Below are 144,179 nucleotides of genomic sequence, written 5' to 3' on the forward strand. Positions count from 1 at the left end.
TCAACAAAGAGGAAACATCCAAAATCTACCTAAGAATAAAATACAATGTAATCTAATGTAAGGTAATCTAATATGATTAACATTCAGGGCAGATAGTCTTTTTTTCCAGAGTAGAGTGAAATAAAAGGCATAGCTTTGAGGTTAGAGGGGCAAAGTTTAGAGGAGATGTGAGAAGCAGGTTTTATGCAGAGAATGGTAGATGCCTGTAACACACTGCCGGGGAGGTGGTAGAAGCAGATAATATAGTAATGTTTAAAACGCATTTAGCCAGACACATGAACATGCAGGGAATGGAGTGATATAGGTCATGTGCAGGCAGATGGGGGTAATTTAAATTACATCATGGTTGGTGCAGACATCGTGGGCAAAAGTGCCAATTCCTGTGCTGTTTACTGTTCTATTTTGTAAAATGGTTCACAGCAGGAAACAATTATTCCAGTTAGTACAATCAAGTTCTCTCCACATTGAGAGAAGGTTTTGCCAATTAGCCTCAAGTAGCAAAACAATGTCTTGAGGTAAGAAACCTCAGTTGAAGCCACCATCACATTTTTGCAAAGTTCTAGATCTGCAATAAGATGCAAATCAAAGGTCAGTATGGGAATGGGAAAAGGAGTTAAAACCGGAAGATCCAGCAGACCTTTACAGACTTGGATAGGCCTTGCTGAACACTTGCGCTCGCTTCATCAAGGTTTACGGGATCTCCCGGTTGCCGTCCATTTTAGCTCCTCTTCCCACTCCCATACGGACCTTTCTGTCCCGGAAGTGCCAAAGTGAAGCCACACTCAAACTGGAGGAAAAGCACCTCGTATTCTGCTTGGCTAGCTTACAATCCAACGGTATGAACATTGAATTTTCCAATTTTAGATAACCAACCAAACTCCCTCCCCTGAGGCCCACCTGGTCTCACATGCATTTCTCCCCTTTCACCTACATTGCTTCCTATGACTTCACAATTCGCAACTCTTCTATCCTAATCTCACAGCTTTTGCCGATTCATCTCTGGCATGTGTCTAACTGTCTGCTTATCAACCCCTCCCCCCCTCCCTCACCGGTATCCACCTATCACTTGTCATGCTTTTTCCTGCCCTCTCCTCTCTTCTAACTTTCTTCCCCAATCCCACCCCCATCCACCACCATCAGTCTGAAGAAGGGCCCGAAACGTCTCTTATCTATGTTCTCCAATGATACTGCCTGACCTGAGTTATTCCAGCACTTCGTCTTTTTTTTTAAGGAAAACTATATGTTGCATCTTCATTTAGGGCAATTCTTGCCAGAAATACATCAAAGTACTCAGATGGTCACAACTCTGAGCTGTCTTTATGTTAGAATGGGAGAGTATGCCGACAATTAATTAGTTTTGCAAACTAAACTACTTCAGATTGTCTTTTCTTTAGTAAATATATGCATGAGATAATATGCAACTCTATAAAGCCCAGCAGAACTCCTTCCAAACTTAATGTACCAGCAAATTACTTCTCTCTGCTGATCACGTTCCTTATGTCCATTTTCTCCAGTATCATTTAACCATTATCTAATTATTTTCTCATTATGTTGTGGCTGTGGTATTTCTTTCATTACAATAATGACAACCACTGCAAAGTACTTCAGAAGTCATGAAAGCTGCTTGGTAAGTGAATGCCTGCTTTCTCTTAAAATTGAAAGGCAGAATTGGCCTCAGAAAATTCAACAAAATACCTATCAAATCACTTTTGGTTTCCCTCGGTTAAAGGGCAGTATAATTCCAATTTTCTTGCTTTTATAACTTTCAGAAATTATTGCTTCTTCCCAACATTGTTTGAAAACTACAAACACCAACTAAACTACAAACTGTCTTGATTGCACTAGGGACTTAGGGCTTCAGTTATCAATGGTATTGGTTTATTTAAACAATGAATTTACTTTTGTGTATTGTGTTATCTATGAGTATTGATTTGTTATGCTGTCGCAAGTAAGAATATCATTGTTCTGTTTTTGGTATATATGACAATTAAACACTTTTGACTTGAATATTGCCGGGTTTAAAATTGCATTGTTGGAAATTAATTTGTGCAACAACCAAAGCATCCATTGCAAACTTTATTGCATACTTAATTACAAATTATTTTGTTCATCAGTTGTTCAGACAATGTCTTAGGAAAAATTTACATTGGGAAAAAATTAATGAGAGTGATGCGCTGGAGAGAAGATGGGATATTGAACAAATGAGAAGTGAGGGACATAATGTAATCGGTGAGTAATTTAAAGTTTTGCAGATTACAAATAGATTTGTTTTCTAATAGTTCATTGTTGAGAACTGAAGAATCTGCAGGAAATATTACAGTCTTTAACTTGAGGTGGGATATGCTTTATATTTACATGAGTCCCATGGAAGGAATGAACAGACAACATTTTGGGTCAGGATCCTTCTACTCTTCCTCAGACTAATTGTAGTAAGGGGGGGGGGGGGGTGGCAAGGGTGGGTGGAGAAAATTGGAAAAGAGGTGGGGGCAGGACAAAGCTTGGGGAAGGAATGGGGGATCTGCATGAGTTCTTTTGTTATAAGGCTGGGTTTATCTTTAGAATATACTGTATACAGGGAAAAATACAGATTTTCTACCATTATAATAAAATCTCTTCTCTGGCAGATGCAGACTTGACAGGTGCAGTTTAATCAAATATTGTTCTAATCAAGAATTATATTTCACGTAGTACAAGCAATATGATTATATGGCAACCAAAAAGGAATACCACTAAAAAAGGAACAAAGTGCTGGAGTAACTCAGTGGGTCAGGCAGCATCCCTGGAGAACATGGACAGGTGACGTTTGGGGCCGGGACCTTCTTCCTTTATGAAAAAGAAAAAGATCCGGAACTGAGGAAGAGTACGAGCGAGAGAGCCTCCCTTTGTAAATCACGTAATTAGTGTTGACACCAGTGGGAATTTTACCACATCAAACTGCAGAAGCATATATTCTGCTTAACACTTTCTTGCGAATCCTACCAAGAGACACACCCTTCAAGCCAGCAGCAGTCTTTTTTGGAACCATCAATAGCATTTAAAACCTTATCTGCTGTCAAATCGTAGAAAATAATATTACTATTAGCCAAATTGGTGCTGAATTAATCCAGGAAGGTGGAGAATATTTCATCGCACTCTTGAATGCGATGAAATATTTGCATGATGGGTTTTTAATCTGAACCTTCAGCATTATATGTACTTCTAGCTATACAGTTTATTAACAAAACCATTAACCTCCCCCATGGCTCTCAATATTGTTATGATATAACAGCATAAAAGAAGATTTTTCAGTTGAGTGGTGCAGCGGTAGAGTTGCTGCCTTACAACGCCAGAGACCTGGATTCGATCCTGACTACGGGTGCTGTCTGTACGGAATTTATACAATCTCCCAGTGTCCTGCGTGAGTTTTCTCCGGGTGCTCTGGTTTCTTCCCACACTCCAAAGCCATACAGGTTTGTAGGCTATTTGGATTGGTAAAATTGTAAATTATTCCCAGTATGTGTTGGATGGTGTTAGTGTGCGAGGATTGTTGGTTTGTGCTGAAGGTTTCCGTGCTGTATCTCTAAACAAAACTAAACTAAATGCATGTACGCCCAGGAATTTGAAGTTTTTGTCCCTTTCCACCATCGTCCCGTTGATATAAACGGGATTGTGGGTCCCTATCCTACCCCTTCCAAAGTCCACAATCAGTTCCTTGGTTTTGCTGGAGTTGAGAACCAGGTTGTTGTGTTGGCACCATTTGGTCAATCGGTCGATCTCACTTCTATACTCTGACTCCTTACCATCAATGATTCGTCCCACAACAGTGGTGTCGTCTGCGAACTTGATGATGGAATTCGCATTATGTCTGGCTACACAGTCATGAGTATAGAGTGAGTACAGCAGGGGGCTGAGCATGCAGCCTTGAGGTGCCCCCGTGCAGATTGTTATTGAGGATGACATGTTTCCATCAATACGGACAGACTGTGGTCTGTGGATGAGGAAGTTGAGGATCCAATTGTTGAGGGATACGCAGAGACCCAGATCCGTGAGCTTGGTAACCAGTTTTTTTTAAATCAAAAAATGTATTCAATTATTAAAAAATAATATTTACAATACAATAAAACCAAACCAGAAACCACCACCATAATACAATACAAAATATCCTAAATAAACTACTATACAACTATGTTACAATCCTTATTGAGGATGCATTCAACCCCCTGCGGTGCACAGCGGTCTCGGAAATCCCCCAGGTGCTCGTGGACAGGGCGTAGTCCCTTTCTAACCCCACCCAGGCGCGGACGTAACCCCGGAAAAGGGGCAGGCAGCCGGCTCGGGCAGAGCCCTCTTCCGCCTGGCGTTGGTAACCAGCTTGGAGGGGATGATGGTATTAAACGCCGAGCTGTAGTCTATGAACAACAGCCTGACATACGGGTTTTTGTTGTCCAAGTGGTCCAGAGCGGAGTGGAGAGCCAGTGAGATCGCATCCACCGTTGACCTGTTGTGGCGGTAAGCGAACTGCAGAAGGTCGAGGTTCTTGTCGAGTTGATATGCACCATAATCAACCTCTCAAAGCACTTCATCACTACAGACATTAGTGCCACTGGTTGATAATCGTTGAGGCACGTCACCTTGCTCTTCTTGGGCACCGGTATTATTGATGCCCTTTTAAAGCAGGTGGGAACCTCAGACCTCAGAAGTGAGAGGTTGAAAATGTCTAAAAACTCCAGCCAGTTAGTCTGCACAGGTTTTGAGAACATACTTTTATGTTTTTTTCTTTCTCTTTTGGTGGGGTTTGATAAAGATTTGCCTATTATTGAGGAACTTTGTGTTATGCAAGAATCTATAAATGAATCCAGCATTGAACACGGACCAATATCTGTACAGAAAATATGCAAAGGCCAGCACAGTGCATCTGAAAAAGAAATCCCTGAATTGGTAAGTGTCTGTAGTAGCAGTTATTCTATTCTAAGTCAATAATGTCATTCCACTTAATATTAGAGATTTTTTATGACTTCAAAGAGGGAGAACCTCTAATGTTTTTATTATGGAGGTGTCAGGATGTTCCAGCACATTAAACAAAAGGAAACAAGTTGAGAGTAAGTTAAACATTTGAAAGTAATTGAGTTGCTTGCAAAAGACTAGTGCAGAGGGATTTGAATATAGCTTTGGCGAAAAACAATGCATAAAAATCGTATTCAGAAATTCTTTGTAGTTCTCAGTATCCTATTTAAAGATGTGCTCGAAACCTTCTTTAAACATATTTCTGCCACACTTTGTGCAAATTGGTGTCAATGCACGAAAAGCAACTGTAAGGTCCTAGAACCTAGTTTGCAGAAAGGTGAGAGTGGAATGTTTGCATCAGCATTTCCCCATGCAAATCCTGAAATCATGGTGTGAAAATCTGTCTTTCCTCCTAAAGAAATATCACCGCAAACATAGTAATGTCCAACTCATGTCATCTCTAAAGATTGTCAAAAGTTGTTTTCAGCTCAGCCCTAAACGTCATGAAGTGCTTTCTCATCATTTTTAAGTCTCTCAGTTCTTGAGATGTGGTTCGCAATGATAATTGCCCATCACTGTGTGACTTCAAAAGGGAATTATGAAACTGTTTTAAGACTGGGGTGTGAGTATTTTATTATATTCAGTTGTTACGTATTTTCAAAGAAGGTGCCCAATGCTGAGATTCTGACAGATTTTGCCAAAAGATTACCATCTGATGTTTGATCTGACCTTCAGTCAAATTTGGGAAGTTAGATTTTTTAGGATGCCCAACAAAGTAAACCACATACAACTCTGTTAAATATGGCCTTTTCTTCAGTAAATGGATGAGTTAGCAGAAGACTAGGTTACTTGTGGTGTATTGTGGAGATGCTTATGCAATCCCCCACACAGTGAACCCAATCTCAAACTGTTAGAATTTAATGAAGTAATCACTGGAGCATTCAGAAGCATATCTTTTGGATAACATGGAAAAAATTAACAGATGCTTTTTTATGTTACTTTTAAACAGGAAAAATCAGATTCTGACTTAATGCAAGTGGATCTTCCTCTTGAGGAGTCATTAATTGTTCATCTTTCTGCCGGAGAAGAGAGAGGAAGTGAACAAACGGAAATCGCAGAAGTGAGGAAAATGCAAATGCTAAAAAACAATAAAGAACCAATGTTTAAATTAGGAAAATATATAAATATTTAGAAAATACTCGTTAAATGAAAATTCATGAAAGGCGAGCAGGTGGAAGGAACATTGATTAGAAGTACAAAGAAATTCCTAATGTTGAAACATTTTCAGGTTGACAAGGTATTGCTAATGGTATCCTTGAGACATTGGCAATTGAATCAGTCTGCATAAGAGTGATTTGAGAAAGAATGGAGAAATACTAAATTTGTAAATGATATTTAACTTGGAATTTTACAAACACATTCAATAATATTTGGGCAACGGCACAATATGCACATGTAGCTTTTTGCCCAAGTCTCCAAGGTGCATTCATCAAAATTGGTTTCTACAACAAAAGCATAATTGTGCCTTTAGTGAATTACACAGAATTAAAAATTATGCCAAAAAAGGTAAATGGGAATAATTTTTTAAATGGGAATAAGTTGGTTGGAACCTGCAATGCAATTAAGGGTTGAAGCAGAGACTCCCACAACATTTCAGATGTATTACTTTCAGGCAGCAGGAATCAGATTAATTTGGCATCATGGGCCAAAAACCTGATACTGTTCTGTATTGTTCTCTGCATCTAGATGTATCTTGAATCGCAAGGCATAGAAGGCTCTGGACCAAGTGCTGGTAAAGTTAGTAGTAGTTCGTGGTAAAGCTGATTAGTATGGATGGGGCCTTAATGGTCAGCATGGACATGATGGGCCAAACGGACTGCTTCTTTATGTATGACTCAATGATTCTAGTGGTAGGTGCAATGCTATCATAAAAGCTGAATGATATATAATAGGAGTAGGAAGCTAAACACAGGATTTAAAGTCTAATTGTATTAGAACATTATTCTTCAAGGATTTGATCCTGCAATGGGAAGGGCATGAATTTGTTGAATCTTCCTCATCTGTAATTGTTCTTTTAAATTAGCTCAATGGATGTTGACAAGATTGTCATTTAAAGTCCATCCCCATTTGTGGGGATGTTGGGGGGCTTTTTTTGAATTGTACACGGTCATTTTGACATAAAGTAGTAGCTTCCTTAGATGGTTGTGATGGAGGACCAGACCTCATAAGGAAGGCAATATTAGTAAAACATGTCTTGTAACATTCTAACATTTTAATGATTACATTCAATAATAAACCAAAATCCTATTTTTAATTCCAGAATACTAAATATGTTCCTGCTGCTGATACCTTGTTCTACATACGCCAGTAGATTAGAGTCAGTGGTCTTGCAATGATGGGTTGTGAAATTAGAGAAGGTGGTGAACTACAATACTGCTGTTGGTGCTGAGGGCTCATAACATTTCATGGATGTCTAATTATTAACAACTGGATATGTTCTGAAAGTATCCCACCTAGCATGATCATAGTGCCTCACAGTACAAGGAAGACAACCTCGGTGAGAAGACCGGACTCTATCTCCACAAGAAATATGTGATGGTCATTCCTACCAATACTTTCATCCGGAATGGATAAATTGAGTGAAATCAAGTAAATGTAACCTTCCTATTGGTTCTCGCACCTAATCTTGCATTTGAGACCTTCTGGACTTAGCCACTGATCGTCTTATGGAGCCAATCTTGATAATAGAATTCGAATTAGCCTTTCCAGTGCGCTTTTTGTGGCTTTACTGCTCTTAATATTTCTTCAAAAAACACTAGTAAATGAGAGCAGGGGAAACAATATTTGGCTTGATGCCATGAGACTTACTGGAGTCCAATCTTTGTTATGGTTACTGCCTCCTAAATATATCACAACCCAGCTCCTTCGGTGCATTTGTCACGCCGTTGGCCAGGATATATTTGAGATCATGACAGAAGAATCGGGGATATTAGCTGAAATGTTTAATTTAATGAGGCTAGTTTGTGAGACATCAATCCCAGATGTTAGTGAATAAGATGTTAGGCGTATTAACTACAAGGAGAGGTTGGACAGACTTGGATTGTTTTCTCCGGAGCACCAGAGGTTGAGGGGAGCGATCTGATAGAAATATATATGGGTAGAAATGTCAAAGACTGGAGGATATAATTTTGAGATGATAGGGGCAAAGTTTAAAGGAGACGTGAGGCAAGTTTGTTTTTTGCAGACGTTGGTGAGTGCCTGGAACTTGCCGGTGGTGGTGGTGGAAGCAGATACGATAGTGGTATTTAAGAGGCTTTTAGATAGGCACATGAATATACAGCGAATGGAAGGATATGGAGCATGTGCAGGCAAATGAGATTAGTTTATTTTGGTATCATGTTCGGCACAGACATTGTGGACCAGCAGGCCTGTTTCTGTGCTATACTGTTCTATATTCTAATTCTGCATATTCAAATGGACTGTGCCAACTTTGACAATTGACACTAACTGCCAAATTATTTGTATTTGTTTAAATGAATTGTGATTAATGGATTAAAATGTTAACCTTTTCTTTGATTTATTAAGCAGAAACAAAGTGGAGGAAGAGATCATGATTTTGAAGAGACACGTAGCAACGAAAGAACCCAGCATCTTTGGCACAGCCTGCAGGTAAAGTCACCTACTAAATTAATTGAAATGATCCTGTTTTTCATGTGTGCTTAGTGAAACTGAGAGTAGTGAGGGAGTGAAGGAACGTGTGTGATAAATATCCTATTTAGTGCAAAGCCGGGAATGTCCTGCCCTGCAGAATCGATTGACAAAAACTCCATTTTAAAATGGATCATAAGACTAGCACCTCCAAATTTGCATATGACAGAAAACTTGGCAGCATTGTGAACTGTGAAGTGGGTTGTGATAAAATTACAGCTGGATACAAAAAGGCTGATACAATCACAAAATGCATGGCAGATGAATTCAGTGCAGAAAAAAAATGTAACGGCCATTTTAGAAGGATAAATGAGAAGAAACAATATAGAATATAGGATAGACAAACATGCTGCAGTATCTCAGTGGGTCGGGCAGCATCACTGGAGAGAAAGAAGAGATGACATTTCGGGTCAGGACACTTCTTCAGACTGAGAGTAAGTGGTGGGCGGGGGGGCGGGGGGAGATAGAACTGGATGCGCAGAAAGACCACGACATATCAGGACCGGTAACAGATGTCCTCAGGCAAGGTGATTCACCGTTAGGCCAATTGCTGGAAAATCAATTGTCAAAAAATCAACTGGATCAGCCACATAAAGCTGTGGCAAAAGAGCAGGGCAGAAGCTGGATATTCTGTGCTGAGTGACTCAACTCCTAGACCTCAAAACATTCTCAACATCTGCAAGGGACAATTCCAGAGTGCGATTAAATATTCTCCACCTGCCTGGATTAATTCAGCGCCAACTTTCAAGAATCTCACCAGATCTAAATATATTGAATGTTCGTAAGGCCAGATATCAAGGCTTCTAGATGTCATCCTTAAGAATTTCCAGAGTACACTCCTGCACATTTTTCTAAGTTCCATTTATCCATTCCATGGCTGTCCGAAGGCGGGGTGCGGTCGCACCCCCCCCCTTTTTTCCAGAGTAAAAAAAACATTTTTAAAATTGGGGCGCAATATTTTTTTATTCTGCACCAGGACAGAGGGAGCCTTGCCTTTGGGCTCCTTGGCCCTCTTACAGCCACTGGATGACCCTGGCGTTGCGCTCGATGACCGAGAGGGCAGAGGCTTGTTCTTCCCCCGGAGTGGCTCATTGCCGCTATCGCTGCTGCTATGTCGGGACGGCTCGCTCTCCAAGTCTGGGCAGCTCACGCTGCAAAACTTGAGGGCAAGGCTTTCGAAGGCGGCGTCGGCGGCAAACTTCTCCCTGGCCAGGTTCTCGATCACCTCAGGTTCGAGTTCGCAGTGCTCGAAGAAACTGTCCAAGCCTGAGCAGGCTCGGGAGAAGCGGCAGCTGAGGTCGGAGTGCGAGCGCCGCAATCCGCCTTCACCAAACTGCCGCTTGAGCGGCTCCTTGGGGCGACCTGCTGCTGCTTCTCGGGGCGCTGCTGGCGTGGTTACTTGTGCACCCTGGGGATGCTGCTGGCATGGCGACTGGGGGAGGAGACAGGCCGGGGGAGGGGAAAGGAGGAGAGGGGAGGGCGGGGAGATGAGGGGGAGAGGAAGGGAGGGGAGAGGAGCAGCGGAGAGCGGGCGTCAACCAAAGGAAGAGGGAGGGGTTGACGACACTCCCAGCGCAAGCAAGACGGCGCAGACTTCAAAGTTTGTCAGATTTTTAAAGATTTTCTTTAATAACTCGAGAAATAAAGCATTAAATATTCCGTTAAGGTGATTTTGCACTACAAGAATATGTAAAAATCTTACAGTTAGCGCATCGTTTTTTTGAGAAGACGTGATTATACATAAACGAACACACACGAACACACACACATTCAAGATCAGACTTTTAGTAATATGATTGAATCAAATCAAGAATTATAAATTCACATTTCAAATATGGTTTCACAATTCCGTAGTACTGATTTTCAGTATTCCATACTGAAATTTGAGAATACATGAGGTTGCATGCAAAATACTGATTTTCAAAAATCCAGTTTCTATGTAGCACGTTCTATGCATTTATGTGAGAAATACCGATTTCCCCCCCAAAAATACTGATTTTCAGCCAACAAAATATGGAAATGCTCGGTGAAACTTGTCAGCTTTGCAATTATTCACAATCACATTATGTTTGAGAATTAAAAATGTGATTTGTGATCTTGTTTATGTCATCATGGAACTAGAATTTGTTATAATAGTATGACAGTAAAATAGGTTAGTTTGAAAGCGATCATAGTAATGTAAATGCACCATTTAGTTTGACTTCAATTTTCGTGATGGAAATGGAAGTCGAACTAAATGTTGTATTCACATCACTATTCCATGTTGAAATTGATGTGGGGGGACCATTTAAGGTGCACTGCACACACTACCGCAGTCGAACAGTAACAGGAAATCAAATCAACCCACAAAACATTTTCAAAAAAAAGGTTTTCTTTACTGCAAAAATTTACAATATTTTATTTTCAGTTTTTGCATGCTCCTTTACAACATTTTACAAAACATTTTACAACAGTATAACTTGACTATTAAAACAAAGACAACTTAAATTCTTGATTTTAAAAATTGTATACAACAATGATCTCAATCATCCCATTCCACCAAGTCATTACTGTTGACTCAACTAAAATTATTTCTGAAATATTGGTCATAAATCTGGTGCAAATATGCTCCAAAATAAGGCTCAGAATGCACCAGAGAGCATCTAAAACCCCAGAGCTTCCAGGGCCCTTAAGCGTACCCTGGACCCTGGCCGCGAGGGACTTCGAGCTTCGCGCTCATGACGTGCACGATGCACACATTATTTCACATTAAATGTTTGTAATCCTATCATGCCACCCCCTTTTTGAAACGCTTCGTACGGGCCTACATTCCATGACAAATATAAACCTTATACCTCCTTTCAATCAGCCCCCGGACCAGCTTCGGCATCATTTGTACCTTGTTATTTTTCTAATAATTTCTCCAGACGGGTAATTCAATTTAAACTGGTGCTGATGCCTTTTGAAGATTTTTATTTTAGACCATAAAAAGTTAGAGATATATGAAGGAACAAGTACAAATGTAATTTAGACTGATGAAGCTTGGTATGGTAAATAGATTTAAGAAAGCATTGAGCAAAAATAAATCAAAGTAGACATTAAAATAAGTATGAAGAATAAAAACCTGAAGGGGTCTGATAAAATATTAGGAAAAACAAAGTGAAACAATTCTTAGAGATAAATTTGTATTGCCATTTTCCATCAATAAGAAAACACAGTAATGTGTTTTGTATTGTTGACGTGATACATGGAATATTACATCTGTGGTAACAACACAGTAAATCATGGTTCAAAATTTCAGTTTATAGAAGCAGAAAAAAAATTGCTTTGTTCAAATGATATTTATGTTTATACTCTTCCAGACATAAGAAATATTCAGAATGGAGTTAAAGGTTAGTAAGCTGGAATGCTACGAGACATTTTCTCGCATTTGAGGAACGAGTTTTTGAAATTAAGATAATTGATCTGCGTTGACCCAGTTGTTTGTTTTGATTGCATGACAGAATTGCCTGTTCCTGCACTTGTGAATCTACAATTCTGTATCAATTCTTGCAACTGGGCAAGGGAGGAGTGACACATGGTGGGTTCACTGAGAACACAGCCATTCAGTAGTGTGACATTGCCACCAGCAGGAAACGTAATAACACTGCAGTTATTGTGATACTTAAACATCCAATATAGATGTGATTGGATATGTTGTGATTCTGTGATCGTTTTTGATCTATCAGATCAACAAAAGAGTACTTAAAAAGCATACTCATCAACTCAAAATTCACACAAAATCCCATAGGCATTTACATAGTATTCCGTTACAACTTAGTATACTCATTGAAATTTATTTTATATACTTTATTTTATCTATGGATAACATGCTGTCCTAACAGCCTCACATTTTATTCTTTGACTACTTCTAACCAGGTAATAGTTCTGAATAAACAGAAGCCATCTGGCATTCTCCTGTGAAATTAAACATTTAAAGACCAAGTTTATTTCATGACAAGATGGATACAGACGTACTCGGGGATGGTTGATACATTGTCAGGCCTGCCTATCCATTTAGAGAGTGGAAACCTTTTCCATTGATGGAAAGGTCTGAGTTAATAATTAGAACCATCTTGCATACTTGATTGCAGTTAGTGGCTGACAACTCCTGGGAGATAAACAATAGTGCCAAATGTTAGTGCCGGAGATGCCACTTTTCCATCAATGGAATCAAACTAGAACCAACTAAGTATTTCCATCATTTTCTGTTTTTATTTCAGTCTGACTCGGAGCAGTGCACCCTAACTTGTCCTGTTGCCAGGTTATTTCTAAAAGTGATTTTTAAGATACTTAATTTCCAACAACGTTAATAGATTCCAAGTTATAGTCTGTTGCACCTAAATAGCAGGAATCTGCAAATCCTCTTGACAGCCTACCTGTACTAAAGTCGTGTTAAGGTTCGTTTCACTTCAAACAGACAAAAACGTAATAAAATTAGTAATCAAGTAGTAAAATCTTTATTTCGCAGAGGCGGGTGTGGCCGTCACTCTTACAGTATGTAAAATACAGTCACTCTATCCCCACACACAGAGGTAATGTTCAATCAGATATATTAATACCCCAATAATCAGTGAGTCAGCAATACTTTATCTTACAGAACATTGTACAGCCTCTTGCCTGTTAAGATTGACATGTTCTTCCAAGAGAGGAAAGGTATGCTGAAGAGGCTATGGGCATGCTAAAGAGGCTATTTTTTTGCAGATCAAGCATTTGTTTTTTTTTACCTAGTTGACGCATATAATCTTATAGAGTAAAGAGTATGTAAGTGTCTGAACATTCTTCTGATGTTTATATCATATTTGGAAAACATTCATGTAGTTGTGCTGTTATCTCGCTAGTGTTATGGACGAATGGCGAAAACATCTTTGCTAGTCTTGCCAGTGCAATAGGAGAAAGGTTGAAAGCATTTCTGCTAGCCTTGCGAGTGTAATAGGAGAAAGGTGAAAGCATTTCTTTATTGCATCTAAATCTACAGCTGAATCCATTTTGTAACTTTTAAATCTTTAAACTTTCTCATTCCTTCCTCTTTATCAGTTATTATAACATCACAATCCTCGGTAGGTACATAATGGTCGCAAGCAGTTAACAATAAAAATCAGAGCGATGATTAATAAAAAGATAGACCCATAGTGTAATACAGTAACCCAGAGTCCATCAAACCAACTGAATGGCCAGCAGCTCCCATTTCCTTCATTGTACCCATGCGTGTCACTGCCAGCCTTATGGATGTTCTCAATTTCTCAATGTGGGTAGCAAGGTCAGTGATATTAGAGGATTCATCAGGGATCTAGGCACAACACTCATCTTATTATAATACACATTCCTCGTTGTTCATCTTTATGATCAATACTTATTTTATAGTAAGAAAGTTTTCTAATATTCTCTCATTAATCAGTTGCAGAAATGGTGGCATACGTATGTCTGATTGTAATTTGGTTTTAATCTGTCCTTTGTAGTCAGTTTATGTTCAGGGGCTGAATACACCCATCCCACGTAATTCTTATGCTTTGCCCATAGTTCTTGGACCAGAGCCACAGTAGGCAGATCCTTAGTAGACAGCTGTTGCTTTTTATAGTGTCCCATTCCTTTCTGACCCATGTGATCTTTCCTTCTGTGTCATTGGCAACTTTAAAACATTAATTATCTGTTTGGCCTTCAGCCATTGTATCATTTTTCCCATTTTGTTCGCTATTGCTGGAGGTCTAGTAGCTACGATTAAGTGTGACTTAGAGGTGTCTCCTATTTCAAACCGATCCCTTTGGTTTTGTTCCTAATGACCCCAAAGAACAAATAAGGGGTCACTATTAATTGTTCAAGTTTATTCAACCAAGGGGAAGACTCGTTCCTGGTATCCAGGATTAGGGAGACACGTATATAATTCAGTGCAATGCGTTCGCTTATGTTCATGGCTGGTTTTAACAAGATATTGTAAATACTGGCCTTTTAAAAAATATATTTTTTGTATGGCTTTTACCTCCAGTCTTACAGGAGGACATCCAAGTTCATACTTCCTTTTTTCAGTTTCCAATTCTTTCGCAATCGGTTAGGTGTATCCAACGAGGATTATTTTCAACCTTCACTGCAGTAGGTGTCAGTAGTACTTGGAAGGGCTCCTTCTACCGTTATCCCAATTTCCTCCGATCCCAATTTCTTATCAGTTTGTGATCTCCTGGTTGTAAGGATTCACCGTTATGGTCAGCTGATAGTGGTTTCTGCGTTTCTCTGGTTCAGTGGTTTCTGTAAGACTGACAAGGTTCGGGTCAATTGCTGTGCATATGTAATTATTTCATCACTAAAGTCCTGTCCAGTCTCAGTCAAGGCTTTACTTAAACTCTTTAACTACTTACAAGGCTGACCCTTTAAAAATAGGTAATTATAAAGAAAAAACAATATAAAAATTATTCCCAATTCTTTCAATCTATCTCCCCAAATTAACAATTTTAAATTAACAGATTTTTTCTGAGTTAAAGGCATTTCCAATTCTCATCCAACACCTCAATCTGAATTCCACAAGGCCAGTGCGCAATTCAGATCTCTCTTGAATTCAATTCAAAAGGTAAGAAATAGGAAGAAATCAAACTTAAAATACCAACTAGGTCACCAATCCTAATGCCAGGTTATGTGGCAAAGGAAATGAACAGTCTCTTTGCTGAGCCACATCCACTGTTTAATAAAAGTTGAGAAGACAGAGAATAAACAGTTAATTTCCACATCGACAGCCAATGCATTTTCAAAGAGCAAAGGAAAAGAAAATAACTGCGGCTCAACGCCCACACAGCTGCAACATCTTAAAGAGACACTAACTTTTAAAACACATGAGAGCCTACAAAGATTTATCACGTAAATGAGCAAACTCATTCAATGACATCCTATTTCATCTGAATTATAGGATTAATGCAACATTCACCCAGAACTGGTTCCACAAACAAGTAACAGTCTTTAAACTCACTCACTCTACATCCTCTTTTCTGTGACGTTCACTCACAAATTTCCACACCTCATGCAATATGCTGAATCTCAGATATTCACACACATTTAAGCAATAAAATTCTCACTCAAGAGTAAAATACAGTTTTACGCTCCTCAAGGAAATCATGCAAAACTCTTAAAACTTTGATACACCCAAAAATGTTCATACTTTGGTCATAAATACACACATACTGAAGAACGGTCTCAACCCAAAACACACTTTCGACTCTCTCTCTCTCTTTGTTGCTGCTGCTACTCCCTCTTAGACACAGGTCATTTCATTAAAGCTTCAAAGTGTATTCCACATTCTCTTCCCTCCTTATCAGCAAGCATAAGGAAGTGTATATAGTATAAAGAAAAACATCAGGTACACAAATTTGTCCAAGAGGGGTGAGCCCGAGGCCCGTCAAAGGGACAACGGCGCAGCCCCCTTGTTTCCAAAGATCTTTTTACATGGCAGAACTTTACATTAATTAACTTTACATTCCCTTGTCTGACAGCCATTCTGTCTACTAGAATCTTTGGTTCTGTGGGGACCAATGTGCAGAATTCGTAATCTGCTGTGTGGACAGTAATGTCAGCTAGGTCATTCCTCCGGGAGACTTCGTTGTGGCCACTTGTATGGGCATTGCATTTAATAATGGCCGGTTGAACTGGGAGGGCTGAGGCGTGCAGTAGCTGGCGCAGGAGCCAACGCTGTTTTTATGTTGCAAAAGTCTTTTTGGTGAAGTGCCTTGGCAGAGACACCAGCAATGAGTAGTTTAATGCATCTACTGCCAGTAGAAATTAACAAAGTCCAGAAATGGGATTGGTCCGATTCCCTGTCATTCAGGGTCTTGTCGCACCTCGCACTTGCCCGATTACTCACAGACTTTCCCCTCTCCCTCCTTCAGGGGGACGAGCTCTGTATTTTCAAACAGGTCAGAGTCTTTTGTTTCAAGTTTGTTTTAAACTGTACCAACTGGTGGCTGCAAAATGTTAAAGTTCTTGGGGCAAAAGTGGGCAGCCTTGATTCTTGCAGGGTAGTTAAGGTTCAGTGCCTCGAAAGCTGCCAGCTCGACATCCTTCTTTTTCCCTTTTCAGTCTTCTTTGATTTATCTGCTCTTCCTCTTTCTCTGGTGCCCTGTGTTGTTTATTGCTGGATTCATTACTACTCTTCCTCTTCTGCGTTAAGCCCTCTCCCTTCTTCTTCCTCATCTTCCTTATCAGTTCTTCCTTCTTCTGGGATTGCCCTTCCCTGAAGTAGTACTGGAGCCCCTTCCTCTTCACGGGATCTTAGTAGGTATGTTACAATACTTACCTACAGCGGCGCTGCAATTCTGCCACTGGCCGTGTGCGCGATTATGGCGCGTTTGAGGGGGGCGGGGTTGAAACGCGGTTTTCTCCGACCTGGTCCTGGATTATATTTTGTTGGAGTGCAAGCTTTTGCTGAAGAATCGTTCCTACGGCCGTTCTGTGTGTTTTAAAAAAGAATTCGCCCGACAAGTTAATCGCTGGAGTGATTTTAAAATCAGCTTCTGAAGCCGTCAACGCCAACAACGGGGACGGATTTTACGTAGGGGACAGGTAAAAGAAAGTAGTTTATTTTTATGTATAAAAGTGTTTCTTAAGATGCATTTAATTAAAATTTTAAGTTGCGAAACGGTGATTTTTTCCCCCGCACGAACCGGCAGTGTTTTTGCTGCCGATATGGGGACTAAATCACCGCAACCACAACGTTCCGATTGATCGCGTTCCAGAAAAACCCACTCGCAAGCTGATTTAAATGGCCATTAATTTACAGGTATTAAACATTAAATTCCTTCCATTTGGCCTATAAACCCATGACAATGAGATTTAAAAATTATGTTATATTGTGAATTCTTGTGTGAATGTTATTTGGACACTTAGGCTATTTAAAAATGTTAATCTATTCTTAAGAAATGGATAGATGTTTAGATCTAGTAATTGAATTTTGTAATTAGCTACAATTAGGTAACTAATAATTATATGCTTTAATTTCAAGTCATCTAAGTAAGATTGTTTCATATTTGTTTCAAAATGCTTCAATCTATAGTAACTGAACATTTCTTTCAGTTCTCTTAATTTTTAAGAAAGTTATGGGCTTTTGACTGTTCTCGATCACAGCTTTTGTGTTAAATCAATGAAAAAGCAATAGGGAACAAGATGCTAATTACCGAGTATGAAAATGGCCATAACTTTTTTAATACTGAAGATATGAAAGTGAATTAGGTGTCAAATTAAACTTCTTTTTATGCTTTATCTGATGGGATAAATTACAGACTTGATTTTTAAAATCTCAAAATTTTGTAACATTGCTAATCTTAGTGTGGTAGCTCACCAGCAGCTTACAGTTGTAATATATGAATACTTGGTTGTTGACTGAGCCACATTTCTGACTTATTTTGCTTTCTTCTTTCTTTGTTAGCCATTACCTCATTATGGTAAGCCTAGAACTACTGAGAGGATACTAATGCCATTTTCTGAAAGCAATATACTGTACTATGCCCTATTCTGTTGTAATGTGAGAATAACCTGCTACACACCCAGGCATTTCCATAACTACATTTATCAGCCTTTCTTGGTTTGATGAACATTCTCAGATATCAAATCAATAAAGTTCAACTACAACAGGAAGCTGATAGTATGCCAGATTCACAAACTCACCACAGTGAAACAGAAATGGCCAAAAATGTTACTAAGTATACAGTAATAATTGCACTTAATGTAAGCTAGTTTTAAACAGAAAAAAATATCCCAAAAGGTCGTTTATACAAGTGTTATCCAAATAAAATTTGGCACCAAATCACATATTGAGAATATTGCAATGGATGGTCAAAAAGATAATTGAGGAGCATCTTAAAAGAGGAAGGAGGTTCAGGGAAGGCAAGCGCTCAAAACCTCAGCAGCAGAAGGCAATGGTGGAACAATGTAATTTGAGGGCACATACTAGGGCAGAATTGGCGCACCAGGATCTGAGTATTAGAGGGCGAGGTGTTACAGAAATAGGGGGAGATGAGCCCATGGAGGGAAGAGTTTAAAAATGGGTATAGTTCAGCCATTGTATATCAACTAGTACATGTGTGTTTGATGACTGAGACTGAAAGTTAAAGTGTAGGCATATGAATTTTGGATGAACACAAATTTACAGAGAATAAAGAGGTCAGGACAGAAATTCAAGTACACTTCATTCTAGTTGACTTGTTCCACAAAACTCTTGTGTCATAATGTTACACTCTTGTACAGAGAGAGCGATACAGCATGAAAACAGGCCCTCAGTTCAATTTGCCCATGCCGACCAAGATGCCCCATCTAAGCTAGTGCCATTTGCCTGTGTTGGACAATATCCCTCCAAATCTTCCCGATCCATGTATCTGTCCAAGTGTCTTTTAAATGCTGTTATAGTACCTGCCTCAAATACCTCTTCTGACAGCTCGTTCCATATACCCACCCATCTGACTGAATAAGTTGCCACTCAGATTCCTATTAAATCTTGCCCCTCTCATCTTAAACCTAGGTCCTCTGGTTTTTGATTCTGCTATCCTTGGTAAAAGATTCATATTATTCCTTTCATTTTGTACACCTCTAAAAGTTCTCAGCCTTCTGTGCTCCAAGGAATAAAGTCCTAGCCTGCCCAACCTCTCCTTATAGCTCAAGCCCTCGTGTCCAAGCAACATCCTTGTAAATCTTCTCAGCCCCCTTCCTTTTGATTGTATATTGCACTTTTAGTGTTACCCCTTTACTTGTGATTTCAGAGCTGTCATTACCAAATTGTTTTTCTTGTTTGTAGCGGATCCATCTCAGAACAGGTGAAAGGACCTTCAGTATTCTGGAGCTGTGTCGGAATAACAATCGTAAACAGGCTGCTGCAAAATTCTATAGTCTCTTGATGCTCAAGAAGCAGCTAGTGCTTAAACTCACCCAAAGGGAACCCTTCAGTGACATAATTGCAACCACAGGAGAATTGTTTAATCTCTGAGTACTTAATAATACGTCTTTCTCTTCTAAAATATTCTTAATTGCAAGTATTTTTTTTACCTTCTAATGCTGATGTTGTATAATTAATGTTGAATAATTACAGTATATCATTTATCCACATCCTCAGTCAAATGTACAATAAATTATTTTTTTAAATATTTCATATCGCACCAGTAATCTTCTTGAGGGCTCCTTCCAGGACTAAAGGAAAGTTTGACATTGCTACAAAGAAAATTAAAACAATCCACATAATTGTTTAAAAACACATTTAAATGTTCATTGAATTCTGCTAACATGCAAAAGATTCCAAGTTGATCCACAATTTCAGTAATTCATTAGCAACATTCAATTTTAATGACCTAAATGTAGTTTAACATGAAAAATGAATTTACATATAGGGCATTTAAATAAGATCAGCCTGAAACACAAGAATATTGGACTGCCCCCTGGTTCAGTGGCAATGATGTTAGCAATTAAACAAAATGGGTGTTTTGGTCCAGGAGTGACCTGTTTGCTTCATCAAGTCATCTAAGGGGAAGATTTTCCTACAACTGTTGGAACAGAATTGGCCTGCGCCAATTCAAGAAAATTGGGCCAGGTGTGCAGACGCAATTTAGTCTTCCCTGTTTGCCTGTGACCCAGTAATCCCAAAACAAGATTTAGGTAATCCACCTAAATGCAGAAAATGCTAGAAATGGAAACAGGATAAAGCCATTTTACCTTTTAACCACTGAATAAAAATGGCCAAACTTGTACCTCAGCCTGAGTATTCAACCTAATCTTACATCCCTTGATTTCCGGAATGGCTAAAAGTCTAAACAATTTCCATTCTGAACATAGGCAATGATAAGATGGAGCCTTAAGGGATAGAGAATTACAATTTCACAACAGTTAAAGTACATTTAAATTAATCTTTTAATTCTTAAATGGCTGATCCATTCATACAGCTTGATACATGGTAAATGATTAATTTCAACCACAAACATTATCATAAAGGTTTGTTTGAAAGTTTATATCTCAACTGCATTTTTTCCCAAAATTATAGTTGTTGTATTTTGTACAAGAGGGTTAATTTACTGCACATTATTTTTCTGCTTGTAACAATCAATTATTTTGACTGGATTCCCTTTGATAGAACATTATCTTTTGGCAAGAAATACTACAAATGTATCTATTTGCTTCTATTGTTGAATGGTGAGTAATTGTTTCGAGCTCTTTGGAGCTGTGTTTTTTGCTGTATTAATTTCGCCTTTTCATGTAAATAAACACATTTGCAGAAATTTGAAAACCGTGGGCTGGCAAAGCATTGCATTATGCAGCTGTCTTGATTGGAGTAATTACTTTTTTGACAAGCCAAGAAATGTGCTTTGATTCAGAAAGCATAGTAATAGTTAGACTTGCAGATAATGTTGGAGCTGGATAGCAAGTCAGGCCGTATCAGCAGAGAGAGAAGCAGAGTTGATGAGCAAGGACTTCATCAGAGCTGGAAAAATGAGAAGACAAGCATGATTTAAGTTGCAGAGGAGGAGGTGGAGAGGATATGTCTGAAGGTGCAGACCCAAGTTGTCAAGGTAACAATTACTTTTAACAATTGGAACAAACAGTCCAGAAACAAATTGAAACAACGATACAGCCATATCTGGGGAAAGGATGGGTTTATGTGACATGGTTAAATTGATTATTAAGCCCTTGAGGGTTGTAATGTGCCAAGTCAGAAGATGAGACGGTTTCCAGTTTACACTGGACTTCATTGAAGCATTACAGGAGGCTGGAGACATGTCTGCCAGGAATTGAGAATTAAAGTGACAAGTGACTGGCATCTTAGAGTCACCCCTAAGAATTGTACGGAGGTGTTGTGCAAATAGGTAATTCTATCTGCTGTTGGTTTCTCCAATGTAAAGGAGACCCTACTGTGAGCACTAAACGCATTAAACTAAATTGGAGGCATTACGGAGAGATAAAAGGGCAAGCGTTGCTTTTACCCTTGATTGCATGGGACTTAATACTGCGTTTAAAAATGTATCTACAGTCAATTCTTTTTTTTTTAAGGATAGACATAAAGTGCGGAGTAACTCAGCGGATCAGGCAGCATCTCTGGAGAAAAAGGATGGGACCCTTCAGACTTTTTTTTACAGACATGACAGCATCTTTGATTCAATATCTTATGCTTCAATTTGGTATGGCATCATTTGTTCCAATTACTGTTTTTTAAAGTGTGACCTTGACATCATTGGTCTGTAGCCTAGGACAGACAGCTCTGTTCACTCCCTCCCTCCCTCTGCAACTCAGCTCACTTGTCATCACTTATCTACATCTGATGGGACATCGTCAACCTGAGTCATCGTCTCTGTTTCTCTCTGCATGGATGTTCCAAGAGTCCTTCAGAATTCCCTGCTTTTAATTCAGATTTTCAGTCTACAAGTTTTCTCCTGGGTCTGGAAAAATTGCACATTGTAGCGGGGACTCGTAGGAGCCCAGCCAAAAACTAGTTGGACACGAGTTGTGTGCACTAGACGTGTTTAATCTCTAAATCAGCTCCCTACTCCTCCAAGGACACTGGCGTTGCCCGGCCTTAAATACCAAATCAGGCACCGACCCCGTGACTAGCACCTCTCACACCAAGACGCCGCCCTCTAGAGCTGATGGTTCGTTGTGACCTTGGGTTGTCACCAGGTGCCGCCACAACATGCACAATATTGTTAAACACTAATTTTTTCTACTGCTTTAAAAAAATTGAAGTTGAAATACAGTTTTATATTCACTATCAGAATCTAAACATATTGAACGGGATAGAAACTATAGCTACTGTGCCTCAGCAGAGGAGGACATGAAATTTAGGGTGATTGATGGGGTGGCAGTTAATTGAGCTACTTTGCCCAGGAAGGGCTTGAAAATTCTTAGTTCTGTTTTTATCCAGGGAAGTAGACAATATTCCACTGCATTCTTGATTTGTGCCTTGCAAATGATGGAAAGATATTGAGGTGACTGGAGGCTAATTACTTGTCAACAGGGTACCCAGCCTCTGACCTGATCTTGATATCACAGTATTTAGATGGCTGGTTTATTTACATTTCTAATCAATGGTGACCCCATGTATATTGATGGGAGGTTCTTGGAGATGAAAATATAAACGGTAGGTGGTTAGATTCTCTCATAATGAGAATGGCTGCAAAGTTTATTGAGTTCAACTAATTTGTCCCAACTCAAAGCATTTCCAATAGCTTTGCCCCCCATGGAATCCTGATTCTCATTGCGGGAAGATTATTTGAGGAAATAATGAACCTTTGCTCATTCTAGAATGAGTGGAAATAGTGCAGATTTCTTGATCATATCAATAAAAAATATCTTGCTAACATCATATCCTGACAGCTCCGATGCATCAAAATAATTGATCAGCACAATAGAAAGGTTGAATAGAATATGTTACTTACATTTGACTGTTTTTCACTTTCCCTTTTCCAGACCTGATATGTGGGAGCTAAGCATATTATGTTCAGCTCACTGCTGTTGGTAAAGAAGCTATTACTCTCACATATCTGAAAGTCAGAGAGGAAATATGTTCCATGCACCAATTTGATTATCTACAGTTCACTCAAGTTTAGGCCGCCTTCCCTTAAAGCACTTTGATAAGATATAATAGGATTAAAATTAGAAACGGCTCCCAAAACTGCAGAACTAATAATTGGACTTTAATCCCGGCAGGTCTGGTATCACTAATAAGGATTTTCACAGTATGGACTAGTTACTATAAGTGGCAATTAAAGGTTATTAATATATTTATATGCTCATTTTGCAAATGAGGAGTAATAGAAATGAAGTGAAACATAAGTAAAATTCTGCCATATATACTTAAACTGCACCATGCCGCCTCACATTTTTATCTTTGTGATTATCGATGTACTTGGAGATGCAAGAGGCTTAAGATGCTGGAATCTTGAACAAAAACAAACTGCAGGAAGAACTCAGTGGGTCCGGCACCATCTGTGGATGGAAATAGACAGACAATGTTTTGGGGTGGGACCCATCTTGAGACTGATGTAGTAAAGAGGAGAAAGCTGGTAGAAAAATGGGAAGCAGAATTGAAGTGGCTTGCAACCAGGTACTGCAGTTGACCATTGTGGAGAGAGTGCAAGTCTGCACTTGATTTCATCAATGTAGAAGAGGCCACAACAGGCGCACCAAATGCAATGCACATGGTTGGAGGAGGTGCTCTGTCTCACCTGTAAAGACTGAATGAAAGTGAGAGAGGAGGTGCAAGGACTGTTGTTGCACCTTCTGCAGTTGCAGGATGAAGTGCCTGGAGAGAAGGAGGGATGGTGGGTGATGTGGAATAAGTGAACCAAAGAATCAGACGACGCTGCAGAAAGAGATGGAAATCGGTGGTGGGATCACATTGAAGCTGACAGATATGTCAGTAAATGATGTGTTTGATGCAGAGGCTGATGGAGTGACCGGGGAAAGACAGGTAACTATCCGTCCCATCTGGGGGGAGGGTGGATCTCTAGTGTCCCCCCCCCCCCCCCCCCCCCCCCTTCTCTGTCTCGTCCATTCCCACCAACCTCAAGACACCACACACTCTCCACCACTTCAACAGCTTACAATTCCTTGGCCCCCACCACCTCATTTTTGCCATGGACGCCCAGTCCCTTTTCACTTCCATTCCCAGACCAGGGTTCTCCACTTCTACCTAGAACGGTCCCAATGAGTTCTCCTCCACTAATACTCTCTTCCGCTGGCAGAACTCATCCTCACCCACAAAACTTTTTTTTTGATTCATGTAAATTTCATGTAAAGGTGTAGTTCATGTAAAGGTGTAGTTAAGGCTATCTCTTTGTCGAATGGAAAACGAACACTGAGGTAAAAGATCAGCCATAATCTTATTGAATGGTGAAGCAGGGATGAAAGCCCTACTGGTCATGTCATAGAATGTGGAAACAGGCCCTTCGGCCCATCTTGGCCACACTGACCAACCTTTCTCATCTACATTAGTCCCACCTGCCTGTGTTTGGCCCTTATCCCTGTAAACTTGTCCAATCCATGTACCTGTCTAAATGTTTCTTAAACATTGTGATAGTACCTGCCTCAACTACTTCCTCCGGCAGCTCGTTACATACACCCATCACCCTTTGTGTGAAAACCCCTCAGGTTCCTATTAAATTTTTCCTTCCTCACCTTGAACCTATGTCTTCTGGTTCTTGATTCCCCTACTCTTATTGGAATCTGGTCTACCCTTGATTTTATTTATTATATTCTTAAGATAGATTGGTGTGTCATTCAAAAGGAAATCTGCAGCTTTCTTTAAGTGGCTATCAGGTTTGGCAAGTAATTTTTGAAGGCAGCACAAAGCTGATGTTACCTATGCTCTCTAAATGACTTAACTGGTTACAAATTACACTTTAAACAGACATGTTGATATTAAACATTATTCATGATCTCAGTGAGTAGCAGAACAACTTCAAGGAGCAATATTTACCTTGGTACAAGTGACAATAATAAACCTAAAATGGTCTACTCCTGTTTATGTATAACAGCCAATCGAGTTGCAAGTTACTGCAGCCAAATTCTGTTGAACAACTTACCTGATGAAGAGTAGTTGCCCTGAAACATTAACAGTTTCTTCCTCCACAGATGTTGCCCAACTTGCTGAATGTTTCCAGCATTCTCTGTTGTTTCTAACATACAAACCTCACATCCAGTATTAGTAAAACGTGCTCACTCTCATTAAATATGACTGCACCTGTTTGGCAAGCCAGCCATGGCTTTCCAGTGATACCGTCCGTGTTCCATTTTAAAAGTGCTTTGGTAATAATGTCCACCTCCAGAACACCTCAAAGCTGATTGCAAACTTTCAGCAATAATGTTGACTTTGAAACTGCACAACAAACTATTCAGTTCTAAGAAGAACTGCCGTAGGAATATTTTCACCACAAGGCTCAGGGAGGTGGTTTGCTTTGAATTGAACAGCTTTGAATTTCTAAACAAATTTCCATCCCTCCCTTGCCATTTCTAACTTGTAAATGAAATAAGAAGAGTAGTTGTTAATTCAACCTCTTGAGCATGATCTGCCATTAAATGAGATCATGGCTGATGTATATCCTAACGCCATTAACCTGCCTTGGCTCAATGCCCCTAATGTGGTGCTTAGTGGAACTATTAATGTCATTTAAAATTATGAATAATAATTAATATTTTAACATGTCATGTGCTGTTTCTTTAATGGTAGAGAACTCATTCATCTCCCACCCTAGTATGATGAAATGTTTTCTAACATGTCTCTTGAGTCATCTCCTCTGAGAACAAAACGCACGGTGCTTTATCGGCCCCCCTCTCCTCGCCATCTGACAAAGCTGTCAATCAATCCCTCCAACTGGATTCACCTTTCACTTGCCAGCCCTTGCCCTATTTCTTTCCTTCATCTCCCCTCACTCTACATATTCTCCCCTCAACTCCATCAGTCTGAAGAAATAGCTTCTTAAATGTCACTATCGTATCTGTCTCCACCACCTCACCCGGCCACAGATGGCTGTGGAGACCAAGTCAATTGATGTTTTTAAGGCCGAGATTGCCAGATTTTTGATTAGTAAGGGTTTCAGGGGTTATGGGGAGAAGGCAGAAGAATGGGGTTAAGAGGGAAAGATAGTTCAGCCATGATTGAATGGCAGAGTTGACGATGGGCCAAATGGCCAAATTCTGCTCCTAGAACTTATGGACCACTCCTGGCAGTGCGTTCCAGGCACCCACCACTCTCTGTAAAAAACTTGTCCCGCATATCTCCTTTAAGCTTGGCCCCTCTCACTTTAAAGCTATGCACTCTAGTCCTTGACATTTCCACCCTGGGACATAAAGGTTCTGACTGTCTAGCCTATCTATGTCTACCTGAATCGACATCTGCCTATTTCCTTCCATAGATGCTGCATGACCCACTGAGTTCTTCCAGCACTTTGTTTTGCTCCAGATATCAGCATGTGCAGTTTCTTGTATCGCCATACTTTGTCACACTTTTGTCCTCATTAACCACATTATTCTTCTCTGAAGCTTCAGTCGACTCTCCAACCAAATGGAGATTGCTCATTTGCTTCCTCTCTTGTTTATCAGATAACTTTGGCAATGGCTTCTGTCCCTCTCCTGAAAGTTGAGATGACCCACTCACCTATGTGCTGTATTTTATCAGTATTATCTACAGGTATAACTATCGTGTCCATGCCACCATCAATCACCCTATCTTCGCATTATCTCCCTCAATCTCTTTTGTTGGAACATTTGGAAAATATCCTGTCATGGTTGACCCACGCTTTCTTCAAACGTTTAATATTGGGAAGCCAATATTCTCAGCCACTCCCACCCTTTCCCTTCACATCAGTTCCACCATCTTCTTCAACTAATAATCCCTGACTGAGGCAAACTCAACTGCAGTACAAGAACCGGCCCTTTGGTCCACAATGTCTGCAGTGAACATGATGCCAAGTTAAATCTCCTCTGCCTGCATGCGATTAATATCCCTCCATTCCATGCTATTCATGTGTCTATCTAGTAGCCTCTTAAATGCTACTATCGTATTTTCCTCCATAACCACCTCTGGAGTGTGTTCCAGACACCCACCACTCTCAGTGTGAAAAATAAACTTGCCCTTTACCTTAAAGCTATGCCCTCTAGTCTGACATTTCCACCCAGAGGAAAAAGTTCACTGTCTACCCTATCTATGTCTCTGTCTACCTATCTATGCTTGTGACTGCTATGGTCCTCTTATTTGATGCAGAGATGGGGGTTGGACAAAGCTCAGCTTCCTCCTTCGCTCTTCCTATTGTATTGAATGTGACCTGATTATATTTGTATACTATTATCAAATTTGATTGGATAGTATACAAACAAAGTTTTTTTACTGTAACTCAGTACACATGACAATAATAAACCTAAAGTGATAAGCGGATAAAGGTGAGGGGGTTGAATGGCAGGTGGGTGGAGTAAATGACAAAAGCTAAAGGGGACAAAAGGGTGTCAGATAATGAGAGAAGAGTTAGAGTGAAATGTAAAGATGGAGGGAGGGATATGGGTGGAAGGGGACAAAATGTGGGATGAAAGGGATTTGGGGGAAGAGTAGGAAGTAGGGGAAAGGAGCAAGTGAAATGTTCAATAAATCTAGTCTGTGGAAACAGGAACTACAGATGCTGGTTTACAAAAAAAAACAAATTGTTGAAGTAACTCAGCGGGTCAGGCAACATCTCTAGAGAACGTGGATAGGTGATGTTCTGGATCGGGACCCCACTTCAGACTAATCTGGTTTATAGATTAGAACTCAACAGAGGAGGCAAAGGAGTTAATTAAGAGGGGGGAAATAGCATGAAACAAAGCTTGCGGGGAATATAAAAACTGGCTGTAAAAGTTTCTTTAGGTATGTAAAAAGGAAAACATTAGTGAAGACGAATGTAGGCCCCTTACAGTCAGAGATAGGTGAATTTATAATGAGAAACAAGGAAATGGCAGAACAGTTAAATGAGTACTTTGGTTCTGTCTTCACTAAGGAAGACACAAACAATCTCCTGGAAATACTAGGGGACAGAGGATCAAGTGGTAGGGAGGAACTGAAGGGAATCCATATTAGTCAGAAAATGATGTTAGGTAAACTGTTGGAACTGAAGGCAGATAAATCCCTAATGCCTGATGGTCTGCATCCCAGAGTACTCAAGGAGGTGGCCCCAGAAATTGTGGATGCATTGGTGATCATTTTCCAATGTTCTATAGACTCTAGATCAGTTCCTGTGGACTGATATGTAGCCAATGCAACTCCTCTTTTTAAGAAAGGAGAGAGAGAGAAAACGGGGAATTATAGACCAGTTAGACTTACATCGGTAGTGGGGAAGATGCTTGAGTTGATTATTAAAGATGTTATAGCAGCTCATTTAGGAAGCAGTGACAGGATCGTTCAAAGTCAGCATGGATTAATGAAGGGGAAATCATGTTTGACTAAACTTCTGAAATTTTTTGAGGATGTAACAAGTAGAATGGATAATGGAGAGCCAGTGGATGTGGTGTATCTTGACTTTCAAAAAGCCTTTGACAAGGTCCCACACAAGAGATTAGTGCGAAAAATTAGAGCACATAGTATTGGGGGTAGTGTATTGACATGGATAGAGAACTGGTTGGCAGACAGGAGACAAAGAGTAGGAATTTATGGGTCCTTTTCAGAATGGCAGGCAGTGACTAGTGGAATGCCGCAAGGCTCGGTGCTGGGACCCCAGTTGTTTACAATATATATTGATGATTTAGATGAGGGAATTGAATGTAACATCTCTGAATTTGTAGATGACACAAAGCTGGGTGGCGGTGTGAGGTACGAGGAGGATGCTGTGAGGCTGCAGGGTCACTTGGATAGGTTGGGTGAGTGGGCAGACGCATGGCAGATGCTGTATAATGTTGATAAATGTGAGGTTATCCACTTTGATGGCAAGAACAGCAAGGCAGATTATTATCTGAATAGTGTCAGATTAGGAGGAGGTGCAACGAGCCCTAGGTGTACATCAGTCACTGAAAGCAAGCATGCAGGTACAGCAGGCAGTGAAGAAAGTTAATGGCATGGTGGCCTTCATAGCGAGAGGATTTGAGTTTAGGAGCAAGGAGGTCCCACTGCAGTTGTACGGGGTCCTAGTGAGACCGCACCTGGAGTATTGTGTGCACTTTATGTCTTCTAATTTGAGGAAGGACATTATTGCTATTGAGGAAGTGCAGTGTAGGTTCACGAGGTTAATTCCCGGGATGGCGGGACTGACATATGATGAAAGAATGTGTCGACAGGGCATGTATTCACTGGAATTTAGAAGGATGAGAGGGAATTTTATAAACATATAAAATTCTTAAGGGATTGGACAGGGTAGATGCAGGAAAAATGTTCCTGATGTTGGGGGAGTCCAGAACCAGGGATCGCAGTTTAAGAATAAGGGGTAGGCCATTTAGGACTGAGATAATGAAAAACTTTCTCACCCAGAGAGTTGTGAATTTGGGGAATTCTCTGCCACAGAAGGGAGTGGGCTCCAATTCACTGGATGTTTTCAATAGAGAGTTAGATTTAGCTCTTAGGGCTAAGGGAATCAAAGGATATGGGGAAAGAGCTGGAACGGGGTACTGATTTTGGATGATAAGCCATGATCATATTGAATGGCGGTGCTGGCTCGACGGGCCGAATGGCCTACTCCTGCCCCTATTTTCGGTTTCTATCGCCCCTGAATCGTTACCAGTCGAGTCCCCACCCACCATTGTTTCATCTTGAATTTCTCCTCTCAATTCTCTTCGCCCATCCCCTCCTGTCCCTAATCTCCCCCTTCCCATCTAATTTACTTCCCACGCTGTGACCCTATCCTCTCACAGCACCCCTCCTCCCTCTCTCCCACCCTCACTGAGCCAAGGCTGTTGGTGACTCTCCGGTTGTGTACTGACGGGGTCTCTCTCTCTCCCTCTATATATATATGTGCCTCCCACCGGCGGCAGCGCACGCAGAGGCGGCGAGACGCACCTCCCCGACGCCATACTGGGGTTATTGGTGGGGGAGGAGGAGAGGAGTCGTTCCGATCAGAGCAAAGCCCATCGAAACGGGGCTCCCCCCCTGCACCGCCCTCAGTCCAGTCGGTAAGTGACCTACAGCGGTGAGAGTAACACTGACCCACACACTCACCCCATATACAGGATGCCAATGGTTATGGGCGGGGACGATGAACGGGGTCTCACCTGCTACATTTTTATTAAATGCATTTAAATGTTAGCTGCAGCGATGATCGGGGTGAGTTGGGAGTTGCAGGGGGGTGCATGTAGGTTGAAGGGAGCTTCCCTGGGGTTATCTAGGGTGGTGAACAGCAACCAGCTAGCGTTCAACCTGCTTCCGATACCGCAGTGCCTCTGCACCACTCAACTCGCTTGTTGAAACCTGCAGTTTCGGCTCTAAAACCCAGGGCACTCACTCGACAACATCACACCCACCGCTGCCACTCTCTCTCTATCTCTCTCTCCTCCAACAGCCTGCATTTAATCATACAATACTATTTGTTCGGACCTCGATACACATTTTTGTAAATTCTAAAACTTTGCCTGCCGTTATTTGTACTGGCCCATATATGAAACCCTCCAGCAAATTTTCCAGACACTTAGCAAATCGATGCTTGTGGTATCTTGTATGGGAAGGAATTGATTGCTATATATTCTAGCATTGACTCAGATGCAGTTCATTGGCTGTAAAACCCCTTGGGATGTCTGGAGGTTAGGCATTCACAGGGGAAATTCATTTTTCCTGCTGTAAACGCTGGACCTGCGTAAAAGATCCCTCGCACATATCTTCAGTGGACTGTGTTTGGTTGCACTACAGCTATGATCTTTGCTACAGACCTTGTTTTGATTCACACTATTGTTGTTACCTGGTATTGGCTGAAGAAGGGTTCCGACCTGAAATGTCACCTATTCTTTTTCTCCAGAGATTTATCTTCTGTCTATCTTTGGTGTAAACCAGCCTCTGCAGTTCCTTCCTGCACAATAATTTATTGTATGTTTGATTATTATATATTATTTTTGGTTTGGATATACAGCATGGAAACAGGCACTTTGGCCCGCAGAGTCCATGCCAACCATCGATCACCTGTTCACACTAGTTCTGTGTTATTCCACTTTCTCATTCACTCCCTACCCGCTGGGGGCAATTTCACAGAGGCCAATTGAACTCTACAAACCCACATGCCATTTGAAACACACGGCATTGGGGGTTCAGTATTGATGTGGATAGAGAACTGGCTGGCAAACAGGAAGCAAAGAGTAGGAGTAAACGGGTCCTTTTCACAATGGCAGGCAGTGACTAGTGGGGTACCGCAAGGCTCAGTGCTGGGACCCCAGCTATTTACAATATATATTAATGATCTGGATGAGGGAATTGAAGGCAATATCTCCAAGTTTGCGGATGACACTAAGCTGGGGGGCAGTGTTAGCTGTGAGGAGGATGCTAGGAGACTGCAAGGTGACTTGGATAGGCTGGGTGAGTGGGCAAATGTTTGGCAGATGCAGTATAATGTGGATAAATGTGAGGTTATCCATTTTGGTGGCAAAAACAGGAAAGCAGACTATTATCTAAATGGTGGCCGACTAGGAAAAGGGGAGATGCAGCGAGACCAGGGTGTCATGGTACACCAGTCATTGAAAGTAGGCATGCAGGTGCAGCAGGCAGTGAAGAAAGCGAATGGTATGTTAGCTTTCATAGCAAAAGGATTTGAGTATAGGAGCAGGGAGGTTCTACTGCAGTTGTACAGGGTCTTGGTGAGACCACACCTGGAGTATTGCGTACAGTTTTGGTCTCCAAATCTGAGGAAGGACATTATTGCCATAGAGGGAGTGCAGAGAAGGTTCACAGACTGATTCCTGGGATGTCAGGACTGTCTTATGAAGAAAGACTGGATAGACTTGGTTTATACTCTGTAGAATTTAGGAGATTGAGAGGGGATCTTATAGAAACTTATAAAATTCTTAAGGGGTTGGACAGGCTAGATGCAGGAAGATTGCTCCCGATGTTGGGGAAGTCCAGGACAAGGGGTCACAGCTTAATGATAAGGGGGAAATCCTTTAAAACCGAGATGAGAAGAACTTTTTTCACACAGAGAGTGGTGAATCTCTGGAACTCTCTGCCACAGAGGGTAGTCGAGGCCAGTTCATTGGCTATATTTAAGAGGGAGTTAGATGTGGCCCTTGTGGCTAAGGGGATCAGAGGGTATGGAGAGAAGGCAGATACGGGATACTGAGTTGGATGATCAGCCATGATCATATTGAATGGGGGTGCAGGCTCGAAGGGCCGAATGGCCTACTCCTGCACCTAATTTCTATGTTTCTGTTTCTATGAAACCGCACGCCATTTTGTGAGGAAACCCACGCGGTCAAAGGGAGAACGTGCAAACTCCACACAGACAGGATCGATCAGTGATCGCTGGCACTGTGAGGCAGCAACTTTACCAACCGCGACTCTGCTGCCCTCATTAATAATAATAATAATAATAATAATATCTTTTATTGTCATTGCACGTCAGTGCAACGAGATTTAGTATGCAGCTTCCAACCGATGTAAGAGAAAAGTAAAATAAATAAATAAGCTGTGTGACGTAACCATCCGAGGGAGACAGTCCAGGGGGGGCACTCAGCAGGGCCGGTTCAGAGCCGCTATAGCTCTGGGAATAAAGCTGTTTCTGAGTGGAGGTTCGGGCATAGAAGGCCTTGTAACGTCTGCCGGAGGGAAGTAGTTCAAACAGTCCGTTACAAGGGTGTGATGAGTCTTTATGGATGCTGACGGCCTTCCTGAGGCACCGTTGTGGTAGATGCCCTCCAAGGCTGGTAGCTGTGTCCCTATGATCCTCTGCACTCTGTGGACGACGCGCTGAAGAGCTCTCCTCTCCGCCTCCGTGCAGCTGAGATGCCACACAGAGATGCCATACGTTAATATGCTCTCTGTGGTGCAGCGGTAGAACGTTGTTAATCAGAAAGGAGTTTAGTTTAATTTAGAGATACAGCGGGGAAACAGACCCTTCGACCCACCGGGTCCACGTCAACCAGCGATCCCCGCATATTGACACTATCCTACACACACTAGGGACAATTTTTACATTTACCAAGCCAATTAACTTACAAACCTGTCTTTGGAGTGCGTTTAAGAAGGAAGGTAGACCAAAGTGCTGGAGAAACTCAGCGGGTGCAGCAACATCTATGGAGCGAAGGAAATAGGCAACGTTTCGGGCCGAAATCCTTTGGCCCGAAACGTTGCCTATTCCCCTATTTCCTTCGCTCCATAGATGCTGCTGCACCCGCTGAGTTTCTCCAGCACTTTTGTCTACCGTCTTTGGAGTGTGGCAGGAAACCAAAGATTTCCAGAGTTATGCCAGAGAAGCTAGTTGAGGCAGGTACAGTAACAATATTTAAAATACATTTGGTCAGGTACGTGGATGGGAAAGGTTTAAAGGTATATGGACCAAATGCAGGCAAATGGGACTAGTGCAGATGGGGCATCTTGGTCAGCATAGACGAGTTAGGCTGAAGGGTCTGCTGCCATGCTGTATGATTTGTTAACTATTATCTGTGTGCTGTTGCATTTAGAGGCCTGTGCTGTGTGGGTACATATGACAATTAAACACTCTCGACTCTCACTATAGAATAAAAGCCCAAACCCACCTGAGCCAAACGAGACCCAGGCCCAAAGATTTAGGGGCGGCACAGTGGCCCAGTAGTAGGGTTGCTGCCTTACGGCACTGGAGACCTGGGGTCGAGCCTGACTCCAAAGACATAAAGGCTTGTATGTTAATTGGCTTTGGTAATATTGTAAATTGTCCTTGGTGTGCAGGAAAGTGCTGGTGTACGAGGGGATCGCTGGTCGGCGTGGACTTGGTGGGTCTAAGGGCCTGTTTCTGTGCTGTATCACTAAAGCAAAGCATTTGGGCTCGCATCCTGATGAGAAAGACCCTCTGGTGTTACCTGAGGAAGTATAAAGGAAGGATTGCATCCTGAAACATCTCCTATCCATTCTCTCCACAGATGCTGCGTGATCTGCAAAGTTCCTCCATCACTTTGTGTTTCCCTGTCCAACACTTTTCTTTCAACCAATGGTGAGAAAAATAAGATTATCTGGTAATTTCATTATTGCTGTTTATAGTTAATTACTGTTCCACTTTAGTTTGACCACTCTTCAAACATGCAGTCAGGTGTTTAGGGATGGTCTAAGGTCACAGAAAGTTCTACATCAACTCTCATGAATGCTGCATTTGTCAGATACCCTGGGGCATTCCAATCCATTGTCTGTGGTAACACCCAAACTGCTGTGTTCTGCAACTGCAGCCATGAGCATCGGCATTGAACAGGGGGCTGCCTTCTCTCCTTTGAGAGACATTTCCATTGCTTGGCTTATGTGCATTAGTCGGGAGACCAAAACCTCAGTCTTAGCTCCTTGCTGATCTATAAGAGGCACTGCCTCAAACAGGGAGCCAGTATCATCAAGGACCCACACCATCCTGGCCACTCTTGCTATTGGGATGATGGTACAGGAGTCTGAAAACGGTGACCACATCTTCTAAAATACGTTCTTCCCAGCAACTGTCAGGCTCTTGAAGACTATAAACAATGGACTGTCGTTAGTTGCACTAAGGACTTCAGACTTCAAACTTTACCTTAGTTTAGTTTAAATACAACACGGAAACTGGTCCTTCAGCCCACCGAGCCCTCGCTGACCATCGATCACCTGCTCACACTAGTTCTATGTTATCCCACTTTCTTATCCACTCCCTTCACACTAGGGGCAATTTATAGTGTGCCAATTAACCTATAAACCTGCACGTCTTCGGGATGTGGGAGGAAATCCATGCGATCACAGGGAGAACATGCAAACTCCACACAGACAGTATCCGAGGTCAGGATTAAACCTGTGTCTCTGGCGCTGTGAGTCAGCAGCTGCACCACTGTATCAATATTGTGGGGGGGGGTTGTTGATTTAATTTTTTTTTAAATTATCTGTGGTACTGTTTTTGCAGGCTGTTATGCTACTGCAAATAAGAATTTAATTGTTCTTTTTTGTACATATGACAATTAAACACTCTTTGACTCTTGTTAGTGTTGTCAGCACTCTATACCTGCTACGACTGTATCCTGATGCGTTTGCTCCACTTTCTACATGTCCTGCAAAACCTCTTATGTTCAGACATAAATATAGCATTGGAGCACAGTGACTGACTCTTTGTGTGCTGGTCCTAGAAGAAGATTAATATAATTCAATACAATTGTTCCCCTTTTCTAAATCTATATCCACTATCTGTTGGCTTGTGTATGACTTGTTTATACTTGTGTAAAATATGATCTGCATTAATTGGATAGCACACAAACAAAACCTTTTCTCTGGATGTCGGTACGTGCGACAATAATAAGCCAATACCAATTCCAATTGTGACACTGAAGCAGGCTTTTGACCAACTATTGGTCTATGCTATTGTTTATGCTCCTCCTTCCCCCACATCAACAGTAAGTTTTAGACAAGCAAATCATTCCAGCTATAACAATGTAAAGTAATTAGTGAACTCAAAGTAGTGGTCACAGATTAGTCGTAAAGGTCTGGCAATTTAAACTGAGAGGAGCAGCTTCTTGTAGAAGCAAGGAACTGCAGATGCTGGTTTACAAAAAAAAAGTGCTGGAGTAACTCAGTGGATCAGGAGGAATGGATAGGTGACATTTTGGGTCAAGACCCTTCTTCATTGGAGTGTATTCACGGTTGTGAATGTTCATGGATGTGGATGGATGTCTACACAAGTTAATTGCATAGATTTCTGAGGTGATCAGGAATGTGTGGTGCGATGAGAAAAGGGAATTAAGGTAAAAGCTATTATGTCACCCAATATAATATAATGGGTGACTTCAATCTACATATAGATTGGGTGAATCAAATTGGCAGGGGTGCTGAGGAAGAGGATTTCTTGGAATGTATGCGGGATAGTTATCTAAATCAACATGTAGAGGAACCAACGAGAGAGCAGGCTATTTTAGACTGGGTATTGAGTAATGAGGAAGGGTTAGTTAGCAGTCTTGTTGTACGTGCCCCCTTGGGCAAGAGTGACCATAATATGGTTGAGTTCTTCATTAGGATGGAGAGTGACATTGTTAATTCAGAAACAATGGTTCTGAACTTAAAGAAAGGTAACTTTGAGGGTATGAGACGTGAATTGGCCAAGATTGACTGGCAATTAATTCTAAAAGGGTTGACGGTGGATATGCAATGGAAGACATTTAAAGACTGCATGGATGAACTACAAAAATTGTTCATCCCAGTTTGGCAAAAGAATAAATCAGGGAAGGTAGTACATCCGTGGATAACAAGGGAAATCAGGGATAGTATCAAAGCGAAGGATGATGCGTACAAATTAGCCAGAAAAAGCAGCATACCGGAGGACTGGGAGAAATTCAGAGACCAGCAGAGGAGGACAAAGGGCTTAATTAGGAAAGGAAAAATAGATTATGAAAGAAAACTGGCAGGGAACATAAAAACTGACTGCAAAAGTTTTTATAGATATGTGAAAAGAAAGAGATTAGTTAAAACAAATGTAGGTCCCTTGCAGTCAGAAACAGGTGAGTTGATCATGGGGAACAAGGATATGGCGGACCAATTGAATAACTACTTTGGTTCCGTCTTCACTAAGGAAGACATAAATAATCTGCCGGAAATAGCAGGGGACCGCGGGTCAAAGGAGTTGGAGGAATTGAGTGAAATCCAGGTTACCCAGGAAGTGGTGTTGGGTAAATTGAATGGATTAAAGGCCGATAAATCCCCAGGGCCAGATAGGCTGCATCCCAGAGTACTTAAGGAAGTAGCTCCAGAAATAGTGGATGCATTAGTAATAATCTTTCAAAACTCTTTAGATTCTGGAGTAGTTCCTGAGGATTGGCGGGTAGCAAACGTAACCCCACTTTTCAAGAAGGGAGAGAGAGAGAAAACGGGGAATTACAGACCAGTTAGTCTAACATCGGTAGTGGGGAAACTGCTAGAGTCAGTTATTAAAGATGGGATAGCAGCACATTTGGAAAGTGGTGAAATCATTGGACAAAGTCAGCATGGATTTACAAAAGGTAAATCATGTCTGACGAATCTTATAGAATTTTTCGAGGATGTAACTAGTAGCGTGGATAGGGGAGAACCAGTGGATGTGGTGTATCTGGACTTCCAGAAGGCTTTCGACAAGGTCCCACATAAGAGATTAGTATACAAACTTAAAGCACACGGCATTGGGGGTTCAGTATTGATGTGGGTAGAGAACTGGCTGGCAAACAGGAAGCAAAGAGTAGGAGTAAACGGGTCCTTTTCACAATGGCAGGCAGTGACTAGTGGGACCCCAGCTATTTACAATATATATTAATGATCTGGATGAGGGAATTGAAGGCAATATCTCCAAGTTTGCGGATGACACTAAGCTGGGGGGCAGTGTTAGCTGTGAGGAGGATGCTAGGAGACTGCAAGGTGACTTGGATAGGCTGGGTGAGTGGGCAAATGTTTGGCAGATGCAGTATAATGTGGATAAATGTGAGGTTATTCATTTTGGTGGCAAAAGCAGGAAAGCAGACTATTATCTAAATGGTGGCCGACTAGGAAAAGGGGAGATGCAGCGAGACCTGGGTGTCATGGTACACCAGTCATTGAAAGTAGGCATGCAGGTGCAGCAGGCAGTGAAGAAAGCGAATGGTATGTTAGCTTTCATAGCAAAAGGATTTGAGTATAAGAGCAGGGAGGTTCTACTGCAGTTGTACAGGGTCTTGGTGAGACCACACCTGGAGTATTGCGTACAGTTTTGGTCTCCTAATCTGAGGAAGGACATTATTACCATAGAGGGAGTGCAGAGAAGGTTCACCAGACTGATTCCTGGGATGTCAGGATTGTCTTATGAAGAAAGACTGGATAGACTTGGTTTATACTCTGTCGAATTTAGGAGATTGAGAGGGGATCTTATAGAAACTTATAAAATTCTTAAGGGGTTGGGCAGGCTAGATGCAGGAAGATTGCTCCCAATGTTGGGGAAGTCCAGGACAAGGGGTCACAGCTTAAGGATAAGGGGGAAATCCTTTAAAACCGAGATGAGAAGAACTTTTTTCACACAGAGAGTGGTGAATCTCTGGAACTCTCTGCCACAGAGGGTAGTCGAGGCCAGTTCATTGGCTATATTTAAGAGGGAGTTAGATGTGGCCCTTGTGACTAAGGGGATCAGAGGGTATGGAGAGAAGGCAGGTACGGGATACTGATCAGCCATGATCATATTGAATGGCAGTGCAGGCTCGAAGGGCCGAATGGCCTACTCCTGCACCTAATTTCTATGTTTCTATGTGATTAAATGATGAAGGAGGGTCAGCATTACAGGAATATCCACCTCTGATAGAAGTTCAGAAGTTTATAAAATTATGAGAGACATAGATAGGGTAGACAGTCAGAACTTTTTTCTGTGGTGGAAATGCCAAAGACTAGAGGACATAGCTTTAAGGTGAGAGGGGCAAAGTTTAATGAAGATGTGCAGGGCTAGTTTTTTTTTACAGAAGGCGGTGAGTGACTGGAACTTGCTGCCAGGGGTGGTGGTGGAGGCAGATAGGATACTGGCATTTAAGAGGCCATAACATCCCCATTTTTGTATATTTTTATTTAGTCATAGTGTTATGCAGTATAGAAACAAGCCCTTCGGACCAAGTTGCCCAAAATGACCAAGATTCCCCATGCACGTTAGTCTCGCCTGTCCGTGTTTGGCCCATATCCCTCTAAACTTTTCCTATCCTTGTAACTGTCCAAATGTCTTTTAAATGTTGTTATAATACCTGGGCTCAACTATCTCTTCCGGCAACTCATTCCATTTACTCACCACCTTATGTGTGGAAAAAGTTGCCCCTCAGTTTTCTATTAAATCTTTCCACTGTTACCTTAAACAATATATGTCCTGTTATTGATTCCCCTACTCTGGGTAAAATACTGTGTGATCACCCTATCTGTTCCCCTCGTGATTTTATGCACCTCAAGAAGATCACCCCTCAGATTCCTGCACTCCAAGGAATAAAGTCCTAGCCTGCCCAACCTCTCCCTATAGCCCAGACCATCAAGTTCATCCCTTTTAATGTTTCCATTTATTTTCAGGGTTGGGAGTCATTGGCTATGTCTGATATGTCTCACTGACCTACGCATTTCTTTTGAGTCATTTATTTTTATTACTAATATAGGTCGCCGGATTGTTATCCCAGTAAAATAAAAAATTACAGAACATTATCCAGGCCATAACTCACTTGATTTGTATTTTCTCAAATCCTTTATGTACGTACACATTATTGATGGTCTGCAAAGGCTTCTCTCTAAGATGGTGTCGACAGCCAGTCCTGTCTGACGACTAACCCAGGTTAGCTCTATGTCAACTTGTTTAACTAAGTCTCATTTCACACTGCAGCTTTGACATTAACTGGCAAAGACCCAGTGAGCATTAGACTATTGAAGCACCATGCACAACCCTAACTATAAGCTATAAAGTACTATCCATAAGCTAGGGTACTGTCTGATTCATCTCTACCCCATTGAGGACATTGGACTTTGTCTCTGGAACTGATGTGCTACAATGCTGAAAACTATTCTGCATTCTGTATCTTCCTCTTCCCGTAACCTATTGTACTTGAGTTTTACTTTTGAAGATACAGTGTGGAAACAGGCCCTTTGGCCCACTGAGTCCATGTTGACCGTTGATCACCCATTCACGCTAGTTCTATATTGTCCCACTTTCTCATCCACTCCCTACGCACAAGGCAATATGTAGAAGCCAATCAACCTACAAACCTGCATGCCTTGTGGGAGGTAACCGGAGCACCCAGAGGAAATCCTAGTGGTCACGGGTAGAACGTGCAAACTCCACACAGGCAGTATTCGAGGTAAGGATGGAACCTGGCTCCCTGGTGCTGTGGGGCAGTGGCTCTACCAGCTACACCGCTGTGCTGCCCAAACTAATTCATTGTTATCTTTTTTATGGTGTATCTGATCTGATTGGATAGCAGCTCAGTATGCGTGAAACATAAAACAAAACCACAACCCTATCTAGGCTTTGAACGTCAATGGACTTTGCGCTATGAGGGTTGCTCTATGTATTTTGGCTTGTACTATCATGATCTGGATTACCTGATTAATTGTATATTTATTTGTTGTATTGCTCCCTTTAACGTGCGTGTAAAGCTGCAGTAAGTAAGAATTTATTGTTACATAGGACAATTAAACGTTCTTGACCTATGACATTGTTTAGAGGCATTTTGATGGGTCTGTGTCATTCAATAAGTATAGCTTAGGAGTGGATTATTGACATAGGGACAAGGAATAAAAGGCATTTCATAACATAATCAAAAAAAGTTGGAGAAAAAAATGTGATAAATCCACACGGAAAAAAATAAATTTGAATCGTCCAATGGAGACGATTTTCAAATCTAACCTGGCTATGGCAACGTTAAGTGTCAAGAGTGCTTTATTGTCATTTGTCCCAGACAGAATGAAGTTCTTTCTTACAGCAGCACAACAGAATATGCAAACAAAGTACTCTATAAATAATAAAATAAGTGATAAAAGTTTATCTGTGAGTGTGTGTGAGTGTGTGCGTGTGTGCGTGCGTGTGTGTGTGTGTGGTCCAAGCAGTCCCTCCCCATCCTTTCTCCATAGAAACCCCACAGTAACTGCAAAGACCAGAGTGGTTCTACCTTGCCTTACGCCACTTGAAAGGCAAGCTTGGATCCCTCCCCTGAATGTTGGCTTTCTACGATGGTGGCACGCTCTAATAGAATATTCTTTTTTTTCCCCTAAAATAAGTGAAATAATGTCAAACTACCATGTTTCGATTTGACGATTTTGGTTGTTATTCTAGGCAATTCGATGATCTATTCAGTTACACATCGTCACATACAGTGACCACTTTGCTCTGAACCTCCCCCTTGTAAATCACTGTTGTAAATGTTGGCATCTTTCTATTGCATTTCCTTTATTAATGGCTGTTATTTATAGATAAGTATTTTATTAGGCTGATCTTGCTTCTGGGAGCTCCCTCGTTAGCTTCTCTTTCTCCAAATTCTTCTGTGGCACCTTGCCAGCAACTGCAAAGTGCCCTCTTTATCCTTCAGGGATATGAGATGTTCATTTAACTTCTGCCAATTCCATTAGCATGCTTCTCTTAATCTATTTCTTTATGTATCACGTTGGGATGTTATGTTACAGTTGTACAAGATGTTGGTAAGGCCACATTTGGGGTATATTGTTCAGTTTTGGCCAAGGTGCTATTGGGAAGATGTTGTTAAGCAGGAAAGAGTGCAGAAACGATTTACGCGGATGTTGGCAAGAAAGTGATGTTTAAGAGGCCGTTACGTCCTGATCAAGGTCCTGCGCTGTAGAGCATTATTCCACGGAGCGTAGGATGAGCGGTGATCTGATAAACGTGTACAAAATCATGAGAAGAATAGGTAGAGGAGATGCACAGAGTATTGTACCCAGAGTAGGGAAATTAAGAACCAAGAGACAAATGTTTAAGATGAGAGGGGAAAGATTTAATAAGAACGTGAGGGACAACCTTTTCACACACAGAGTGGGAGGTATAAGGAATGAGCTGCCTGAGAAGGTAGTTGAGGCAGATGCTATAACAACATTCAATACATCTGGACAGGTACATGGATAGGAAAAGTTTAGAGGTTTTGTGGGCAGGTGGGACCAAAGTGGATGAGGCAGCTTGTTCGGCATGGTCAAGTTTTTTAGTTTAGAGATGCAGCGTGGAAACAGGTCCTTCAGCCCATTGAGTTGGTGCAGACCAACAATCACCTGTACACTAGTTCTATCCAACACATTAGGTATCATTTACAGAAGCCAATTAACCTACAAAGCTGCACATCTTTGGAATGTGGGAGGAAACTGGAGCACCCGTAAAAAAACCCACGTGGTCACAGGGAGAACATACAAACTCCACACAGACATCACCTGCAGTCGGGTCTTTGGCGCTGCAAGGCAGAGACCCAACCCTACTGTTGTGCCGCTCTAAGTTTGGCACCTCTGTTATTCAGATAGATTTCCGAAGAGTATTTCATAAAGTCCTTCAAAACTGCAAGCATAGGCTAAAAGGAAATTATAACAAAATATTAGCAGGAGACAGAGGGTCAAGATAACGTAAAGGAAGTCAAACTGGCAGGATTAGCTTGAAACTCTCTCTTCTCCCCTTCCCTATCAGGTTAGAGGTACAGAGGTGTGAAAACGCACACCTCCAGATTCAGGGACAGTTTCTTCCCAACTGTTATCAGACCACTGAACCATCCTATCACCAACTACTGTAGAAAGTGGTCCTGACCACTCATCTATCTCGTTGGAGAATCTCAGGCTATCTTTAATCAGACTTTACTGGACTTTATCTTGCACTATACTGTATCCTGTATCTGTACACTATGGGCGGTTTGATTGTAATCATGTATAGTTTTTCCGCTGATTGGATAGCATGCAACAAAAAGGCTTGACATTAACCTAAACTAAACTGGGGAAATTACAAGAGATGATGTATGACTCAACGACAGTGACTAACTGAGCAAACTGTTGTTTTGTTGTTTCCAACAGTAATCCCTCCTTCTCTCCACAGCCCAGGTGGAAGGATGTCCATTTTGTCTGCTGACTCTCCCGTTTCAGCTCAGTCACCGTGATGGGATGAGTGATTAAAGTTCATTATTCTGTGCCCCACAACCAGCTACTTGGGGACAGAGGAAAGCAGCCGCCACATTCCCCAGTACAAGGTCAGAGACATCCTATTCCCACTCTCTCATTGCAAGCTCAGGGGTCATTGAGTTGGGAAAGAGTGGAGACTGGGGTCTACGAGGATGTCGCCAGGACTCTAGGGTCTGAGCTACAGGGAGAGGTTGGGCAGGCTAGGACTTTATCCCTTGGAGCCTAGGAGGCTGAGGGGTGATCTTACAGAGGTGTATAAAATCATGAGTTCAGTTTAGTTTATTCTCATGTGTTCCGAGGTAGTCAAAGGCTTTTGTTGCATGCTAACCATTCAGCGGGAAGACAATCCATGATTTCAATCGAGCCATTCACAGGGTACATATACGTAAGGGAATGAAGTTTAGTGTGAGATAAAGCCAGTAAAGTCCGATCAAAGATAGTCCGAGGGTCATCGATGGGGTAGATAGTGGTTCAGGACTGCGGTTGGTGATAGGGGATGGTTCAGTTGTCTGATAACAGCTGGGAAGAAACAGTCCCTGAATTTTGAGGTATTTGGAGGTGTGTGTTTTCACACTTCAGTACCTCGTGCCTGAAGGGGAAGAGAGAAGAGAGAGTTTCAAGCTAATCCTGCCAGTTTGACATTTTGTGGACCAATGGGCCTGCTCTATATGTTCTATATGTGTTTTGTATTTATTTTGGAATGTTCATGAGTTGAACCAACAACACCTCTGTGACTAAAGCTAAATGGGCCAAAATGAGCCAACATTCCAAGATATTAATAATCAGACCAGTGCAGAGCTTGCACTGTAAATGTATAAGGCATTGTGAGCTTTAGGCCGTTGCTGCCTCTGCAGTAAGTCGTAATAAGTCATTTGTACAGCCTCCCACATAATGCTTTAATAAGATGCTTACTCATCAAGTACGAAGCTGTACCAAGTGCGCTAAGACAGTTAAATTACATTAAGAATTTAAATTTACAACTTTAAATACCAGAACTGGAGAGTGGTGGGCAGTGTGTGAATATTTAATTGTAGTCCAAAGTCACTGGTAACAGGGCAAACCATTTCCAATGTGGCACTGTGGCGCAACTGGTAGAGCCGCTGACTCGCATCGCTAGAGACCCGGGTTCGATCCTGATCTCAGGTGCTGTCCATGTGGAGTTTGCACGTTCTCCCTGTGACTGCATTGGTTTCCTCTGGGTGCTCCAATTTCCCCCACATCCCATATGTTTAGTGAATGGATATGAAACTAGTGTGAATGGGTGGTCGATGGTCGGCATTGACACAGTGGGCTGAAGGGCCTGTTTCCATGCTGCTTCTTTCAATCAATTCAATCATGCAGTGTCTACATACATCTGTGATTGTGATTAATTTGAATCCTGAGACATTGCACCAAGATCAGGATTGAAGATTGCAATATTTGTCACTCTGCTTGTTCTCATAAGTTATAGAAGCATAATTATGCCATTCGAGTCAACTCCGCCATTCATTCACAGCTGAATTGTATTTCCCTCTCAATTCAATTCTCCTGCCTTAAAAATAGGCTTGGCTTCCGCAACTGCCTGTGACAATGAATTCCACAGATTCACCACCCTTTGGCTACAGATATTCCTCCTCGTCTCCTTTCAAAATGTTCGTCATTTTTTCTGAGTCTATGCCCTCTGGTTCTAGATTCTCCCACTAGTGGAAATATTCTCTACATCCACACTCTCCAGGTCTAATAGAAGGGACCCTCTCTTTCCAACATCAGAGGCAAATCTAGCCTTCATGCACCACACTCATTGCAAACCATGCTACAAATTACCCAGGGAGCAAACACAGCACTGAATCAACATGCTCAATCCTTTCATCCCCCATGGGTGCTGAAAGCAGACAACCCCATCTCAGCTGAGAAGCTTGTTTTAACATGTACATTTACTCTTGGGTATGTCTGGTAACAGCCAACTTCCTGAGGGACTGTGGTTATATTCCCTTAACAGGTGGGACATTTTAGAACTCCAGGCTGCAGTCGGCGACCGTCAACATGAGGACAATGGATTGTCTTTGTCAGCCCAACACCAGGGGCTAAGGTCGGGAGAAAAGCACGAGCCTTGGTAAGGTGAATTAACATTATATGTGCTCTGCAGCAAATGGTTGACAGATGTGACCAGGTGCAGTTCCTTCTCGTCTAATGATACAGCTCAGAGGAAGGCCATTCAGCCCTCTGCTCACTGCTTGTAAAAGTGATCCAATAGCATTAACACCCTCCATTGAGCCAGAGAAAATCATATCCAAGTTTGTCCAACCTCTCCTTATAACTATTGATCTCTAATCTAGGCAGCATCCTGGCGAACCTCTTCTGCACCCTCTCAAATGTCTCCACATCCTTCCTGTAATGGGGTGACCAGGCATTGAAGAGACTTTTGGATATTTCAGGGAATGGAGGGATATAGATTATATGTAGGCGATAAGGATTAGTCTTGACGTCATGTGTAGGAAGCAACTGCAGATGCTGGTTTATACCAAAGATAGACACAAACTGGTGGAGTAACTCAGCAGTTCAAGCAGCGTCTCTGGAGAAATGGAATAGGCGATGTTTCGGGTCTGAAGAAGGGCTCCGACCCGAAACGTCGCCTATTCCTTTTCTCCAGACATGCTGCCTGACTCGCAGATGTACTCCAGCATTTTGTGTTCATCCGGTCTTGGCATTATGCTCACCACTGGCGTTGTGGGCTGATGGGGCTGTTCCTAAGCTGTACTGTTCTATGTATTAGCTGTAAACAGTACTCCAAATGCAGCCGAACCAGTCCTGTAAAGCTGCAACATGACTTCCTGACTATTATACTCAACGCCCTGATTGATGAAGACAGGCACACTACGTGTCATTATTGCCATCCTATCTACTTGTATCACCGCTTTCGGGTAATATGTAAAACTATGAGAGGCCTACAGGGTAGGAAGCTAGAGTCTTTTTTATCAAATACAAGCGGGCACATCTTAAGGTGAGAGGGGGGAAGTATAAAGGAGACGTATGGGACAGGTTTTTTTTACACTGAGGGTGGTGAGTCCCTGGAATGCGCGGCCATGTCTATTGGTGTCGGCAAATACGATAATGGCATTTAAGTTCAAGTTCAAGTTCAAGTGAGTTTATTGTCAGGTGTCCCTGTATAGGACAATGAAATTCTTGCTTTGCTTCAGCACACAGAACATAGTAGGCATTTACTACAAAACAGATAAGTGTGTCCATATACCATATACCACTGCAATGCACTGTATGTGGGGGTTAGTGGGTCCTCCATCGCCCGTCTCCAGATGGTACAGAATGCAGCTGTACGTCCTTTAACTGGCACACGTAAACATGAGCACATTTCGCACATTTTAGCCTCACTCCACTGGTTGCCTATTCAGTTTAGGATCCATTTTAAAATTCTTTTATTTGCTTTTAAATCCCTGAATGGTCTTGCCCCGCCCTACCTATCTGAGCTTCTACACCCTTATACACCCGCCCACTCTCTCAGGTCAGATAATCAGCTGCTCCTGAGTGGGCCTAAAACTAAGCGGAAGCTCAGAGGGGACCATGCCTTTGCTGTGTCGGCACCCAATTTATGGAACGATCTGCTTTTTTGATTGCTTTTATTGCGTGGCTATTATTTTTACTCATGTTTTATGTCTTTTAATTTATTGTTGTATTTCATATGTAATTTTTGCGCCTTATGTGAGCTGTTATGTTATGTTCTGTTATGTTGTCTGTTTATGATGTCTTGTTTATTCTTCTGTACAGCACTTTGGTCAACATTGGTTGTTTTAAAGTGCTTAACAAATAAAGTTGGATTGGATTGGATAATATAAATATATACACACATGAATTAATAAACTGATAAAGTGCAAATAACAGAAAATGGGTTATTAATAATCAGAGTTTTGTCCGAGCCAGGTTTAATAGCCTGATGGCTGTGGGGAAGTAGCTATTCCTGAATCTGGTTGTTGCAGTCTTCAGGCTCCTGTACCTTCTACCTGAAGGTAGCAGGGAGATGAGTGTGAGGCCAGGATGGTGTGGGTCTTTGATGATACTGCCAGCCTTTTTGAGGCAGCGACTGCGATAAATCCCCTCGATGGAAGGAAGGTCAGAGCCAATGATGGACTGGGCAGTGTTTACTACTTTTTGTAGTCTTTTCCTCTCCAGGGCGCTTAAATTGCCGAACCAAGCCACGATGCAACCGGTCAGCATGCTCACTACTGTGCACCTGTAGAAGTTAGAGAGAGTCTTCCTTGACAAACCTTGACAAGGAGTCTTTTGGTTGGGCACATGCATATACAAGGAATGGTGGGTTATGGATCATGTACAGGCAGATGAGGTTAGTTTAACTTGGCATAATGTTCGGTCGGCACAAACATTGTGGGCCGAGGGGCTTGTTGCTATGCTGTACAGTTTTATGTTGCAAGAGAAAGTGATAGGGTCGAGGAGAGAATATCTGGTAACACAAGGACTCTCAAGCAAGGGCAATAACTGAGCTGAATGTAAATTGTCTAATCTATTACCAGCAACTCAAAGCGCAGGAGTAATTCAGTGGGTCAGGCAACATCTGTGGAGGATGTGGATATGCGACATTTTGGGTCAGGCACATAGTTATTTTATATTTCTAAGGGCAGCACAGTGGAACAGCTGATAGAGATGCTGCCTCACTGTGACAGAGACCTGGGCTTGATCCTGCGTATGGATGCTGTCTGCGTGGAGTTTTCACATTTTCCGTTACTACGCGGGTTTCCTGGCGCTCCTGTTTCCTCCTACATCCCGAAGACAAGCGGGTTTGTAGTTTAAATAGCTTCTGTAAATTGCCCCTCGCATGTAGGAAGTGGCTGAGAAAGTGGGATAACATAGAACTAGAGTAAACGGTTGATCGATGGTCAATGTGGGCCGAAGGGCCTGTTTCCATGTTGTATCTTTAAACTTAACTAAATATTCACAATTGGTATCTGTTGTCATTATTAGTACCAACATTTGTTGAGAGGGATACCTCTAGTTTCCCTCTCCCATGACTTGGTCTGAAGAAACGTCTCGACCCGAAATGTCACCTATTCCTTTTCTCCAAAGAGTGTAAACCAGCATCAGCAGTTCCTTCCTGCACACTTGACTGTCCATTCACAGTTACCCCTGAGAGTATGATCAGAGGCTTCCTGTCCTTTAATATTTATTCTGCAAAGGGTGGGATTCATTGCAAAGTGGACTGATGTGTAAGGATGTGATGTTGGGGAAGCCAAATGAGGCAGGTGGGACTAGTGTAGATGGGAACATGTTGGTCACTTTGGGCAAGTTGGGCCGAAGGGCCTGTTTCCATGCTGTGTGACTCCATGATTATCTTACTGAACCAGACTCTGCTTTATTCTGGAGCACCGTACTTATAAAGACACCGTTTTACTCGATCTAGCCTAAAGGGAGAAGGGAAAGAGATTTATCAGTGCATGAATTATGTGATCTGGCTTGGGTGATTCTGGTCTGAGTGATTGGGTGTTTCTGTTGCCTGGAAACAAGAGGCTGTTGACTGTTTTGTTCACCTCCTGCCAGTCACTCAGCACTGGGGTAGATGTTTGGAATTCTAAAAGGGAGTTGGCAGCATTCCTGCTGGCATTCCACTTGCACTAAAGCAATTGCAGTCGGTTCAATTCAGAAAGGCGTTTAATCTTTGTAGATATTTCACTTCTTTTAAACATTGGAAATAAATACATTCCATGGCAGTTAAATTTTAAATGGACACTGAGCTTGGAACTGCTGAATCATCGAAGCTTCCATCTCGGGCGAAGGTGATGTGGTCTCTGGTTTACTTTAGAGATACAGAACGGAATCAGGCCCTTCGGCCCACTGAGTCCACACCGACCGGCAAACATCCTGTACACTAGCACTATCCCACACACTAGGGGCAATTTACAATTTTGCAGAAGCCAATTAACCTACAAACCTGTGTGTCTTTGGAATGTGGGAGCACCCAGAGATTGTGGTCTACAGTGCATTCAGAAAGTATTCAGACCCCTTCACTTTTTCCACATTTTGTTACATTACAGCCTTATTCTAAAAATGATTAAATTCAAGCCTTTTCAACATGGATCTTCTGCTTTTCCAGGTTGCCTGGAAGTTCCCAGCAGTGAGCCCCATGTCAGGATCAGGAAGAAGACCACCAGCACGGAGGTACACCACTCCACCACTACTGCTCATCACTTATGCTTCAATGAAGTGGGCAGTCTGAGGCTGACCTGATGGAGATCGAAAGAATTTGGCAGAGTAGATGCTGAGACAACATGTTTAATTGCAAGAGATGCCAGGTGGAACAGTGATGCAGTGGGTAGTGCTACTACCCAACCGCCCAGAGACCCGGGTTCAATCCTGAGCTTGGGTATAGACTTTAGCGATACAGCGTGAAAACGCCCACCCGAGTCTGCGCCAACCAGCGATCACCCCGTACATTAGCACTAACCTACACACTTGGGACAATGTACAGAAACCAATTAACCCACAAACCTGTGTGTCTTTAGAGTGTGGGCGGAAACCAAAGCACCCATAGAAAATGCAAGCGGTCACAGGGAGAACGTACAAATTCTATACAGACAGCACCCGTAGTCATGATTGAACCAGGGCCTCTGGTGTTGTAAGGCAGCAACTCTACCGCTGTGCTACTGTGCCAGCCTGAATGATACTTTATCATATCAGGCTCCAATGGTACTTTATTGTCACGTGTACCAAGGTACACTGAAATATCTTTTTTGCATACAATTCAGTAAAAATGTAGATCTGATCATTGAGTTTGCCGATGACATGAAAGTTGGCAAGATTGTGGATGGGGGAAAAGATTGTGAAATGATAAGATAGCCCATAGATCAGTTACAGATATTGGCAGAGAATCGGCAGATGGAGTTTAACCCAATCATGTTTGAGGTGTCGGGTGGGGATATGACAGATACCTGTAGAGCGATCACATGAATAGTCACTTGTCAGTGTGGATGGGAAGAGATGGTGTTGGCAGCTTCAAGAATCAAGAGTGTTTAATTGCCATACGTACCAAAATAAAACAAATAAATTGTTACTTGCAGCAGCACAATATGTAAATAAACGTAGAACTCAGTAGAAAACATTAAACCAACAAAAAGTTCAATAAATTAAAACAAAACCCAATTTAGTGCAAAGACAAAAACAAAGCCTGAAGTCCTTAGCTTTTTGGGGTGAAATAGCTATTTGAACAAGTAACTGCAGATGCTGGAATCTTAAGCAAAATACAAAGTGCTGGAGGAACAGCGGGTCAGGCAGCATCTGTGCAGGGAATGGTCAGATGACCCGTCTTCAGTTTGAAGTGGAGTCCCGACCTGAAATGTTGACTGTCCACTTCCCTCCTTAGATGCTGTCTGACCCGCAGTTGCTGGAGGAACTCGGTGGGTCAGGCAGCATCTGTGGGGGGAAATGTAGAAGAAACTTGCTCTAGAATAGCTACAGCTTGACATTCCGCCCAGCCTCCCTACATCCAGGAGACACAAGAGATGACGCGGCCTGCGGAGTCCACGCCAATTGTTGATCAGCTGTTCACACTCATTCTATGTTGCCCCACTTTCTCATCCACTCCTACAAATCAAGTGCAATTTATAGAGGGCTGATTAAATTGCAAACCCGCACGTTTTTGGGGTGTGGAAGGAAACTGGAGCAGCCAGGGGGAGAATGTGCAAAGTCCACACGGACATCAGCTGAGGTGAGGATCTAGACCGGAGTGCAGGTTGGGTTTGGTTTGGTGTCTGTGCAGAAACTGGATGATCTGTGTGGACGGCGAGCGGGTTTGACTGAGCTTCTGACGCATTCTCTCCCCTGCATGCAGTCGGGGCCTCCATGGAAGGACTGGCTTCTCCCTGTTCAAGTCGGCGCTGAGCCCGAGTGCAGGGCAGCAGGAGATGCAGCCGCTGCTGACGCGGCCCAGACGGACCTCCCCGCCGGTCGGACGGCTTGAAGCCTGCGCCAACTCCTCGCTCAGCAGCAGCAGCAACTCCGGCTCCTACAAGGGGAGTGACAGCAGCCCCACACCCAGGTAACCCAGGGAGATGACAGCCCGCCCACACATCCATCCGCCCACCAAGCCCAGCCGCCCACCCACCCATCGCTTGACCAGGTGGAATGGTTGATGGCATTTAATACAGAAAAATGCGAGGTGTTGCATTTTTGGGAATCTAACATGGGCATGACCTACACGGTGAATGGTAGGGCTCTGTGGAGTGGTATAGAACAAAGGGATCTAGGAGTGCAGGTATATATTTCCTTGAAAGTGGTGTCACAGGTAGATAGGGTGGTCAAAAAGGCTTTTGGCACTTCGGCTTTTGTCAGTCAGAGTATTGAGTTGGGACATTATATCTCAGTTGTACAACATGTTGGTGAGGCTGCACTTGGAGTATTGTGTTTAGTTTTGGTAACACTGCTATAGAAAGGATGTTCCTCAGATGGAAAGAGTGCAGAGAACATTTCCGAAGATGTTGTTGGGACTAGAGGGCCTGAGTTATAGGGAGAGGTTGAGCAGGCTAGGGCTTTATTCCTTGGAGAGCAGAGGCTGAGGGAGATCATGAGGGTGAATGCACAGTCGTTTACCCAGGGTAGGGGAATGACAAACCAAAGGAAATGGATTTGTGAGAGGTGGGAAGATTTAATATGAACCTGAGGGGCGACCTTTTTCACACAGGCATATGGAATGAGCTGCCAGAGGAGGTAGTTGAGGCAGGTACTATAACAGCAGTTGAAAGACATTTGGACTGGTGGATGGATAGAAAAGGTTTAGAGAAATATGGGCCAAAGGCAGACAAATGGCACGAGCATTGATGGGGCATTTTGATCAACATGGATGAGTTGGGCCGAAGTGTGTTTCCATGCTGTACGATTCTATGACTCTGTTTTTCATTGAGATTGTTTGAGAGTAAAATAATCTATCCGGCCCTTACTCTGTTAACCTTAATGGAATCTTTCAATGCATGGATAAGGCTTCCAATTCAGAAGTACTTCTATGTCTGAAAGGTAGACAAAAATGCTGGAGAAACTCAGCGGGTGAGGCAGCATCTAAGGAACGAAGGAATAGACGACGTTTCGGGTCGAGAACCTTCTTCTGTAAAATACTTGGCATTGCCTCACAGCTCCAACGATGCAGGTTCACTCCTGACCCGGGATGCTGACTGTGCAGAGTTTGCACATTCTCCCTGTGACGGCATGGATACCCTCTAGGTGCTTTGGTTTCCTCCCACGTCCCGAAGTCATGAGGATATAAGTTAATTGGCTGCTGTAAGTTGCCCCCAGTGTTTCGGTGAGGGGGAGTTGATAGGAATTTGGAGAGAATGGGTTAGAGGGGATATTAGGACCAGGGAGCCAGCATCGACTTGTTGGTCCGAAATTACTTCCTTCACTGCTTGAGATAGAGAAACGATCTTCGGAAACGGTAGACATTCAGAACTTTGACCCAGGCTGGAAATGTCAAATACTGGAGGGCGTAGCTTTATGGTGAGAGGGGCAAAGTTGAAAGAAGATGTGCGGGCAAGTATTTTACACAGAGGTGCTGGTGCCTGGAATGCACTGTTGGGTGGTGGTGGAGGTAGACAAAATAGTGGCATTTAAGAAGCTTTTCAATCGGCACAAGGATTTGCAGAGAATGGAGGGAGATGGGTGACGTGCAGGCAGATGAGATGAGTTTAACTTGTACATTGTGTGCCGAAGGGCTTGTACCTGTGCTATGCTGTTGTGTGTGTTGTGCATGACTTCTCCATTCTGCCTCCCGTCCTCTAAGGCGTTTGGTTGTGAACTCCCTCTGCAGACGTTCCAGCAAGTATTCCTCATGCAGCGAAAACCATGGCATCAAGCCCCCGACCCCTGAGCAGTACCTGACCCCACTGCAGCAGAAGGAGGTGTGCATCCGACATCTGAGGGCAAAGCTAAAGGAGACGGAGGAAAAGCTGGATGAGAGGTAGGGTTGTGTGTGGGAGAAGGGAGATGGGTGGTGCAGGGGACAGCCAAGGGCAGGTCATCACTTACTCACGGCTGGTCAATTTAGGTTTAGGTTTATTATTGTCACATGTACCGAGATACAGGGAAAAGCTTTGTTTGCATGGTGTCCAAACAGATCAGATAATACTGTTCATACCTCTCCCTATAACTCGAGCCCACAAGCCTTGGTAATATTCTGGTGAATCTCTCTTGCACCCTTTCCAACTTAATAACGTTCTTCATATAGCTGGGTGACCAGAACTACACTCAGTACTCCAAGTGTGGTCTCATCAACGACTTGTACAGCCCAACTTTTGTATTCAAGCGCCAGACACCCGGGCAGGTTCCTGACTATGGGTGCTGTCTGTACAGAGAATGTACACTCTCCCTGAGAGGCTGTGACCCATGGGTTTTCTCTGGGTGCTCCGGTTTCCTCTTACATTCCGAAGACATACATGATTGTAGGTTAATTTGCTTTGGTAAAAAGTGTTCCTAGTCATAAGGCGGGTCAGGGCGGTGAGTACTTAAATCGGGCGGGGGGCTTGTTTTCACAGAGGCACGGGACCGTTGGAGACAGTGGAGGAGGGTGCGGGGCTTTTACCAAAACCCGTAACGTTCCACGCTCCATAGGGAGGGTTCTGGTGGAAGCCGCTGATTGGCGGAAGCAGACTAGAGGAAGCAGCTGATTGGGTGCAACCTCAGGTTAGCATTTCTGCTTTCTGGTTAAAGGTACAGTGCTTTAGTAAAGGTACAGTGGGCTAAAGGTACAGTGCTTTTTGTTTATATAATAAAGGTGCAGTTTAAAGGGCAAGAGGGAGCAGCTGCTTGTGTCAGATACCTGCTGATTTCTCCCAGCAGTTTCTATTGTATTATACTGGTATCGGATCCAGGGTAAGGCGAGAGAATGACAGTCAGAGCAGTGTACTGTTCTGGATGTCAGATGTGGGAGGTCATGGTGTCGGATGGCCCTCCAGACGTCCACATCTGCACCAGATGCAGCGAGATGGGGCTCCTAAGGGACCGTATTAGGTTCCTGGAGCAGCAGCTCGATGACCTCTGTCTGGTTAGGGAGAGTGACGAGGTCATAGAGGGGAGTTATAGGGAGGTGGTCACTCCAAAACCACGGGAGAGAGACATGTGGGTCACGCTAAGGAAGGGCAAGGGGCAGAGGCAGGAACGAGGGAGTACTCCAATGTCGGTACACCTTGCAAATAAGTACTCCTGTTTGAGTACGGATGGGGGTGGCAGCCTACCCGGGGGTAGCAACAGCGGACGGGCCTCCAGCATAGAGACCGCCCCTGTTGCTCCGAAAGGTAGGGAAAAAAAGAAGAGGGCAATTGTAATTGGGGACTCTATTGTTAGGGGGTCGGATAGGCGTTTCTGTGGACGCAGTCGGGAGACCAGGATGGTGGTCTGCCTCCCTGGTGCCAAGGTCTCGGACGTGTCTCAACGCATCCAAGATATCCTGAAATCAGAGGGAGAGGAGCCTGAGGTCGTGGTACATATTGGTACAAATGACATAGGTAAAAAAAGTGAAGAGGTCCTGAAGGGAGGATTTAGGGAGTTGGGAGGAGAGTTAAGGAAAAGGACCAAAAAGGTAACAATCTCAGGATTACTGCCTGTACCACGCGACAGTGAGAGTAGGAATGGAGCGATGTGGAGGATAAATGCGTGGCTGAAAGACTGGTGCAGAGGGCAGGGATTCAAGTTTCTGGATCATTGGGACTTCTTTTGGGGAAGGTGGGACCTGCACAGAAAGGATGGGTTGCACTTGAACCTGAGGGGGACCAATATCCTGGCGGGGAAATTTGCAAAGGTCACTGGGGAGACTTTAAACTAGAATGGTTGGGGCGAGGGACTCAAATAGAGAAAGCTAGTAGACAGAATGGGAGGCAGGAAGCAGAAAAGGGAAGCACTCGGACACAAGAGGAGAAAGAAAAAAAAGGAAATAAACAGAGAAGAAGAGACGGGGGGTTTCTTAAATGTGCATATTTTAATGCTAGGTGCATTGTAAGAAAGGTGGATGAGCTTAGAGTCTGGATAGACACCTGGAAGTATGATGTTGTGGCGATCAGTGAAACATGGTTGCAGGAGGGCTGTGATTGGAAACTAAATATTCCAGGATTTCGTTGCTTCAGGTGTGATAGAATTGGAGGGGCAAGAGGTGGAGGTGTTGCATTGCTAGTCAGGGAAGATATTACAGCAGTGCTTTGGCAGGATAGATTGGAGGGCTCATCTAGGGAGGCTATTTGGGTGGAACTGAGAAGTGGGAAAGGTGTAGCAACACTTATAGGGGTGTATTACAGACCGCCAAATGGGGAACGAGAATTGGAAGAGCAAATATGTAAGGAGATAGCAGATATTAGTAGTAAGCACAAGGTAGTGATTGTGGGAGATTTCAACTTTCCACACATAGACTGGGAAACACATTCTGTAAATGGGCTGGATGGTTTGGAGTTTGTAAAATGTGTGCAGGATAGTTTTTTGCAGCAATACATAGAGGTACCTACTAGAGGAGGGGCAGTGCTGGACCTCCTGTTAGGAAATGAGACGGGACAGATGGCGGAGGTATGCGTTGGGGAGCACTTCAGGTCCAGTGATCACAATACCATTAGTTTCAATATAATTATGGAGAAGGTCAGAACTGGACCTAGGGTTGAGATTTTTGATTGGAGAAAGGCTAACTTTGATGAGATGCGAGATGATTTAAAAGGAGTGGACTGGGACATTTTGTTTTATGGGAAAGATGTAGAAGAGAAATGGTGGACATTTAAAGGGGAAATTTTAAGAGTACAGAATCTTTATGTTCCTGTTCGGTTGAAAGGAAACAGTAAAAATTGGAAAGAGCCCTGGTTTTCAAGGGAAATTGGACATCTTGTTCAGAAAAAGAGGGAGATCTACAATAATTATAGGCAGCATGAAGTAAATGAGGTGCTTGTGGAGTATAAGGAATGTAAAAAGAATCTTAAGAAAGAAATTAGAAAAGCTAAAAGAAGATATGAGGTTACTTTGGCAAGTAAGGTGAAAGTAAATCCAAAGGGTTTCTACAGCTATATTAATAGCAAAAGGATAACGAGGGATAAAATTGGTCCATTGGAGAAACAGAGTGGGCAGCTATCTGCAGAGCCAAAAGAGATGGGGGAGATATTGAACAATTTCTTTTCTTCGGTATTCACCAAGGAGAAGGATACTGAATTATGTGAGGTAAGGGAAACGAGTAGAGTAGTTATGGATACTATGAGTTTCAAAGTAAAAGAAGTACTGACACTTTTGAAAAATATAAAAGTGGATAAGTCTCCAGGTCCTGACAGGATATTCCCTAGGACATTGAGGGAAGTTAGTGTAGAAATAGCCGGGGCTATGACAGAAATATTTCAAATGTCATTAGAAACGGGAATAGTCCCCGAGGATTGGCGTACTGCGCATGTTGTTCCATTGTTTAAAAAGGGTTCTAAGAGTAAACCTAGCAATTATAGACCTGTTAGTTTGACTTCAGTGGTGGGCAAATTAATGGAAAAGATACTTAGAGATAATATATATAAGCATCTGGATAAACAGGGTCTGATTAGGAACAGTCAACATGGATTTGTGCCTGGAAGGTCATGTTTGACTAATCTTCTTGAATTTTTTGAAGAGGTTACTAGGGAAATTGACGAGGGTAAAGCAGTGGATGTTGTCTATATGGACTTTAGTAAGGCCTTTGACAAGGTTCCTCATGGAAGGTTGGTTGAGAAGGTTAAACTGTTGGGTATAAATGCAGGAATAGCAAGGTGGATTCAGCAGTGGCTGAATGGGAGAAGCCAGAGGGTAATGGTGGATGGCTGTTTGTCGGGTTGGAGGCAGGTGACTAGTGGGGTGCCTCAGGGATCTGTGTTGGGTCCTTTGTTGTTTGTCATGTACATCAATGATCTGGATGAAGGGGTGGTAAATTGGATTAGTAAGTATGCAGATGATACCAAGATAGGGGGTGTTGTGGATAATGAAGAGGATTTCCAAAGTCTACAGAGTGATTTAGGCCATTTGGAAAAATGGGCTGAAAGATGGCAGATGAAGTTTAATGCTGATAAATGTGAGATGTTACACCTTGGCAGGACAAATCAAAATAGGACTATATGATAAATGGTAGGGAATTGAAGAATACAGTTGAACAGAGGGATCTGGGAATAACCGTGCATAGTTCCTTGAAGGTGGAATCTCATATAGATAGGGTGGTAAAGAAAGCTTTTGGTATGCTAGCCTTTATAAATCAGAGCATTGAGTATAGAAGCTGGGATGTAATGTTAAAATTGTACAAGGCATTGGTGAGACCAAATCTGGAGTATGGTGTACAATTTTGGTCGCCCAATTATAGGAAGGATGTCAACAAAATAGAGAGAGTACAGAGGAGATTTACTAGAATGTTGCCTGGGTTTCAACAACTAAGTTACAGAGATAGGTTGAATAAGTTAGGTCTTTATTCTCTGGAGCGCAGAAGGTTAAGGGGGGACTTGATAGAGGTCTTTAAAATGATGAGAGGGATAGACAGAGTTGATGTGATCAAGCTTTTCCCTTTGAGAATAGGGAAGATTCAAACAAGAGGACATGACTTCAGAATTAAGGGACAGAAGTTTAGGGGTAACATGAGGGGGAACTTCTTTACTCAGAGAGTGGTAGCGGTGTGGAATGAGCTTCCAGTGGAAGTGGTGGCGGCAGGTTCGTTGGTATCATTTAAAAATAAATTGGATAGGCATATGGATGAGAAGGGAATGGAGGGTTATGGTATGAGTGCAGGCAGGTGGGACTAAGGGAAAAAAGTTGTTCGGCACGGACTTGTAGGGCCAAGATGGCCTGTTTCCGTGCTGTAATTGTTATATGGTTATATGTTATATGGTTATAAGGCCATAAGTGATAGAAGCAGAATTAGGCCATTTGGCCCATCAAGTCTACTCCGTCATTCAATCATGGCTGATCCATCTCCCCCTCCTAACCTCATTCTCCTGCCTTCTCCCCATAAACCCTGACACCCGCACTAATCAAGAATTAAATTAACCTATTGGGGATCGTGTTTCCACAGGGCGACCGAGGTGGAGGACCTGAAACTACAGCTGTCCAGGATGCAGGAGGACTGGATTGAGGAGGAATGCCACCGGGTGGAGGCTCAGCTCTCACTGAAGGAGGCCAGGAAGGAGATCAAGCAGCTGAAGCAGGTGATCGACACGGTAAAGAACAACCTGGTGGAGAAGGACAAGGGCATCCAGAAGTACTTCATCGACATCAACATCCAGAACCGCAAGCTGGAGACCTTGCTGCAGAACATGGAGGTGGCTCAGGACGGGACATCTCGGTCAGCCTCCGCCTCCCCCGCCAGGTCGCTTACCCGAAGCTCCACCTACACCAAGCTGAGCGAGCCTGCGGCCATCCTGCAGGGGGCCCAGGGGAGTCCCGTCCCCCACCACAGCTCCCTCGCGTCCGGGATTGACCGGGCCATCGAGGGACCCAGCTTCACCGCGAGGCCAAGGCCATCGTTGGGCCGTAAGGCCGACGGGGGGGTTTCCCAAGCTGGGACCCCCAGGGTCAACATACGGGACCAGAGCGTTCAGACGGACCACCTTCACCACAGTCCAGAGTCAGAAACCGCGATGGAGAATGTGTTGGGATCTGGTGCTTCAAGCCCCAGTGGTGTCGGACCAGAAGGGGAGCCGCCAGGGTCATTCCTCGACCTACAGACTTGCTTGATGCTCAGCGGTGACTCAAATGAGGGGAGCACCGATGGCCAGTCAATTGCGGAGATGTTGTCCGAGACTGCCAGTCAGGGAGAGGCGGAGGATGCCTCAGACCAGTTGAGTCACTGGAGCCGTTACTACATGGTGGACCTGCTGGCAGTGATAGTGCCAGCCTTGCCCACCCTGGCCTGGATCATCCACACCCAGCGAGGCCGCTCCCAACCCCTCTACAACCTGGGCGTGCTGCTGCGCAGTTGCTGCGTCATTGCCCTGCATTCCCTGCGCCGGCTGAACACCAATGTATCTTCGCCGCACTTTTCCGATCTCCCATCCTAGCCCCCACTCCATCTCCATCCAAACATTGCCCATCTCAGTCGCTTAACACATCACTCATATCCCCTCTTCATCATAGTCATCACCCATTCCATCCATCCAACTCCCCCATTCCTAATCGATGGGCTGAATTGCTTCTATATCTTATGAACTCATGGTCCCCATCCCTACCCTCTTCCCCATTGTTCATCGTGGAACCAAACCCACTCTTTGTGTTCCTTCTCCATCAAAGACCACCAACCCATTCCATCACATCCCCCTCCTTTCCAATTCCCATTCCTTCTTCCACCAGTGTCCATTTCGGATCCTCAATGCACCCCTCTCGTCCCTTCTCCCACATAGACGCCCTCCATTCCATCCTGCCCCAATCCCACCCCACCCTTCATCCAACATTCATCATCCTGCCTTCTCCACCAACTTGTGTCCAAGTCCATCGATGACCCACCACAATTCTAGACCCCAGCCCAATCCAAAAACTCATCCTTGTCTCCATCCACCACCAACATGAACCGCCCTCCCCAACACCATCCTGTCCTCTCCCACTCCTCCTTCGATTATCTCCGAGTGAGATGCAAAGTCGTGTCATTCTCACCCACTGATCAGGCTCTTGGTATCAATGTCAACACATCATCGATACACCCAAATATATATTAATATATATATATAAAAATTATAGACAGAGATTAATAAATAATCTAAGTGAATGTTTAAAAGCCAGGACCTTGTAAATCCATCGCATGCCTGTACAGTGCATCAGAAGACTCTGTCTACCATTTCCATCACAGTTCAAAGACTATATATTTGTGTTATTATTTAAAGACAAAGTATTGCAGCAAGTTTTATTAGACTCTGGTCAGTAGCAGCTACAAAGCACAGCCTTCACTTCATTCATGCAGTTCATCATTTGCTGTTCTGGTTCGCACTCGGCTCGTATAGATCTTCAACAGTCGCTTGTAACCATGACTCTGATTGATATATAATAGCAGTAAGTAGTCTACTAGCCTGTCCACCTCCCTCCTCTTTATGTGGTGATAGCCTTATTTATTGTATTCACCCCCCATTCATGTATTTATCTATTTATTTATTTATTTAATTCCATGCCTGTTTTTTAACCGTTACCTATGAGATGTGTTTGCACTAATCAAAGTTTGCTGTACCACTTCTTGAAAACAGAAATGGAGGAGGTTATTGCTCCCAGATTAATATAGTTTAGAGATACAGTATGGAAATAGGCTCTTCGGCCCACCGAGTCTGTGCCAACCAGCGATCCCCTGTACCCTAGCACTATCCTAGTCAAAAGACGGGCAAAAAAATTCTAAATGACAACATGAATGAATTTTGAGTAGCTTCAGGGTGTCTTCACTAAAGGGTTCAGGGAAGGAAAAATATTTCAAACATACAAGACCATATACTGTTTTTACAGTAACTTGTTTGTGCAGTGAGTCCTCTTATTTAGGTATAGACATTTCCAAAATGTTCTTTATAAATCAGAGAGAAATCAATGCACTACGGTTTAAAATTTGTGCATTTTCTACATTTTAACTACTACAGGGTCACGTTTTTAATACTTCCTGTAGGATGTGTACACCTTGTTTGGGGGGGATGGGTGAACTCCAAGGTGCCCCTGGCTGGTGGTGATGATAATGGACCTCTCTGATCCATTGGCAGTCCAAGTGACAAAAATGCCAACTGATGGGGTGTTGACCTACTTCTTTGTGATGGAGCATTGGTACATGTCCAGCTCGGGGGCAAGTGGACGACGGGTCCATCGATGTTTAATTTGTTTCTGCTAGAGAAACCTCGTGACTTGTCTCCTGTGGGACCTCTGCTCAAGTGCGTACTTTGTGAGGACCTCCCTTCAACTTTGTCCCAGATCTGCTCTGTGCTCATGCACAGAATACAGGCCAGAAAAGAGCAGTGGTTATCTCATTCAATTATGTATTTGTTCTGTGTGGCTGTTTGGGTTTTGTGCGGCGTGTGTGTGTGTGTGTGTGCGCGTGCCTTCGTGTTTCTATGTCTGTGCACACAAAACACAGGTAACACTGAGCCCCTTGCTCCATGACTGGTGGTTGAGGGGCTTTGGCACTGTTTTGGTTTATCACTTGTACCACTCACTCTGTAGCTCTGAACTGTTCATGAAATAAACACATGAAACTTCTGGCCGCATGTCTAAATGAAAAATCACTAAAGCATGTGAAACGTTGTCAGCAAAGATTAGAATCATCAGTTCATAAGTTGTAGGAGCAGAATTAGGCTATTCGGCCCACCAAGTCTACTCCGCCATTCAATCATGGCTGATCTATCTTCCCTTCTCAACCCCATTCTCTTGCCTTCCCCCTGTAACGCCTGACACCTGTACTGATGAAGAATCTATCAATCTCCACCTTAAAAATATCCATTGACTTGCCTCCACAGCCGTCTTTGGCAATGAATTCCACATCAGTCTGAAGATGAGTCCAGACCCAAAACATCTATCCCTGTTCGCCAGAGATGCTGCCTGACCTGTTGAGTTACTCCAACACTTTGTGTTCTTTCCAATTCTCATCTTGACCGGGGTGTCAATAGGTGTGTCATCTGCTTCCACAGACCAACAAAGGTGGTGGGGTGGAGTTGTTGTAGCACATTACTCTACATCAGCTTATAGTTTGACCATGCTGAAAATAATGGTGCAACCACCTCGGGGTTTGTACGATGTAAGGTGATTCTTATGGCTAACAATTGTGCTTTTATTAGTTACATTTCAAAAGATGGTGACAAGAAAATTGAAGCGGCATTTCACACGTTGAGAACCTTTGCCCAGAGTAGGAAAGGATCAGGAACCATATGCAGATGATGGACAATGCTACTGCTCAGTTGGTGCTGGATGAGGTGAGCGATTTCACCCTGACTTGATGCTAGCATGGGCAAAATTAGAACTTGGTTATATCCCTCTCCAGTGATCCCGGCAGTTGAATATTAGGGAGCATCTCTCAGCTTACCAGGTGGGAATTCCAAAAAAACACTTTAATATTAGTTTAGATTAGGTGTGGACACGGGCCCTACGGCCCACTGCACCCGCACTGACCAACAATCACCCTTACACTAAGTTCTATTCTACACACTAGGGACAATTCACATAAGCCAATTAACTAACTAACCTGCACGTCTTTGGATTGTGGGAGGAAACCAAAGCCCCCGGAGGAACCCCACGTAATCACAGGGTGAACGTACAAACTCCGTACAGACAGTACCAAAGGGTCTCTGGCGTTGTGAGGCAGCAGTTCTTTCACTGAGCCACAGTACTGCCATAATTGGCCTATTGCTTGGCTCCAACTGCTGGGCAGTCTGTGAGACTAATTGTCATGCAATGTCCTATTTAAGCTCATGTTGAGGGTCTTTGGTTTACAACGTGCTGTATTGCACTTTTACTGCACACAATTCCAATTGCTAATGATTCTTATTGTTTTTTGATCCACAATTATGCTGTTAACCACCTGCTGATTGTAGGTTTAGGTTTATTATTGTTACCTGCACCAAGCTACAGTGAAAAGTTTTGTTTTTGCATGCTATTCAAACAGATCAGATATAATATGCATAGATACAATCAGTTCAAACTCAAGTACAATATGTAGAACAAAGGGGAAGATACAGAGTTCAAGATATAGTTCTTAACATTGTAGTGCGTCAGTTCCATAGACAAAGTCCAATGTCCATAATGGGGTAGTGGTGAGTCGGACACTAACATACCTAATGGAAGGACCGTTCAGAAGCCTGATAAGAGGGGAAGAAGCTGCTCCTGAGTGGTGGTGCACACTTTCAGGCTTCTGTACTATTCCAGATGGGAGCAGGGAGAAGATGGTAAAGTTTATCCTTGATTACATTAGCAAATATAACGCATTGGGAATGCTACCGTGAATTCAATGATGGATCCAACGATGCAGCATAGAAACCAGCCCTTTAACCCACTGAGTCCACAAAGACCATTGATCACCCATTCACACTAGTTTTGTGTTATCCCACTTTCACATCCACTCCCTACACATCAGGGGCAATTTACAGAGGCAAATTAACCTACAAACCCGCATGTCTTTGGGATGTGGGAGGAAACCGGAACACCTGGAAGAAACCCACATGGTCACAGTGATTTAACTGCAAATTGTTAAAAATGACGAGATTTACGGGAGAGAAGGCGAGGCCAGCATGAAGCACGGATTGCTGCAAACCCTCGTCACTTCTAAACAACATACAGATGAGAAGAGAGTTGAGGAGAGGTCAGGCGACAGAAGATGGGTCCACACTCGATCCTCACTGAAGAAGAGCCGGAGTGAGTCCAACGCCTTACACCTCTGGGGTGGAGTGATCCATCCGCGAGACAAGACCAGAGGACATCCTGGAAGAAAAACAACACACCGTTATTTGGGCAACATCCCAAAAGTCGCACATTCCAAAAAGCACGAATATCTTGGAGCAGAGAAGACTGAGGGAGACACACGAGACTGCAGATGCTGGAATTGTGAGCAATTCCAGTGCTGGGTTCAGAAAGTATTGGTTGTGAAACACAAGGGTTTGGATGAGGCGGGTTAGAGGGGATCTTTGGGGACATGGCTGTCACAGAGATGGAATTACCTGGAGAGGTGATAGTGAAGATATGCTCATGATAATCAAGGCATAGTCTACACACCCAATGTTGGTAAATCAAATTAGCGTATAGGTACAAAAGCGGTAGCAGAGACATGGTTGGCTAAAGGACCAGTTTTTATGCTATGTGAACCTATGAGAATAATTGAAAATTATTCAGAGGACCACAAATCAAAAAATTAACAGAGAGCACATAAAAATAGAGGGATTGACCAAAAAGAGGTTGGTTTCAGTTAGTTTAGTTTATTGTCACGTGCAGAGATACAGTGAAAAGCTTTTTGGTGCATGCTAACCAGTCAGCAGAAAGACTACACATAATTGCAATTGAGCTGGCCACAGAGAGAGGACATTTAGTGCAAGGTAAAGTCTGATTATAGATAGTCCGATGGTCTCCAAAGAGGTAGATGATAGGACCGCTCTACATTTGGTAATAGGATGGTTCAGTTGCCTGATAACAGCTGGAAAGAAACTCCCTGAATTTGGAGGTATAAGGAGCATCTTAAAAAGGAAGAAGGCGAGGGGCAATAATGTTGGCATCTACATGGTGGGCTGAAAGGCCACTGTCTACGTTGCACAACTCTGCAGATACAAGGAACTGAAGATGCTAGTTTACACCAAAGAACACAAAGTGCTGTAGTAACTCAGTGGGTGTGGCAGCATCCCTGGAGAACGTGGATAGGTGACGTTTCAGGTCGGGACCCTTCAGATTATTTTGAAAACCAGCAGCTGCAGTTGCTTGTTTCTACAAGGCAGTGAGGGAGCTGGAGAGACCTACAGTTACAGTATCAGAGTAGAAGAACCAGACAGAACTCCAATTGTGTGGTCTCACCAACCACTTGTACAGCTGCATCGTGATGTTCCTGCTGGGCGTACTCACCGTTTAACCATGTGTTCATAGACAGATTTTGGCATGACCGTGAGGGTAACCGTGGTCCCCGCCGTGTCTAAAACGTCCATGATCTGAGAGTCCTGAGAAAAGGAGAACGAATGTGAATATCCTGCAGATAGAGTTGCCTCATAGTGACAGAGATCTGGGTTTGATCCTGACTACGGGTGCTGTCTGTTCTGAATTTATACGTTCTCCCTGTGGCAGCACCTCCATGAAGGGATGTGAAAGAGGAGGATGGTTTAGGAGTTGAATAACAGTGGAGAGGAAGTCATGGCTAATCGGTCTTTCGCTCTCAACAACATTCCATTCTCCTGCTTTCTCCCCATAACCTTTGGCTGAAGAAATTCCTCTATTCTAAAGGTATGCTCTTTTATTCTGAGGCTGCACCCTCTGGACTCTCCCATGAGTGGAAACATCCTTCTCCATATGCACTCTATCCAGGCCATCCCTCTAAACTTAAGTGTGTTCTGGCCCAGAGCCATCAAATACAGAATGCTGCAGATTACGTGAAATGCAATTATAAACTCTGATCTGCCATTATTCCAAACACTGCATTGTAATTACTCGAGATACCAGGCAGCACAGTGGCGCAGTGGTAGCTTTGTTGCCTTATGCCCCTGTCCCACTTAGGAAACCTGAACACAAACCTCTGGAGACTTTGCGCCCCACCCAAGGTTTCCGTGCGGTTCCCGGAGGTTGCAGGTGCTTGCCGGAGGTAGCAGGTAGGGAGACTGACAAAAACCTCCGGGAACCGCACGGAAACCTTGGGTGGGGCGCAAAGTCTCCAGAGATTTCCGTTCAGGTTTCCTAAGTGGGACAGGGGCATAAGAGCGCCAGAGACCTGGGTTCAATCCTGACCACAGAGGGGCTGTTTGTATAGTGTTTGTACGTTCTCCCTGTGACCGCGTGGGTTCTCTCCAGTTTCCTCCCCCATTCCAAGGAGGCACACATTTGTAGATTAATTGGCTTTGGTAAAAAATTATTAATTGTCCCTAGTGTGCAGGATAGAGTTAGTGCACGAGTGATCACTGGTCGGCACAGACTCGGTAGGCCAAAGGGCTTGTTTCCACGCTACATCTCAAAAAGTCTAAGAAAATACTGCAAATATAAGGCACAATTTCCAATTGATGCCCTCACGGGATCATAGCCCTACTTAGTGACAGACACACAAATTGCAGCTTCGTACCTAACTCAGACACTCCAAACATTTTGAGGTTGGAGGAAGTGCACATGAACATTTGTATCACCTGGAAGGGCAGCTGGCGTCCCTGGATGGATGTGAGGAAGTGGGTGTAGGGGCAGATGTTACATCTCTTACAGCTGCAGGTGAAATTATATGTCCACTTCCGGTAGCTGGTGGTCCGGCAACTCTTTTAATCCGGACAAAACTATGAGAAATCCCACCCAGGAAGGCCCCCTGAAAATGTGGCATCTAGGTCTGGTGAGGCGGCCATTTTGACTTCATAGGTACTTCCAAGGCTGATCGGCGGGTTGAATCTGCCCCCTGCAGCCGGGGCTCCGGAACTCTGGCCCGGCCAGAGCTGGCAGATCCGTTCCCATAGCCGACTTCCGAGGCTGAATTTGAAGGCCGGTATCTCAGCTCCTCGGCAGCCTAGGCGGACCATTCCGATACTGTTGGACTCCTCTTGGAGACCCGTTGGTCTGACAAAATGGATAATCCTGAAAGGCTCTGGAATCAAGGGAGCTGGTAAAGAAAAGTGGTGAACGTGTACCTGGGGAGGACGTAGTTTGGGTGGGAAGGGAAAAGCGAACCAATGGAGTTTCAGAGAGCGCGGTCTCTGCAGAAGGTGGAAAGGGGCATCTCCACGATCCCTACCACTGGCAGTGCACACTAACTAGCTTGGCCAAAAAACTGAAGATACAAACATTTTTAAAAGTACAGAGACAGTTTACAAAGACTTTGTGGAAATTCACTCCATGAATGTAAAGCATAAAGTGCTGGAGTAACTCAGTGGGTTAGGCAACACATGTGGAAGGAATGGACAGTCAATGTTTCGGGTTGGAATCTTCCTCGTATGCAGTTCTGGTCGCCCCATTACAGGAAGGACCTGGAGGCTTTGGACAGGATGCAGAGAAGGTTTACCAGAATGATGCCTGGATTAGCTACTGGGGGAGGCTGAACAGACTTAGATTGTATTCTCTGGAATGCTGGATATTGCGGGGTAGACCCAATATAAGGGTTTAAAATTATGAGAACCATGGATAGGATAGACTTGGGGAACCTGCGGCCTTAAGGATGCATGCAGCCTACTAGGCCATTAAGTGCGGCCTTTTGATTGAATCCAAATTTTGTAGAACAAATCCTTTTATTTTTATTTTATTAATATGTTTTTGTTCGTCTTTTATTATTTTTATTTTAATCTTAAAATGAACTATTTAAAATACCAAAGAGTATAAGAAGATTCGACGAAATAATCCTCGCCGGCTGACGGCCACAATTAAAACATTAGTAAGTGATAAGGGCTATTTTAACACCTGTTATGTTCATGATTTAGTTCTAATGCGACTCTAGAATGTACGTTAACCTCCCACAAAAAGCAGTCACAACAAAGTTAAAAGGTTAGTTAACTTTAGAATTAACACCATTTTTTCATTTTCTTGAAGTAAGTACATAGTAGTTAGATTTTGAAGTTTCTTGGATGTGGCCGCATTAGATTACAGCTAACTTAATCTGGCGTTCCAACATGAAAAGGTTCCCCACCCCTGGGGTACACAGTCAGAACCTCTTTCCCAGGATGGAAAAAAATCAAATAGTCAAGGGCATAACTGTGAGCAAAGTTTAAATGAGGTGTGCGGGACAAGTTTTTATTTTTAGACAACGGTGGGTACCTGGGTGGCTTTTCCCAGGGTGGTGGTGGAGACAGATATGATGGTGGTGTTTAAGAGGCCTTTTGATAGGCACATGGATATGGAGGGATATGGGTTATGTGCAGGCAGATAAGAGGTAGTCTTGGCATCGTGTTCAGCACAGACATTGTGGGCCAAAGGGCCTGTTCCTGTGCTATACTGTTCTGTTCTATGCTATTGAGAGGCGAGGTCACTGACCAGGAATATTGGCCATTGCTCCTCTCTCCGCAGATGCTGCCTGACCTGGAATAGATCAGGTAGACGAACAGTCTCTAGCCCAGAGTAGGGGAACCAAATACCAGAGGACATAGGTTTAAGGTAAGGAGGGAAAAGATTTAATAGGAACCTAAGGGTTAACTTTTTCACACAAAGGGTGGTGGGTAATTAGAATGAACTGCTGGAGGAGGTAGTTGAGGCAGGTACTGTCAGAACGTTTAAGAAACATTTCGACAGGTGCATGGATAGGACAGGTTTCGAGGGATAAAGGCCAAACACAAGCAGGTGGGACTAGTGCAGATGGGGCATGTTAGCCAGTATGGGCAAGTTGGGGCAAAGGCCTTGTTTCCATGCTGTATGGCAATGAAGGGCCAAGTATTCCCGGCATTGTAGTTTCATGGTTCCAGCATCTGCTACATTTTTGCCTGTGGATCATTGAAGCTTTGTGGATCACTCCTCACCTTCAGTCCAATGACATTCTGGCCGTTGATCTCGCAGATGTTGTGACCGGTCAGAAGCCCATTCCTGGCGGCCGAACTATCCTTCACAATGGAGGTGATCTTCCCCCGTTTCTGGATGAAGCCAACGTGCCCGCTGCTATTCTTGTGCATCGTGATCGTTCTTTGGAACGGCCTTGAGTGAGAGAAATCATGAGAAGGGTACGTTTGATGTGGGACTGCAACACGTAATTCCCAGAGACAAAGACCAATGTCGGCAATGGGGTAGAGATGAATGGACATTACCCTAACTTAAGGTAGACAAAAATGCCAGAGAAATTCAGCGGGTAAGCAGCATCTATGGAGCGAAGGAATAGACGACATTTCGGGTCGAGACCCTTCCCAGACTACCCTAACTTATGTAGGGACTGTTCAGAGGCTTGATAACAGAGGGGAAGTAGTTCTATGGTCTATTTACCAAGTGTAAGGATCGCCTGTAGCCTTATGCATAGAATGGATGGGCTGTCTCATCTGCTGGTGTGTAGAAAGGAAAAGGGGTCTTTATGGAGACAAGAACCTGGGGGGGTATCGACAGGGTGGGTGTTTGCTCTTGTGGGTGAATCTAGAACTAGGGTTCATTCTTTAACAGTACACTTCGCCCACTCAAGAACAATGAGGTGAATTTGTTTTCCCCTGAGACTTTAGATACAGCGTGGAGACAGGCCCTTCAGCCCACAGTTTCCAGTGATCACCCCGTGCATTAGCACTATCCTACATACTAGGAATAATTTACAGTTTCTAACTGAAGCCAATTACCCTACAAAAATGCAGGAAGGAACTGCAGATGCTGATTTACACTGAAGATAGACACAAATTGCTGGAGTAATTCAGCGGGACAGGCAGCATCTCTGGAGAGAAGAAATGGGTGGCGTTCCTTTCTGGACCCAAAACGCCACCCATTCCTTCTCGCCAGAGATGCTACCTATCCCGCTGAATTACTCCACATTTTGTGTCAACCGACAAACCTGTACATAATTGAAGTGTGGGGGGCAACCGGAGCACCAAATGAAAACCCACACAGTCACAGGGAGGACATGCAAACTCCGTACAGACAGCATCCCGAGGTCAGGTTCGATCTCGGGTGTCTGGCAGTGTAAGGCAGCAACTCTATCGCTGTGCCACTGACTCCCACAGATCTTTGCAACTCTTTTCCTTAAAAGAGTGTTGGACATGGAGTCTTTGTGCAGGACAGGGAGCAAGAACATTCTTGAAGAGCAGTGGGGTGAAAGGCTACCACAGGCGGGCAGGAACAGAGAGCTGAAGTTCCTAGCAGGTCTGTCATGCTCGCATTGAACAAGAGAGCAGGCACGAGGGGCTGAGGGGGTACACCTGCTTGATATCAAGAGTTATGAAGCAGGTATCTCGAGCCAAACACAAAGTGCTGGAGGAACTCAGCGGGTCAGGCAGCATCTGTGGAGGGATTGAACAGGTGATGTTTTGGGTCAGTTCCAAGAAATAAAGACAATGGCTTGCAGTCCAATGAAGTGTACCAACCCAAACTGCCTTCTGTCTGTTCCATCCACAGATGCTGCCTGACCCACTGAGTTACACCAGCACTTTGTTACACCAGCACTTCAGTTTTGGTTAGTTTAGAGATACAGCATGGAAACAGGCCCCTCTGCCCAATGAGACCATGCCGACCCTTAATCACCCCTTCGCACCAGTTCTATGTTATCCCACTTTCTCATCCACTCCCTACACACGAGGGGAGAATTAACATACAAATCTGCACGGTTTGTGGGAAGAATGTGGGAGGAAACCAGAGCACCCAGGAGATCCTCGTGGTCAAAAGGAGAATGCGTAAACTCCACAGAGACAGCACCCAAGGTCAGGTTACAACCTGGGTGTCTGGTGGTCTGAGATAGCAGCTCTACACACTATACTCATTATTTAGCTTTAAGAAGTCTCCAGTACTGTCAGAGAGTTGATTCTTACAGATATTTATGAGGATGAGGGGTGATCTTATAGACGTGTGTAAGATCATAAGGGGAATAGATAGGGCAAATGCAGAGTCTTTTACCCAGAATAGAGGAATCAAGAACCAAAGGACCCAGATGAGGGGGGAGGGGGGAGGTTTAATAGAAACTTGAATAAAAATGTTATTTTACACAAAGGGTGGTGGGTATATAGATCGAGCTGCCAGGTGAGGCAGGTACTATCATAATGCTTAAAAAACATTTGCCCAGGTACATGGATAGGACAGGTTTAGAGGGATATGGGCCAAACGCAGGCAGGTGGGACTAGTGTAGATGGAGCATGTTGGTTGGCGTGGGCACATTGGGCCAAAGGGCTGTTTCCACACTGTATGATGCTATAGTTATGGGGGCTTTGTAACCACAACAGTGCAGTTGGGACATCTTCTCACCGGTCTCGGACAATAAGCAAGATCTTGTCCTCTGGTGCCTGTTTCAGCGCCTTGTGAGCTTTGTCAGTGCTCCAGCCTGTGCACAACTTCCCATCCAGCTGCAAGATCTGGTCCCCGAATCTCAGGCCAACAAGAGAAGCAGGAGAATTAGCCTGCACCAGCTGGACAAAGATTCCCTGAAATAAACAGAGAGAATTAACCATGGTTAAAAGAATCCTGTTTTGATTAGTACAACTGCAGCAGGGAAACAAGCCCTTCAGCTGACTTGTCCATGCCGGCCAACATGTTTACTTTAGCTATGTTTATTGTCACGTGGTGCAGTGAAAAGCTCTTCGTTGCGTGCTATCCGGTCAGCAAAAAAACGCACATGAACAAGCAGGATGAGGAACAGCTTTTTCAACAACACACTTACATTGCTGAACTCGGAGTCCCGTCGCTAGATATCTTTGGTCTCTCCATCCACATTGTTAACCAGTACTCTTCTTACACTAATGTATGCTTGTTCTGTATTTTTATTTTTTTTAATTAATTAATTTATTTTTTAATTCTTATCTTGCACTATGACTATGACCAGACGCTAAACTGCATTTTGTTGTACCTATACTTGTATCTGTGCAATGACAATAAAGTTGAATTGAAATGATCACAATCAAGCCATCCACTGTGTACAGATACAGAATAAAGGGAATAATGTTTAGTGCAAGATAAAGTCCAGTAAAGTCCAATTAAAGATATTCAAAGGTATTCAATCAGGTAGATGGTAGCATGCCGCATCTAAGCTCGTCCCAGTTGCCGGCGTTTGGCCCATATCCCTCGAAACCTTTCTTATCCATGTACCTGTTCAACTGCCTTTTAAATGTTGTTATAGAACCTCCTTTTGCAACTACCTCCTCTGGCAGCTCGTTCTATATACCCACTACTCTCTGAGTGAACATCTTAGTTATCACTTTATATTTTCGAGTCATAGTTACCCTTCATGGAAACAGGCCCTTCAGCCCAACAGTCAAGCGATTTGAATGCAGGAAGTGTGGCAGTAATTTAGTCCCATACCAGCTTTCTGAAGAGGAAATTTGGCAATGTCTCCAAATAATTTTTTACCAGTTTCTACAGATGCACCATTGAAAGCACCCTGTTGAGAGGCATCATATCTTGGTATGGCAACTGCTCTGCCCAACACCACAAGAAATTAGGTGGCACTGTTGCTGTAGAGTTGCTGCCTTAGAGCGCCTGAGACCCGGGTTTAATCCTGACTATGGATGCTGTATGGTGTTTGCACAATCTCCCTGTGACCGCATGGGTTTTCTCTTGGTGCTCCCACACTCCAAAGACGTACAGGTTTGTACGTGAATCATTGGAGTGTGGGAAAAAACCAGAGCACCCGGAGGAAACCCATGCGGTCACAGGGAGAAAGTACAAACTTTGTACATACAGCACCCGTAGTCATGATCGAATCTGGGTCTCTGGTGCTGTAAGGCAGCAACTCCACTGCTGCACCACCCAGCCACCCTGAACTGCATTGAAATATACATGCTAGAATCTTGAGCAAAATCAAAGTGCTGGCGCAACTCAGCAGGTCAGGCAACAGCTGTGCAAGGAAGGGATAGGTGAGGAAATCTGCCATCCTTACCCAGTTTTGCCCCTACGTGACCTCCGATTCACCCCTTGTGGGTCTCGACTGCCCTCTGAGATTACCTGGCAAGCCTCTGAATTACAGGCAATTTACTTCCCCTTTCTGGTCAATTCAAGGTTGGCACTAAAGTCTGGTTCTGCTAGAAACTTCCAGATCCCCAAAACAAACACATAAATAAAACAAACAGGTAAAACTGGTTCCCAGAGCTGTTCTCTAACCGAACAAGGAAACTAGGTATTGCAGGCAGTTCTGGTTGCCACATTATAGGAAGGATGTGGAGGTTTTGGAAGGGGTGCAGAGGATGATCACCAGAATGCTGCCTGGATTAGAGGGTATTAGCGAAAAAGGAGTTGGCTTGGATTGTTTTCTCTGAAACATCAGAGGTTGAGGGGAGTCCTGATGAAGGTTAATAAAATTATGAGAGACATAGATAGTGTAGACAGTCAAGGACAGGGCAAACCTTTTAGGTGAGAGGGTAAAGTTGAAAGGTGATGTGCGGGGCAAATATTTGTTTTTACACAGAAGGTGGCGGGTGCCTAGAATGCACTGCTGCAGGTGGTGTGGATTGGTGTTTAAGAGGCTTTGAGATAGGTGCATGGATATGCAGGGAACGGAGCAATATGGATAACGTGCTGGCAGAGGAGATTAGTTTAGCTTGGCAACATATCCAGCATAGACATTGTGGGCTGAAGGGTCTGTTCCTGTGCTGTACTGTTCTACATTCAAAACAGAAAATAGTTTTGGATGACGCAATGAGGGACCAAATGAGTTATGAAGTGACCTCGGGGGGGTTTAGGGCGGCATTGTAGTGCAGCTGATGATAGAGTTGATGCCTCACAGCGCAGGAGACCCATGTTCAATCCTGATCCCGGGTGCTGTCTGTGTGTGTGGAGTTTGCACATTTTCCCTACAAAAGCATGAGTTTCCACTGGGTGCTGCAGTTTCCTCCCATATCCCAAAGATGTGGGTTTGTAGGTTAACTGGTCCTCTGTAAATTGTTCAACGTGTGAAAGGAGTGGATGAGTAAGTGGGATAACATAGAACTCGTGTAAATGGGTGATCAATGGTCGGCGTGGAATCGATAGGCTGAAGGGCCTGTTTCCATGCTGTATCTCTCTCTGAACTCTCACCTCAGGAATCAGCACAGCTGGTTTCTGAGGAGCAGGAGACTGGGTCAAGTCACCCGGTGTGGAGAGAACAGATCCTGGGCAGGATCTGGTGCCAGGCATGATGGGGTTAACAGGAGGAGATCTTGCATCTTCTGCAAAGAACTACCAAAAGCACAAATGGTGAAATTGGGTGGGAAATGTTGAGGGGAGTTATTAGAACTGTGTAAAATCCCAAATGGTTTTGTCAGCGAGAGGAAAAAAATAACAGTCAGTGACAAAATGACGTGGACTTAAGAGAAGCAAGAACAGGTAAGGGTGGAGATGGTTTAAGTTTATTATCGTCACAGTGAAAAGCTTTGTTCTGCACGCTGTGCATAAAGATCATACTATACGCAAAAACAATCAAGTCAAACTCGAGTACAGTAGATAGAGTGATGGGGAGGATAGAGTTCCAAATATAGTTCTCAGCAATGCAGCGCACCAGTTTCATGGACAATACCCAATGTCTGTAATGGGGTAGAGGTGAAGCGGGTGTACCCCACCTTCTGGAAGGACCGTTCATAAGTCTGATAACGGAGGGGCTGAAACTCTTTCTGAGTCTGGTGGTGGGCGGTTTCAAGCTTTATCTTATGTGGGATGGGAGCAGGGAGGAGGAATGGCCAGCCTGGGATTATATTGATTAGGTAGCTGCTTTTCCAAGACAGCGGAAGTATAGATGGAATCGTTGGTTGGCAGGCCAGCAAAAGATACAGGCATGCAACATGACGGGAAGAGCGAAAGAGCTGGCGAGTCTGTGGTTCAGTGCTACAAGGTTGTACGGCGGGACATTGGGTCCATGGGGGGGGGGGGGGGGGCACGGGGCACTTACTCTGTCGATGGAGCGCAGGCGGAGTCCAACCTTTCTGTCCTGGTCCTTGCAGAGGGTCACCTCGCGGACACCAGCTTTAATCTCCGCCCGGTGGAGCCCCATGTTGTTTCCAGTCACCGGGGCCAACATGTTACCCAGGGTAGACTGACCGCCGGCAACCTGCTGCAGATCAAAACAACAATGAAGAAATTGTAGCTGAGGGAGTGAAAATCAAACTAGATGTAAACTTCCCCATAACCCCAACGGAATCGCCCAAAACCCACTGGTGCCAAATACACGACCAAGACATTTGGTGTTAGTCACAGAGTGCTGGAGTAACTCAGCAGGTCAAGCAGCACCTCTGGAGAAAAAGGATGTGTGGAGTTTCAGGTCGGGACCCTTCTTCAGGTGGTGGGTATATGGAATAAGCAGCCAATATAATCAAATATACCTGCATCTGCACTTTCTTTCTGCACAAGACATTTGGTGTGCTTTGTGACTCCTGGAGGGAATCCAGAGTGGGATTCATTTCGGGAGTGTGTTTCTACAGTGCTAGAGGAACCCAGCAGGTCAAGCAGCATCCGTAGTGGGAAGAGTATAGGAGTAGATTCAGATCTGGACCTTTCTTAACATTGACCGACTCCAACTCAGAAATTTGGTTAGTAAAATGTAAAATTTAACATTCTATATGACTATTGGGTTAGAATGCCGCTTTGGAAAGTGTAGGATCTCGAGTTGGGAAACTTCCTTCACATTTTTCTCACTTAGTTTGTTAATTAACTAACTGTAGAGCCATAGTCATCCAGTACTTTAACAGGCACGTCAGCCAAACCTAGCCATGCCGACCAAGAAGCCCCATCTACACTAGTCTCACCTGCCAGCGTTTGGCCCATATATTCTTCTAAACAGTTCCTATCTATGACCTGTCCAAATGTCTTTTAAATGTTGTTTCAGCATTTAGCGAGAAGGAAAATGGAAATAAAACAAGGAACATTTATCACACACTCCCTCTGACCAGCACGGGTCTCTGGACAAGGCCAGGAACAGTGGCAGTGTTGGGGTGAAGGAGCAGCTGGAGCAAGCTAGGTTGGGCGAGTTCATTACATTCACATGTCCCCATCGGATACTTACCCCAGAGTCAGTGACGGGCACCAAGGACATGTCTTCCTGTAGCTTCTCGCTGTTCAGGTCTAGACCCATGTAGTCACCCAGCTCCTGAAGGTCTGGGTACAGAGCTAACACAAAATGGAAAAGCCATTAGTCAGAAAGCATGAGTGCATGGCCCTTTCCCCTTGCAATGCCACCCCAAATACAGGCGCATTAGAACATAGAACAATACAGCACAGGAACATAATATTTGTGTTGAACATGATGCAGAGTTAAACTGATCCCATTTGCCTGCACATGATCCATATCTCTCCATTCTCTGCACTTCCAGTTGCCAAAGTAGAAGCATCTTAAGCTCCACTATCGTATTTGCCTCCACCACCAACTTTAGCAATGCATTCCTGGTCCCCACTAGTCTCTGTGTAAAAAAACATGCCCCCCACATCTCCGTTAAACATTCTCTCACCTAATGGCTGTACCCTCTGGTGTCGGAAATTTTCACCCCGGGAATAAGATTTGGATTCTCTACCTTATGCCTCTCAAAATTTTATATACATTCATCGTCTCCCCTCAACCTCTAATGTTCCAGAGAAAACAATCCAGGTCTGTCCAACCTCTCCCAGTAGCTGACACCCTCTAATCCAGGCAGTATCCTAGTAAACCGCCTCAGCACCCTCTCCACATATTTCCTGTAATGGGATGAACAGAACATCCCGCAGAGTCACAGAGACATGGTAAAGTGACATCAATGGTGAAAATACAGACCCAAGACACCAAACCAGGATCTGGTTCACGAACTAGAAGTAGAATCTGGAAGAGGGAAATGCAGACATCTATAGAGAGAGCGTTTGCTGCAACTCACCATTTTCAGCAGTGGCTTCAATTGCCACTGGTGTGGCTTCAATTGCCACTGGTGTGGCTTCAATTGCCACCGAGGCCAGTTTGGCTGCAATGGTGGACTGAGCCTGAGGAAAAGACACATTGAGGTCAATGGAGGCACAAGGAACTGCAGATGTTGGTTTCCAATAAAAAAGGCACCAAGTGCCAGAGTAACTCAATGGGCCAGGCAGCATCTCTGGAGAACATGGATATCCATTCTCCAGAGATGCTGCCTAACCCATCGAGTTACTCCAGCACTGAGTTTTTTTTCACCCATGAAGTCAACGATGGACGTACAATAACGTTGCCATCAAGTTGATGTTGGAATAGACAGAGTGAATGCACATGTTTCTGAGTGGTTCTAATAAGCTAGAATACTGTCCGATTCACCTCTACCCCATTTTGGACATTGGACTTTGTCTATGGAACTGTTACGCCACAATGCCAAGAACTATATTCTGCACTCTGTATCTTCCCCTTTACTCTACCTATTGTACTTGAGTTTGGATTAAACGTATGTATGTATAGTATGAACTGCTTTGATTGGATAGCATGCAAAACATAGATGAGATCAATTATTTACGAAATATTCTGAGCTAGGTATTAGCTTGCAATTGACCATGCGCTAGTTAATACAGAGCTGGCCAAGATTGACTGAGTGTTAATCCTCGCCATCATTTGACCCGACTTAAACAACTTCTAAGCTTTACACATTTTGTCAGAACGTACCTCCATTACTTTGGAGACCTTAAGGTCCTCTAGTGATGGATACAGAGCCATCTTTCAGTTCAACCTGTAGGTGGAAATGGACAGAATTGGCAGTTATTGATCCATATTAAAGATATTGAAATTGCACCATCTCAGGAATGAGCCCAATTGACATCAGTTCCATCAGGTGCCTCGAGGCTCTCAGCATGGGGGTCAGGATGTGGTTGGTCAGGTGGACTCTACTGCCCCAACCTTGACCTGTCCACATTCTGCCTGGTGTTATGAATAGTTATTGTTCTGTGGTCAATATATATGACACTTAAACACTCGCGATTCTCTTGCTTCTTGGGTCGGATGCAGAGGGCCAACTGCACCCAAGACTGTGTCAAGGTGTTGGGGTTTGGGGCAGCTCACTCAGCATTCCAGTTCAGATAGGGTCATAGACAAAGATAGATAAATATAGCATGGAAACAGGCCCTTTTGTTCATGCTGACCAAGTTAGTATTCTGGGCTAGTCCCAATTGTCTGCATTTGGCTCATTGCCCTCAAAACCCTTCCTATCCTAATATCCTTTGAAAGTTGTAATCATGACTGCTATTATAGGCAAGTACCGATGGGCACTACATCAAATCCAGCTTGATATTTCTTTCACAGTTTAACAAAACCCACCCCTGTACCTCGCTCCTCTTCCTATTATCTGTCAGAGTTATTTCAGTGATTGGAAAAACTGCTTGAAAATATCTTCCAAGTAAAATCTTCCAGAAGGTCTCGTTCATGTTTCAGCTTGTTTGAACAACTCTACACTGTGGAAAAACATCCGGGCGCACTGATCAGTTCTGATTTTTGTAGCAAATTCTGAATGTCCATCTCATCATCAATAACAACAAGGGTTGCAAGAGCTTTGGGCTGACAAATGGTAGAGGAAAATACACAATTAATGGCAAGACCCTTCACAACATTGATGTAAAGAGTGATCTTGCAGTTTGTCCATAAATCCCTGAAAGTGGAAACTGGAGTACACTTTACACTTTGGAGATACAGCGTGGAAACAGGTCTTTGGGCCCACCAAGTCCATGCCGACCAGCGATCACCCTGTACACCAGCACTATCCTGCGCACTAGGGACTAGTCACCACATTACAGGAAGGATGTGGAGCAGAAAAGGTTTACCAGAACGATGCCTGTTTATTGGCTACAGGGAGAGATTGGGCAGACTTAGATTGTTTTCTCTGGATTGCCGGAGGTTGCAGAGAGACCTGATAAAAATGTATCAAATTATGAGAGGCAGAGATAGGATCAGAAAGTTTTTTTCTCCCAGAAGGAAGTATTAAAGACAAGAGGGTATAGCTTTAAGGTGAGAGGTGTCATGTTTAAAGGAGATGTGCTGGCAAGTTTTGTTTTCAAAATGGTGGTGGAGGCAGATACAGTATGATAGCATTTTAGATACTTTTAGATCAGCACATGTATATGGATTACGTGCAGGCATATAAAACATTTGTCTTGGCGCCATGTTTGGCAAAGACATTGTGGGCCAAAGGGCCTGTTCCTGTGCAGTAATGTTTTACGTTCTATGTAGGGAAGGAATGGTAATGGATTTGAGTCATTAATGGATGGTGGTTCAGGCACACTGGTTCCTCTTATCATCCCACAGTTGTTGAACACAAATGGTTTGGTGGAATTTAATTTTAAATAATTTCTTCTTTAAGCTTGAAAGGGTTCAGAAAAGATTTATGAGGATTTTGCCAGGAATAGAGGGTGTGAGCTATAGGGAGAGGTTGAGTAGGCTGGATCTCTATTCCATGGAGCGTAGGAGGATGAGGGGAGATTTTATAGAGGTATACAAAATCATGAGAGGAATAGATCAGTAGATGCACAGTCTTTTAGCCAGAGTGGACCAGAGGACATAGGTTCAAGGTGAAGGAGAAAAGATTTAATAGGAATCCGAGAGGTAACTTTTTCACACAGACGGTGGTGAGTGTATGGAACAAGCTGCCAGAAGAGGTAGTTGAGGCTGGAACTATCCTATTATTTAAGAAACAGTTGGACAGGTACATGGATAGGACAGGTTTGGAGGGTTATGGACCAAGCGCAGGCAAGTAGGACTAGGATAGCTGGGACATTGTTGGCTGGTGTGGGCAAGTTGGGCCGAAGGGCTTGATTCCACACTGTAATAATCTATGACTAAATGCATCCGAGCCAGTTTCAGTCATGCAAATGGCACACTGATATAATCAAGTCTGAATGTATTGTAACTCTGCTTCCTGTTTCTTCACACCCGTGACTCCAGTCTCCCTCCCACAGTGCACTATTGCAGGGAGAGGCACAAGGAACTTTTCAATCTGGCGGTGTGAGGGTGGTGGGTATTTGGAACGAGCTGCGAGAGGAGGTAGTTGAGGTACAATATCAACAGTTAAAAGACACTTGGATTAAAACAGTTAAAAGTGCATGGATGGAAAAGATTTAGAAGGATATGGGCCAAATGCAGGCAGGTGGTACATGTGTAGATGGGACATCTTGGTCGGCATGGACAAGTTGGGCCGAAGGTCCTGTTTCCATGCTGTATGACTCTATAACTGCAGGATGCTGGAATCTTGAGCAAAACACAAAGTGCTGGAAGAACTCAGCTGGTCAGGCAGCATCTGAGGAGGGAATGGACGGACAATGTTTTGGACTGGGACACTTCCTTTGGCATGGTGAGCCAAACCTATAGCACTCAATGGATCACAGTAACACAACCTACTTCCCAACTATCCATTTAAATGTGTTTATTAATCTGTTATTGATTGTGAATCAATAACCAATGATGAAAGCTGGCACTTCACCAGGGGAATGGAGTTTGCCTGCCCCCTGTACCACAGCAACAAATGAACTGCAACAGTAACGTATCACATCAGAAAATCTTTGCCGACCAATGATCACTCATACACTAGTTCGATCCTACAATTTACAAAAGCCGATTAACCTACAACCTGCACGTCTTTGGAATGTGGGAGGAAACCGGAGCATCCAGAGAAAACTCATGCAGTCACACGGAGAACATACAAACTCTGTACATATAGCACTGCACCGGTAGTCAGGATCGATCCCCGGTCACCGTAAGAGGCAACAACTCTACTGCTGCGCCACCCTCTAAATTGGGCAATTCAGTGCTGTTCCCATAATGTATGACTCCCCGACTGAGGTTGCTTAAGGGGCAGGTCAGAAGTGTGCAAAGCCTGCAGGCCAGGGGGAGTGGGGTGGGAGGGGGTGGTGTTTGGGAAGGAGATGAGAAGAGGTGTTGGGATGGATGTAAGCAGTTGGTTACTGCTGCTAAACCAAGGACATCATGATCAGGACATCAGGAAGGTCCCAACCCAAAAACGTTGTCTATCCATTCCCTCCTCTGCTGAGTTCCTCCAGCACTTTGTGTTTTGCTCAAGATTCCAGCATCTGCAGCTCCTTGTGCCTGTTTTGTTTACATCCACAATGAGGCAGTTGTTCAGGGTAGTGACGTCTAGCTGTATATAATGGGTTTACGACAAAAATAGTTTACGCCCTTAATAAATATTTATAAATGAATCATTCCAATTAAACGCTTAATAAACATCAAGACACAAGAAACTGCAAATGAGGAACTCAGCCGGTCAGGCAGCATCTGTGGAGGGAATGGACAAGTGACATTTTGGGTCAGGACCCTTCCTCAGATTGGTGGAATAGGGGAGAAAGCTGGAATAGTGGGGGCATGGCAAGTCCTGGCAAATGATAGGTGGATACAGGTGAGGGGGCATTTGGGTGGATTTGTGACAAAGGCTAGAGGTGATAAGGAGACAAAAAGCTGTCAGTGGAGGAAGAGTGAGCAGGCGGGTGTGGTGGGAATGAGGAAGAGGGTGGGTCAGTGATCTATTGCTTGAAATTGGAGAATTCAACATTCATGCCATTAGGTTGCAGGTTGTAGGGTTTTTTTTAAATAACCGTAAAATCGTGAATCTCGGCTGGTTTACACCCTTTAGAACGAATGACTTTTATTTTACAACTTAAACAACCTGTTCACTGGATGTATTCACAGTTTAACTATTCCTTCCCATTTTAAAACAGACATTTATTTGACAGGCTTGGAATGCGCATTTCCAAATAAATTCTTTCAAAGGGAATTTGACAACTCCCAAAGAAGACACAAGGAACTACAGTTGTTGATTTACAAAAAAAGACACAGTGTGCTGGAGTGACTCAGCGGATCAGGTAGCACCTGTGGAGAATATGGATAGGTGACGTTTCGGGTCGGAAACCCTTCTTCAAACTGGGGGTGGAGGAGAGAAAGGTGGAGGAAGGGGGTACTGGATAAAACCAGGCAAGTGGATGCAGGCGGAGAAGGAGAGGGATTGTTTCTGCTTTACAGCGCCAGAGACTCGGGTTCGATTCTCATCTCGGGCGCTGTCTGTACGGAGTTTGGTAAAACCGTGTGGGTTTCGTCCCACACCCCAAAGACGTACAGGTTTGTAGGTTAATTGGCTACTGTAAATTGTCCCCTGTATGTAGGATAGTGCTCGTGTACGGGGACTCGGAGTTTCCATGCTGTATCCCTAAAGGGAGGAAAGATTGGACTTACCTGTGAGGGCAGCGACTCGCAGTCGATCTGACTCTCCGCCCAACCTGATGCACAGACACACTTGACCGCCCCTGTTGTGAAGCTGCAGGCTCCGCTCTAAATTCTTTGCTGCGAAAGAGGAAACAGGAAGGAATCGACCGAGGGGCAGGTCCTGGAGTGAGGTGGGCTGGCTCCCTCGATAATGTATTCACTCTAATGCACTCCACCCGAGACACGTTTTGACGATTGGCGTTTGACTCAGACTGGGCGTGGGTTCCCCTGGAGTGAAAAAGGACACAAAGTGCTGGAGTAACAAGAGCGTTCTGTCACAAACAGAACAATGACATTCTTACTTGCAGCAGCACAACAGAACATGTAAACATGATAGTCTGTAAAAACATACCAAAATGAAAAAAAGTTCGGTATAATATACTCTTGTATGTATATGTAGATGTATATATGTAGATATCTACAGCTATATATACATACATACATACATACACAAATACATACACACAATATATACATACACATAAAACAAACAAACAAATTGCCCCCAAGTCTATATAAACTTTTTGCTGTTGTTTATTATGGTGTTTCCTGAACAGGAGAGGTTCAGAGAGACATGGGCCAAATGCAGGCAAATGGGATTAGTTTAGCTGGGGTATCTTGGTACAAGTTGGGCCGACGGCCCTATTTCTGTCATGTTTGACTCTGCTTGGCTGGATAGCATGCAGAATAAACTTCTCACTGCATCGTTGTACACGTGACAACATATAAATTAGGTGCCTGTGCACATAAACTAAAATTTAGACTCTGATCAACTCGGCTATATCATTTCAGGAAGTTGTTGTATATACGGCTGTGGTATTTACTATCAAGTATGGAAATATTAAGGTACACAAAAATGCTGGAGAAACTCAGCGGGTGCAGCAGCATCTATGGAGCGAAGGAAATAGGTAACGTTTCGGGCCGAAACCCTTCTTCAGACTGATAGGGGGTGGCAGGGAGAAGGAAGGAAAAAGGAGGAGGAGGAGCCCGAGGACTGGGGGATGGGAGGAGACAGCTCGAGGGCTAAGGAAGGGGAGGAGACAGCAAGGGCTAACAAAATTGGGAGAATTCAATGTTCATGCCCGCCGGATGCAGGCTCCCCAAGCGGAATATGAGGTGCTGTTCCTCCAATTTCCGGTGTTGCTCACTCTGGCAATGGAGGAGACCCAGGACAGAGAGGTTGGAGTGGGAATGGGAGGGGGAGTTGAAGTGCTGAGCCACCGGGAGGTCAGGTAGGTTCTTGCGGATCGAGCGGAGGTGTTCGGCGAAACGATCGCCCAACCTCCGCTTAGTCTCACCGATGTAGATCAGCTGACATCTAGAGCAGCGGACGCAGTAGATGAGGTTGGAGGAGATACAGGTGAACCTCTGTCGCACCTGGAACGACTGCTTGGGTCCTTGAATGGAGTCGAGGGGGGAGGTAAAGGGACAGGTGTTGCATTTCTTGCGGTTGCAACGGAAAGTGCCCGGGGAGGGGGTGGTACGGGAGGGAAGGGAAGAATTGACAAGGTAGTTGTGGAGGGAGCGGTCTTTGCGGAAGGCAGATATGGGGGGAGATGGGAAGATGTGGCGAGTGGTGGGGTCACGTTGGAGGTGGCGAAAATGACGTAGGATTATTTGTTGTATGTGACGGCTGGTGGGGTGAAAGGTGAGGACTAGGGGGACTCTGCCCTTGTTGCGAGTGCGGGGATGGGGAGAGAGAGCAGTGTTGCGGGGTATGGAAGAGACCCTGGTGCGAGCCTCATCTATGGTGGAGGAGGGGAATCCCCGTTCCCTGAAGAATGAGGACATTTCAGATGCCCTGGTGTGGAACGCCTCATCCTGGGAGCAGATGCGGCGTAGGAATTGGGAGTGGGGGATGGAGTCCTTACAGGAGGCAGGGTGGGAAGAAGTGTAGTCCAGATAGCCATGGGAGTCATTGGGTTTGTAGTGGATGTCGGTCAGAAGTCTATCACCTGCGATGGAGATAGTGAGGTCAAGGAATGGTAGGGAAGTGTCGGAAATAGTCTTCCTATAGATGTATAGATGTAAACACCATAATAGAAATAGAAATATTAAGCTTTTGACCCAACTTGCCCACACCGACCAACATGCCCCATCTCCACTAGTCCCACCTGCCTGATTTTGGCTCGTATCCGTCTAAATCTACCCTATCCCATGTACCTGCCTAAATGTTTCATAAATGTTACAATAGTATCTGCCTCAACTATCTCCTCTAGCAGCTTGTTCAACACACCCACCATCCTTTGAATAAAAAAGTTATCACTCAGGTTCCCATTAAATCTTTCCCCCCAAATCTTAATCCTGTCCTCTGGTTCTCGATTCTACTTCTAGCAGTATCTGAGGAGGAATGTGCTGGTGTTGCAGAGGGTCCAGAGGTTAACAAGGATGATCCCAGGGATGGTTGGGTTAACATATGATGAGCGTTTGATGGCATTGAACCTGTACTCAGTGGAGTATAGAAGGATGAGGGGAGATATCATTGAAACTTACCAAATAGTGAAAGGCCTGCATAGTGGATGCGGAGAGGGTGTTTCCACTAGTGGGAGAATCTAGGACCAGAGGGCACCGCTTCAATATAAACGGATGTACCTTTTAGAAAGGAGATGATAAATTTCTTTAGCCAGAGGGTGGTGAATCTGTGGAATTCATTGTAGTCAGCTATGGAGGCTAAGTAGTATTTTTTAAAGCGGAGATTGACAGGTTCTTGATTAGTAAGGGAGCCAAAGGTTACAGGTAGTACAGGAGAATAGGATTGTGAGGGAAAGATAGATCAGCCATAATTAAATGGCAGGGTAGACTCAATGGGCTGAATGGCGTCATTCTGCTCGTATGACATGAATGTCTGATACAGAAGCTTGAAAGCTCTGACGCCAGGATTAAGTAGTTTCCTTGCCACTGCTATCTGCCTAAACCATCCTTTTATAACCTCCTTCCTGGAGATGCTGCCACTCTTAACTCTACCTCACTTAGTTTTTTGCATTGTTCTTTAATATGTTTGTTACACCAATTTGGATTGCACTACAATCTTCGCTATTCTGGTGTTTTGCATTCATGATTGTATTTATCATTACTGTATGTATACTGTTTATTCTGTGAGCTTCATGTGAACCAGGAACGGCAATCAATATCAAAACATTGGGGACACACAAATTATTTGGCGCATGTGCACACACACGCGAGGCTTCAGCCGTGGGCCCTGTGGATGGTAACATAGGGAGCTGACCTGGTTGGTGACAGACTCCGAACTCCAGCAACGTCCGCCCCGAATCGTGGGGCTTGAATCGGCCCGTTCGCAGGGCCTTTCATTGCCTGGCGCGGCTTAAAACCGGCCGTGGGATCTTCCATCGCCCGGTGGGGGCTTCAACATCGGGAGCCTCGATTGCCTCGATGCAGCTATTTGACCGCGGGGCGGTGGAAGATCCCGTGGTCGATTTTAAGCCGTGCCGGGCGATGAAAGGCCCCACAAACGGGCCGATTTAAGCTCCGCTCTATGATCTTTGCTCCACCAGGACGTCTCCCTCCTCCAATCACCGCGCTCTATCCTCAGTCCGCCTCTGACCGACACATCCCTCCTCCAATCATCGCGCTGAATCATCATGTCCCGCCACCCCCCATTGCCTGCTGACCGACGTCTCTCTCGTCCAATCGGCACCCTCAACCATCAGTCCCATCCCCACTGCCTCGCTGAAAGCGGAGATTTTGAATAGATTTTTTTTCACCGAATTTCAAAATCCGGATTACAAAACACGAGAGGGATTGCCCCCCTCTCAAAACATGGAGGGGAGGTGTCTCGCCGCCCCCCCGGATTTCCGCCCATGATGTGCATCCTTGTGTATATGGCAATAAACTAATCTGAATCTGAATCTCTTATCGCATTTAAAATGTAAGTGGACATGCAGTTGAAAAATTGGGACCCCGAAGGCCAGACCAGCGTGGGAAGATGAAATTAGCCAAGGTAGCTCACTTTTGTGCCGGTGTTTGCACGATGATCAAATGATTCCCCCGTGCAGTGTTCTGCATGAATATTTTATATTTGTGGGATCACTTGCAGCAGTAATTGATCAGATCATCATTTTTTTAACCTAGTGCGTAGGAAGGAACTGCAGATGCTGGTTTATACCGTAGACACAAAATGCTGGAGTAACTCAGTGGGTCTGGCAGCATCTCTGGAGAAAAATAGGTGCGTTTCGGTTCTGAAGAAGGCTTAGAAACAGAGAGAAATAGGTGCAGTGGTAGGCCATTCGGCCCTACGAGCCAGCACTGTTTCATTATGTTCTGTCTCTATCTGGACTATACATAATGGACGATTAAAGCAGTCTTGCTTACTTGAACTTTATTGTCTTTGTGCAGTCATCATCCGAACTGGGCCGCGCCCCCGGTGTCCCCTCTAAACCAGTCCCCCGTACAAAAGTACTTAAATAAACAATCCTATTGTTACATCTTTCTTTTTCTTTTTTCAAGTTAGTCTCTTTCCCTTAGGTATTATGTGCAACACTTGTACCATATGCTCTGCTCATTTACAACAGATCTAACAACATAAGCAATAATAAATCAACAGTTCAAAACATCCGTTTTCCAACAAGTGCATCAACAACACATTTTCATTTTTTTCTTTTTTCCCCATAGTCCATACTCTAATCACTGAGTATAGTCTGTCAGGTAGCGGGGTCTGACAACTTGTCGACCTGACCTGGTGACTGTGGTGACAACTTGTCGACCTGACCTGGTGACCGTGTCTTTGTTCTCTGCTGGGCCATCTGGCGGTATGGCCGCCTCAGTCACTGTTGGTGTGGGTGTGTTTTGTGTTGGTGTGAGCGTGGTGAGATTGTGTCTGAGGTGGCGACGATTTCGTCTCAGAACATCTCCTGACTCTAACTCCACCTCATACGATCTATGGCTCACCTGTTGGACCACTCTCGCTGGTCTCCAACCCTTGTGAGTGTCACAGGGCTGTACTCTCACACTGTCCTCTCTTTTCAGAGTGTCCATGTCTTTTGCTGTGCGGTTGTAGTACTTTTCCTGTCTCTGTCTGTTGTATTTCAGTCCCTGTTCGTCGTGTGTCACCTCTGGCTTCAGCAGAGTGTCCTTTGTGGGAAGCAGGGTCCTGGTCCTCCTGCTTAGGAGTCTCTGTGCCGGGCTTGTGTTGAGGCCCTGGCTCGGTGTGTTGCGATGATCCAGCATTGCCAAGTACGGATCCTGTCTCGCTGCTGCAGCCTTCAGCATCAGGCGCTTGGCTGTCTTTACCGCTGACTCCGCCTTCCCGTTACTCTGCGGGTATCCCGGCGACGATGTCCTGTGTTCAAAGCCCCACTTCTGGCTGAAGTGCTGAAACTCTTGTGATGCATACTGGGGTCCGTTATCCGAGATAACAATGTCAGGAATCCCCTGTCGGGCAAAGTGGGCCTTGAGTTTTTTGATCACTGTGTTGCTCTTAGTGTCAGGTAGATAATCGACCTCCCAAAAGTTTGAATAATAATCTACTGTTATCAGATAGTCTTTATTGTGAAAGGAGAAAAGGTCCGTTCCTACCTTGGCCCAGGGTCTGCTGGCCATGTCATGTGGATGTAGTGTCTCTCTTTGTTGCTTTGGGTCCACTGACCTACATATGTCACATTTGGCGATGAAGGTCTTGATCTCCTCGTTCATTCCAAGCCAGTATACACACTCCCTTGCTCGCCTCAGACATCCTTCTACTCCCAGGTGAGAGGAGTGGATCCTGTGAGTGATGTCCACCCTGAGTGCGTCAGGTATCACGGCTCTGTCTCCTCGGAACACTATGCCGTCCTGGAAACTCAGTTCATCTTGGAAAGTGTGGTAGTGCCCGATGTCACTTGGTAAGTCCTTTTTTCTCTTGGGCCACCCTGACAGTATTCTGTTTGCCACACTCTGTAACTTTGTGTCATCTTTTGTTGCAGCCCTGATGGCACTCAGCCTCTCTGCTGAAATGGGTAGGTAGCTGACCATGTTCACAGTCTCTATATCTGTCTCACTCTCTCCCTTAGTGCTCTCTGGTAAGTATGCTCTACTCAGCATGTCTGCAAGTAGCATGTCCCTGCCTGGAACATAGGTCACACTGATATCACACTGCTGCAGCCTGAGTAGCATTCTCTGCAGTCTCTTAGGTGCACTAAGTAATGGCTTTCTGTGTATATTTTCTAGAGGCTTGTGGTCGCTTTGTACTGTGACCTCTCTACCATAAGTATACTGATGGAACTTTTCCATCCCAAACACTATGGCTAAGCATTCTTTCTCTATTTGGGCATAGCCCCTTTCAGTTGGTGTGAGTGCACTACTACCAAATGCTACCTGTTTACCTTTCTGTGTCAGGGCGGCCCCCAGTCCCGTGTCAGTTGCATCACACTGAAGTGTCAACTCCTTTTCCTTGTTGTAGTACTGTAGAACTGGTGCTTTAGCGATTTTTTCTTTCAGTCTTTGAAACGCCCCTTCTTGGATGTCCGTCCATTCCCACATGTTCTCCTTGCGCGTGAGTTGTCTCAGAATCTCAGAGTCATCTGAAAGGTGGTCATAGAACTTAGAAAGATAGTTGACCATCCCAACTAATCTCTGTACCCCTTTCACGTCCGTTGGCCTTGGCATCTCTCTGATTGCCCGTACTTTCTCTGGGTCAACCCTCAGTCCCTCGGCCGTGAGCAGATGACCTATGTAGGGTACCTCTTTTTGTCTGAGCTTGAATTTGTCCGCGTTCAGCTTGATGTTGCGCTCTCTGCACCTGGTTAGAAAGCGTCTGACTTTCTCGTCGTGGTCCTTTCCTGCCTCCTCTTGTGTTGCTCCTTCCCCCGTGATTAACACATCATCTGCTATGATGCAGACTCCTGGGAGGCCCTCCAGGGCCTGCATGAGCTTTCTTTGGAACACTTCAGGTGCTGGGCTTATTCCCATCGGCATCCTTAGCCAACGGAAGCGGCCAAATGGAGTGGCGAATGTGGTAAGGAAGCTTGACTCTTCCTCTAGTTTGACGTGCCAGAAGCCTTGCTTCACGTCGCAGACTGTGAATACTTTTGCCTTTGACATCTCCGGCAGGATGTCATCTATAGTTGGGAGTGGATAGTGACTTCTTTTTAGTGCCTGATTCAGGGGTTTTGGGTCTATACAGATCCTCAGCTTCCCATTAGGTTTTCTCACTGCGACCATGCTACTGATCCAGTCAGTGCTGCGTTCCACTGGTGTGATTATCCCTCTTCTCTCTAGATCTTTGAGTTCCTCTTGTAGAGGTGTCATCATAGCTACAGGCACTCTGCGCTTTGGCAGTTTCACTGGCAGTACTCTTGCATCTATCTCTATTCTATATTCACCCTCCATGCAGCCATCTCCGGTGAACACATCCTCAAACTCTTCATTTATTTTGTCCATGGTCACGTGTTTGCCACTTTCTCCCTTTGTCACCGGGCTCGGCTCTTTCTTCACTATGTTGTCTATAGCCAGAATATTCTCGTACTGTACTTTTATCAACTTCATTGCCTCGCTGGCTTTTCTGCCCAGTAAAGGGATTCTGCTACTCTGGTCAACCACTTGAAACTCTAGTCGGTACAGCTTGTTGTTTCTGACCTTAACCTTACATGTACCCAGAGGAGTCAACTTGGTCTTGTTATACATCACTAGCACCTTCTCAGTGTGCTCTAACTGTGTGTCTGGGTTTAGTAGATCGATGGGGATATTACAGGTGGCCCCAGTCTATCTGGAAGTCAACTAACTTTTCCCCTATCTTCCTCGTCAAACTGTATGATCATTGAACTCACTGTGGTCCTCGTTGAAGGGCTAGCACTCGACAAAGTTGCCCAAAGTTCTCTGCCTTTTTCTCCGATGAGATAGTTGAATAGCTTGACTTTTGTGGTCTCTTCGGCGTCTGGCATGGTAAGGTCTATGTACAGTGTGAACTCCTCCTTCCAACTTTTCTATGACTTCGCCAAGTTGTTGGAGTCCAAAACCAAAGTTCCAGGGGGTTTTAGCCCTTCCATCGCTGTCAGCTAGCTGTTGTTTTTTTCTTTGCCGATGCTGAAGGCTAACTGCTTATCTTTTGTGCTTTGTTGTGTCTTTGGTGTGCTGTTGGCTACGGGCCCACTGAAAACAAGCTACTGGCTTCAATTGTTCAACTACATTTTTGGGGTATTGCTTGAGGGACACACACTGGGGTAATTCCCCGAGTTTTTAAAATGCTGTATTATGCCACTTTTGTAAACTTTTTTGCTCTAGTAAACTAGTTTGACCATTTGATGAAAAAAATGCAACATATGTACACATTTTAAAATGCAAGGGGATTTGATATATGCTTTTGTTTATCAGCATTTAGCCTTATTCTATATACAATCTGAGATTTTCAGAACTTAATAATAGTTTTTTTTGTCTCCTTGTTTTTGTTGCCAGCCAGTATGATGTCATCTTGGCTACAGTACAGCAAACCAAAATCGAACATGACAAAACATCCAACAAGGACAAGTTTTCACGCAAAAATAATTTCTCCACAAAGACCTTGAATTGAACTCAGTCCAAATGGCTTAACAACAGGAAGAAAAGCTGTGATCTGGAATATCCTGTACGAAAGGATGCCAGTTGCAAATACAATAGTAGTTACAGATGGGAATTGGATAATCACTCAAGGGGAAAATCTTTCAAGAGTTAAGGAAGGGTAATAGAGTCGCCCAGTTAACCCCATGCTGTCAGAGGTGATGTTGTTACGATGTCTCTGATCTGCTTGGAAGGTGGGAATGTGCTGAGCAAGAACTAGATTTTGCTGGTGACCACGCAAAAGCAAGTGACTGGATGAAAGGTGACAGAACAAGCTAGGAGATTTAAAATGCCTTGAGTTGTTTTTGTCATTTCAGCAGATCCCTTCCACAAGAAATGCAGGAAGGAACTGCAGATGGTGGTTTTTACCAAAGATAGACACAAAATGCTGAAGTAACTCAACGAGTCTGGCAGCATCTCTGGAGAAAATGGACAGGTAATGTATCGGGTCGGAAGCCTACTTCAGTTACTCCTTCCACAGGAGTCAGGTTTCAACACACGCCGGAACATTTTAAATTAGAATTTTGCATTGAGCATCGTTTGGGTGTGCCTCAGCGTTTTATTTTAAAATATTTTGTGAAGTATGGTCACTACAATATAGGGAATTCCACATTAAGTTCCACAAACAATGTTTTATCAGTGACTTCACAGATGAATGTTAGCCAGGAAATGCGACATGTGGCTTAAACAATACCCAAGTACAGATGGCGTCTGAATATAATGTGCTGCAAAATCCTGCATATTCAGTTCTACTGCAGCCCATTTCGGTTTCAAATTTCTCCAACTATTGAAGGATAGAAATTGTGCCAGTTTTTCACCTGGAATTGGAACAATTCATGAGCAGTGTTCTGTGCTCAATAATTTCTAGCTCAATAAAAAAAAAGACACAGAGTGCTGGAGTAATTCAACAGGACAGGCAGTGTCTCTCGAGAACATGGATGTGACTTTTCGGGTCGGGATCTTTCTTCCTGCAAAAAAGAGGCAAATGCTGGAGTAACTCAGCAGGACAGGCAGCTTCACCGAAGAATACGGATAGGTAAAGTTTTGGGATGGGATCCTTCAAATTAGCATCTGCGGTTCCTTGTGCCGACAATTTTTTACTCAATGTTATGTTGTAGTTATTGCTGGGAAATAGGTAAAACCAGCATTATGACACCTGGAGATCTAAGCTTTACATTTCACAGAAATTTGATTCTGCTGAATGGAGCAGATAGTGCAACCCGCTCAGGCAATTGAACCATCCCATCAACAACTAGAGAGCGGTCCTGAGCTACCATCTACCTCATTGGAGAGCCTTGGACTATCTTTAATTGGACTTTACCTTACATTAAACGTTATTCCCTTTATCTGTACACTGTGGATGGCTCGATTGTAATGTAAAGCATTTCTGCTGACTGGATAGCATGCAACAAAAAGCCTTTCACTGTACCTCGATACACATGGCAACAAACTAAACTAACTCTTCTGCAAACTATTTGGTGTTGTGAAGAACAGGACTGTTGTTCCACCACACCAGCAAACATTTGGCTTCAGATCTACTGGGAACCAACCCATCCCCTTCGAGGGTGTTGTTGATAAGATGTTGAATATTTCCAGCACAGTATGGAAGTTGGAATATGGCCGTTTAGGCTAAAAAAAATGCGAATGCACTTCAAAGCCCATTGCAGGGTCTATCCTGGACTAGAGTACAGCACAGGAACAAGCCCATTATGCCCAGTCAAACAAATTAATCTGTCCGTTCTCCACTTCATCCGACACGGGGTGACGTGCAGAATGTTGTGTCCGAAAATGGTCAATAATTAATTAAAAAATGTTCACATCAGAAACAGTTGAAAATGGTCAAAGCATTTTATTGTAAAAGCATCTTGGATTTCATTAAATTGAGGAATGCCACAGTGCAATGAAAGGATTACAAGCAACACTGAAAAGGAGTTGGCAGCCGTGATGACCAGCTTACCTTGCTTACAAATATGTTGTTAGCACCTATTTAATGTTATAAAGAGGCACACTGCTTGTTCCACCAAAGGAAAAAGTGTAGTAATAAGAGAGATACAGCAGGACAACAGCCCATTCTGACCATGACCTTCCACTTACAATAATTATACATTAATACCTTTTATTACTGTTCCCCAAATTTACAAGGACTCCTGCTAGATTCTACACACTCACGAGGGGCAATTTAGTGGTAGAACAACACAAATATCCAGGTATTTGGAATGTTGGTGGAAATTTATGCGGTCAGAGGGAGAAAGTACAAACTTCACACAGACGGCATCGAGGGACAGGATTGAATCTGGGTCTTCAGTGGCTCCACCACTGTGAGGCGAGGTGAACTTCCAAGAGTAGTCACCATTTCAAGCAGAGTGTGGTATTACAGGTCCACCATGATCATCTGGTAACTGAAGGTCCTGCTCCCTCCCGTAATACCCCCCCCCCCCCCTGAAAATTTGGTGCCGGGGGGTGAGGTGGCCAAACTCAACCTCATTGGTACTTACATGCCAATTGGCAGATTGAATATGTCCCTTGCGATCAGGGCTTTGGAGCTCCGGCCTTGCTGGAGCCAGCAGATCCGTTCCCATATCCGACTTTGCGGGTTGGTATCGTGACGTCCTCCAAGGCCGTGACCTCTGTTGGTCCGGCAAAATGGGCAATGCAGAAAGTCTCTGAAATCAATGGTGGTCCTGTATTCTGAAACATTTTTTAGTGGAAGTACTTCACTGGCAATACTGGCAAGTGACCAGTTACATAACAGCATAATTCACACTTTCATGGTTCCTACAGTATTAATTAAGACTCAGTATGCCGGACCCTCTGACTAGATGCCATTCCCAAGACTCTTTACCTCTAATGATTCATGCCTGCTGTCATGCTGACACTGTATGCTCTCTTAAGATGAGTGTGTTCATACACTGCCTATATTAGCAATTGATCATTTTTGCAAATGTACAAATGATGATCTACGATTCTGCCCCATAGCAATCTTTCCATTGGTGAAGAACAGCAGATCCTGAAGAGGATACAGTCGCAGGTAAAACGGTATTGTTGAAATGACACCAATTGAGTTAAATGTGGTTTGAAGATTGTAACCGTGAACTAGCAGACAAAAGTAGTGGAATTTAAAAAATCATGCAACTGGGTGGGTAAAACTGATTTCCTTCCTAACCTGGTCACAAATATCCCACATTTCAAATGTATTCACAAATCTTTTATTTAGCTAATTCATGATAAAGCCCCAATAATTAATGTTAAGGTGAACGCAAGCTCAGACAACATATGGAGGCCTCAACAGTGAATTTTCTCAATTCAAAGATATGTTTCAAAATACAGTAGTCTACATGGCCATCTTGTCACTTGTTTTCAAACAGTTTGTGGCTCTTCAATGCATCAATTCAAAGTTACTATCTTATGGTTGAACATTAAGTGGTAACCCAACTGGTTTGTTCTCCTTTCTACTTTTAGGCTCCTTAATGATAATGCTTGATGATGTGCACTTCAAGCAGAGCATGATAAAACTAAAAAAAAATAATTCAAGATTAAAATAATCAGATTTTACTCCACAGCCCAAAAGATAAACAAAGTGACAAGCAGGCTTGTTGCTGACATACTGTACATTGTAGATCATCAAGAGTGCAATCCTGACCTGACCATCAGCCACATTAGAGACATTTGAACTATCTTTAATCGGATTTCAATGTTATATCTTGCACTAAATGTTGTACCTTCATCGATCTGTGCACTGTGGACGGCTTAATTGCATTTAAGGTTTTCTTTGACGGATAGCAGGCAAACAAAAGCTTTTCAGTGTACCTTGGTACAAGTGACATAATGAACTAAACTAAAAGATGGAAATGGTAAATGTAGTGATTTAAACTGGTTCCTGCATTTTCAACGCACAATCTTCAAGCTCTTCCTTACTTATGTGCCAAAAGCAGGATGTAAATCTGTCAAAACACGAAAAAAAAATCATTGATTGTTCCACTTATCTGCACTAAAGATAGCAGTATCCGACCAAGTAGAAAATCCCCTTACCAAGATATTTTCACTCAATTCTCAAGAGCTCTACTTCAAATGTCAAAGTTGCATTAGGTGGAATGGTGCCAGGGTGGCCAGAAGCTCCATATGCATAGTCAGGGGTGCAGGTCAGTTTGGCTTTCTGCCCAACACTCATCTAAAACAAAAATCAAGAAACTGAGCACACAAGAATAGTTCATAAGTTTATGCACACTCTTCTGCACCATCTAGCTAGGCATACCCAAACCCAGGACGCATAAATCTGAACTATTTTTGTAAAAGAATATTGACTCGCCATTGTAGTGCTGAAAATGACCTGTTAATAAGTCTAGGAAGTAGTCTACACTCAGATGTTAACACTCGTGTTAAAGAGGAGCAGTTTCTCTAATTTGTTACTAAACATCACAAAAATAAATCACCTGGTTATTACACTGCTGTTTGCGGGAGTTGTGTGTGTGCAAATTGACAGTGGCTGACGTTTGAAACGACATTAGCTATAAAGTGCTTCAGACTGTCCCAAAATCATGAAAACCGCAAGGCTTTAACTTATATGACTGTTGTTGTGTTAGTTAATTCCTTAACGCAGGGAGTGATAGGTGCCTGGAACACGCTGCCTGGGGAAATGGTGGAAGGAGAACCAATAGCAACGTTCAAGAGGGACATGGGGAACGGCATGGAATGGAGGGATATTGCTCGAGAGCAGGCAATCTGCAGTTTAGTTTAGAGATACAGTGCGGAAACAGGCGCAGAAACAATTGGCATAATTGTTAGCATATATTGTGGACTGAAGGTCTTATTCTACGTTCTAATCACATAGCATGGAAACAGGCCCAATGTCAACACCGACCAAAGGACACACTTCCCTATTAATCCCATCTCTAAGAACTTGGACCATAACCTTATAAACCTGGTTAATTCAATGATTATCTAGTCACTTCTTAAACGTTATCAGCGACTCTGCTTCCACCACTCCCCAGGAAGTGCATTCCAGCTACTCACCACTCTCTGGGTAGAAAATGCCTTCCTCCGATCCCCTCCAAATTACTTCCCATAAACCTATGTTCTCTAGTTTTATATACTTTTATGGGATAAAGACAGTGCACGTGACAATAAACTAAAGGTTGGGATTGAATGTAGTTTGCCAGAACTGTGAAGTAGCTTCCCACTTGCTGGGTTACTGCACCACCTGTTATATAATGTATTTAAAAGGGATGTGTATGCAACTGAAGTGGAACTAGATCTGTAACTCCTGTTTACTTCAAGAGTCCCATGTGGCACAAAACTTGTCAAAGATTTCATACAGAAGTACAGCGATGTGATACAGTGAAGGAGTGTGTAGTTCCGATCAGATTTCTCTATTCAAAAACTCATGCCAATTAAGCAATTCCCACAGGAATGGAATTACTTCAATAGAGTAAACTTTAACTCATTTGTTTTAATTTTTGAGATACAGCGCGGAAACAAGCCCTTCAGCCCGTCGAGTTTGCGCCGACCAAAGATCACCCATACACTAGTTTTATTCAACACATTCGGGACAATTTACAGAAGCCAACTAACCTACAAACTTCCATGTCTTTGGAATGTGGTAGTTTTAGTTTTGAGATACAGCGCATATACAGGTCCACCGAGTCCAAGCTGACCTGCGATCACCTCATACACTGACACTATCCTACACATGAACTAGAGATTACAATTTTACCAAGCCAATTAACCTACAAACTCGCACGTCTTTGTAGTGTGGGAGGAAACTGGAGCACCCGGAGAAAACCCACTGGGTCACAGGGAGAACATACAAACTCCGTACAGGCAGTACCCGCAGTCAGGCCGGGTCTTTGGCGTTGTGAGACAGCAACTCTACTGCTGTGCCACCCTAGTGCCTACAGCATAATTTATTTTTTAAAGGAGAATTAGAGTCTTTTTATATTACTTTTCACATAAATACAATTCCGGTCTATCTTGGGTATCATAAATTTCCTCAGTAAATTGGAAAGCAGCTCAATGTTCCACAGGACGAGGAGCAGACTTCTGCTTGAAATCATTAACCAGTCACACCCACTGTAAAAACCATGTACACAGCCAATGAGAACCCGAGAGGAATGTGGAATAACATTCTACACAAATAATCTGTTAGCATTTAATGTAAACTGTCACAACTTAATTTCACAAAAAAGCTGGAGAAACTCAGCAGGTGCAGCAGCCGTCTATGGAGCGAAGGAAAAAGGCAACGTTTCGGGCTGAAACCCTTCTTCAGACTGATCGGGGGCGGGGGGCGGGGAGAAGAAAGGAAAAAGGAGGAGGAACTCGAAGGCTGGGGATGGGAGGAGACAGCAGGAGGGCTGAGGAGACAGCAAGGACTAACAAAATTATGAGAATTCAATGTTCATGCCCCCAGGATGCTGACTCCCCAAGCGGAATATGAGGTGCTGTTCCTCCAATTCCCGGTGTTGCTCGCTCTGGCCATGGAGGAGACCCAGGATAGAGAGGTCGGATACGGAGTGGGAGGGGGAGTTGAAGTGTTGAGCCACCGGGAGGTCAGGTTGGTTATTGCGGACCGAGCGGAGGTGTTCGGCGAAACGATCGCCCAACCTCCGCTTGGTCTCACCGATATAGATCTGCTGACATCTAGAGCAGCGGATGCAATAGATGAGGTTGGAGGAGATGCAGGTAAACCTCTGTCGCACCTGGAACGACTGCTTGGGTCCTTGAATGGAGTCGAGCTTGGGGAGCCTGCATCCTCAGCCCTCCTGCTGTCTCCTCTCATCCCCAGCCTTTGAGCTCCTCCTCCTTATTCCTTTCTTCTCCCCGCCCCCCCACCCCCGATCAGTCTGAAGAAGGGTTTCAGCCCGAAACGTTGCCTTTTTCCTTCGCTCCATAGATGCTGCTGCACCCGCTGAGTTTCTCCTGCTTTTTTGTGTACCTTCGATTTTCCAGCATCTGCAGTTCCTTCTTAAACAAATTAATTTCACTTGAGCAAGTCAGGAATATTATACTGTACAAGAACTGATGACTTCAGAAAGGGTGCAGAAAAAAACAATACATTTTTTTAACAACCTGAGCTAATCCTTCATCCCATCCTTTGATGACATCATTTTTACCAATTCTAAAATGAAATGGCTTATTTCGGACCCGGGAGGAATCAAACGTTGTCCCATCCATCAGTGAACCTGTTAGCAACGATAGCAGCAAAATGTTAGCGATATCAGGTCATAAACACGATAAATTGCTTCAATATAGACAACCATTATTCCATAAAAAGGTTAACTTTAGAAGTTACTAGACCAAGTGCAGACCCGTTGGGTCTGTTTCCCCAACGGCGTTTGGGGGGGGGGGGGTCTGAGCCATCACACTCACATTAACCACCCCCCAAACACACCGGTGGGGGGAGGGGGGGTGAGAAGAAGGGAGGGAGGGGAGAGGAGGAGGAGGAAACGGGACAGATTTGGGAGGGAAAGGAAAGTGGGGTAGGGGGTGAGAGAGGTATGGGGGAGGGGGGGATGGGGAGGGAGAGAGGGGTTGGGGGAGAGAGGGGAAAGAGTGGGGAGGGAGAGTGGAGGGGGAAGGGGGAGAGGTGGAAGAGTGGGGAGGGAGGAGGAGAGGGGTAGGGGGAGTGATGGAAGAGGGACAGAGGGGTAGGAGGAAGGGGGCGGGTGGAGAGAGGGAAGGGGGTGGGGTAGAGAGGGAAGGGGGGTGGTGGAGGTACCTGCCTTCTCTCCATACCCCCTGATCCCTTTAGCCACAAGGGCCACATCTAACTCCCTCTTAAATATAGCCAATGAACTGGCCTCAGCTACCTTCTGTGCCAGTGAATTCCAGAGATTCACCACTCTCTGTGTGAATTTTTTTTTCCTCATCTCGGTCCTAAAAGAATTACCCCTTATCCTTAAACTGTGACCCCTTGTTCTGGACTTCCCCAACATCTGGAACAATCTTCCTGCATCTAGCCTGTCCAACCACTTAAGAATTTTGTAAGTTTCTATAAGATACCCCCTCAATCTTCTAAAATCTAGCGAGTACAAGCCGAGTCTATCCAGTCTTTCTTCATATGAAAGTCCTGACATCCCAGGAATCAGTCTGGTGAACCTTCTCTGTACTCCCTCTATGGCAACAATGCCTTTGAGCATTGGGCATTGTGACATCACACGATGGAAAGTTCACCAAGTGCTTGTGCTCCTCCAAAGGCATATGTAAATGAATCCATTCCGATTGGACATATGTGAACATTGGGCATTGTGACATCACACGATGGAACGTTCACCAGGGGCTGGTGCTGATTCTATGGGTGAGAAGCCAGTTTATTTTTGAAATATTGGGGGGGGGAGGGAGGTTTTGATTAAAAACGTGTACTTAAACACGACGAAATGTAATGAGGAGCAGATACTTAGAAATAAAAGTGAAATCTCTACCGAAATGGAAAAGATGTCGGCGATTCTGCGTCTGGTTTCGGAGTTGCAGTGAATCAAAGGAAGAAATGCAGTCGGAAGCCGTACATGTAAATGGATCCATTCCGATTGGACATCTGCGAGCATTGGGCATTGTGATTGGACATCTGCGAGCATTGGGCATTGTGACATCACACGATGGAAACGAATCAATAAGACAGAAAGACAGCCGGACTGCCGCACAGACTTTTATATAATAAAAAAAGATAGAAGATGCTTGCATTGATTGTGAGGCTAATGTCATGGTCTAGTTTACTTAGCATAAGTGGTCATATATTGTTCAGCTTTTGTCTTTTTGCATTTAATAAGCCTGCAAAGATGCAGCAAGTTAAACGTTCATTATTCTGGTTCCCATGCCAAATAAACACTCTTGATCTTGAACTCCAACAAAACTTCAAACTGTCTTGGCTGCATTAGGAACTTCGGGCTATGTTTTGTCCTGTGCTTTATCACCCCCTCCCCCCTCCTCCCCTCTTCCCCGCCCCTCCTCTCCTGGGAGGCTTGCATGCAAAATCCCCCGAAGGCTGGCATGCACACTCCCGGGGGGGGGGGGGGGGGGGGGGCTGACATGCACAATCGCGGACCCTACACGCATCACGCTCCCGAGCCCGAGCGCCCCGCTGCACTCACCCACATAGTGCACCACACAGACTTGGCCCGTCTTGGGAAAGGTCCGCCCTGAAAGAGAGAAACAACCACAGGTTACACCGGCATCGCCCCGGGCTGCGGGCCTTGCTTCACTAGGAATTATATAAGAAGTAGCTACAGCCAGTGCGATGGAACTGAAGCTTACCGTCTCCCGGGGTGATAGTCTCCAACTCGATGCCCATGATCCGCCGCTCTCTCCGCGCTCCTACAACCAAAGATCCGCTGGAGGATCTCTGCCCACAACAACGCCGGAAGGCGGTGGGCGGGCCTGCGCGCCGCCCACCAATGAGAGCCGCCGTCCGGCTGGCGCCAAGTGGCGGCCTGAGGTAAATGGCGTCCGCTCGTTCGCCGGGGATAAACTCGAGTTCGCCAGCAGCCCCACTGCCGATACGTTGGGGTTTATTTTGGAAATAGGATGTTAGGTAAGGAAGGGAACCAATGGGCTTTTAGTGAGGGTTAGAGGGCCTGAATGGCCTCTGGAAGTCGTTGGACGAAATTGCCCCTCCCACGGGTAAGGCGTTAACCAGACGTTGTGTGGGGAATGGAGGCAACAAAGGGTGCGTGTCCCACAACACACAACAGTCGGGGACCCTTCGAGAGTTTTAAAGACCTGGGGAGAATTAGCCTTCTCGCAATTAATACAATAATGCCTCGAATGGGAATAAAAAACAATTGCAGATATTCATTCCCCCCCGAAAAAGGGATGGGGGGGGGGGGGGGCAGAGGGGGCGCAGAGATCCAGCAAAGGGGCGTGCACCCATAAAAAGGCGCAGAACAAAACATTCCATAGAGACTTTGCTTTGTTTTAATGACCTGGGAGAATTTGCCCACTTGTATTGTTTTATGAAATAAAAAATTAATTCGCCTCGAATGAAAATAAAAACAACTGCAGGCATGGTGAATATGAAGACAAGGAATGTTTGAAACACGCAGATGGTCGGACAGCCTCTGTGGGCACAGGAGAGACTGACGATGTTGGAATCTGGAACAAATAAACTGCTGGAGGAACTCAGCCAGTCTAGTGCATTTGTAAACTGCAGGTAGACAAAAAATGCTGGAGAAACTCAGCGGGTGAGGCAGCATCTATGGACCGAAGGAAACAGGCAAAGTTTCAGGTCGAGACCCTTCTTCAGACTGCAGCTGCTGGTTTACAAAATTGGACATAAAGTGCTAGAGTAGCGCAACATGTCACACATCATCTTTGCATTGCGTGATTAGGTGACATTTTGGGTGGGCAACCCTCTTTAGACTGATTGTGGTGGGGGTGGGGAGAGGAGTGGTGGGACAAAGCCTAGCAGGTAATGGGTGGGTATGAGGGGATTTTGATCGGCAGATGGACAAAGGCAAGAGTTGAAAAGAAAAAGGAAGAGACAAAAGGATTGAAGAGTTGTGAATTGTGAAGCTAGAGGAAAGGTGGAAGAGGGGAAAATAAATAGATGAGTCCCAAATGGGGGAGGAGTTTAATTATCTAAAATTGGGAAACTGTTCATACCATTGGGTTGTAGTTGACCCTATCTAAGTGGAAACTGGTGCTATTCCTTGAGTTAGTGCATGGTCTCACTCTGGCAATGAAGCAAGCCTATAATGGAAAGCCACATCTTGGGAGCAGAGAAGGAGAAACTGGGAGTTGGGGATAGCATCATTGCAAGAGGCAGGATGAGAAGAAATGTGGTCCAGATAATTGTGGGAGTCAGTGGGTTTATACTAGATGTCAGTCGACCACCCCGGGCCGCGGAGCTTGAACCGGCCCGTTTGCGGAGCTCGGTTGAGCCGCGGGACTGACTACCATCGCCCGGTGGGGTAACAACATATCACCTCAGCGCAGAGGGAGAATAAGGAGGGAAGAGACAGTGACTTTAAGACTTGCCTCCATCACAGTGAGGAGGTGCCTGGTGAACTCACTGTGGTGGATGTTAATTTGTGTTTATTGTGTGTTTTGTTATTTATTATTATATGTATGACTGCAGGCAACGAAATTTCGTTCAGACCGAAAGGTCTGAATGACAAATAAAGGAATCTAATCTAATCGAAAATAGTACTCCAATTGAAATCAGGCATCACAGAGGGGGAGCAATGGGAGATGGTCTCACAGAACTCTCGTTGGAGAGAGGAGGAGAACTTCAAAGAAGGCATACCTTGAAAGATTTAGCAGTGGAGCAAATGTCCTTTTGTGTATTAACCAGCATCTTCAGGTCTTAGTTTCTACATTTAGACTGCTCCACTATGAAATTTCCTCATGGTATGTCTACTTTGAAGAAGTTCGCCTCTTGGAATTATGTAAGACCTCTCATTGCTCTCCCTCAGCGATTTCTGTTATTATCTGCCACACTTTGTCCTGTCTCTCCCCTTTTCCAACTTTCTTCTCCACCCCCCCACACCCTCTACAAACAGTCTTGTCCTGAAACGTCACCTATCCCATATTCCCTATGCTGTTTGATCTGTGTTACTTCAGCAATTTGTGTCCTTTTGTATATTAACCTGCAACTGCAATTCTTTGTTTCTATAATAGTTTTTTAGTTCCTGATAGCAGCCTTTTATTCCAAATTTACATTGTTATTTGAAATTCCTCAGCAGCTGTGGTGGAATTGAAGCTTGTGCCTTTTGATCAATAGTCTAGGTTTTTCAATGATATTTAACCATTGTAAATTCAGAAAAATTGCAGACAATTTCATCACAGCAAGCTACGGTATGTAGTATTTAGAAAAATGCCAAAATCATTTTCTTTCAGATGTTTGTGGAGATATTGTATCCTGTGCCAGAACTTAATATCTGGTATTTTAATTGGTTAAAGCAGTATATTAGATCTTATTTTAAAATAGTTAAATATTAAAAATCGAGATACAGGTCATATTTACAGGGAAGGCAATTCATTTGAAAAGAAATGTGATGTCACAAAAATAATTAAATTATTTTGTTGGTAGGGGTTCTTTTTGGTGAAGATTCATTATGCATTCGCTTGTCTATTTTCACTAACTCGCTGAAGAGATCCAACAGAAGAATTCTCTAGTTTGAATTGCTGCAATGACAACTGGAGACAATTGGGTTTAACGGAAACTAAGCACATTGTACAATGCGTTTGTTGTAACTACAGGTTTATTTGAAAAGTTTTTTTGTTAAACTTGCACTTGTTATTAAAATCTCTCAGGAATTGATTTTCTTTCCTTCCATACTGGGTAGATTTTGTTACTGGATTATCCGAAACTAGAATTAGAAAATTGCAGATAGACAATTTAGAATAAAAAAGACAAAACAATGGATCTATATGTATGTACATTCAAAAAATACTTGCATTGGTCAACAATCAGAAAAGTAAAAAACACTGAGGGCTAGAAACTTGTATGCACAGTCATCCCTGTTCTCTGTTTGTTTCCTTTAACGGTAACATGAAAATGAATGTTTCTTCCCTGAAGTGTGATATCAATGATATTCAGTTCAAATTAATCCACTTCAGAAATTCCGTTCGGCACTTAGGTTTACAACCATGCTTGTGACTTGATAAATTTTGCATATTGGACGTTATCTAATGGCATCATTCATGCAGTACATGATTAAAATATAGAACAGTACAGAATAGGGCTTTCAGCCTGTGATGTCAGGTTAAACTAATCTCTCCCCGCATGTCATTCCTCCATTCCCTGCATAGCCATGTACATTTCTAATAGCCTCTTAAATGCCGCTATCGTATGTGCTTTCCCCGTCACACCTGAAGCACATTTTATCAGTAAATTACATTTTATGTCATGCCGAAGGAACGGATGGAGGGTGGGCAGGAGGATCAGCAGCAATTTTGTGATTGCCATAATGTGCGGGTTCTTCAATGATGACCTATTAATGGGTAGGTGATCAATCAAAACCAAGATTACGTATACCTCAGTAGTATGCAGGTGATGCTTGTGTTTCTGCAAGCGCAGAGATCTAACTCCATCATTCGCACTTTTCTGAAGAATACAAGAGAGTGGGCGTTTCACATTCACAGGATGAAGATACTCTACTAATCTGCCCATTCTACACCACACTTAGTCTGTTTTTTAATCAACTCCTTGTGGTATCCAAAAGTGGCGGTCATGGCAAGCTCCTGCTCCCTGGACCTGGACCTAAAATATCTAACGGTGAAGTGCCAATCCCTACCATCTGCCTTGGGGATTCACTTTGGTTATCCCAACAGCAGTCCGCATCCCACCTCAAGCTTCCACTTGAAATACTATACATCACTACAAACAGAGCAACCTCAAAAGTGTTCTAGCAAATTACCATCAGCACATCTCCTGTCCCACCAGTGGCCAAACACCCACGACCACTGCTACACAACCAACAAAGACGCCCACCGCTACATTCCATGATCATAATTTGGAAAAACTGATCACCTGACTGTTTCTAATCCCTGAATAAGAGTAGAAACAGAAGCAGGAAGTACAGGTACAAAAGGTTGCCCAGTGCTGATTTGAGGAAACAGATTATATTATTTGTAATTGTTTTGAGTTGGTTGGCTGGTCTCAAGGACTGAGGCCAATCTAAATGTGTGAGCCATCTTCGTTACAGAACTCATTCAATAAATGTGTGTCGGAATGTATGCGAAAGGAGACAATATTAATGCTCCGCAACTGGAAACCGTGGATGAATGGTGAGGTCCAATCCCAGCTGAAGTCCATGTCGGCAGCGTTCTAGGCAAATGATCCTGAGTGGTATAATAAGTCAATTCCTGACTTTTGTTAAGCCATCAAGGATGCCAAGAGGCGTTTCTGGACCAAACCAGAATCCCATGATAACCCACATGATACCTGTAATTTGTGGTAAATCTTGCATGCTATAACAGGTTACACAGTGAGGTTGGGCAGTATCGCTGACAACAGTGTGCCCCTCCCTGATGAGCTCAATGGATTCTACACTCACTTTGAACAGAAGGTTGGTGGAATATCGTCATCCATTGCAACACCATGCACGTGCCTGCACCCACGGTTGCCATAGCAGATCAGATAACTGGAAGCGAACCCATAGGAAGCAATTGGCACGGACAGTCCCTGACCACAACAAAAAAGAAGTATGCAGCACAGAGCAAATCAAAAATAAGAATTAAACAAAAAAAATCAATAAATCTGTCTTTATATGAATGTAATGGCACCTTTAATAAGAACAATTAAGCTCGATGACCTACATTGGTTCCAAATGATGCATAGAGACATGCAACTTAGAAATGGGCCTATTATGTCCATCTCATTCATGCCACAAGATACCTACCTACGCTACTCTCCTGATTCTTATACTGACCTTGATGTTTCCTCCATTGCCAGAATGAGGCCACATGTAAACTGGAAGAACAGCAAGTAATATGTACAACCCCTCTTGATCCTCACATCCTGAAGTGCACACATTTTCTCCACTATCTCCCAGCCCCCTTGTCATACCTCCCAGAACCCTAGTCACACTGCTCTTTTCCACTCCACCTTTTGCTTATCTACCATCCCCGAGTTCCATATTTCTCATTTATTTCCCCTCCTCCGTCCCCTTCCATTTATATTCTTCATTTCACTCCTTTCTTTATTTGACACCTTTTGTCCGTTTTTCACCGCTAGCCTTCACTTCACCCATCTGCCAATCATTCCCCCTCACACATGTCCACATCACTTGCCAGGCTTTGTCCCATGCACCTCGCTTTTCCAGTTTTCTCCCCCTGTCCCAACCCAACCCTGTTTATTCTCTCCACGGATGATGACCCGCAGAATTCCTGTAGGTTTTTTGCTTCTGTGATAATCTCATTTGCCTACATTAGCCCCTTATGCTTCTATATCTTTCAAGACCTCACAAAATGCTTTTTAAACATTGTAATTGTATCTGCCTGCACCATCTTCTGGCATTTTCTTGCAGATATTAAATGGTCTCAGTGTGAAAAACATACCCCTTTAAATTTCTCCACCTTTAAATTTCTCCCACATCTCCTTAAATCTGCACCTATAAATTGTAGCTTCTCCAGGAAAAAGATTCTGACTATCTATTATATCAATTACACTTAATTTTTTTAAGCATCTATAAGGTCACTACTCAATTTATGTTCCAGTGACAGGGAGAGATTAGTCAGCTTGGGTTTATTTTCACTGGAACATGGATTGAGGAGCCCTGTGACCCACACTGTCTGTGCTGAGCATAATGTTAAGACTAACTCTTAGCTGCCTGCACATAATACATTCCCTCCATCCCTTGCATATCCATGTGCCTATCCAAAGGTTTGTAGTTAGGCAAATTGCAATTTAGGCTTCATTCTGGAGAAAGTAAACAGTTGCATTTTAGATGGGATTTAAAGTGTAGAACTATTTTATTGCACATCTACCTTCAAGTGAGAAGGACAATTGGATGAGAGAGCTTTGTAGTTGTCACTTTCTAATGGTCAGGTACGACTCCTTTTGCCTGTAGCCACTGCAGATTAACACTAGGTGGTGCACCTGAACTGCATATGCCCTATCTGTCACTCCATCTGAGGCTCCGGCAGAAAATCAAACAGAAAAATGCAATGTGATATTAATGCATGATATTGGACACATTTTAATGAGAAAAACCCCACAATGTTAATCATACTTTTGTGCAGTTCAATTTGTTCGGTCAATTTGAAATTCAGCTCGGTGTAGAATTGTTAAAACATCTTTGAGAGACTCAAGAGGCATTCGGGGCATAGGCTGAGAGCAGGAACATGGTATTGAAGTAGTAAAGGCTCAGTCAAGTTGTCATCAAAGCTATAAGATCTTTGGTTGTCATTGCCAGATCAGACTGTTGCCATGGACGGAGTTGGCTCTAAGAGGCAATTAGCATCTCCTGTAGCCATGTTTTGTGTTTCAATGAGAAGGAAGTTTACTGCTTTATTTTAAGTACTGACATCTCAATATTTATGGTGTTGTCATGTGGTTATCTCGCTTTCCGTTGTTGAAGGGGGAATTAATGGAACCCCCAAGGAAAAAGTGTACATGGAGGCTCCTTTGATTTTCTACTTTAGTAAGGCCCCCTCCCCCTTAAACATTTCCAGGCTTGGGTTTTAAACCCCACAATCTCAGATTACTGTTTAAGAAGAAACTGCAGATGCTGAAAAATCGAAGGTAGACAAAAATGCTGGAGAAACTTAGCGGGTGAGGCAGCATCTATGGGGCGAAGGAAATAGACAACGTTTCGGGCCGAAACCCTTCTTCAGACATTAATCTCAGATTACTCATGACATTGTTTAATTACCTTAAATTTTGTACCTTAAAGGCTGGTGATGAAAGTCCAGGCAGTCAGTCCAGTTTGAGGAGTCTGAAGAAGACCCAAAATGTCGCCTATCCATGCCCTCCACGCGTACTATCTGTAGCAATGTTACAAAATTTTGAGATTTTAAAAATCAAGTCTGTAATTTATCCCATCAGATAAAGCATAAAAATAAGTTTAATTTGACACCTAATTCACTTTCATATCTCAAGTATTTAAAAAGTTATGGCCATTTTCATACTCGGAAATGAGCATCTTGTTCCCTATTGATTTTCTATGGACATAACAAAAAAGCTGTGATCGTGAACAGTCAAAAGCCCATAACTTTCTTAAAAATTAAGAGAACTGAATGAAATTTTCAGTTATCATAGATTGAAGCATTCTGAAACAAATATAAAATAATCTTACTTGGATGACCTGAAATTAAAGCATATAATTAGTTAGTTACCTAATTGTAGCTAATTTCAGACTTCAATTACTAGATCTAAACATCTATCCATTTCTTAATAAATGATTAACATTTTTAAATAGCCTAAATGTCCAAATAATATTCACAAATAATTCACAATAAAACATGATTTTTAAATCTCATTTACATTAATTTATAGGCCAAATGGAAGGAATTTAGTGTTCAATTGCTGTAAATAAATGCCCATTTAAATCAGCTTTCCAGTGGGTCCCTGTGGAACGCGCTGGTTTAGAACGTTCACATTGCGGTAGATTTGTGCCCCAAATGCCCAGAAAAATACTGCGCGATATAATGGGCCCAAATTGAGCTACTCGCAATATTAAACTTTGTATAAAGGGATCTTTAGAAGCCCTTTTTAATGTAAAAATATACAACCTAACTTCAGTTGTTTGCTTTATGAGACCCTGCGGTTGCTGGCGGTCGTGGGTTTAGAGATTGATTTTTAAACTACTATAACTATTATTCAAGGCCTTTAAACCTAATAATAGCTTTTGCGACGGGGTCTTCCAGCGATTTTTCGTTAATAATTAACTAGGCTGAACATCTTCGATTTGAACAGCTTAGAGAAAATCGCGTTTTAAACCCGCCCCCTCTAAACGGCGCCAAAATCGCGCACACCCGCAGCGGAAGATTTTCAAAGACGCTTCAGGTAGGCTTTGCAACATACCTACTATCTGCGGTTCATCCATATCTTTGTGTTTTACTCAAGAATCCAGGATCCTCAATTCTTGTTACCTCAAACCATTTTCTAGTGGGCATATTAAGAACTCCCATTTACTTGACTTTCTCACTCATTATTTGAGAAATTAAGTGTTAAGTTAGGTTAGTGCGTTATGAAATAAGAGTTTTGTGGCGCCACCCGGTGGTTAGGCCACTTATTGGGCAAACCCTCGACCCTAGGATTGACAAGGTCACCTAACGAGTTTTGGCGGGAAGAAGTCGTCGCGTGGCTTAGAGGTGTGCCCGAGGATATATATAGAACTTTGGGAGAACCCTCCCCAGTCGCGTGTGAGCTGTTCTTTGTTGAACTTAATAAATACCACTTTGTTTGACTACACGTGTCTCGCTATATTGGTGACCCCGACGATCCAAAACGGTTATTTCGTATTTGAAAAATGGAATGTGTGGGTGGGGGGTGTGTGGGCTCTGGGCCCCGACTCCGACCCCGACCGCGCTCACTGGCTCCAGGACCGGGCTCCGGATTCACTCAGCAGCTCCAGGACCGGCTCCAGATTCACTCAGTTCCTGTCCCTGGCGCTGTCGCACACATCGGCTCCCGGCTCGACGTGGTGGTTGTCGCCCCCGCATGCGAACACAGCCCCCGCCCGCGAACACAGCTCCCGCCCGCGAACACAGCCCCCGCCCACACTCTACTCTCTCCACTCCTTCAGCTTTATTCTCGCCGCCAGTGATTGACGGCGGGTGCTGGAAGGGGTGTCGCTGTCCCGACGAATAACAGACCAATAACTTTTGTAATATTTCAACGATTGGAATAAAACTTGATGCACTTGTAGCACAGGAGAATGGCGAGTAAGGTGGCGAAAAATCATAACTTTATCGGGTACCGTTTTTGCGCAAATTTTAAAACAATGCAAACCGGAAGAGGACAAGATGAGAGTTTTATAAGTTTACTAGACCAAGTGCAGACCCGTTGGGTCTGTTTCCCCAATGGCGTTTGTGGGGGGGGGGGGGGGGGGGGGGGGGTGAGGAGGGAGGGGAGAGGAGGAGGAGGAAACGGGATAGATTTGGGAGGGAAAGGAGAGCAGGGTAGGGGGTGAGAGATGGGGAGAGAGATGTGGGGGAGGGGGGATGGGGAGGGAGGGGAGGAGGGAGGGATGGGGAGAGGGATGGGGGAGAGAGGGGAAAGAGTGGGGAGGGAGAGTGGAGGGGAAGGGGGAGAGAAGTGGGGAGGGAGGAGGAGAGGGGTAGCGGGAGTGATGGAAGAGGGACAGAGGGATAGGGGGAAGGGGGTGGGGGGAGAGAGGGAAGGGGGTGGGGTAGAGAGGGAAGGGGGTGTGGGAGAGAGGGATGGGAGAGGGTGAGGAGAGGGGGAGGAGAGAGTGGGAGAGAAGTGGAAGAGTGGGGAGGGAGGGAGGGGTAGAGGGGTAGCGGGAGAAGAGGGACGGGGGAGTGGTTGGAAGAGGGACAGAGGGGAAGGGGTGGGGGAGAGGGGAAGGGAGCTGAAGAGAGAGGGGTGGGGGAGGGTGAGGCGTCGGGTAAGGGGATAGAAGTGGAAGAGTGGGGAGGGAGGGGTAGGGGGAGTGGTGAGAGAGGGACAGAGGGGTAGGGGTAAGGGGGTGGTGGTAGATAGGGAATGGAGGTGGGGAGAGAGGGATGGGTGGGAGAGGGAGAGGGGTGCAGAGAGGGAAACATAGAAGCATAGAAATTAAGTGCAGGAGTAGGCCATTCGGCCCTTCGAACCTGCACCGCCATTCAATATGATCATGGCTCATCATCCAACTCAGTATCCCATCCCTGCCTTCTCTCCATACCCCCAATCCCTTTAGCCACAAGGGCCACATCTAACTCCCTCTTAAATATAGCCAATGAACTGGCCTCAACTACCTTCTGTGGCAGAGAGTTCCAGAGACTCACCACTATCTGTGTGAAAAATGTTTTCCTCATCTCAGTACTAAAGGATTTCCCCTTTATCCTTAAACTGTGACCCGCTTGTCCTGGACTTCCCCAACATCGGGAACAATCTTCCTGCATCAGACAAATGCAATTCAGGACTTTTCTCTTCACAAGCAAAGTCAGAATGACGGTTAGTGAAGAATTCGAATATTCGCTGAGCGTTCAGATGCTGCGCGCGCCTCCTGCACCAAAGGGGGGGAAGCGTGCGTCATCACACACAAAGATCTTGTAGCGGAGAGCTCCGCTTTAAGATCTTTGGTCACACACTAAGCACGCGTCTCCACAAACAGATGAGCGTCTTCTTGAATGGAGAGCGCGTGGCCGCCTCCACAAACAGTCACACACACTGAGGACCCGCCCCACAAAAAATATTTTGTGAGGAAGGGGAGGAGGAGGGTGGAGAGGGAGAGGGGGAGGGGGAGGGGGGGGGGGGGAAGAAGAGGATGGGGGAGAGAGGTGAAGGGGGGGGGGGGGGGGGTTGGAGCGGGCGTGCATGAGTCAAGAGAAGAGAAAAGGGCAGAGAGAGAGAGAGGCTGGTACAACAACAAAAAAGCTGGATAAACTCAGCGGGTGCAGCAGCATCTATGGACCAAAGGAAAAGGGCAACGTTTTTGGCCGAAACCCTTCTTCCGGGTTTTGGCCAAAAACGTTGACCATTCAATTCGCTCCATAGATGCTGCCGCACCCGCTGAGTTTATCCAGCTTTTTTTATGTCTATCTTTGATTTTCCAGCATCTGTAGTTCCTTCTTAAAGACAGAGACTGTGCACGGTAAGGGAATGAGGAGGGAGAGGGGGAAGAGTGTGGAGGGAGGGGGAGAGTGGGATTGGAGGGGGAGAGGGGTGGGGGGAGAGAGAAGTGGAAGAGAGGGGAGGGAGGGAGGGAGGGGGAGAGGGGTAGCAGGAGTGGTGGAAGAGGGACAGGGGGAGTGGTGGAAGAGGGACAGAGGGGTAGGGGAAGGGGTGGGGGAGAGAGGGGAATGGAGGGGGGTGAGGGAGGGAGAGGGGTGGGGTAAGGGAAGAGAAGTGGGAGAGGGAGGGGTAGGGGGAGTGGTGGAAGAGGGACAGAGGGGAAGGGGGCGGGGGAGAGAGGGAAGGGGGTGGGGTAGTGAGGGAAGGGGTGGGGGAGAGAAGGATGGAAGAGGGGTGAGGAGAGGGAGAGGGGGAGGAGAGAAGGGGGAGAGAAGTGGAAGAGTGGGGAGGGAGGGAGGGGTAGCGGGAGTGGTGGAAGAGGGACGGGGGAGTGGTGGAAGAGGGACAGAGGGGTAGGGGAAGGGGTGGGACAGGGAGGGGAAGAGAGAGGGGTGAGGGAGGGAGAGGGGTGGGGAAAGGGGAGAGAAGTGGTAGAGTGGGGAGGGAGGGGTAGAGGGACTGGTGGAAGAGGGACAGAGGTGTAGGGGAAGGGGGCGGGGGGAGAGAGGGAAGGGGGTGAGGTAGAGAGGGAAGGGGGGTGGGGGAGAGAGGGATGGGTGGGAGAGGGAGAGGGGTGAAGAGAGGGAAACATAGAAACATAGAAATTAAGTGCAGGAGTAGGCCATTCGGCCCTTCTAGCCTGCACCACCATTTAATATGATCATGGCTGATCATCCAACTCAGTATCCTGTACCTGCCTTCTCTCCATACCCACTGATCCCTTTAGCCACAAGGGCCACATCTAACTCCCTCTTAAATATAGCCAATGAACTGACCTCAACTACCTTCTGTGGCAGAGAATTCCAGAGATTCACCACTGTGAAAAATGTTTTTCTCATCTCTGTCCTAAAGGATTTCCCCCTTATCCTTAAACTGTGACCCCTTGTTTTGGTCTTCCCCAACATCGGGAGCAATCTTCCTGCATCTAGCCTGTCCAACCCCTTAAGAATGTCATACGTTTCTATAAGATACCCCCTCAATCTTCTAAAATCTAGCGAGTACAAGGCGAGTCTATCCAGTCCTTCTTCATTTGAAAATCCTGACATTCGAACCTTCTCTGTACTCCCTCTATGGCAACAATGTATTTGAGCATTGGGCATTGTGACATCACACGATGGAACGTTCACCAGGGGCTGGGGCTCCTGCAAAGGCATATGTAAATGAATCCATTCCGATTGGACATATGTGAACATTGGGCATTGTGACATCACACAATGGAACGTTCACCATGGGCTGGGGCTCCTGCAAAGGCATATGTAAATTAATCCATTCCGATTGGACATCTGTGAGCATCAGGCATTGTGACATCACACGATGGAACGTTCACCATGGGCTGGGGCTGGTGCTGATTCTATGGGTGAGAAGCCAGCTTATTTTTGAAATATTGGGGGGGGGGAAGGATTTGATTAAAAACGTGTACTTAAACACGACAAAATGTAATGAGGAGCGGATACTTAGAAAGAAAAGTGAAATCTCTACCGAAATGGAAAAGATGTCGGCGATTCTGCGTCTGGTTTCGGAGTTGCAGTGAATCAAAGGAAGAAATGCAGTCGGAAGCCGTACATGTAAATGGATCCATTCCGATTGGACATCTGCGAGCATTTGGCATTGCGATTGGACATCTGCGAGCATTGGGCATTGTGACATCACACGATGGGAACGAATCAAAAGGCAGACAGGCAGCCGGACGGACGGCAGGCGACAGGCACACAGTTTTAATATATAACTAGACCAAGTGCAGACACGTTGGGTCTGCTCCCCCAATGGTGTGATCCCCCAACCCAATATTCCACCATGCACCCGTCTCCTCCAATGGAACTGAAGCCGTTCCCAAATGTAAGATTCCAGCACTCCCCTGCCTCCCTCAGCAGTGGATTTAAAAAAAAATCCAATTGCACCTCCCCTGCCTGCTGCAGCAGTGAAAAGTTCAGAGTGTTCCTGCCTTGCAACTTTGTTTCGAAGTGTGTTGGAAGCTGAAATGGCTGCTTGTATGGGTGAGAAGCCAGTTTATTTGTGAAATAGTGGGGGGTGGGGGGGGGGGGGGGGGGGAGAAGGATGTGATTAAAAACGTGTACTTTGTGAAATAGTGGGGGGGGGGGGGAGAAGGATGTGATTTAAAACGTGTACTTTGTGAAATAGTGGGGGGGGGGGGGGTGGGAGAAGGATGTGATTAAAAACGTGTACTTAAACACGACGAAATGTAATGAGGAGCGGATACTTAGAAAGAAAAGCGAAATCTCTACCGAAATGGAACAGATCTCGGAGATTGAGCGTCTGGATCCGGCGTGGCAATGAATCAAAGGAAGAAATGCAGCCGGCAGCCGTACATGCAAATGGATCCATTCCGATTGGACATCTGCGAGCATCGGCCATTCCGATTGGACATCTGCGAGTATCGGGCACGAATCAAAAGGCAGAAAGGGAGCCGGACGGCAGCCGGACGGATAGCCCCAGAGTTTTATAGATAGATAGAAGATAGATAGATAGATAGATAGATAGATAGATAGATAGATAGATAGAAGATAGATAGAAGATAGATATATATATATATATATATATATAGATACCAGACCAAGTGGGACCCGTTGGGTCCCTTTTCCATGGGAGGCCTGGCCCCCCAATGCAACCCGTTCCCCCAACACAATATTCGACAACTCATCCATAGCCCCATACGGGAGACATGGTCCCCCAATGCAACCCATTCCCCAATGCAATATTCCTCCAGTTACCCATTCCCAAACACAACCAATTCCCCCAACGTAATATTCCACCACTCACCCATAGCCCCCAACTGTGCAGCGGCGGCTCATTTACCCTTATTTACCCTCCCTCATTTTAAACTTTAAAAAAAATGCAATTGCACTTGCTAGGGCTGCCAGGACTCATCCACAATCAGTACCCGTTCCTGCCTTCTCCCAATATCCCCTGACTCCGCTATCTTCAAGAGCCCTATCTAGCTCTTGAAGAATATTGTGACAAAGTGCTTCCTCATCTCCGTTCAAAATGGCTTACCCCTTATTCAAACTGTGGCCCTTGGTTGTGGACTCCCCCAACATCGGGAACATGTTTCCTGCCTCTAGCATGTCCAAACCCTTAATAATCTTATATGTTTCAATAAGATTCCCTCTCATCCTTTTAAATTCCAGTGTATACAAGCCCAACTACTCCATTCACTCAGCATGTGACAGTCCAGCCATCCCGGGAATTAACCTTGTGAACCTACGCTGCACTCGCTCAATAGCAAGAATGTTCTTCTTCAAATTTGGAGACAAGAACTGCACACGAAACCCCTCTTGTTATGAAGGCCAACATGCCACTTGCTTTCTTCACTGCCTGCTGTACCTGCATGCTTACTTTCATTGACTGCTGAACAAGGACCCCCAGATCCTGTTGTACTTCCCCTTTTCCCAACTTGACACCATTTAGATAATAATCTTCCTTCCTGTTTTTGCTACCAAAGTGGATAACCTCACATTTATCCACATTAAACTGCATCTGCCATGCATCTGCCCACTGACCCAACCTGTCCAAGTCACCCTGCATTCTCATAGCATCCTCGTCACAGTTCTCACTGCCACCCAGCTTTGTGTCAACTCACCCGTTCCTCCAATGCAACCCGTTCCCCATTGGGGGTATAGAGGGAGAGGGGTAATGAGGGAGGGCGTGGGGGTAGAGAGGGAGGGGGAGGTGGAGGGGGTAGAGAGGGAGGTGTAGAGAGGGAGGGTAGAAGGAGGGGGAAGGGGGTAGAGAGGGAGAGGGGCAGAGAAGGAGGGGGGTAGAGACCCTACCCCATCTCCCTCCTCATATCCCTCATCTTCCTCCCCTCATTCCCAATCCCTGACCCAGGACCCACCCAGGTCCTAGAGCAGCGCCAGGGCCTGGACAGCACATTGTGATTGGTGCACTGTGAGAGGCATTGTGATATCATCATTGTACGCTCTCGGAGAAAGCGATTTTGGCTTTTTTTAAAAACTTTTTTTGAAATCATGAATAACTTCGGAAATATAGGTCGGAATGCGACAGGAAGATGTTTAACGCTTCAACGGGGAAAATGTGAGTAGAATATGTGAAAATTGGAAGCTGTGGCCTAGCATTTGGAAGAAGATAGGAAAAAGCAGCGCAGAGTGACACATTGCCGGCACAAACAAAGAGTTTTAGTAATATAGATAGATATACAAGTGATAAACATCTTCCTGTCGCATTCCGACCTATATTTCCGAAATTATTAATGATTTAAAGTTTAAAAAAAAGCCAAAACCTCTTTCTCAGAGAGCGTCCAGTGATGATGTCACAATGCCTCTCACAGTGCACCAATCATAATGGGCTCTCAAGCTGCCTGCTGACTACCACAATGACATCACAATGGGACGTTGCCAATGGTAACAATGGTCCATGATGGGAAGTGTGTGGGAGGGAGGGAGGGAGGGAGGGAGGGGTTCATATTAAACTATAATACCCAGACAGTGAAATAATGCTTGATTTATAGTCAAAGTCAATATCCAGCCCTGCTGATGTTCGGTTGCAGAATGGAAGGGATAACTTTATGGCTTTGCAATTTTGGTCCTTCTCTTGCTCAGAAATTTCAGAACTATGTACATTGAAGGCTCTATGATTTCTGAGCTGTTGTCAGGAATGTGAAGTTGGAGAATGACATTGAATGACTTTATCAGTAGCTGGTCTGTAAGTGGGATTGAATTCCTTTACCACAGTGTTGAGAGTTGGCCGTGTTACTTTCAAAGCATATTGTACAACCTAACAGCCCACCTCCCTTGTGGAACATTGTGACGTCACTGGAAGCGGGTTGAAAGTCGTTTGGAAGCAGGTTGAAATGTGTTTAAAAGCTGGTTTTGGGTATTTTTAAAACTGTATAACTTGTGAAATATGGCATGAAATTTGAAGGGAAGCAGTTTATTTTGTTGAGTGAAAAAATTTAATTAATAGTCTGAAAATTTGAGAGTTAGCGCTTAGCGTTTTAATGAAGGTAGAAAAACACATACACATGCACACACACGGATAGATAGATAGATAGATAGATAGATAGATAGATAGATAGATAGATAGATAGATAGATAGATAGATAGATAGATAGATAGATAGATAGATAGATAGATAGATAGATAGATAGATACAAGACAAGGCTTTTAGTAATATATAGATAGATAGATTTATCAGTCTTCTAATAATTATTTAATGTGACAAAATATTTTGCACACATGTTCAATTTTGAAGAAAAAAAATCATTTAAAGTTAGAGTTCTCTCTTCACTAGAGTAGGTTAAAGAACAGCTGGCACAGCCTTTCATCTTGGGCAAGCATCACTCACCAGTTTAGTTTTGAGTCAAATCTTTCGCCAGTTGGATTTTGGCCCGGATGAAGCTGTGGACCAGTGTTGGCATGCACCCAGTCAGCATTCATTTCCTGCCAAGAGATGGGTCGGAAACGTGTATTTGATCTCATGACATAAGAATTTCAACTGTAAAAAAATTGCCCACAGATGAGAAATAGCATGTGTAATACGTTATATGTTTAATGCTTGTTGTAAAATCTAGGTCCACATTATAGACTACCAAAAATAAAAGCAAATGTTTGAAACTGGTTTGATAATTAAAATGCATTAGAAACGCTTGTCACATCTGTGCAAATCCCAGGTAGATATTTACCTGTTAAATAATGAACATAAAAACAGTCATTTATTTATTGATGTGGACATTTTTAACACTATAATCCATTGAGGTTGAAGTTTGATCACCCAAGGCATGTTTTTCTTACGGAATATATCGCTGGTTCTCTATCTAAACTAAATGAGGTCCATTTAGGCATTTAGGTAATTTAAATGGTCAATTTATTTATTACAAAAAAGCCACGTTTTATTTTGGAATTGGAGAATAATTATTTCCTTGTACTCGTTGATGTACACTCAAGATGGCTTGAAGTCAAACATGTTGGTGCTTGTAAGACATTTCATTGAAGAGATTCTAAGGATGGATTACAGCTAATGTCACAAATTCCATTCTGGTCAAGTGCTGAAGTTGAAATTTAGTTTTCCATCACCCAATGTCAGTTTGTTATCTTGTTGAGCTGCAAATTACAGCATGCAATTTGACTTGCAGATTATTACAGTTCTCCTCTAACAGATTATTGAGATTAAAACAGAATAGACTGCACACGCGGGATTCTTGAGCATAAAAACAAGCTGCTGGAGGAACTTAGCAATATCTGTGGAGGGAAATGGAGAGTCGATGTTTGGAGGTTGAAACCACATTCTCTGGACTGACTCAGCACAGTGAAGCAGTGGTAGATCTGCTGCCTCACAGAAGCTGAACAAGCCCGGTTTCCTGACCTCTGGTGCTGTCTGTGTGGAGTTTACACCTTCTCCCTGTGACTATGTGGGCTTCCTCCAGGTGCTCCGGTTTCCTCCCACATCCCAAAGACGTGCGGGTTTGTCGGTTAATTGGTCTCTGTAAATTGCGCTTAGTGTGTAGGGTCGGTGAGAAAGTGGGATAACATAGAACTAGTGTGAATGGATAATTGATGGTCTTAGTGGTCTGAAGAGCCCGTTTCCATGCTGTATCTTGAATTTTAAACGAAACCTCGACAATCAAGAAAGACAGATTTACCAGTTATCCTGCACACAGTCAGTCCCTTGCTATTGGTAAGAATCAGTGTATTTTCTGTGAACGGAGTGTGGCTAAAATATATTCTGAACTGCAGTACAGAATAATTAGTAGCCAATTGGGCCAAGTGTAAATTAAGCAGCTGCTAAGATATTTCCCATTTTGAGCTTCTGCCCAAGACAAATTTCAACCTTAATAAACACTTCCACCACTAACTAATTATTAACATGTTTTTAGTTCCTGTTATTTCCACAGGAATCTGTCCAATAAAATTCTCAAATGAAGGAAAGGAATTCTCTTCCCATTGTACTAACCAACATTTTGTACAAAGTGTTGGATATTAAAGATTAGAGGGTAACTAGGGAGAGGTAAGGACCATTCAAGACTAAAGGAGGAAATTTATGTTTGAAGTCGGAGGATATTAGTAAGGTGCTAAACGGGTAATGCATTGGTATTCACCAAGGAAAAGACATGGAGCACAGTGAGATAATTGTGGAGTAATATTCTAGGGCATTTTAATATCTATGTAGTGTTAGGTCTCTTGAAGAGCTTTAAGAAGGGCCTAATGGGCTCTGTCCCAGGTTATTAAGAGAAGCAAGAGTATAGATTGTTGGGGCATTGATGAAAAGCTTTGCATCCTCTCTGGCAATAGGCAAGGTAATAAACACGTTGCATATGTTAGATTGTAATAATTCACCGATCTATTAGTAAGGACTGAAGATTGGTCCATTAAATTAGGGGCATGAATCACCTTAGCTTATCTGATAAAACAGGAATTGCAGATGCTGGAATTTTGAGCAAAACACAAAGTGCCTACCAATCCGCTGTTACTTAAGCACTATGTGTGTAGCTTATCTGATGTTTGCCCAGCTTTAGTCATGCAGCTGATGCATCATCTGGTGGGCAACAGCCATTTCATGTTTACCAATTCCTTTCTCACTTTCATCTCTGAAGAAGGGTCCTGTTGTAGGGAATTTTGAAAATTGTATGGAAGATGAGTAGGTTATAGTATGGTTAACTCTAGAGTTCACATTCTGAGGAGCATGCTGGGAAAATGGCCAAGAATGTAGTCAGGATAACAAAGCTGTAACATTCTGCTGAGAAGCAGGCTTCCTTATCAGTAGGGGGACGATAGTCCTTCACAGTTGTGTCTATGTTCTTATCTGTTGCAATCTTGCATTACAGCTGCTCTTGGTCACTGTGTTTAGCAGGCAAGTCTCCCAAAGGTTAACAAATGACCTATTTTACGAGGAGATTCAATTTGGCGGGGGAGTCTGGGCATTTATGGTATCTACATGTGAGATATGTGGGTGGGAGTTTTTTAAACAACAAGAAACACATTATTTAAGTTAACTTTGGGGAGACATTGATTAATGATTGTTTATTTCAACTCCACAAGTAACCATTGTGTCATGAGGGTATAAGAATCCTACGGTTACCGTAGGATTTTGAAGTACTGTGAGCTTGGTCACACTACTTCCCGATGTACATCGCTAAGTCCTTTATTAAACTGACTTGTTTGATAAACTCAAAACTAATCTGTTAGTTGTGTTATTTTATGTCTGTGCCTATCTGAGTAAAGTCAGATATGGAGAATGGGTAAAGTACAAAATTCCCTCTAACAGGTCCCAACTCAAAATGTCACCTATCCATGTTCTCCACAGATGCTACGCTGACCCACTGAGTTATTCCAGCACTCTGTGCCCTTTTTTCACCTGTAATGGTAATTAATTCACAGTAAAATAAGTGGTGATGTAGTCAACTACTAGAAGTGTCTGCTAGATGTCAGTGTACTGGAACATTTTGGGTTATTTACATTGGGAATGTGAGCCTTCAGGGCTGTAGCTCGGATATTGGTCTAATCCCATAATCCAGGGTGTACCAGGTGCTCTCAGCTATTTCTAGACACCATGTTGAATGAATTACACTGATAGATGACGAGCTTTACTCAGTTTTACACAGTCAAATGCCATCTTAATATCAAACCAGGTATTTTTACGTTACTTTTGGGACCCTGCTCTGTCATTCATTTTCTTTATGGCTGATCTTCGTCTCAATGACATTTTCCAGCACTTTGATTCCTTTAAAACTATCATCCTCTGTTTTGAATGAACATAAACATGAAGCTTTCACAACTATGTCAAAGAGAGCTCCAAAGAATTGCCACCTTCGGAGAGAAGAACTTTCTTCTTATCTAATTCCTACGTGGCCTACCCATTATTCCCGTACAGTTAGGCTAAACATCCTTTTAAGCAATTTAAGATTTTGACAGACTCCTCTGCAAATTGCCTACCATACGGCTTGCAAATATATTTACTGCTAGGTTTTAATACTGAAATTCACCACCTAACAACATCGTAGGAAAAACGGTCACAGATGGACTAAGGTGACTCAGCAGCAACATTTCCAGGGAAATTGAGGATGGACAATAAATGCTGGCCTTATCATCTATAATCATAATTTGTTTAACAATAAAAGGAAACATTTGTTGAGACCACTGCTAGATGGAACTAATTTTTAATTTGTGACAAAGTAATGAAATTTGCTATCTAAATTATCCAAGGCCAGAGTGCTGTGGCATGAACCAAACATTTTCTGCTCTACCTATTATTACTAAAAACAGTTTACGTGATCGTAAAATAAATTCGGCTTGTAGACTCTTGAAGTGTGGGAAATGCCAGTTCAGTGTGTTTTATGTGAATTGCTTTGAAATTCTATAGCATATGACAACATTCATGAAAATCACATGTGCACAAATTTTGAATTTCACCAATTTAAGATAGTTTATTTAATTGAGCTGGTCAACTAAAATGAAGTTGAAAGTAGTTGCTATCTAAGGTTGCACTTTTGTAAATTGTATTGAGATTGTATTGGTGGCGCCATCGAGTGTGGCAGCCTCGCCTGCAGCTGTTCGTACTTTCATCCTTTTCTTTAGTCTGTCAAAAAGTTTTGTTGTGGAGGTCTTTTAGTCTTTTTATGTGGGGGGGGGGGAGGTGGAGGGGGAAACTGTTTTTTACAGTCGCTACCTGGGTCAAGGATGCGTCTTTCCTCCGAGCCACATCTTCGCCCCCTCCTCGCGGCCTACCATCTGGATTGGCGCGGCCTCTGCTGCCGGAGACCAGCCAGAGCTTCAGCTTCAGCGGCGGCGCAGCACTGAGGTACCATCGTGGGGTGGCCGATGCCTTACTGAGATCGCCGTGTTGAAGCTCTGGAGTGCAGGGACTGCCAACTTTAACACTGTGGAGCTGTGGTCTGCGGAGCCTCCTGCCGCGGGCGGCGCTGACTTTAACATTGTGGAGGCCTGGGAGGCCTTGTCCTTTGTCCTTTGAAATTCAATTTACCTGAAAATTGTTTCTGAAATAGCTAAAATTAAAACTAGCAGCGGCGAAATGAAGTCAAATTATAAATATTTCCTAGATTAAATGAAATTACTTTGAAAATAGGTTAACATTCCTAAACTCACTGGCAATCATGTCTTTGCAGAATTGACTCCATGAGTTCAAGGAAAAGTCTGAATTCAAACATTATCTATGTTCAGAAAGTTTGGATGAATTTAAAAAAAATAGAAGATACTTTGAAAAAACAGGTCAGTGACTTATGGATAGACAAACTATATTTCCAACATTGTTTTTATTTACAAGCATTTACAAATTTTTAACTTGCTGCATTTTTCAAATTTGTTTAGAAAATTAAAAAAACTACAATCAAATTAACAGCAGTTAAAAATGTAAATGATGTGAACGCTTTGCTATTTTTCATACTTGATGTGGATTCCCCTGAGCTAAGGGGAAAGCCCAGTCTACCATATAGCTGTGTCTGGAAGCTATATTGACTAGATGGGATATAAGGTTAGCAAATGTCTTCTCTTTTAACAGGCACAAAGTGTGTTTTTACGACAAACCACTTGTTGCATAGGTAATAATAATAATGATAATAATAATACATTTTATTTATTGGGCGCCTTTCAGACATCTCAAGGACACCTTACATAGATTAACAGGAATATAAACATATAATCAGAATAAAATAAATAATAAAGACATCACAGAGTTTTTCTTTTCATTCCAAGTTTACAATTACTAGAATCTAAATTCCCAAGCACAATGGTGTGATTCATCTTTTAGGCTGCTGGAACAGTAACAGCCATTATGTTATCATACCAGAATGTTTTAAATTATGTTTTGCTACATCCTCAAAATCATCAGTCTATTTCAGTTACTGGAACTCTGCCTAATGCTGCTCTCTGCAGATCAGATAGCTCGTAGTAATAGCAATCAGTCAATTAACAGAGCAGGGACTGAGGATTGCTTTTAGCATTGTCTCTGTAACCGTGTATTCTGCAGAACTCAATACTTTCGCATACGAGGAAAGCTAATTTCTTGTGAAGAAGGGACAGTCTGATTTACCTCAACCCATTGTGGACATTGGACTTTGTCTATGGAACTGAAGTGCTACCATGCTGAGAACTAAATTCTGCACTCTGTATCTTCTCCTTTGCTCTACCTATTGTGCTTTAGTTTGACTAGATTGTATCTATGTATAATATTATCTGAACTGATTGGATAGTATACAGAATCATCTTTTTCACTGTACCTAGGTACATATGACAGATAAACCTAAGCCTGAAAATTATCTATATTTGGATTGTTCAGCTATCAGGCTATTTATGTTGATCATAAATAGGTGATCATAAGTATTGAAAACCACAAAAATATTACTCTAACAATTTGAGAGATTTGTATCTATTGGAATATTGAAAACATGATCAATTTTATTTGCTATTTATCAGTCTTCTAATAATTCTTTAAAGTGACAATATATTTTGCACACATATTCAATTTTGAAAAATATTTAATTTCATTCAGTTAGAGTTCTCATTTCACTAGAGTAGGTTAAAGAACAGCTGGCACAACCTTTCATCTTGGGCAAGCATCACTCACCAGTTTAGTTTTGAGACAAATCTTTCGCCAGTTGGATTTTGGCCCAGATGAAGCTGTGGACCAGTGTTGGCATGCACCCAGTCAGCATTTATTTCCTGCCAAGAGATGAGTCGGAAACTTGTATTTGATCTCATGACATAAGAATTTTAACAGTAAAAAAATTGCCCACAGATGAGAAATAGCATGTGTAATACGTTATATGTTTAATGCTTGTTGTAAAATCTAGGTCTACATTATAGACTCCCACAAATAAAAGCAAAGGTTTGAAACTGATGTTTGATAATTAAAATGCATTAGAAACGCTTGTCACATCTGTGATAATCCCAGGTAGATATTTTCCTGCTGAAAAATGAACATAAAAACAGTCATTTATTTATGTGGTCATTTTTAACACTGTAGTCCATTGAGGTTGAAATCTGAGCAGCCAAAGCATGTTTTTCTTACAGATTATATCGCTGGTTCTCTAACTAAACTAAATGAGGTTCATTTAGGCTTTTAGGTCATTTAAATTGTCATTTTTTAAATTCCAAAAAGACCTTGTCCAATTTTGGAATTGGAAAATAAATATTTCCTTATACTCGTTGATGTACACTCAAGATGGCTTGAAGTCAAACGTGTTGGTGCTTGTAAGACATTTCATTGAAGAGATTCTAAGCATGGATTACAGCTAATGTCACAAATTCCATTCTGGACAAGTGCTGAAGTGGAAATTTGATTTTCCATCACCCAATGTCAGTTTGTTGAGCTGCAAATCACAGCATGCAATTGGACTTGCAGAGTATTACAGTTCTCCTCTAACAGATTATTGAGATTAAAACAGAATAGACTGCACGCGCGGGAATCTTGAGCAACAAAACAAGCTGCTGGAGGAACTTAGCAATATCTGTGGAGGGAAATGGAGAGTCGATGTTTCAGGTTGAAACCGCTTTCTCTGGACTGACTCAGCACAGTGAAGCAGTGGTAGATCTGCTGCCTCACAGAGGCCGAAGCCCGGTTTCCTGACCTCTGGTGCTGTCTGTGTGGAGTTTATACCTTCTCCATGTGACTATGTGGGCTTCCTCCAGGTGCTCAGGTTTCCTCCCATATCCCAAAGACGTGCGGGTTTGTCGGTTAATTGGTCTCTGTAAATTGCCCTTAGTGTGTAGGGTCGGTGAGAAAGTGGGATAACATAGAACTAGTGTGAATGGATAATTGATGTTCTCAGTGGTCTGAAGAGCCCGTTTCCATGCTGTATCTTGAATTTTAAAATAAACCTCAACAATCGAGGAAGACAGCATTCACCAGTTATCCTGCACACAGCCAGTCCCTTGCTATTGGTAAGAAACAGTGTATTTTCTGTAAACGGAGTGTGGCTAAAATATATTCTGAATTGCAGTACAGAATAGTTAGTAGCCAATTGGGCCAAGTGTAAATTAAGCAGCTGCTAAGATATTTCCCATTTTGAGCTTCTGCCCAAGACAAATTTCATCCTAATTATCTATTAATTATTAACATGTTTTTAGTTCATGTTATTTTCATAGGAATTATTCCATTAAAATTCTCATGAGCATTATCAAATGAGGGAAAATAATCCTCTTCCCATTGAACTAACCAATATTTATCCCTCACCAGCAACACTCAATATATCTAAAATTGCTTTACAGCTAGTTATCACATTCCATTTAATGGAAATTGCTATGTGATAACTAGCAGTAAAGCCCTCTGGGATGTATTGAGATTGTGACAAATTTTGCTTTCATTTTCCCCCCCCCGAAGCATGCTCAGTTTGCAAGTTAGGGAAACATAGACAATAGAAGCAGGAGTTGGCAATTGGCCCTTCAAGACTGTTCATGGCTAATTGCTTATCTCAAAACGATTTCCCTGTTTGCATTCAATGATACCCTTTCCATCTAATCCCGGGGTGGATTTTTAGCAGGGATGGTCTGCTCAAGGGTAACTGTGATACTCAATAAGCCGCATTGCACATTTATATTCTTCAATCTGAAGAAGGGTCTCATCCCCTAATGGCATCTTTTCATGTCCTCCAGAGATTGCTGTTACTCCAGATCTTTATGTTCTACGCAAGACTCCAGGGTCTGCAGTTCTTTGTGTCTACTTATTATACATCAAAATTGGTGCAATGTTCCATATTTTTAAGATCAGTTGGAAGACTTGTTTTCCTTCTGTACTTTTGCTGACATACAATTTACAATGACAATCTTCTCTCAGCTTATTTTTGCATTAGAGATTACTGAGATTAGATCTTGAATTGGATCAGGGCAACTTTACATGGGGCACCAGATAAATAATAGACAATAGACAATAGGTGCAGGAGTATGCCATTTGGCCCTTCGAGCTAGCACCGCCATTCAATGTGATCATGGCTGATCATCCCCAATCAGTACCCCATTCCTGCCTTCTCCCCGTATCCCCTGACTCCGCTATCTTTAAGAACCCTATCTAGCTCTCTCTTGAAAGTATCCAGAGAACCGGGCTCCACCGCGCTCTGAGGCAGAGAATTCCACAGACTCACAACTCTCTGTGAGAAAAAGTGTTTCCTCGTCTCCGTTCTAAATGGCTTACCCCTTATTCTTAAACTGTGGCCCCTGATTCTGGACTCTCCCAACGTCGCGAACATGTTTCCTGCCACTAGTGTGTCCAAACCCTTAAAAATCTTATATAAGATTTCAATAACATCCCTTTTCATCCTTCTAAACTCCAGAGTGTACAAGCCCAGCCGCTCCATTCTCTCAGCATATGACAGTCCTGCCATCCAGGGAATTAACCTTGTAAACCTACGCTGCACTCCCTCAATAGCAAGAATGTCCTTCCTCAAATTAGGGGACCAAAACTGCACACAATACTCCAGGTGTGGTCTCACTAGGGTCCTGCACAACTGCTGAAGGACCTCTTTGTTCCTATACTCGACTCCTCTTGTTATAAAGACCAACATGCTATTCGCTTTCCTCACTGCCTGCTGTACCTGCATGCTTACTTTCATAGACAGATGAACAAGGACCCCCAGATCCCGTTGTACATCCCCTTTTCCCAACTTGACATAATTTAGATAGTCATCTGCCTTCCTGTTTTTTATACCAAAGTGGATAACCTCACATTTATCCACATTAAACTTCATCTGCCATGCATCTACCCACTCCCCCAACCTGTCCAAGTCACCCTGCATTCTCATAGCATCCTCCTCACAGTTCACACTGCCACCCAGCATTGTGTCATCTGCAAATTTGCTAATGTTACTTTGAATCCCTTCATCCAAATCATTGATGCATATTGTAAATAGCTGCGGTCCCAGCACCGGGGCCTTGCGGTACCCCACTAGCCACTGCCTGCCATTCTGAAAGGGACCCGTTAATCCCTACTCTTTGTTTCCTGTCTGCCAACCAATTTTCTATCCATGTCAGCACTCTACCCCCAATACCATGTGCCCTAATTTTGCCCACTAATCTCCTTTGTGGGACCTTATCAAATGCTTTCTGAAAGTCTAGGTACACTACATCCACTTGCTCTCCCTTGTTCATTTTCCTAGTTACATCCTCAAAAAATTCCAGAAGATTAGTCAAGCATGATTTCCCCTTCGTAAATCTATGCTAACTCGGACCGATCCTGTTACTGCTATCCAAATATGCGGCTATTTCACCTTTTATAATTGAGTCCAGCATCTTCCCCACCATCGATGCCAGGCTAACTGGTCTATAATTCCCTGTTTTCTCTCTCCCGCCTTTCTTAAAAAGTGGGATAACATTAGCTATCCTCCAATCCACAAGAACTGATCCTGAGTCTATAGAACATTGGAAAATTATCACCAATGCATCCACGATTTCTAGAGCCACTTCCTGAAGTACCCTGGGATGCAGACCATCAGGCCCTAGGGATTTATCAGCCTTCAGTCCCATCATTCTACCCAACACCATTTCCTGCCTAATGTGGATTTCCTTCAGTTCCTCCGTCATCCCAGATCCTCTGGCCACTACTATATCAGGAAGATTGTTTGTGTCCTTCTTGGTGAAGACGGATCCAAAGTACTTGTTCAACTCATCTGCCATTTCCTTGTTCCCCATAATAAACTCACCTTTTTCGGTCTTCAAGGGTCCAACTTTGGTCTTAACTAATTTTTTCCTCTTCACATACCTAAAGAAGCTTTTACTATCCTCCTTTATATTCTTGGCTAGCTTACCTTCGTACCTCATCTTTTCTCCCCGTATTGTCTTTTTAGTTATCTTCTGTTGCTCTTTAAACATTACCCAATCCTCTTGCTTCCCGCTCATCTTTGCCACGTTGTACTTCTTCGCTTTATTTTTATAGTCCCTGACGTCCCTTGTCAACCACGGTCGCCCCTTACTCCCCTTGGAATCTTTCTTCCTCCTAGGAATTAACTGATCCTGCACCTTCTGTATTATTCCTAGAAATACCTGCCTTTGTTGTACCACTGTCATCCCAGCTAGGTTATCTTTCCAGTCAACTTTGACCAGCTCCGCCCTCATGGCCCCATAGTCCCCTTTATTCAACTGTAACACTGACACCTCCGATTTACCCTTCTCCCTCTCCAATTGTAGATTAAACTTGACCATATTATAGTCACTACCTCCTAATGGTTCATTAACCTCAAGTTCCTTTATCAAATCTGGTTCATTACATAACACTAAATCCACAATTGCCTTCTCCCTGGTAGGCTCCAATACAAGCTGCTCTAAGAATCCATCACAAAGGCACTCTACAAAGTCCCTTTCTTGGGGTCCAGTACCAACCTGATTCTCCCAGTCTACCTGCATGTTGAAATCTCCCATAACAACCACAGCATTACCTTTGCAACTTACCATTACAACTCCTGATTCAACTTGTACCCTATGTCCAGGCTACTGTTTGGGGGCCTGTAGATAAGTCCCATTAGGGTCTTTTTACCCGTACAATTCCTTAGTTCTATCCATACTGACTCCACATCTCCTGTTTCAATGTCAACCCTTGCAAGGGACTGAATTTCATTCCTTACCAACAGAGAGCAACCCCACCCCTCTGCCCACCTGTCTGTCTTTTCGATAGGAGGTATACCCTTGGATATTCAGTTCCCAGCCCTGGCCCTCTTGCAGCCATGTCTCTGTAATTCTCACACCATCATACTTGCCAATTTCTAACTGTGCCTTAAGCTCGTCCACTTTATTTCTTATACTTCGCGCATTCATATACAACACTTTGACCTCCGTATTCACGTCCCCACCGTTCGCAATTGACCCTGACTATACTCTTTTATCCCTACTCGAACTTTCCTTCCCATTAATTCGAGAATCTTTTGTAATTTTTCGTGTACCCTCTTCTCCTTCAACTCCATCTTTATACTCCCAATTTGTCAATCCCTCCCCCCCACTATTTAGTTTAAACCCACACGTGTAGCCATAGCAAACCTGCCTGCTAGAATGTCGGGCCCCCTCCAGTTATGGTGTAACCCGTCCCTTTTGTACAGGTCACCCCTACCCTAGAAAAGATCCCAGTGATCTATAAATCTAAATCCTTGCTCCCTGCACCAGCCCCTCAGCCACACATTCAGATCCCATATCTCCCTGTTCCTGGCCTCACTAGCACAAGGTACTGGAAGCAATCCAGAGATAACCACCCTAGAAGTCCTGCTTTTCAGTCTTCTTCCTAACTCTCTGAATTCACGTTGGAGAACCTCCTTCCTCTTCTTCCCGGATGTCGTTTGTGCCCACGTGCACAATTACTGCCGGCTGTTCACCTTCTCTCTGGAGGATGTTCTGAATGCGGCTCGTGACATCCTGAACCCTGGCACCAGGGAGGCTACAGACCATCCTCGTGTCTCGTCTGCCGCCACAGAATCTCCTGTCTGCTCCTCGGACAATGGAGTCACCCACCACTATGGCTCTGCCCAACGTTGGTCTCGCCGGTCGAGTCCCATCTCTAGGATTGGAGCCACCGACGTGTCCGTCGCTCGGACTGGAAGCATTGTCTCCCCCGACAGTTCCCAAGAGGGCGTACCTGTTTTCATTAGGCACAGCCACCTGGGTCTCCTGCACTCCACGGTTACCACCCTTTCTCTCAGTCACACACCTTCGTTCTTCCAGTATCCTCGGCGTGACAACCTCACAGTAGGTCCTGTCCAGGAAACTCTCGTTTTCCCGGATGGCCCTGAGGTCATCCAGCTGCTTCTCCAATGCCCCAACACGGTCCTTCAGGAACTGAAGCTGGACGCACTTGCCACAGTTGTAGCAGCCAGAGGCTCCATCCGTGTCCCTGGGCTCCCACATTCTGCAAGCAGCTGATGTTTTGTTTAAAGTTATGACTGCATTATTTGAATCCCCAATTCTGTCATCGGGGAGAATATTGCATGACTTATTCATTTTTCATGGTGACACATCTCATTAGGGTAATATTCAACATTGTGGATTTGTGTGTTAAATTACATTTCAAGTCAGGCCATGTGAGATCTCAGTTATAAACATAAACCACCTCCAGTTTAAATTCAATTTGGAATATTTTGGAGGACCAGGAAACCAAGAAACGAGAAACCAAGAAACCGAATAGTAAAACTTGATTATTTTTCAGTGCTGGCAAAACTATTTTTATGACTGCTGATTGAATTTGATTAAATTCCAAAGAAATGAAATGTCATGGTATGAATGTTTTCATTCCTTACAATCCTGCAGTGTAGACATTCTTGCTTTTGTATCTTAGAAACATAGAAATTAGGTGCAGGAGTAGGCCATTCGGCCCTTCGAGCATGCACCGCCATTCAATATGATCATGGCTGATCATCCAACTCAGTATCCCGTACCTGCCTTCTCTCCATACCCTCTGATCCCCTTAGCCACAAGGGCCACATCTAACTCCCTCTTAAATATAGCCAATGAACTGGCCTCGACTACCCTCTGTGGCAGAGAGTTCCAGAGATTCACCACTCTCTGTGTGAAAAAAGTTCTTCTCATCTCGGTTTTAAAGGATTTCCCCCTTATCCTTAAGCTGTGACCCCTTGTCCTGGACTTCCCCAACATCGGGAGCAATCTTCCTGCATCTAGCCTGTCCAACCCCTTAAGAATTTTGTAAGTGTCTATAAGATCCCCTCTCAATCTCCTAAATTCTAGAGAGTATAAACCAAGTCTATCCAGTCTTTCTTCATAAGACAGTCCTGACATCCCAGGAATCAGTCTGGTGAACCTTCTCTGCACTCCCTCTATGGCAATAATGTCCTTCCTCAGATTTGGAGACCAAAACTGTACGCAATACTCCAGGTGTGGTCTCACCAAGACCCTGTACAACTGCAGTAGAACCTCCCTGCTCCTATACTCAAATCCTTTTGCTATGAAAGCTAACATACCATTCGCTTTCTTCACTGCCTGCTGCACCTGCATGCCCACTTTCAATGACTGGTGTACCATGACACCCAGGTCTCGCTGCATCTCCCCTTTTCCTAGTCGGCCACCATTTAGATAATAGTCTGCTTTCCTGTTTTTGCCACCAAAATGGATAACCTCACATTTATCCACATTATACTGCATCTGCCAAACATTTGCCCACTCACCCAGCCTATCCAAGTCACCTTGCAGTCTCCTAGCATCCTCCTCACAGCTAACACTGCCCCCCAGCTTAGTGTCATCCGCAAACTTGGAGATATTGCCTTCAATTCCCTCATCCAGATCATTAATATATATTGTAAATAGCTGGGGTCCCAGCACTGAGCCTTGCGGTACCCCACTAGTCACTGCCTGCCATTGTGAAAAGGACCCGTTTACTCCTACTCTTTGCTTCCTGTTTGCCAGCCAGTTCTCTATCCACATCAATACTGAACCCCCAATGCCGTGTGCTTTAAGTTTGTAAACTAATCTCTTATGTGGGACCTTGTCGAAAGCCTTCTGGAAGTCCAGATACACCACATCCACTGGTTCTCCCCTATCCACGCTACTAGTTACATCCTCGAAAAACTCTATAAGATTCGTCAGACATGATTTACCTTTCGTAAATCCATGCTGACTTTGTCCAATGATTTCACCACTTTCCAAATGTCCTCAGGCAGATGCTCTCCTAACCTAGGGCAGATGCAAACATTCATTACAGATACAAAGCATTCATTCCATTTTATACTTTCCCATATCCATATTTCTCCTCCCCTGGATTCTGTGAAGTGGTTGCTGGCAGTATCCAGGCGTGGGCTCTCATAGAAAACAGACTCAAAGTGCTGAAGTAACTCAGTGGGTCAGGCAGCATCTCTGGAGAAGATGAATAGGTGATGTTTTGGGTCAGGATACTTCTTCAGACTAATTGTATTACCACAAATACATCTGCTTTGAATCTTTCAAACTTATTCACCATTACTTTATTTTATTAAGGTGGCATTTGTAAACTGTAAGGAAACCTATTTTGACGCAAAGATTAACTGAATCCTAGAACTACCTTCTCCATATTGCTAATCATGGGTAGGGCTTTTGTTTCTAGGAGTATTGATAGAGACAAATCAAAGGCAGAATATGAATTTGAGATGGAGATTAGCTGTGAGGTAATTAATTGGAGAAACGGGATAAAAAGACAAAATAGCTCTCTCCTGTTCTTTTGTTCAATGCTAGGCTCTGATGACAAAGTAGCAAAAGCAATCTGGATATGCTCAGATGACTATTGCAGTACTTGGCTTTCTCTTCAAAGAATTTGAAAGAAAGAAGTTTGTTCTGCTGTCTAGACATTGGCATTTCACTTTGTTGAAATTGTGAATGAGTGTGACAGTATGTTAATAAAGCCAAGAAAAAGCTGATTTTCATGCTTCTTTACCAAATACTCACAAGCTTCTCTCATTCGCATACTGATGTCCTGTCCAGCTGACAATTATTTCATATAGATTTGTGGTTCAGGTGCCTCTTTTTCTGTGACACTGCCTATACATGCTTTCGTCATTGGGAGGTGTGTGTATGTGTGTGCATATGTGTGAGAGAAAAGATATGCTAGACCCGGAAGTTTAAATAATATATAGGCTAAAGGAGCCTGTTGTTATTTGTGCATATAGTGTTACTTTCATAACTTGTTTCAAAATTCTGTTCTGTTCAATTGCATTTCAGAATTGCATTTCAGAAAGGGGAGATTTGCTTGTGCCACTTGGAAAGATTTAAACTAGTTTGGCAGATTGGGAAACCTAATTGATAGGAACATGGACCCCTTCTTCGTGGTCCCGACCGAAACATCACGTATCCATGTTCTCCAGAAATGATGCTTGACTCGCTGAGTTACTCCAGCACTTTGTGCCTTTTAATGTAAACTGGTATCTGCAGTTCCTCGTTTCTACATTTTACTGATCCATTGCGAAATCTCCTCAAGGTATGCCTACTCTGAAGAGGTTCTCCTCCTTTCTCCAATGCGAGTTCCATGAGACCCTCGCTCACTGCTACTCCACTGTGATTCCTGCTGTTCTCCTGCTCTATGTTTTGTTTTCTCCTGAAGGAGGGTCTGTTACAAGGGAATCTGACAAGCAGAACAGAAAATGGCTCACTCGTCTGTTTATTTACAAATCAGTTTTATTGGCAAGAGAGAACAAAACAATATTTGTCTTGGTATGCGCGAGGTCCGGTTTACACCAGCACATCTCTCTCTCTCTACCTCCATCTGCGACGCCGATCGCGACTCAGCCCATCGGTGAACCACTTGTACAAAAATTAACTTATGGCTTCCTGGCGTCTGCCTTTATACAGGTAAGAAATCAGCCGTTGAAATTACCGCCGGGAAATCCTGGCCAATAGCACTGCTCCAAAATTCAAGCTACTGCTTCTGAGCGAAGCCCGCCCCCCCTTTGGGAACAAAGAGCTATCAGCCGCAGACTGGCGTATAAAAGCAATACACAGCAATACAGACTTGACATGCAAATCAATACACACGGCGCTACAAACTTGGCGCGCAAAGCAATACACACAGCGCTGCCGGTTTGGCAAGCAAAAGTTTAAACAGTGCTGTTGGCTTAGCGTGTGGGAATGTAATCAAAGAGCTGTCGGCTGCAGTGCTATGGGTTCTAAATATAGCGCTACCGGCCACAGCGTTAAGGGGTTTAAATATGGGCAAAATTCTCATATAACAGGGTCCCAGCCTGAAATGTCACCTATCCATGTTCTCCAGGGATGCTGCTTGACCCGCTGAGTTACTCCAGTACTTTTCTGCATGTCTTTTTTATGAGTTAATGTTAGTATGTTTGGTGCAGAGGCTGGTCAAAGGCAAGTCAGGGTGCAAGGAAAGCCTATGAGACTAAACTTCATTTATTTTAGTTCAAGAAGTCTGACAGGTAAGGCAGATCATCTCAGGATGTAAGCCCAGAATCTGTTGAAAATATCCAGCTATGAAAAAAACTATTGTGTTTCTCATCAATGGATGAGCAAATCGACGAAATAGAAGAGAAATATTCAGATGACAAGGAGCATGGGGCCAGGAAATCTCGATTACCACTCTAGAGGCGATGAAAATTAGATTTAAAATTAAATTTTAATTAAATTTTAATTAAAATTGAAATTAAGATTAAAATTAAAAATATCTGGATATACTGGACATCTGAACTAACACCAAAATAGACTGAAAATAGCAGATCAGGCAATACTTGTGGAAAGAGAATTCATACTCTGACGAAAGGAGATAGAAACATAGAAAATAGGTGCAGTAGTAGGCCATTCGGCCCTTCGAGCCTGCACCGCCATTCAATATGATCATGGCTGATCATCCAACTCAGTATCCTGTACCTGCCTTCTCTCCATACCCCCTGATCCCTTTAGCCACAAGGGCCACATCTAACTCCCTCTTAAATATAGCCAATGAACTGGCCTCAACTACCTTCTGTGGCAGAGAATTCCACAGATTCACCACTCTCTGTGTGAAAAATGATTTTCTCATCTCGGTCCTAAATGACTTCCCTCTTATCCTTAAACTGTGACCCCTAGTTCTGGACTTCCCCAACATCGGGAATAATCTTCCTGCATCTAGCCTGTCCAACCCCTTAAGAAATTTGTAAGATACAAGAGATTCCTCTACCACATTTTGATTCTTGGACTTTGTCTTTGGTAGTGTTACACTTAATCAGAACTGTTATGCTGCAATGCTGAGAACTCCATTTACACTCTGTATCTTTTCCTTTCACTCTACCTAATGCACTTGAGTTTGGCTTGATTGTATGCTGTGATCTGATTTGATTGGATAACATGCAAACAAATCTTTTCACTGTACCTCAGTACAGAAACTTATAGCAAAATCTAAATTGCGGATGCTGTAACGTGGAGTTAAAACCAAACTGCTGAAGGACTCAGCAAGTCAGGCAGCATCTGTGGACACAGAGAAATGCCTGGCACTTCAGGTAGGTTCTGATGCAGAGTTTGGACCTAAAACATCCTTCTGCCTTCACAGATGATGCTGATCTGCTGAGTTCTTCCAGCAGTTTGTTTTATTCTCCTGATGAAAGAACTCGAACATGAAACGATAGCTCTGTTTACTTTCTGCTTGTGCTGCCTGATCTGTTGAGTATTTCCAGCCTAATCTGTTTTTATTTTACTTTGGACGCAATGCTGGCTTCTCTACACAGACTTGGCAGTAATCCATCACACAACACTTACTGGTGCAGGTAACCTCTGCGACAGAGGCATAGACAAAAGTCTTATAATGTGTTTTGGTCTCTTTGCATTCTTACCCTGATTCAGATTAGAGGTCTAGTCTCTGCCATGGTGTAGCATCTTGAAGCATTAAAAAGGATTAGTAAAATGCCTCCGGTTTAATTGCCTTGATTTGAGAGGTGCTATGCATGATGAGATATCTGTTTTCATTGAGCAGTGTACTACCATTTGGTAGCACGTTGATGCTGTCAGTAGATCCACAGATCCTATCCATGAGCAAGATTACAGGCCTTTACAAGGGATGCTGTGCATATGCAGCAGCTGTTCTGCATGAACTGAGAAATTCTACACAAGAGCAGATTGTGCTCCTGCATAAACAGAGAGATTCCACATGTAAACAGAAACCCCATCTAAAGGAACAGAGATATGGTACATGGGAACTCCATTTCTTAGGAAGACCAGAAATATATTCTCCAGTGTGCACACTTTTCATTGTGAGCAGAATCCTGTTGAAATTGTACAGACAACTGACTCCAGATAAAAGTGTGAAGGTGGCAGCGATTATACAGCTGTAGAAGGTCGAACGTAAACAGGAACCATACATATGTGGAAGATAGCAGGGACTATATACCTGAAGAAGGTAGCAGGGACTGTACATCTGTAGAAGGTATCAGGGGATACCAGGGGACTATACACCCTGGAATATTTTAATTTACTGAAGTATGTCTCCATGATTGTATGTTTTGATTTGGCATTATTGAGACAATAACATTGAAAAACATTCATTTAGTGCTAGTATCATACTTTATAATACAGAGATATGACACACCCTTGTGGCAGCTACTAGTCCTTGCTGCAAAGCCTGCCCTGCCTCGTGGCTGAAAGATTATGAATGTCATGTGTGCCATGTGAATGTCTAAAAGTTAAACCTTGATTTGTGTCTGAATATTAATTGGACATTATACCTTTAAAAGCTTTAAGATTTTTGCAATGGTTCAATATTTACATATTTCAACTCACGATACACCAGCCATTTTGTTCTGCATTGTATGCATCTGAATCCTCTCCTCCACCCTAATGTAATGTTGATCAGAGTTATATTTATCCCTGTCTGTTCATGAGAGCAAACAATGTTTGGATTTACAGAACTGAGCTGATGCAAGGTAAGTAAGTATGGCATGTGCATAGAACGCTGTATGGTTAAGCAAAGTACCACTCATCAAGAAATACAGATCATCTGTCTCAGTGCCATTGACATTCTTGTTATAGAATATTATATTATATTGTATATTATTTATTATATATTATATATATAATATATATATATATTATATTATACATTTACTATATTATATATCTATTATATCACCCCCACCACCCCCATATCGGTCTGAAGAAGGATCTCGACCCGAAACATCACCTATTCCTTCGCTCCATAAATGCTGCCTCACCCGCTGAGCTTCTCCAGCATTTTTATCTACCTTCTTATTATAGTGGTAAGTTTTACATATGGGCCTGCAAAACAGAATGTGAAATGATTTTCAGTTTGTTTTATGTTTTCCAAATTGATTATCAATGAAATGTATTATTCTTGAGGATTGTAATATCGAGAGAGCTGCTTTGCTTGGATTGAGGCTATGATTTGACAGGCTCCTTATGAAACACTGGTGCTCGCGATGATGTGTTCTCAGCCCCTTGCCACACTTCTTATAATTTAATGACTGTACAGCCAGATACTAATCCAACTCAATTTACAAGTTTATCGTGACACCACCATAATAGACTGGATATCAAATAATGATGTGACAGTGAACAGGAAGGAGATTGATAAACTCCTACCTTGCTGCAAAGACAACAATCTTTCCCTAAATATCAGGAAGACATTGGTGGTACGGTAGCATAGTGGTAGAGCTAATGCCTTACTGTCCCAGAGACCCGGGTTCGATCCTGACTACGGGTGCTGTCTGTACGGAGTTTGTACGTTCTCCCTGTGACCTGCGTGGGTTTTCCCTGAGATCTGCTGCAGAAATGAAAGAAAATGAAGCCTGAAGAAGTATCCCGACCCAAAACATCGTCGTCCGTTCCCTCCACAGGTGGAGAAACAAGGAACAGCAGGTGCTGGCATCTTAGGCCAAACATTTACTCTAGAGAGCTGAAGTAACTCAGCCGATCAGGCAGTATTATGGATGGAACGGGCAGGCGATGTTTTGGATCACAAACCTTGTTGAATTCCGTCCACAGATTCTGCTTGTCCCACTGAGTTTGCTGAATAAAGTCATCACCATGTGAATGCAGTGCCTGGATGACCTCTGACAGCGGTGAGGATCAAACGGTTAGACATGTTAGAGATCTGTGGTGACCATGTGGAATGATCTGTTGTGTGGAAGCTGAGAATCAAAGTGACTTTAACCATCTAGGGAACACTGCAAATGCAAGTCATGTAGCATTTAACATGTGTATAGATCCTTAGCCTGTAAATACTGTATATGTTCAGCTGAAAAATGGAGGTAGGATGCGGTGTGCCTAAAGTTTTACTGGTACCTGAGTGATAGGTTATTGCCATATCAAAGACTTCAATGATAGTGCTGCGATCATCGAGAAACTAGTGACTGTTAGCTTTAGTCTACTACTGGTTGGCCCATTACAACAAAAATGTTGAGGCTTTGGAGAGGGTGCATAAGAGGTATACCAGAATGCTGAGTGGATTATAATTAGTTATAAAGACAGTTTGGGCAAACTTGGATTGTCAGAGGTTGTGAAGACACCTAATAAAAATACATAACTACGAGATAGGGTAGACAGTTAGAATCTTTATCGCAGGGTGGAAATGTCATGGACTAGAGGGTATAGCATTAAGATGAGAGAGGCAAAGTTTAAAGGAGATATGCAGGCAAGTTTTTTACACAGAGAATGGTGGGTTCCTGGAATATGCTCCCAGGGATGGTGACGGAGACAGATACAATAGTGGTGCTAAAGAGTCTTTCAGGGAGGCACGTGGATATGCAGCGAATAGAGGAATATGGATCACATGCAGGCAGAGGAAATTAGTTTGAAGCAGTGTCATGTTCAGCACAGGCATTGTGGGCCAAAAGACTGAACTGTACTGTTCTCAATTCTATTTGTTCAATGCACTCTGTGCTCTTTGAAAGGTACATGAGCATGGCTGCAGTGTGTTCTGAACCTGCCCCATAGCTCTCTTGAATCGGCAATGTATTTTAAATAATGATAAATACAGTGAAGTAACTATGTTTTTCTGGTTGTACTGTAATTGTTTAATGACGATGTAGGTGTGAATGGTGATGACAGTTAGATGCTTGTATGAAACCAGAGAAATGTCAGATTTGTTGGTCTTAATTCCTAAAGGGTGTTATTTCATCTAGAAATGATTGCAAGAACAAACTATCATGAGCTAAAACACTTTGGTGCATGATTTGTCCATCAGCAAGGATGCTAATTGACCCAGTTTCCTGTCTTTGCTTTTTGAATAGTATTGGAGATGGAAAGCCTACCATGTTAGAGAGGAGACGAAGAAGAACTACAATTTGTAACCAAATAATAATAATAATAATAATAATAATAATAATAATAATAATAATAATAATAATAATAATAATAATAATAATAATAATAATAATAATAATATATTTTATTGTCATTGCACATATGTGCAATGGGATTTGATATGCAGCTTCCATCCGATGTCATAACTTAAACAACTAATAAAATTTAGATTTAGATACCCCGAAAAACATGATTTATAAAAAGAACAGTAAACAGTAAAACAGTCTAAAGTGCAAATGTGTCTGTGTCGGGTCGATGTGCGACGTGACCATCCGAGGGAAACAGTTCATGGGGGTGGGGGGCACTCAGCAGGGCCGGTTCAGAGCAGCTATAGCTCTGGGGATGAAGCTGTTCCTGAGTCTGGAGGTGCGGGCATAGAAGGCCTTGTAACGTCTGCCGGAAGGTATGAGTTCGAACAGTCCATTACAAGGGTGTGAGGAGTCTTTGTGGATGCTGACGGCCTTTCTGAGGCACCGTGTGTGGTAGATGCCCTCCAAGGCTGGTAGCTGTGTCCCAATAATCTTCTGCACCCTGTGGAGGACGTGCTGAAGAGCTCTCCTCTCCGCCTCCGTGCAGCTGAGATACCACACAGAGATGCCATGTGTTAGTATGCTCTCTGTGGTGCAGCGGTAGATGGTTGTCAGCAGCTGTTGGGGCAGACCAGTCTTTTTCAATGTTCTCAGGAAGAACAGTCATTGCTGTGTCTTCTTAACCAGTGCAGCGGTATTGGTGGACCATGTGGTCCTCTGAGATGTGTGTGCCTAGAAACTTAAAGCTGAACACTCTCTCCACACTGTCCCCGTAGATGAAGATTGGGGCGTATTCCCCATTATGTGTCCTCCAGAAGTCGATAATCAGCTCCTTGGTCTTGGAGGTGTTTAGGGGCAAGTTGTTACGTGAGCACCAGTCCGCCAGGTTCTGCACCTCCGCTCTGTAGTTGGTTTCATCACCGTTGGTGATCAGCCCAATCACTGTTGTGTCGTCTGCAAACTTGACGATGGTGTTGGTGTCGAATGCAGGAACACAGTAGTGTGTGAAGAGGGAGTAGAATATGGGGCTCAGTACACAGCCCTGTGGTGTGCCGGTGCTCAGGGTGATAGTGGAGGACAGGTGCGGGCCCAGTCTCACTGCCTGCGGTCGCTCCGTCAGAAAATTCAGGATCGGCGAGCTGAGGCCTAGCTGGTGGAGTTTGATGGTGAGCTTGGTGGGGATGACCGTGTTGAAGGCAGAGCTATAGTCAATGAAGAGCATCCTCACGTGCATGCCCTGTCTGTCCAGGTGAGTCAGGCCAGTGTGAAAAGCCAGAGAGATGGCATCCTCTGTGGATCTATTTGCCCTGTATGCAAATTGATGAGAGTCCAGTGCGGCAGGGATGCTGGATTTGATGTGGGAGAGGACCAGCCTTTCAAAACACTTCAAGGGTATTGGAGTTAGGGCAACCGGGCGGTAGTCATTCAGGTTGGTGACTTTTGACTTTTTCGGCACCGGCACTATGGTAGCTGTCTTCAGGCACTTGGGGACCGTTGCCAGAGATAAAGACAGGTTAAAGATCCTCGTGAATACCTTAGCCAGCTGTACAGCACAGTCCTTTAGTACCCTTCCCTGGACTCCATCCGGGCCTGCAGCCTTGCGTGGATTGATCCTACGCAGAGCGCACTGTACCTCCTGGGTGCTCAGTGTTAAGGCCTGTCCCTCCACCATGGCCATGGTTATTCCACTCCTGGTGGTGTTGCCAGTTTCGAAGCGGGCAAAGAAGGTGTTTAACTCGTTGGCCAGTGTGATATCACTGTGGGGGCAGGCGGGGCTGCTCATGTAGTCAGTGATGTCCCTGACACCCTGCCACATGCTTCTGGTGTCCGCGGTATTGAAGTGGTCTTCCACCATTTGCCTGTGGATGTCTTTGGCCTTTTTTATACCTTTGTTCAGGTTTGACCTGGCAGCACTGTAGGCAGAAGTGTCACTGAATTTAAAGGCATTGTTGCGTGCCCTTAGAAGGTGCCCTTCTGAACCTCCTTGTTCATCCACGGTTTCCGGTTTGGGAACATCTTTACTTTCTTGTCCACTGTGACAGACTCCACACAGCAGTTGATGTAGGAGAGCACATGTGTACTCCTCCAAGTCTACCTCTGTACCACTGGTAGCCTGTTGTGCAAACACGTCCTAGTCGGTGCGATCAAAGCAGTCCTGGAGCTGTAGGGTGGAGTCCTCGCAGGTTTGGTCTTGCGGATGAGGGGTTTGTATGCAGGCAGTAGAAACAGTGAGAGGTGATCGGATTGTCCCAGGGATGGGCAGGGGAGAGCTCTGTATGCGTCCTTGATGTTGGTGTACACTTTATCCAGTGTGTTTGAGCCCCTGGTAGGGCACTGCACATGCTGGTGTGTAGTGCCCTACCAGGCAAATAAAATGTGGGATATGAAAGTGGAGTTTGATGTTTTTCTTTTGTTTCAAGATTCAGTCACTTCTTCCAAGCTAAATCTGTAATTTGCATTGTATTGGGGCTACTTGTAACAAGGGGGCTCATCGAGTTTTGGGGTGCCCAGTCACTCAGGAGAATGGTCTGTATCGCCTCACTCAAACACCCTCTTAAACAATTTGTCTTCACAGCAATCTGATAGGGTACAGTAAACCATGGATAGGCTGTGTTTATTCTCACTGTTCTGTAGGAAACTGAAGGATAACCTCATAGAGGTTTACAAATTTGTAAAGGTAATAGATAAGATAGATAATCAGAATTTTTTTCCTATGGCAGGCCAGTCCAGTCCAGAACTAGAGGGCACAGGTTTAAGGTGAGAGGTGATAAATTTGGAGCTCTATTTTGTTCATTGTTGAATATTTGGAAAGCCCCTTCAGAAGAGATGGAGGCAAGTGCAATTACTGTATTGAAGGTGTTTGGACCGCGATTTAGATGGGAAAGATATGGAGGGATATGGGCCTAATGGGGGTTATTATATAAATAAATGAGATTATAAATGAGATTATGATAGATAGGCATCACGGTCACCATGAATGAGGCGGGCGAGAGGGACTGTTTCTGTGAATCTATGTTATAAAGTAGATCAAAGAATTGAGGATCGTGGGGAACTACCGCGGAAGAGGAGGTGAACCCTGGGTCAGATCTGCAATGATTATATTGAATGGTAGGATTGGTTTGAGTGGGCTGCTTATGCTCCTTTCTTTTAATGGCCCAAAAATTCAGGAAACTGAGCTGGCCAGCTTCTAAGCTATAAGGTAGAAAAGTTCCATTGCATTCATCTCCTCAATTATATTCATCTCCTCAATTATATATATATAGTTCCATTGCATTCATCACCTTAATATATGAGAATCACCTGCCCAATCTGAGTGTTTCTTGAAGGTACACAAAAATGCTGGAGAAACTCAGCGGGTGCAGCAGCATCTATGGAGCGAAGGAAATAGGTGACGTTTCGGGCCGAAACCCTTCTTCAGACTGATGGGGGGTGGGGGGGAGAAGGAAGGAAAAAGGGAGGAGGAGGAGCCCGAGGGCGGGGGGGGGGGGGGGGATGGGAGGAGACAGCTCGAGGGTTAAGGAAGGGGAGGAGATAGCAAGGGCTAGCAAAATTGGGAGAATTCAATGTTCATGCCAACGGACGCAAGCAACCCAGGCGGAATATGAGGTGCTGTTCCTCCAATTTCCGGTGTTGCTCACTCTGGCAATGGAGGAGACCCAGGACAGAGAGGTCGGAATGGGAATGGGAGGGGGAGTTGAAGTGCTGAGCCACCGGGAGTTCAGGTAAGTTATTGCGGACTGAGCGGAGGTGTTCGGCGAAACGATCGCCCAACCTCCGCTTAGTCTCACCGATGTAAATCAGCTGACATCTAGAGCAGTGGATGCAGTAGATGAGGTTGGAGGAGATACAGGTGAACCTTTGTCGCACCTGGAACGACTGCTTGGGTCCTTGAATGGAGTCGAGGGGGGAGGTGAAGGGACAGGTGTTGCATTTCTTGCGATTGCAACGGAAAGTGCCTGGGGAGGGGGTGGTACGGGAGGGAAGGGAAGAATTGACAAGGGAGTTGCGGAGGGAGCGGTCTTTGCGGAAGGCAGACATGGGGGGAGATGGGAAGATGTGGCGAGTGGTGGGGTCACGTTGGAGGTGGCGGAAATGGCGGAGGATTATTTGTTGTATTTCTTGAGTGTTTCTTGAGTTTTGATTATCCCCAAAGAATTCCAGTTTGCATTAGGTGGAGAGATATTTTAATAAAACATCATAACTTTTATACGAGAGTGAATTCAAATAATGGAACATGCTCCCATTGTTTTATTTAAATTATTACATTTATTGCAATTATAGGCATCCATATTTTGTGCTACTTATTGTCTGTATCAAATCTTAGATGTTGTTGGTTATTGCTACTGTGCATATCCATCACTGTTCTGACAGCTGTAATTCTATGGTATTGGATAACTATTCTATATACTTGTTCCCTTATTTGGAATATTTAATAATATTTATTGCTTGTTCATCTTGTCTCCTTGCTGTCCGTGCACCTCATTGTACTGCACCTCCCCATGAGATGTTAACATCTTTGTCGATGATTCTGCTGGTTTGCTATTTCATAATTGTAAGCAAAAAAGGGCAGATTGAGAGAAAGTGACATCACTGCCCTTATTTAAACCCTCACTTCATCTGGAATTGGGATGGAGGAAAGACCTCAGTAAACTTACGAAACAATACGATACGATAGAATTTTATTTACCTCAGGAGTGAAATTGATCTGCCAACAGTCATAAAACACAAGATACATGAAACATGAAATGAAAGTGGTGAGTGGAAAGGATTGGGGATGTGCAAAGATTTGGGGAGGGGTGGGGGGTTGGGGTGTCAGTCTAACCCACGACAGAAGGGGGAGGAGTTGTACAGGCTGATATGGCCTTGGTCCTGATGTACTTTCCCTTAAGATCGAATTAGAAGAAGGCTATTCAGCCCATCAACTCTATTCTGAATCTCAAAACTTTCTCATAAGACCCAGTTTCCCCAATTATTTTCCCCATCTTCTGTCAATTCTTCTGTTCCCCACCAGGGGTCATTTACATCAACCAATTAACTTACCAGCAAGGCTTTGGATGTGGGAGTAAACCTGACTTCATCACAGGGCCTTAAAATAATGAATAAGTGAGTCAGTTTAATCTTTTCTAAACTCCCTTGGTTGGAAAACAGCAACTGTAACTCCTTTACTGAAAAAAAACAAGAATCTACAGGCTGGTTAGTTTAGCATCAGTCATATGGAAAATGCTGGAAGCTTATATAAAAAATGAGAAAGCATAGGAGTTAGAAAGATTCAAGGGAAGTCACATGGTTGTAACAGGTAGATAACATTTGGAATATTATTGGAGTTCTCTGAAGATGCCAATGAAGATTTTTCATTTCAATGAAGATGCATGTTGTAGAGGCCAATAATATTCTATAGTTCTACTTCCAAAAGGAACAAACAGGGAATGTTTTGGTAGGGAAAACATATGGGTATGGAGAGAAGATCGTCTCACTAACAGGAGTCAGAGGGGAGATATAAACTGACCCATTTCTGGTTGGCAAGATTTTATGTTCACAAGTGTTTTTATGCAGGATTATTACTGAGGCTTGAGTGCTGTCCAGTTTATATAAATGACAGATGATTTGTGTGGTTACTGAATTTGCTGATGACATAATGGTAAGTAGGAACATTTGTGAAGAGCATATAAAGTGACTATGGAGGGATATAGATAGGTTAAATAAGCTATCAACATCTGGCCCTTATTCCTCTAAACCTTTCCTATACATGTTAGTAGAAGATAAGAATTTTTCTAATTGAGACTGGAATTTTGCAAAACTTGGCACATCCAAATTGAGACTGGAATTTTGCAAAACTTGGCATAACCAAATCACTACACAAAGTGAGCATAAGGTATGATCTACAGAACTGGAAGATACATCATGTCTGTCACATCTGGCTATTTACAAAATTTGAGAATCAGCATAACATTTTTCAATCATACACACAAATATATTTTTGGTCCCTCTTCTGCCATATCCTGGATTGTTACTTTGGGTCTGTGATTATTCCAGACACAGATCGAAAATCCAGAGCAATAAATTAATCGAGATACCTTGCATACCTGTCCTTTCCATGAAGCCTTGATAAAATGAGTTTCTATCTCCTTTTCCACTCACTCCTGCCTGAGAACTGAGTGTTTCAGGTGTAATAAAGGAAATGATACCCGTGACAATTAATTCAAATTCCCACTTGGAAAGGATGTAATTTTGGGTGTCTGGTTTATCTTCCTTCACAAGCTTTAAGACTATCCATGTGAATAGAAATATCGAGATACCTTGCGTACCTGTCCTTTCCATGAAACGGAATTTCGTTTGAGCCTCACTGAGGCTCAAATGACAATAAATGGTATTGTATTATTGTATGGCTGGAACTTGTTTGATTTCCTCTAATACTCTCTTCTGGAGCATTACTGATGATGACTAATCAGACTACCACATGGTTGGGATGTGGAGAAGACCTACCTTTGAGAACTGAATATTTTTCCCTCCGCTCCCAATGATTCTGAACTATTGTTAATTGGATAATTAGTAAGAAAGCCACTGTCTCATTATGCCACAGGGGTTTAATTTGTCAAATTTCACATTTATCCAAATTCACAGGTAGCTTATTAAATTGTTTTTTGTTAGATCGGCAAACACAATTTTACTAGAGCAGTCTTTGGGTTTTCGAAGTGCTCAATTTTTTTGTGGAACATGATTTTACCAGAGACATGTTAGGTTTCAGGCATTTTATTTTGCATATAAAAGAGGTGGCACCTTCAGAGATGCAAAAGCATAGATGATAAAACATATTTTGTTTTTGACATTAACAGCGGAAACAAGTGAAAAAATATGTTGTTATGCCTATATCTTTCTTATCCCACTTTTGAGATACAGCATGCAGTTCTGGTAATTACATATTGGAAGTTGGAACTCTCACTGGGTTAAGAATGATTAAGATGAGTATATGAAGCACTATGACATGGAAGACTATTGGCAGAGTTCTGGAAAAAAGGATGAATGCTGATAGGTATTTGATGGCTGACATGCACATGGTGGGTTGAATGTATTAATGCTATATTAGGGGCTGTGAAGTAGTGCTTTGTTAATCTTTTAATGATGACAGACTACAAGAAACATTAAATATTCAATTCTTCACATTTAAGATATAGTAGAAGGCTTTTTGTGCACAGTGTGCTTGCTGTGGTAGCCTTGTTTAAAGCTGAAAATAAGGCTGAAAGTGAAATATCATGATTGCTTCCTGGAGTTTTAATCCAAGAAAGTTTCATGAGTTTTCTCCCTGTCAGTGGCTAATAGATGCCAGTGACTTTGCTTTGTACTCCTTGGTTGATCATTACACAAACTTCAATTTATCATTGAGTCATTGAATCAT

The 144,179-nt window shown here is 43.6% G+C and overlaps 3 protein-coding genes across 9 annotated transcripts; 1 reads left to right on the top strand and 2 right to left on the bottom strand.

Annotated features, from left to right (window-relative positions):
- The first annotated feature begins 30,131 nt into the window (after nucleotides 1–30,131).
- snph (syntaphilin) lies at nucleotides 30,132–61,035 on the top strand. 5 transcript variants are annotated; one of them, XM_033041720.1, is made up of 8 exons: nucleotides 30,132–30,276; nucleotides 34,195–34,265; nucleotides 42,795–42,945; nucleotides 44,856–44,974; nucleotides 48,972–49,036; nucleotides 50,706–50,912; nucleotides 52,671–52,820; nucleotides 57,894–61,035. In XM_033041720.1, exons 5-8 carry the CDS (start codon nucleotides 49,002–49,004, stop codon nucleotides 58,876–58,878), a joined length of 1,377 nt encoding a protein of 458 aa, XP_032897611.1. In that variant the 5' UTR covers nucleotides 30,132–30,276; nucleotides 34,195–34,265; nucleotides 42,795–42,945; nucleotides 44,856–44,974; nucleotides 48,972–49,001; the 3' UTR covers nucleotides 58,879–61,035. The 5 variants fall into 5 exon arrangements, with proteins under 5 accessions (XP_032897611.1, XP_032897610.1, XP_032897615.1 ...); XM_033041719.1 differs by having other exon boundaries at nucleotides 44,856–44,969; XM_033041724.1 differs by lacking the exon at nucleotides 50,706–50,912 and having other exon boundaries at nucleotides 44,856–44,969.
- Nucleotides 61,036–62,355: 1,320 nt separating this feature from the next.
- sdcbp2 (syndecan binding protein 2) lies at nucleotides 62,356–89,325 on the bottom strand. Of its 3 annotated transcripts, none has more exons than XM_033041727.1 (9): nucleotides 89,319–89,325; nucleotides 87,627–87,631; nucleotides 75,883–75,952; nucleotides 75,045–75,148; nucleotides 73,935–74,096; nucleotides 70,328–70,503; nucleotides 67,927–68,098; nucleotides 64,370–64,461; nucleotides 62,356–63,244 (listed from the first exon to the last, which is right to left on the bottom strand). In XM_033041727.1, the coding sequence occupies exons 4-9, from the start codon at nucleotides 75,111–75,113 to the stop codon at nucleotides 63,193–63,195; spliced, it is 723 nt and encodes a 240-aa protein (XP_032897618.1). In that variant the 5' UTR covers nucleotides 75,114–75,148; nucleotides 75,883–75,952; nucleotides 87,627–87,631; nucleotides 89,319–89,325; the 3' UTR covers nucleotides 62,356–63,192. The 3 variants fall into 3 exon arrangements, with proteins under 3 accessions (XP_032897618.1, XP_032897617.1, XP_032897616.1); XM_033041726.1 differs by lacking the exons at nucleotides 87,627–87,631; nucleotides 89,319–89,325 and adding exons at nucleotides 76,629–76,692; nucleotides 81,192–81,397 and having other exon boundaries at nucleotides 73,935–74,093; nucleotides 75,883–75,985; XM_033041725.1 differs by lacking the exons at nucleotides 87,627–87,631; nucleotides 89,319–89,325 and adding exons at nucleotides 76,629–76,692; nucleotides 81,192–81,391 and having other exon boundaries at nucleotides 75,883–75,985.
- Nucleotides 89,326–91,576: 2,251 nt separating this feature from the next.
- Nucleotides 91,577–99,136, bottom strand: LOC116986314 (peptidyl-prolyl cis-trans isomerase FKBP1B-like). The gene is made up of 5 exons (XM_033041728.1): nucleotides 98,991–99,136; nucleotides 98,828–98,875; nucleotides 96,810–96,922; nucleotides 93,777–93,915; nucleotides 91,577–93,688 (listed from the first exon to the last, which is right to left on the bottom strand). Exons 1-4 carry the CDS (start codon nucleotides 99,025–99,027, stop codon nucleotides 93,787–93,789), a joined length of 327 nt encoding a protein of 108 aa, XP_032897619.1. The 5' UTR covers nucleotides 99,028–99,136; the 3' UTR covers nucleotides 91,577–93,688; nucleotides 93,777–93,786.
- Between the last annotated feature and the right edge of the window lie 45,043 nt (nucleotides 99,137–144,179).

The sequence above is a fragment of the Amblyraja radiata genome, chromosome 23 (assembly GCF_010909765.2).
Source record: "Amblyraja radiata isolate CabotCenter1 chromosome 23, sAmbRad1.1.pri, whole genome shotgun sequence".
Lineage (NCBI taxonomy): Eukaryota > Metazoa > Chordata > Chondrichthyes > Rajiformes > Rajidae > Amblyraja > Amblyraja radiata.

Bases quoted from the DNA above. Each gene is read 5' to 3' on its own strand.
- sdcbp2 (XM_033041725.1), bottom strand. From the start codon at position 76,679: ATGGCTCTGTATCCATCACTAGAGGACCTTAAGGTCTCCAAAGTAATG. The intron at 68,099-70,327 runs GTGAGAAGATGT...CTCTCACTCAAG, and splicing joins TTGCTTATTGTCCGAGACCG to GCCGTTCCAAAGAACGATCA. The intron at 63,245-64,369 runs GTGAGTACGCCC...TTTTTCTTCCAG, and splicing joins TATGAACACATGGTTAAACG to GATGTCCTCTGGTCTTGTCT.
- LOC116986314 (XM_033041728.1), bottom strand. From the start codon at position 99,027: ATGGGCATCGAGTTGGAGACTATCACCCCGGGAGACG. The intron at 98,876-98,990 runs GTAAGCTTCAGT...TCTCTCTTTCAG, and splicing joins GACTATCACCCCGGGAGACG to GGCGGACCTTTCCCAAGACG. The intron at 96,923-98,827 runs GTGAGTGCAGCG...CGTTGCTAACAG, and splicing joins CTGTGTGGTGCACTATGTGG to GTTCACTGATGGATGGGACA.
- snph (XM_033041720.1), top strand. From the start codon at position 49,002: ATGTCAGGATCAGGAAGAAGACCACCAGCACGGAG. The intron at 50,913-52,670 runs GTAACCCAGGGA...CTCCCTCTGCAG, and splicing joins GACAGCAGCCCCACACCCAG to ACGTTCCAGCAAGTATTCCT. The intron at 52,821-57,893 runs GTAGGGTTGTGT...GTGTTTCCACAG, and splicing joins GAGGAAAAGCTGGATGAGAG to GGCGACCGAGGTGGAGGACC.